The sequence below is a fragment of the Trachurus japonicus genome, chromosome 20 (assembly GCF_045865225.1).
Source record: "Trachurus japonicus isolate A0001 chromosome 20, Traja_1.0".
NCBI classification, from domain to species: domain Eukaryota; kingdom Metazoa; phylum Chordata; class Actinopteri; order Carangiformes; family Carangidae; genus Trachurus; species Trachurus japonicus.
In genome coordinates, this window is record NC_140926.1 from 23,625,850 (window position 1) to 23,770,028 (window position 144,179).

At 41.5% G+C, this 144,179-nt stretch overlaps 5 protein-coding genes across 9 annotated transcripts in view; all 5 read left to right on the forward strand.

The window, feature by feature from the left end:
- The first annotated feature begins 5,188 nt into the window (after positions 1-5,188).
- On the forward strand, positions 5,189-6,316 carry LOC146966953 (uncharacterized). The gene has a single exon (XM_085763965.1). The coding sequence runs from the start codon at positions 5,189-5,191 to the stop codon at positions 6,293-6,295; it is 1,107 nt and encodes a 368-aa protein (XP_085620091.1). The 3' UTR covers positions 6,296-6,316.
- Positions 6,317-20,475: 14,159 nt separating this feature from the next.
- Positions 20,476-21,628, forward strand: LOC146966954 (caspase recruitment domain-containing protein 8-like). Its single transcript, XM_085763569.1, has one exon. The coding sequence runs from the start codon at positions 20,492-20,494 to the stop codon at positions 21,605-21,607; it is 1,116 nt and encodes a 371-aa protein (XP_085619695.1). The 5' UTR covers positions 20,476-20,491; the 3' UTR covers positions 21,608-21,628.
- Positions 21,629-23,727: 2,099 nt separating this feature from the next.
- On the forward strand, positions 23,728-68,042 carry LOC146966955 (LIM zinc-binding domain-containing Nebulette-like). The gene is made up of 4 exons (XM_085763576.1): positions 23,728-23,997; positions 28,008-28,102; positions 58,951-59,035; positions 67,697-68,042. The coding sequence occupies exons 1-4, from the start codon at positions 23,929-23,931 to the stop codon at positions 67,898-67,900; spliced, it is 453 nt and encodes a 150-aa protein (XP_085619702.1). The 5' UTR covers positions 23,728-23,928; the 3' UTR covers positions 67,901-68,042.
- A 6,155-nt stretch (positions 68,043-74,197) lies between these two features.
- On the forward strand, positions 74,198-76,176 carry LOC146966956 (tripartite motif-containing protein 16-like). Its single transcript, XM_085763568.1, has one exon. It carries the CDS (start codon positions 74,227-74,229, stop codon positions 75,865-75,867), a length of 1,641 nt encoding a protein of 546 aa, XP_085619694.1. The 5' UTR covers positions 74,198-74,226; the 3' UTR covers positions 75,868-76,176.
- A 3,006-nt stretch (positions 76,177-79,182) lies between these two features.
- The window catches only part of LOC146966957 (uncharacterized), a 75,046-nt gene continuing 10,049 nt past the window's right edge, over positions 79,183-144,179 (forward strand). Inside the window, exons 1-63 of one of the 5 annotated variants that reach the window (XM_085763543.1) lie at positions 79,184-79,449; positions 80,306-80,676; positions 83,207-83,278; positions 86,995-87,096; positions 87,179-87,289; positions 87,442-87,552; positions 88,657-88,767; positions 89,088-89,198; positions 90,145-90,258; positions 90,816-90,926; positions 91,017-91,127; positions 91,744-91,854; positions 93,402-93,512; positions 94,420-94,530; positions 94,625-94,735; positions 96,796-96,906; positions 99,127-99,231; positions 99,311-99,421; positions 99,517-99,627; positions 102,027-102,137; positions 103,372-103,482; positions 103,637-103,747; positions 105,942-106,052; positions 107,562-107,672; positions 107,870-107,971; positions 108,186-108,293; positions 108,638-108,748; positions 108,836-108,946; positions 113,157-113,267; positions 114,244-114,354; positions 114,491-114,601; positions 115,572-115,682; positions 115,794-115,901; positions 118,088-118,198; positions 118,354-118,464; positions 119,511-119,621; positions 119,715-119,825; positions 119,908-120,015; positions 120,116-120,226; positions 120,838-120,945; positions 122,625-122,735; positions 124,115-124,225; positions 124,368-124,478; positions 125,723-125,833; positions 126,943-127,050; positions 127,213-127,323; positions 127,466-127,573; positions 127,901-128,011; positions 129,555-129,665; positions 133,070-133,180; positions 134,206-134,307; positions 135,007-135,111; positions 135,200-135,313; positions 137,880-137,984; positions 139,091-139,195; positions 139,288-139,395; positions 140,657-140,767; positions 140,873-140,989; positions 141,082-141,192; positions 142,325-142,429; positions 142,510-142,614; positions 142,724-142,828; positions 144,145-144,179. The exon at positions 144,145-144,179 is cut by the window's right edge and continues 58 nt beyond it. In XM_085763543.1, the coding sequence (XP_085619669.1) occupies positions 80,317-80,676; positions 83,207-83,278; positions 86,995-87,096; positions 87,179-87,289; positions 87,442-87,552; positions 88,657-88,767; positions 89,088-89,198; positions 90,145-90,258; positions 90,816-90,926; positions 91,017-91,127; positions 91,744-91,854; positions 93,402-93,512; positions 94,420-94,530; positions 94,625-94,735; positions 96,796-96,906; positions 99,127-99,231; positions 99,311-99,421; positions 99,517-99,627; positions 102,027-102,137; positions 103,372-103,482; positions 103,637-103,747; positions 105,942-106,052; positions 107,562-107,672; positions 107,870-107,971; positions 108,186-108,293; positions 108,638-108,748; positions 108,836-108,946; positions 113,157-113,267; positions 114,244-114,354; positions 114,491-114,601; positions 115,572-115,682; positions 115,794-115,901; positions 118,088-118,198; positions 118,354-118,464; positions 119,511-119,621; positions 119,715-119,825; positions 119,908-120,015; positions 120,116-120,226; positions 120,838-120,945; positions 122,625-122,735; positions 124,115-124,225; positions 124,368-124,478; positions 125,723-125,833; positions 126,943-127,050; positions 127,213-127,323; positions 127,466-127,573; positions 127,901-128,011; positions 129,555-129,665; positions 133,070-133,180; positions 134,206-134,307; positions 135,007-135,111; positions 135,200-135,313; positions 137,880-137,984; positions 139,091-139,195; positions 139,288-139,395; positions 140,657-140,767; positions 140,873-140,989; positions 141,082-141,192; positions 142,325-142,429; positions 142,510-142,614; positions 142,724-142,828; positions 144,145-144,179 (6,938 nt within the window). In that variant the 5' untranslated portion in view covers positions 79,184-79,449; positions 80,306-80,316. Of the gene's footprint in view, positions 79,450-80,305; positions 80,677-83,206; positions 83,279-86,994; positions 87,097-87,178; positions 87,290-87,441; positions 87,553-88,656; positions 88,768-89,087; positions 89,199-90,144; positions 90,259-90,815; positions 90,927-91,016; positions 91,128-91,743; positions 91,855-93,401; positions 93,513-94,419; positions 94,531-94,624; positions 94,736-96,795; positions 96,907-99,126; positions 99,232-99,310; positions 99,422-99,516; positions 99,628-102,026; positions 102,138-103,371; positions 103,483-103,636; positions 103,748-105,941; positions 106,053-107,561; positions 107,673-107,869; positions 107,972-108,185; positions 108,294-108,637; positions 108,749-108,835; positions 108,947-113,156; positions 113,268-114,243; positions 114,355-114,490; positions 114,602-115,571; positions 115,683-115,793; positions 115,902-118,087; positions 118,199-118,353; positions 118,465-119,510; positions 119,622-119,714; positions 119,826-119,907; positions 120,016-120,115; positions 120,227-120,837; positions 120,946-122,624; positions 122,736-124,114; positions 124,226-124,367; positions 124,479-125,722; positions 125,834-126,942; positions 127,051-127,212; positions 127,324-127,465; positions 127,574-127,900; positions 128,012-129,554; positions 129,666-133,069; positions 133,181-134,205; positions 134,308-135,006; positions 135,112-135,199; positions 135,314-137,879; positions 137,985-139,090; positions 139,196-139,287; positions 139,396-140,656; positions 140,768-140,872; positions 140,990-141,081; positions 141,193-142,324; positions 142,430-142,509; positions 142,615-142,723; positions 142,829-144,144 lie in introns of all 5 variants that reach the window. The other 4 variants (XM_085763546.1, XM_085763542.1, XM_085763544.1 and 1 more) reach the window with 4 other exon arrangements.

Here is a 144,179-nt window from a genome sequence, read left to right on the forward strand (position 1 = left end):
CTCCAAAACGCTTTCGTGGACAAGTTGTGACCTGCACATTCACCACGCTATGAGGCGAAACGGAACCGTTTTCGAGGTAAATACAGGGTAAATACAGAGTATGCTTGCTGAAAAACTGTCCCTGAACGCAACACGCATCAGCGGTTTTGCATGAATTTACCTCTTAAACGGCTCTGTCTCGTAACGTTCCGTTATTATCTCATAGCGTGGTGATTGTGCAGCTCACAACTTGTCCACGACAGCGTTTTGGAGTTGTTGGGTTGTGTATTTGATGAGTTTGATGAGGGAAACCAAGAAATTCCCTTAGCCTCCATAGCGTAGCTCTGAGCATCGCTATGTAGCGATTATGGCAATGGGCCAATTTGCCAAAATGTTGAACTATCCCTTTAAGAGAAAAGGATGGAAGGTTTCAAGATATGTGTCTTAGCTATTGAGAAAAACTGTATTCTCAGCATGGCGCTGGAAGGTATATGATGACCAAACACTTGCCCACATGCCTCTTCTGCAATGTAAGAGCAATGCAGGGGTATTCAGGTGTGGTCAGTTCAAGGTTGGATTTGGTGATATTTTCCCTGTTTTAGCCAGGAACTGTCTGAAATGGTCTGTGATGAGGTATTGTTGCCAGAAGGATCCATAACCAAAAAATTCCCAGGAATAATCTTTCTCCTGTTGTATTTACAGTCAAACAAATGTACTGTAATTGTTTTGTATTGTAATCATAACGGACACTGTTACTGCATAGTATTCTATCTTTTTTACTGTATTTATTGTAGACTTTTTTATTTCCTTGTTACTGTAAAAAAAGACAAGGGTAAAAAAAACGTTGCTGCTAATTACTGTAGAATTTCTACTTTTAAGCTCCACACTGAGAAAACAGAGATAAAATAGTAAAGACTGAAACGTTTTGTGTAAAGTACATCAGTGTGTTACTGTTGATTTGAAAGTGATTAAAAATGGCGCCTGTGTGTATCATATTGTTGCTAGAATGACATTTTTAGAAAAGATTGTAAGGTTTTGATTGCAGAGTTTCATTTTGACAAAGCTGTAAAATGTTTGTGTTGTGTCTTATCTAGCTTGGATGTAGAGTCTTGACACATAGCGAAATTTTGTGTAAGCAGTCGGCAAAAACTGTAAACTTTGAGTGAGCGTTGGTGACACTTTCAGGTCTCTGTGCTTGTCCTTATAAGTCCTTATAACAAATGAAGAAAAAGCTGTTGTGTACGGCTGTAATTTTGTGTAATTCAACTGGTCATCTACAATATTAACAATCCTGAGGGCTTGTGTATACTAACAACATTCTCTAAATTCTGGTATGTGTAGGTTTCATCACGTTATTAGCAAATAACTTGTCCACGAAAGCGTTTTGGAGTTTTGGGATTTTGTATTTGATGAGTTTGATGAGGGAAACCAATTTTGAATTGACATGTCTAAACAATGATCCCGAAGCTTGCCATTATGCATCAAGAGTACATCACAGTGCACAGTGTGTTTTAATGAGTGAAAATGTGTTTAGTTTTTTGCAAAAGAGTGACATGAAATATGCAACTTGTGTCTTTACTGATAATGTTAATGCTTTTGCTAGGAGTGTTTGCTTCAGTGGGTTCAGGCCACTGATTTGATGATTTGAATAATTTGTTTAATAAAAAAAACTGTAAGTAAATCAAAAACACTGTAATAAAGAACATCCTTATCACAACCAGACATGTAACTTTGCTGTTTGCATTTAAGTCAATAACAAAACATCTTTGGTATGTACTGTGTACAGCTGACAGGATTGATAGGAATCATTTCCCATGACAGCTAACATGTCTGTCATATTTAAAATATTTTTGAAAAAACAAACATAGTGACATAAAAATTCAAACTTTGAGTGAGCCAGTCATACAGTGCGGTCCCATGAAGGAAGATCAGAGGACAAACATACTCCGACATTGATACGGTATGCATCACCTGTAACAATTATGCTGCTATAAAAAAAAAGGACGTTCAGCTGCAGCTCCACAGCTGTGAGAGGAGCCTCTGCTGGAGTTTTAGCTGTGTGTGTATCAGACAGAAACTTTGCTGTGCTTATTTTCACAAAGGAAGATTTCAATCCTTAAATTGGAAGGTGACAAGTCTTCAAAGTAAAGGTCTAACAACCAAGATCCTATACTAGGGAAAGATTTATAAGAAACAAGAGACACAATAAACATAGATAAGAAGAATACAAATTGTTAAAACCCACCAGGTTGACATAATGCTTGGTAGTGTTAGAGGGTGGGGTTCAAACAAATGTAGTTTGGCAGCAAATAGATAAGCTGCACAACAAAACTGGAATGATCACGGAAGAGTTCACACACTTGCACTGCCACTAAGTGATAAAGCTCTTCCTTCCTCTCTATTCAAAATCTGCACCATTGAGGATGCACAGAGCGACAAAGTGAACAGACTGATTGAAGACAGAGATCCAGTGGCATCCAAAAAGAGGTAAATTTTGAAAGGCAGAGATGTTGATTGAAGAGTTACAATATACTGTGGACAGAGTCTCTTTTCAATAATAACGTGCATTGGTAGGCTATACTTGATTTTTGGGCAGGTCAGTCTTTGCCTGTTAAGCTTGTCAGGCAGGCAACCTCAGTATCTTCTTTTAAATCCCTAAAACTCACTTTTATCTTGGCCTTCCCTTTTGCTACTATAACTTGATTGTATTGTATATGTTACTGATTTTATTGTACTCAACGCATCTCATCTCATCATGATGAAGCCTCTTTCGATTTAAAATTCCTTTGAGATACTATGACCTGGACAAATGAAAATTATGTACTTGACGCACTTTGTAATTTTAATTTCTGTAAGTGCTATAGGAATAAAGTTATTATTATGATTATGATTATTATATTGTGTTTGTATTCAGTGATTTTTAAGACAGGTCTTGTACAGTTACAAAATTAAACATCCATTTATCATTGATTGATCATCAGCAGCAATGTTTTATTCCCTCGAAAATAATTAATTTAATGTATCAATCTAGGACAGTGCGAACCCACCGTGCATTTTTCGGTCTAAAAGACGACTAAGGCTGGAAAAGTTTTCCAGGATGCGTCGGAACCCTGGTCTATTTATAGACATCTAAATTTAGATGTTAACTTTTGTACTATATTTAAAGGGACAACGAGGAGTTTCTATTCGGTTATAAAAAAGTCTCACGTTAATGTGGATGAATCTCCGCTACCCACACTTGTTAATGGCTCCATTTTCGATAAATATATCGTTCTGTCTCTATCGTTATTTTGTTATTATTAGTGGTGGCGAAAATGCTGGTCGAGCCGACCAGCATTTCCTTCGTGGCGAGTCATGAGAATAACGCAGCTGAATCGCCGTTTATGGTCGGAACTATGACGGTATGTGAACCTCTTTGAACCTCTGACTTTAATTATTGATGAATGAAAACATGAGTCTGTCTTGCGCCGGTCAAAGAATTTTACGGTGTGCGCGGAGGCTCATAAATGTAGTGTGAAAACGCTTCGCTTTTCCAAAACTCCTCGTTGTCCCTTTAAACCCCATTACAGAATCTAGATGTCGTATAGACGTTTATTAAACATACTATTATAAGGATATTCTAATAAATCTAGACATTTAAGTAATGTAATTACAATCTATTAACTATAAACTGTTTTCTTGTCTGTAACAACATCTATTGCACGTCTGTCCGTCCTGGGTGAGGGATCCCTCTTCTGTTGCTCACCCTGAGGTTTCTCCAATTTTTCCCTGTTAAAAGGGTTTTCCATGGAGTTTTTCCTCAGTGGATGTGAGGGTCTAAGGACAGAGGATGTTGTTATGATGCCATGTAAAGCCCTTTGAGACAAACCGTTTGTAAAAACGATACAAATAAAATTGCCTTGCCTTGCCTTAAATTATTCACAACAAACCTATATTAAAGGGATAGTTCACCCAAAATTCAAATTTCACTCATTATCTACTCACCCTCATGTCGACTAAGGGCTGGGAGAAGTTTCAGAGTTGTCCGTGGCTTCTCTGAGTTACAGGGGTTCTCGGCGTAGCAGTGCATGTCCATATAATGGTTGCAAAGGGATACCACTTTTCTTCATAACAAAAAGACACACCAAAAAACATCCAAATACCTCCATGCTGCTCATATGTAATGTCCGCCTTGTATTGAAGCCCCAAAATACGGAATTGTTCAGAAAAAATTAAATAAGTCTATATCTCAAGCTTATTTTGTAGCGGAAGCTCCTCTTAATTGGACGAACCGGGAAGAGGAGCTTCCGCTATAAAACAAGCTTAACTTTTCATTCAAACAAACTAATGCGACAGTTATATCTCATCAAAGACCAACATTAATCTCCTAAGCGGTAAACCTCTAAAAGCGTGCGAATAAGTTACTTGGCTCGTTTTCTCCGGCTGCTGCTGCTGTGACAGCCGCTGCCATGGTCCCCGCCGAATCTGCACTTCTCCCAAAACAAACATCGGAGCAAATTTCCTAACAAGCATTGTAAACTGACCACAGGCTCTGGATTAAACTGTGACTTTCTCACATGAAAAATATTAAAGTGTTAACAGCGTTAAAGCCAGAATTAAAACAGGTTTACTGCTATGGCTGTCGGTTGCCGCAAAACGGCGATAGCGATGCTAATTTCTGTTAGCCCATCTATGGGGTTTTACATTACACATTAGCATTAAGCTAGCAGACTTTATGCTTAGTTGTGGTACTGGCTGTGTGTTTTGAACGTTGTTTCAAGCCTAGTTTGGAACTATTGGGAGCTACATGAACCACCTGACCGCACTGGCAGCGACATCAAAAGCTGTTGCCACTCTGTTATATCAATCACTCTGGCCATAGCCTTCCTTCCATTAACTGAAATGTTAATGACACATATGAATTTCACCTCCTCTCCTTTATTTCCTAGGGTGAAGAGACATGGGAGTAACACAGGAGCCAAAAGAAGAAGTGAAGCTGCAGTTTTTAAAACACATTTCAAAGGGGTTTCATTAGAACAAGGGCAGATGAATAATTGAAATGTTAAAGCTAACAAAACATTTATCCTCAACTGATCATGAAGAGGAATCATCTGGAACACCAGCAGCAAAGAAGCCATTGGTTGAGCAAGGTGAAATCTCCACAAGGCTAGGCGTTCTATCACCCAGTCAGGTCAAGACTATAACACAAGCTCAAAGTTTACCTGGCATGATGTTACAAACCAGATATACACCTGACATCACTCATGATGAAGACGACAATGAAAGCTACAGTTTCCAGTGCTCCCGTCCAGGCCTGTACCAGTGCAGAGAGACAGGCCTGCTGTTTGACATGGAGGGAGAAGGGACCGTGGTTTACAGCATGGTCCCCTGGAACAGGAGGCTACTGGCTCAACACCACAAGAAACCTGCAGGACCCCTGTTTGACATCACATGTGTCCAGCAGTCTGTGTGTCAGCTTCACCTCCCACACTGTGAGATCAGATCCACAGGAGGATGTCGGTTCTTGTCAGTTGCTCATGCGAACGATGACAACATCGAGTTCATCACTCCTCATGAGATAACAGACACTCATGTCATTATAAACATCACTGGCTTTTCTGGTTACGGTAACGTCAAGGATGAAGACTCACCAGCTGACCCAGTCCGAGCCTTGGTTCTGCTGTTCTACAGACCCTCCACTGGTCCTGATGATGAATCTCTGATCAATGTGTTGTTGCTACCAAAAAATGTTTCTCTGCAGGATGTGCAGCGCACCAGAAAGAAGTTAGTTGGGAACGAGAGGTACATAGAGACGTCTCCACACTGTAAACTGCAGCCAGATCAGCTGTACACCCTGTCCACTTGTCCTGAAGACGACTCGGTGCACGTTGAACCACAACAAGCTGAATTTTACAGTGATAACTACGACAACTTCTTTCCATCATTCCAGGTGAAATTAAAAGAGGTCAAGAAGAAAATAAAGCTTGTTCTGAAACACATCAACGCCTCCGACTGTGTCTGGGAAAGTGACATCAGCATTCCACCGGGTCCAGTTAAACGGTCCTGTGGGTCAAGACAGACACTGTTTGACATACGGAACGGCCTGATTCATGCAATATCAGAACCTGTTCTCAAGAGTCTGCTGGACAAACTGTTGGAGAGAAAGGTGTTTACTGACTCTGAGGTGGAGTCAGTGGACAAGATGCAGAACAGAGGAGACAAAGCTCGTTTTATTATCGACACAGTGAGGAAGAAAGGTGATTCTGCCAGTTCAGAGATGATCGAGTTTCTCTGTGAGGTCGACCCCTTCCTCTGTGAACATCTTGGGTTGATCTGAAGACGAAGCTTGTGCCTCACTCAGGTCCACATGTATCCCCATAGAGAACTGATTGTTTTTCACTTTATTGACAGAAGTGTCAGTTACCTGACCAGATGATCTTACATTGAACCTAAAATACTATTACTACTTACTACACTTACTATACCACTGTGTCTTGCTTTGGTTCATGCAGAATAACACCTTACTTTAATTGCATGTGTGCCTTCATCAGCCAGCAGGGGGAGCCATTTACCTGTTAGTGGAGTGGCAGGAAAAAAACAAAGGCAGGAATTAATTCTGAAATGCAAGCATGTAATGTCTGGTTAACAGTGCATCATAATAAAAAGTACTGCACATATCACTTTGGAAAACTCCGTTGTGGGACAAAATGTTTTTAAAAAAATGTATTAATCAAGAAGTCTCAGCTCAATATAGGCTATGTAATCTATTCAATTATTTTTTTGTTTTTTTATTTATTTATTTACATCTATATTCTTTTTTTTTTAGTATATATATTTTATTTCTTGGCTTTATTATATAGAGATCACGTCGGATGCTCCGCCGGCCCAGAGTGCTCTCATGCGGGGAAAGAAAGCAGGGTTAAGCGCTAAACTCCTCGCCCTGAAGTTGGCTTCATTTTGGTAATGTTGCTATGGGATGCCCAGCAATATTCCTCGTCTTCCTCTTCATTGTACGGTCTCTGGTAAACAACATGAATGAACTGCGACAGGATCATGTTTTTAAAAGGATCCTAGACTGTCATGATATGATGTTTCTAATGAGCATGGTTAAACAGTGTCACGCTGTTTCCCAAACGACACCTACAGCAGTGAAGTGTAGGTTTCTAGTGTTAGCCTACAGATGGAACAGTGGTTCCTGTCATTAGGCTACTTTATATTCAAAATATCATCATGTTGCTGGCCCTACATTCACAAACAAAACCTATTTTAAATTGTGTATTTTTTTTTTTAGAGGTTCAGAGGCTGTAGTCAAGCTGCTCAGTTTTAATATAGCCTAAGCCTACTAATTTTATGTGATTGGCTATTTAAATTTTTTTTTTTTTTTTAAATATGTCTGGATGATCAATAACAAATTAAACTGTGGTTTGACAACTTCAAACACATTTATTGATTTAATTTAAAGGAGCCATGGTAGCCTATAAAATCACGTGTAAGATCAAATCAGTGTTAAAGGCTCCCAGGCAGGTGATTTTGAAGTAGGCTACGCTAAAAGTAATACAGAGAGTAGGTATTCAGAATACATTACTTGAGTGACTAGTATGTGTCACACATACTAGTGACTAGTATGTGTCACACATACTAGTGACTAGTATGTGTAACCAGTCTCATCTCTATACTCAACAGAAAAGGGTGCTTTTCACAGAAGCACTGCTGTTCTACTTGCTGTGAAGTGCACCCCCACTTAACTTTTACTATGAAAGTGCTACATACATGAAACTCACTCACATACTAGTCATCTCTATACTCTGATCACTGATTTTCAGACAAACAGAAAAAGAAAACACAGGGTGGTGCCCTTCACGGCAGTGTTACTGTTCTACTTGCCGTGAAGTGCACCAGCACTATCACTTAAGTTTTACTAAGAAAGTTCCACAATTAAAACAAATAAATAAACAAGAGTGGTGCACAGTCTCCTGTACTGCACTTGCTCCTGTGACCACAGATTTTGCAATTTTGCTCCTGCAAATATTTGTTCCTGGCGTTTGATTTGATTTGATTTGATTTTATTAAGATCCCCATTAGCTGCTACACCCGGTCATGACCTCAAAACACTAGTATGTAATAAAGACTCTTGTACCAAATGCTTTGTAAACAAACATCAAGACGTATTTCTGGATTTCTTTAAATGGCAAAAAAAGGTTGCTGAAACGTTTCCACAAATTCCTTCATTAATGAGCATAAAACCCACAAAGAGCAGCATAAGAAAGCTGCGGGCTGAAATGGCAGAGACTATCTCAGAGAGCCGACCTAGGTAATTTTTGTCATATATTTACTATGCACACAAAACAACAAAGCTTGTCCAGTAAAGTTCACTTATGTCCTGTAGAACCAAGAGATGAGTACTGCTCAATCTGTGGACTCAAAGAAGTCCCAAAAAACGCAGTGACTGAAGCAGTTGTTATTGACATCAGTGCATTCATTAGAGGAAAATACAGAGAAATACAAAAAATACATTTGCTGAAAAACAATGCCTGAAGTCAACGCGCACCAGCGGTTTTGCATGAATTTACCTCTAACGTTCCGTTATTATCTCATAGCGTGGTGAATGTGCAGGCCACAAATTGTACACCAGAGCATTTTGGCGTTGTTGGATTGTGTATTTGATGAGTTTGATGAGGGAAACCAAGAAATCCCATGAGCCTCCGTAGCGTAGCTCTGAGCAGCTTGCGGCTCTGCTCCGCTGTTCTAAAAATAGCTTGTACAGACAAATAAAGGTAACAAACCTACTGCTATGACTATAGGGATTATGGCAATGGGGCAATTTGCCAAAATGTTGAACTATCCCTTTAATGTTAAATTTAAAGACCAGGTAAACCAAGAATAAATATGTGTTTTAAGTTTATAATACCACAAGAAAACATTTTATTAACCACTCTGTCAAATTTGGAGGACTAAAAAAGTCGTTAAGTATATACAATTCTGCATCAAAGTTGTCAATAAATGAGCAGTTTTCTCTGCTTCCAGACGGTGGGGGCGTGTCGCGATATGGTCGAGCTGCAGGCAAAGAGACCACGCCCCATGGCAGGAGAGCTATAGACTTCACTTGCTGAACATCCCTGATACACAAACATGTACACGTTGTCATGAAATAAAGACGGGAAAGTAACCTCAAACACACTCCACCACACACCCCAGTCCTCAGCACTGACACAGCTGATAAAACTTAAGGAAATATTCTTAGCTCAACTCTTGGGGCCGGATTTACTAAAGGTTTGCGTGTATTAAAACGTGTGCAAACGTGATTGCACGCGCAAACACACGTGGAACCTGATCTACTAACCGGGCGCACCGAGGATTGCGTCTCTCAAACGGGCAAAATAGCACGTGCGATCCATTTAGCGTGTTTGCCTTGATGAATATGTAAATATGGGCGTTTCTGCCAGAACGCGCAAAATACTGGGAGGAGTAGATGCAAATAGATTTATTTAGCGCGCGCAATGTGATTTACCAAACCAGGAAGAGTCTTTATTTACCACGTCTGAAAACCATGTACTAACTGATACAACTTTGCCAAAACGTATGCGTTTATTGGTTTGATACCTGTCAGAGCCCCATGATCTTACATCTCTGCATTTCCTCACGTCTGGGTAATTCTCTAACAGTTTTTCAGCCATGTTAAAAGTCTTTTACGTGCCGTTACGCACGGCGCACGTCTGTCCTGCAGTGCGCAAGGTGTGTGATTGTCGCTGCAGCTGCTGCCTGTTCGTCACTATATGACGAGTTGGGCCCTGTAGTGATTTGTGTTTATTAATCAACAGAGCGCGAGAGAGATGAACACACATGCTGTCTTTGTATGAATCGGATCAAATGTCATTCTGTCCCTTCGTCCATCCAGCTGTCCACTCTCTCCATGGCGGAAACCATTACCACGCGCAAAACCCTCATTTGCATATTGTGGTTTGCACGTGTTTTCATTTAGCGGGTTACTCTTAGTAGATCACCTGTTTTGCGTGCACTAACCAAACATGCAATATTTTAGCGGGTGCAAACAATTTAGCGCCCGTTATCTGGGACCTGGTTACACCCCGCCTTTTCGAAACCCCGCCTTTCCGACAATAGACTTCCATTCATCGTAATAGCGGGGTTTTCTATTTTTTCTATTTTTCTAGACCCCGCTATTCCGACAAGGCTATTGGGTAAACCTCCCCACTCCGAACGGACAGACGGACCTAATCAGAAAGGAAACGGAGGCTGTGCAGTGCGCAATGCGCATTGATCCTTTTTTCCTTTTTGGGGTCAAACGGATCATGTGCATAATTAACTGCAACTGTAACAGCGGTGTTTCGAAGTGGGGGTGTTTCGGAACAGCGGGGTGTTGAAGTGGAGGTGTGTCGGAATGGAGAGCTGTCCCCCTGGGACCTTAGTAAATCCGGCCCTTGGTGTCTAAAACAGTCAGCAGCAGCAGCAGTCGTCCAGCTGCAACATGTTATAATCCACCATGCTGCTCCCGTTTACATCTCGTTACCGGTCAGCGTGTTTCATCCATTTGCATTGTGTGAAAAAAAATAAAGTTTTTAGCTAACGTTAGCTTAGCTTTAGCTTCAAGTGTCCTGACAGGAGAAGCAGTAGCAGAGACAGTGAATTATCTCTGGACCTGGTACCGAGTCCAGGCACACCGCATCCGAGCTGAGCAGCAGCTAAAAACTTTTTTTTCTCTTTCACACAATGCAAACGGAGGAAACGGGCAGACCGCGAGTAACGATCCAAACAGGAATAATATCGGTGGATTATAACATGTTGCAGCTGGACGACTGCTGCTGCTGCTGCCTGTTTTAGACACCAGAGTGAAGGTAAGAAATGGTTTGATCAGCTGTGTGTCCGCTCGGACGTGTGGTGGACTGAGACCACGGCGGAGTTTTTTTTTTTTGACGGTGTTTTCTGTCCGTGATTTTATGGCTGGTCTCCCGTGTGTCTGGTTGTGTGCGTGAGAGGAGGCTGTTTGGTCGGACAGTGTGTTAATGAGGGAGACTCTGGTCAAAAGACGGTGTTGCTGCTGCTGCTGTGTGTGTAACGTTGTGAGGGGTGTGTGACCGGGGGAGTCAGCCTCTCTCCCCGCGGTGACGGCTGTTTATCACGGTGTGAATACGTTAACGTTAGCACTGTAAACTCGTTATGAAGGAACAGGACAGTAGTGGTCTCCCCTGTGTGTGAACATGAGCTACGTTTAGTTAGCTGGCTGTTTCACGTGTTTCAGCTAGACTGAAGAGCAAGTGGGACGGAAAACCTCTGAAGTCAGTTGGCTGAATGTATTTATATGTAGAGCAGAGCAGGGGGCGGGTTTATGTAAGTACGGCCGCTTTACGTAAAGCAGCCCTCGACTTAAGCCCGCCCATTCTACACCTGCACACAGAACAGTCTCTGAGGCCTAGCTCCTCAAGGAAATGATGAATGGGAAAAATATTTTTTACATGTTTTGAGGGACACATTTAAGGCCTAATTAATATGATAAGAAGAAAAATACTGAATTTGGTTTACCCGGTCTTTAACTTGTGTTTCAACCTGTAATTTACTACAACTGTGTTAATTTATTCATGGTACTTATTCACTGTATCCACTGTATTATTTGCTGTATTTGTATTATTGCATTTTAACCGTATTCTGTATATTTTAAAGCCTGACCAGGGACAAAGACTGCAAATTAGCTGAAGCTAGATGTCATCACGTGTTTACTATTTCCTGTGGCAATGTTGTATGCATGGTCCCTGTTAAATAAACATTCAAATAAAATAAACTACTCTGAGTGATAGATTGAGTCCAGTGGAGGTTTGTACCTGTGTGTTTCCCAAGGTTTATCACAGGTATAATTCATATTTTCAAATGTTTGTGTTTAATTTAATTCACTGTGATTTTTGTTGTGCACAACTCCAAACTGTATTGTGGCCATGAAGACGCACCAAAGTTTCAGAGAGTCCAGCACCACCCAACTGACAGTCACGTAAAACCTCTCATTTAGTCTGACAGACTAAAGAGATACAGAGCATGTCACCCAGCCTCATCAACAAGAAACGTGTGTATGTGGTTTTCAAAAGTGCAGTGCTGACGTTTACTGGAAAATACTGAATGAGCAAAACAGCTGAAGCTTACTGGTTTATTCAAATGTGTTTTTTTCTGTTTGTTTTCTTTTGTTTTTTCTTTTTCTTCTCTCTTGGACACATTTTACTCGCAACAGACTGGTATGTGGACTACTATTTCCAGCCAACCCAGTCCCCATATTAGTATCACCTAAATAATGACGAATAGGCTACCTAAGCAATATAGATGCTTAACCCTTAATGTTAAAGCTATGGTCTACGATTTGGAGCATTGGTAATTATTATTAACATCGTTTATACAGCGATTATGGTCCTGTGGTCCGATATACACAATATAAATAGCAAAAAGAACCAAAAAAATCCATTCAGTCTATCAGCCGTGGGCCTGCATAGAAATTGACCAATGGGCGCCGTGTGCCCCGTCCGGCTCCCACTGGCTCGTACCCTCCATCCTATCCCCTTGTCTCCCCTGCTCCTCCTCGACCCCCCTCGTCCCCACCCCCTCCGCTTAGAAACTACAAGTAGTTGTAACCGCTCTGAGCTGCTCAGCCACAGACACATGAACCCACCAATTCAGCGCCTGCTGCCCTCCACCCCCGGTCGGTCTGCCGAAAAAAAGCCCCACTAGGATTCAGAGAAGCACAGTACAGAAGCACAGAATGTGTTGCTGCCCGTATTACTGGTACCGGTGTCGCGTCGAGTCTCCCTGATCCTCTCCCAGACACACAGCTGCTTCCAGCCGCAGCCTGACCGGGGTGCTCTGCACCCTGCACACCGCGGCCCTGCTGAGCTCCTGGTCTTCCTCCTCTCCCTGTCACACAGCTGCTTCCAGCCGCAGCCTGACCGGTCTCTCTGCACTGCGGCGCCGCGGAGCTCCAGGCCCCGGTCTTCCTGCTCCTCTTCCCCAGACACAGCACCCTGTGGCCGGTCACCCAGCGCGAGGAGTCTCCCTGTAGCATGAGGCTGTGCTAACGGCTGCTAATGGCGGCGCTGCTCGTACCATCGGTCGCCGCGGTCCCGTTGCCGGGGACGGCGACGACGGTACTGGCACCGGTAACGAGGCGGTATTAGTGGGCTAGCGCCGAGCACAGCCTCATGCTACAGGGAGACTCTTCACGCTGGGTGACCCGGCAGATCATGAAACTGACGGTGGCGCACCGTGATTACATCGGGCTGGGATCGAATCCTTTGCCGAACTTGCCATATTTCTTTTCTATTTTGAACTGAGATCACATTTGCCATCTACACCATTTCACATCGTATAAAGCCATAGACTATTTAGACTTGTTTCAGAGGAGAATAATAATTCATAGCAGAGCCTAATTGCTATATCAGGCTAAGTCAATACCGAAAGCCTATCACAATCATATGCCAAATGAGAAACTTCATGTTTATTTTATATTTTTATTGTGTCAGCTTGAAACCATACAACCATGTAACGTTTGTTGAACAGGAGTGTGCATGGCAAATCAAATCTCAAACAATCAATTATAGCTGCTGCGCAGCGATGGGTCGGGTCCGGGCTACTTTTGGGCAAATTTTGGCAATTCTGAGCAACAAACAGGAGAATAGGAAGACAAGACAGTTGTCCTTATAATGTCCAATTTGGACCAGTTGAGGGTTGAACCCACAACCTCGGGAACCAAAGACCGTTGCCTATCGCACTGAGCTAATTGACAAGTGGGAGTGCAATAGTGGCTTCACAAATTGAGTAAGCCATTCACTGTCGTGTAGGCAGATTTGAAACCACAGTAAAAAGAAAAATCAGTTTTTGAGGTAATGATATGTATTTGTTAAACATCTACTGTGACTCTAAGATGTTAGGAGCCTTCGCACATAGTCCAGTCCAAGCTATTTGGATTTTTAAAATTAGAAGCTTGCTGTGATGCCACCATTAGGACAATTGTCTTGTGTTTCATGTTGAGGACAACTGACATTTTGATCTGTCATCATCATCATCATCACCCTTGCTGGGACTCGAACCCACAGCCTCTGACACCAAGAACCAGCTCCTAACTCACTGAGCTAATTGGCTGGTAGTGAGACCTGCTGTGTAGCTTCATTTATCCACTCAGGTGAGCCAGTGCCCGGGCAGCTGTTGTAAAGGCAGATTTCAAAAATGGTCATAAAGTCAGAAATTATGTTATCTAAACAAAAATCTGTTAACACATAAATTGCATTTAGACAGCAAAACAGCTTGAGGACATGTGACATTTTGATCTGTCATCATCATCATCATCATCATCATCATCATCACCCTTGCTGGGTCTCGAACCCACAACCTCTGACACCAAGAACCAGCTCCTAACTCGCTGAGCTAATTGGCTGGTAGTGAGACCTGCTGTGTAGCTTAATTTATCCACTCAGGTGAGCCAGTGCCCGGGCAGCTGTTGTGATGAAATGGTCAAAATTTCAGAAATTCAGTCATCTAAACAAAAATCTGATAATACATAAATTGCATCTTGACAGCATGGAAATGTTGGTGATTTGTTTTTAATGATAAGTGTTTTGCTTCATAAGAGAAAATCTGATGTTTAAAAATTCCACACTCACATTGGCTGCAGTTGTTCCCATGAGAGCAGAATTCAAAATGTTCTCAAAAATTCAGTTTTTGAATTAAAATTCTGATATTTGCCAAACTTCATTAACATGACTCCAGAATATTCTCGTTTTTTTTCAGGAAGTTTGAAAATGTATTTAGCAAGAATTTGATGGTATATGTTTACAGTAGTGTTTACAGTCAAACGTTTTCATGCACTGTAGGCTCAATTTTTGCTTAATCAAAAATCCGAGAAACAAGTTTTGTGGAGGACGGTCTGGAGATGCTCTGTAGCAAGTTTGTGACAATTGAGCAAAAATTGTGGGAGGAGATACATTTTAAAAGTTTTACAGTTATTGAAAAAAACAGAGTGATGGACTTCATAATTTGTAATGAGTTTAAGTGGACAAAAGTTTCAGCAGTATTGAGGCTACATTGTGGTGAAGTTTCAACACTGTAGCATCTACCGTTGGTTTGGTAGGAATTTTTAAAGTTTTTAAATTTAAACGCTTATTGTGCCCCCCCTAGGAGGGGGGGGCACATGTCCTTGGAGTTGAGTGAATCTGGCATGGGGTCGGATGTTTCTGTGAAGTTTGGTGAGTTTTCGCCCATGGGAAGTATGACTTCCTTGGAAGAAGAAAGAAAGAAAGAAAGAAGAAGAATTCCTAGGAATACAATAGTGTCCCGGCAGCTTAGCTGCCCGGACCCTAATGAACCAATGAATGACACGTCTCAATTGCACTTCATTTTATTGAACACTAGATGTCGTACTGGAGCACTGTGTCAGTGAAGCCTCGCGAGTAATGAATCATTACTCGAAAAAGGTGTTGAAGCCTCAACAAAGCCTCGATTGCCCATCACTAGCTCCGCTCTGCTCTGTGAGGGGAGGGGGGGGGGGGCGTGTCGCGAGGAGGTCCCGAGGGGCGGGCCATACGAGCTCGGAGGGGAGGGGCGGGGGTGTGTGAGAGGTGCTTTTTTCAAATTTTTCTCATCCTCTTTCAAAACGTAGACCATAGCTTTAAATGGGGCTATTTTTTTCCTTTTCTCCTACCACAATGAAACTTTACACAATGAAAGTAGACATTAAAAGTAACATTTTTTGTATTACAAGTTTCTTGGAAAATTAATTTTAAATATGTAAATGAGCTCAACACTAATTGACTTATGGTCAAGAAGCCATAAAGCCACAAGCAGCAACAGGGGCCAAATAACTTGGTTCTTAGTCCCGCTCATATGTTGTTGAACATAACAGCATATTTAATATAACATCACACACAGTCATTGAAACGACTTTGATGAATTCTGACTTTCTTCTGATGTTCTCTGCAAACTGGGAGGAAAGTCGTTAGGTAAGGCTTGTTCGCTAATTAAAAAAAAGGCGAATTAAAAAAAAGGATTTAGAAAGCAACTGGAGACAAGACTGTGCAATTAATTCTTAAGGTCAGTATAGGTCTTTTAAGTGTGGCAAGTGACATGTGTGTATGCATAAGTCAAGTGTGGCAAGCGACAGCACTCGGTGCATAGGTTAACTTATTGAATGGACATGAATGTGTTAGTTATTTGGCCCCTGTTGCTGCTTGTGGCTTTATGGCTTCTTGACCATAAGTCAATTAGTGTTGAGCTCATTTACATATTTAAAATTAATTTTCCAAGAAACTTGAAATACAGAAATGTTACTTTTCATGTATACTTTTATTGTGTGAAGTGTGATTGTGGTAGGAGTAAAGGAAGAAAATAAGCCTATTCGGGTGTATTTTGGGCATATTTCATTAGTGTATTGCTCATTTGCATATTCAGATTCATTTTCCAAGAAACTTGTAATACAAAAAATGTTACTTTTAATGTCTACTTTCATTGTGTAAAGTTTCATTGTGGTAGGAGTAAAGGAAAAAAATAAGCCTATTCGGGTGTATTTTGGGCATATTTGATTAGTGTAAGGCTCATTTGCATATTCAGATTCATTTTCAAAGAAACTTGTAATACAAAAAATGTTACATTTCATGGATACTTTCATTGTGTAAAGTTTCATTGTGATAGGATTAAAGGGAAAAAATAGCCCCATTGGGGTGTAGCACCATAGACTTTATACAGTAAATAATGATAAGAATTAAACATATTTCCCCAACTAGGATTTCTTAGGACTTTTAGTATGTTGTTCTAGACACCTCATAGAAATGATGTATGGTGAAAAACCTTCTGTGACAATTCATATGTCATAAAACGCTATTTTGCCTGGACTAACAAGGCTAAACTCTACTACTACTTAAAGTGAATGCATAAACAGGTACATAAAGGCAAAAGTTTCACACCACACACAGGATTAACTTGTTTAATTGGGTAAAATGTGTAAGTGCTCAATCTAATAAAACAATCCTCAGTGAGATATATTCAGTGTTGATCAGTAATGTCAAAGTGGAGAATATATGTTCAGTGTTAGTTCTGATGAGATATGGTTCAGCCTGATCTCATCAGTCAGTGAGACAATGGCACTCTGTTTTATTTGTTAGTCAGTAAGGCACAATATCAAACTCAGTAAAAGGCAAACATTCAGTGTTAAGACAGTTTTCACCCTAGCAATAGCCTATTTGATTTTTCAGTTTGGACAATGAAAAAACAAACAAACAAAAACACACAAATGACACAAAGCCAAGACTTTTATGCACATTATGATCCTCTCTATTATCATAGCTACTGTATTATGATATGGTCATTCAACCAGTCATACAGTACAAGGACTGTCCTTCTATAGGCTAAACAAACTCTAAAAGTTCTGGATAAAAAAACAGAGCAATATCATCATTGTCGGATAGGGGGAAAACATCACCTTCTGAGTTTTGAAAAATTTAGGTTATTCTCAAATCTGTGCCATACAAGATTTTAAATGGTTTTGTCTAACCTCAAAATTGTACAAAATGTATTACATCATGTCATGTGCAATGAATAGTAATTGTTTTTGGGATATTTGTACGTGTCTTCTGGGAGATTGTGAAAGATCAATACCGACCCTTACAAACAGATGACAAGTAGATCTGTGTTTGTAGGTTGAAATTCCAGAGTCATTTCATTGTTGTGCATGGCGAATACTGACTGGCAGCAGTAGGCTACGTCATGAAAAAAAGCTCCCTGACCACAGCCTTGGTGACAGGCAAGATGTAGGCTACCTATTGAAGCGTTAAGAATAAACAACTCTTCAGATTGTACTTACAATTTGAGGCAATTTATCAAGCCTAATTGGTCCAGCTTTTAAATTGATGTCACCAAGAACTGCTGTAACTGTAAGGCCATCCCTGTCTTGTTAATAATTTCACATCATACCTTAATTCTTAATAACTTAATTTCAGTTCATCACAAAAAAGTCTTGTGGCCTATTTCCCACCTCTATGATGATTTGTTAAAGGGACAATGAGGAGTTTTGGAAAGCAAAGTGTTTTCATACTACATTTACCATGAGCCCCGCACGCACAGTGAAATTCTTGGACCAGCGCAAGATGGATGTCTTGCCAAGAATGTTTTTATTCATCAAGAATGAAAGTCAGAGGTTCAAAGACGATCAGATACCATCGTAGTTCCGACCATAAATGGCGATTTGGCGGTGTTATTCTCATGACCCGCCGGGCAGCGTCCGCGAAACCGAAAGTAAGGAAACGCTGGTCAGCTTGCCCAGCATTTCCACCATTAACTAAAATAACAAAATAATGATAGACACAAAACAATATATTTAGCGAAAATGGAGCCATTAACAAGTGTGGGTAGCGTAGATTCATCCACATTAATGTGAGACTTTTTTATAACCAAATACAAACTCCTCGTTGTCCCTTTAATAGTAGGGGAGACCGGGGACAGTTACAACACTTTTTGCATTTGGCTCTCTTACTCAGAGACGGTTTGGATTAGACAAACCAAATTTTTATAAAATAAACTTACATTTGTCTGTTAATAGCCAACACAATTAAAAGATGATTACAGAATCCACATTCTTCACAATTTGCATTTGAGTGTAAGGAGTCAGATGTTGCAACTGACCCCGGGCCCGGGGATGGTTGCACCTTCTCCGACCAATTCGCGGTGTTATAGTGTGCAGCCACACTATCTCCGACCAATTCGCGGAGCGTCGCGTCGCTCCCATTGACAATACATTGGGTCGCGTCATCAGGTATCCCAGCACGCTTTGTATTCTCAATGGGAGCAACGCGATGCTCCGCGAACTGGTCGGTTATAGTGTGGCTGCACCTTAAAGGGATAGTTCACCCTAGAATGATATTTCGCTCATTATCTACTCACCCTCATGTTGACTAAGGGCTGGAAGAATTTTCAGAGTCCACCGTCCCTTCTCTGAGTTACAGGGGGTCTTGGCGTAGCAGTGCATTTCAATGCAACGGTTGCAAAGGGACACCAGAGCTCTTCGTAAAAAAACACACACAAAAAAACATCCAAATACCTCCATGATGCTCGTATGTAATGTCCGTCATGCTGAAGCCCCAAATTGCGTAATTGTCCCGAAAAAAATTAAATAAGTCCACATTCCAAGTATGTTTGTAGCATTAGCTCCTAGTGTCTGTTGTCCGGCTCTTCCGCTGCCAGCGCGCATGCGCAAGGTTCTGGCTCGTACAAATACGGCTCAGCAAAGAAATGCAGCTCGTCCTCGACATCAAAATCTTCAGCCATGGCTAAAATATGTTTTAAGAGGCCAAAATTGCACGAAAAAGTGTTGTCCCGGTGCAAGGCAGGCTATTACGGACTGCTTCTAGTCCTTCGCCGGGGTAAACAAGGAAGCGAGTCGGTCTCAGTGCGAACCTTGCGCATGCGCGCTGGCAGCGGAAGACCGACAACAGACACTAGGAGCTAATGCTACAAACATGCTTGGAATGTGGACTTATTTAATTTTTTTCGGGACAATTACGCAATTTGGGGCTTCAGCACAAGACGGACATTACATACGAGCAGCATGGAGGTATTTGGATGTTTTTTTGTGTGTGTTTTTTTACGAAGAGCTCTGGTGTCCCTTTGCAACCGTTGCATTGAAATGCACTGCTACGCCAAGACCCCCTGTAACTCAGAGAAGGGACGGTGGACTCTGAAAATTCTTCCAGCCCTTAGTCAACATGAGGGTGAGTAGATAATGAGCGAAATATCATTCTAGGGTGAACTATCCCTTTAAGCCAGGAACACACCGGCCCGACCGTTGGGCGTCGTAGACAGTCGGACCCGTCGGGTACAGGCAACTGGTGCCACCGTCATTAGCAGTCATAGTGGTAGTTGGTATGGTGGTGGCGGTGCTTGGGTCTTGTTCCTTTCATAGGGAGCAACAACACCGGAGAGATGTTGCGAGGGGCACGCACGCACTCTGAACTACGGGAGCCCAGCAGGGAGCGTTGGTGGTGGATGTTGAAGAGAAAATCGATTTTCATTCAAATAAATCGATGTAAAGTAGCCTACAAATTCGAATTAATCGATAAAATCAATTTATCGCCCAGCCCTACTAACACCACAAATACACACGAGTTCCAAAATTGTCATTATGTTATTCTAGTATTCTATGTAGCCTAAGGGATAGGATGTATAGTTCAGAGATTGTTATGGAGAAATATGGAAATATATTTCTCCAGTCACATCCACTGTTTTGAGCCTCCCCATCGTGCATTTATATAAAAATATAAAGAACATGAAGAAAGTGCAACTGCTTCAAGATTTAACTCTTTGGAGTGTGCATTTTTTTTTAACAGTATGCACCTATATCAGGCAACTGAAATGTTAGTGACAGATATGAACTCCACCTCCTCTTCTTGATTTCCTAGGTTGAAGAAACATGGGAGTAACACAATCACTCAGTTCTATCGTTCTATCACTCAGTCAGGTAATCTCTGCAAACAACACTATAACACAAACTCAAAGTTTACCTGACATGATGTTACCAACCAGCTATGAGGAGTTTACACCTGACATCACTGATGAAGACGACAATGAAAGCTACAGTTTCCAGTGCTCCCGTCCAGGCCTGTACCAGTGCAGAGAGACAGACCTGCTGTTTGACATGGAGGGAGAAGGGACCGTGGTTTACAGCATGGTCCCCTGGAACAGGAGGCTACTGGCTCAACACCACAAGAAACCTGCAGGACCCCTGTTTGACATCACATGTGTCCAGCAGTCTGTGTGTCAGCTTCACCTCCCACACTGTGAGATCAGATCCACAGGAGGATGTGAGTTCTTGTCAGTTGCTCATGTGAGCGATGACAACATTGAGTTCATCACTCCTCATAAGATAACAGACACTCATGTCATTATAAACATCACTGGCTTTTCTGGTTATGGTAACGTCAAGGATGAAGACTCACCAGCTGACCCAGTCCGAGCCTTGGTTCTGCTGTTCTACAGACCCTCCACTGGTCCTGATGATGAATTTCTGATCAATGTGTTGTTGCTACCAAAAAATGTTTCTCTGCAGGATGTGCAGCGCACCAGAAAGAAGTTAGTTGGGAACGAGAGGTACATAGAGACGTCTCCACACTGTAAACTGCAGCCAGATCAGCTGTACACCCTGTCCACTTGTCCTGAAGACGACTCGGTGCACGTTGAACCAACACAAGCTGAATTTTACAGTGATGACTACGACAACTTCTTTCCATCATTCCAGGTTAAATTAAAAGAGGTCAAGAAGAAAATCAAGCTGTTTCTGAAAGACATCAACACCTCCGAATGTGTCTGGGAGAGAGAAATCAGCCTTCCACCGGGTCCAGTTAAACGGTCCTGTGGGTCGAGCCAGACACTGTTTGACATACGGAACGGCCTGATTCATGCAATATCAGAACCTGTTCTCAAGAGTCTGCTGGACAAACTGTTGGAGAGAAAGGTGATAACTGACTCTGAGGTGGAGTCAGTGGACAAGATGATGAACAGAGGAGACAAAGCTTGTTCTGTCATCGACACAGTGAGGAAGAAAGGTGATTCTGCCAGTTCAGAGATGATCGAGTTTCTCTGTGAGGTCGACCCCTTCCTCTGTGAACATCTTGGGTTGATCTGAAGACGAAGCTTATGCCTCACTCAGGTCCATGTATCCCCATACAGAACTGATACAGAACGATATTTTGATCGAAAACGGAGCCATTAACAAGTGTAGGTAACGTAGATTCATCCACATTAATGTGAGTCTTTTTTAAAACCAAATACAAACTCCTCATTGTCCCTTTAAAATACTTCTACTGTGTCTTGCTTTGGTTCATGCAGAATAACACCTTACTTTAATTGCGTGTGTTCCTTCATCAGCCAGCAGGGGGAGACATTTACCTGTTAGTGGACTGGGAGGAAAAAGTCAAAGGTGAAATTGCTGACTACTGCTTTCTTTCTAAAATGCAAGCATATGTAATGTCTGGTTACTGTAACACAGTACATCATAATAAAAACTACTGCACATATCACTTTGGAAAACTCCATTGTGGGACAAAATGTTGAAAAAATGTATTAATCAAGAAGTCTCTCTGATACCAGGAAGCCCAATATATGATATGTAATCTATTCTGTTTTGTTATTTTATTTTTTATTTTATTTCATTATTATATCAGTGGCTCAATTTTCTTATTTCCTATTTAGTTTTTCAAATCGAAAATCCTGTTTTTTTCTATGCTTTTTAATCATCTACCAGTTCATCACCCTGTTATTGTTTACCAATGTATGGAATAAGGACTGAAAACTTTTCTGGGAGGTCTGATTCTGTGTTAACAGTCAAATATTGCTTGTGTTTTTTTGTTTTTTTTTAACGCAACTTTAATCTGTTTGATTTTGAGAAAAATTTGATTTTCAATCAGAGCTATCAGAGGTGGTGGTTGGGGTTGCCATGAACATCTATTATTATATATTTTTTGGCTTTTCATGGCTTTATTATATAGCCTGGTACAGTTGAGAGAGACAGAAACTGGGGTGGCAGAGAGAGGAGGAATGACACACAGGAAAGGATTGCCCGATGATTCCACCTGGGGCTGCCTGCAGCGAGGACTGTAGCCTCTACACATGGGGCGACCGTTTAACCTCCTGCGCCACTCAGCGCCCCCGAACGTCTATATTCTTTTGTTATATTATGTTTATTTTATTTGATACAGACATCACAAGTACATTGAGACTGTCCCAGACTACAGACCAGCTTTGCTTGTGTGTATAAAGCACATGCTAGTCCATAGGTGGCTTTTCTAAAAACACAGAGCATATGATAAACAGTAGGAAATAAAACAAGCAAGATTCATGATCAAAACAACATATAATAATAATAATAAAAAAGTCAGTGTTCATACTTGTGAACACTGTTGTTTTGCTTTTAGCCATGCTTTGAGCCCTCTGTTCAAAGCATTTGCATCAGTCTCCAGTTTTAAGTGAGTTTTTTACTGAAAAGGCAGACTGTCCAAATGATGTTGTGCACCTGAACAGTCACCATTGTAGGAAGCTCCTGTATTTACTTGGCTTGAGCTCCAATGTATTTTTACCAATGCAGAAAACAGGTGTGAGACATAATTGTGTAGACATGTAAAAACCAGTGTGATATTACAGTTAACTGAAAACTAAAGTTTTCAAATTTCAAAATTTTCATGTGGCAGTGTTTGAATTACGAGAGGTTAAATTCAAGTTTAATATTAGGTGTCCTGAAAACGTCCAGTGTTGTCACACTCTGGGTTTGTCCTACAGTCCCTCAAGGATGCATCATAACAATTTTCATCATATCATCACCATACACACACCCTTGCACATATTTTCATTTCTGATTACATTATTTAGATTATTTGCATCATATTACTTTTATTTTATTCATATTTATCTTATTTACTCTTTTAAAATCAGTTTAGCAGCAAGGAGGAGACATTTCATTGCATGTTACTCTGTGACTTCTGTATGTGACAAATAAAGTAACCTTGTAATCTTGACATAGATATTCTATTCTATTCTATTTAAGTCTTGCCCTATTAATTTGTCGTAGGCTACATTACCTTGATTAATTGTGAGAACCGTATATTAAGTAGAGAACTGAAGTGAATTATTGTTGTTCTGGGGCTCTAACTTTGAAGGGATTGTAAAGTCATTTCCGGTGTTCTCCGCGGTAACTCCCTCCAGCTTGTCGCCGGTGGAGTGATCGTTATCGGTCCCGGCGCAGCATCCAGCCTCAGACCTCAGACCGGACGGTAGCTGCTGACTGAAGGAGGAGCACCGTGTCTCTGTCAGCTTCGCAGTGTGTGCACGTTGTTTCCAGTGTCAGGTGGACGGCTGGGACGTTTGTGGGGAGCTTCTGGGTAAAACTAGTTTCTACTAGTCTCTGTAGCACAAGTGGAATTTAGCCGCTGGATCACAGAGGAGGTTTGGAGGATGAACCCCCAGTGTGCCCGCTGTGGGAAGATCGTCTACCCGACGGAGAAAGTCAGCTGCCTTGACAAGGTGGGCACTTCTACTAACAGATACGCATCAAAAAGCAACCAGTAATGATTTAGGAGTCTGATAAAACCTTCTGACCTGCGGAAACCAGAGTGAAAACTTGATCAGAAAAGGTCTGTGAAGTTGTTAGAGACGCAGGTGAAGATGTGTCCGGATTTTCAGAACACACAAGGACTTTATTATAGGCTAACTATGATAATAAGTGTGACATCATGGGTTATAGGGTTTCCTAGAAAATAAACATGTCATTTTATTGATTGATTTTGATGATTGATTCATTTTAATTCATGTATTTGTCTTACTTAGTAGGCTATATTTTATGTTGTTGGCAATAGATGTGCACTGACATTTGCAGTGCATTTTAAAGCGGCCAAACTTATTAAATAAAGAAATAAATGACCCCACATGTCCAACCATTAATGACTTAAAACAGGAAAAGTCAAAATCCTCTAATTAAGATACAGCATCCAGTAAATGATGTCCTTCTAAATGACAACACATGGATAATTGAGACAATATACAAACATACATTCACTCAGAAACTGTTATAGACTAATATGGTGAGCTTATGGTTAAATTAGTACTTGACACATCTTATTTTGTTATGTTTCTGCAAGCAGTGATGAGCTCTAAATGAGTCCTGCATTGCATCTGACAGTCATCTATGTATTTTGAAAGGCTGAAAAACAACCTATAAATAACTCTAAATCTTTGGCACCATTGAAAATATTTCTATATTTTCAAACAACTGAATACAGCTGACTCTATACACGTGGCTGTAAAAATATTATGACATAATATAGTCTATAAGACATATTTAAGGTCCACCATAATTGTAACTTGGAAGTGTTTTTGCGTGGTAACTCCTTAGTAATAGTCTGTTGCATAATGGTGATAATAAATTATTAATTTTTCTTCAGCAGCCTCATGCAGCCACTGTCTGTGAGGCATCAGATGACACAACAGCATGTAGGCGCTCCACGACATGAGCTCTCACATTTCATAATAAAAAATTTACATTTTGCAAATCTATGGTAAATATAGCTATCATTTGTTGCGAGATAAACTGAACAAAATCATCACTATTCATCCTCATTCAATACCAAATATAGCCTCTGTCCTAGCTTGTAAAAGCTGACTGGAGAGACTGATGTGAGAGAGAGAAAACGTGAGGTGGTGATTCAGAAAGTGGAGGCTGCAGAGAAGAAAAAGTGTATGGAGGAAGCCTGTTTAGACAGACTTTATGAAAATGAGGTGTCATTTCAAGTCAATAGGAAAGATTTATGTTTTTTTTTTGTACATTTTAGCTTTTAGTGATGTTTATCTATTTTCACAGAAAGTTCCTACAGGATGCTGAGAATATGTGTCAAAGAAAAATGTTTGATCTGATGTTGTCAGGTGTCATTGGTGATTTTTTGAACCCCTTATTTAAATGTTTGTGAGCTGTCAGCTCCCTCACCGGTCTTCACCCAATACTTACAGTAGTTATATGTTGAGGTGAGAGCATGGAATCATCAAAATCATTTTGAAATTCAGTGAGCAATGAATGAGATCAATATTACCTCATGTATCATTTTACACACACATTTCTGCACCACTGTTTGAATTATGGGACAGTTTTGTGACGTGGATACATAGGGAAACACAGGCTTAGCGATTAGTTTGATAACTAAATGTGTATTTGCTCCACAGCCACAGAGTCATTGACTTGGACCTGTGTTGGACTTGTGTCACCTGATGAACCTTGGTCCGGTGTTCCCTCTCTTTTGGCTTTGTGTTTGGTCTCCACCAGCTCCTGAGGGAAACATCATGGCGTTTAAGCTGCCAGATGCTTCACTGGTTCATCGGCTGAAAATGACACTTAAAGGGCAATTGCCGTTTTTTACATCCTGGGCCTTATTTCTAGCATAAAATATGATCATTTACTCACCCAGATAACTTTGGTGTCATTGCGAGTCCTTCCGACGAAATTAGATCCAGCCAAGAGCCGTATGGTAGGTCAGAGGTTAGTAGGTCAACCTATAGACCCCAGATGTTGATAACAGCTAATTTTATGGAAATATCACTTTTTGAAGTCTCTTTAACATATATTTGGGTGTTGACTTGACTTCTGGCCCCCAAAATATGAGAATTGAGAAAAAATATGATCCCTTGGTTGTCTGACAATGATGTCTGATTAGTTTTTGAATTTGCATAATCCCACTCTTACCTGTGAGCACCAGTACCAGTAGAGGGGGCGGGGCGGGGCAAGCATTTGCATTTAAAGGGCTGTTCTGAGAGGATGAAAAGAGCTGTGAGATGTTTGATCCTTGGGGGATTTTGTCCAAAGCATGTCACAGACATGTCTTTAAGACACCTGGGAACTATTTTAATTTGTGGAAAAGGGACAGAATATGTCTCCTTCAAAACCAACCATTCAGCAGTCAAATCAATGTTGGCCCCAATTTATGATGCAGGAAAGACTCCCGACACCTGGAAAGAAGTTGCATTTCAGTTTAAGATATTTAACCGTGAACCACAGATGTAAACGTCATAGTGATGTAGGAAGTGACTCTGCCACTGCTAATATGGCAATTAGCAACTTAGTAGCCTAATGTTATTCCCCAATGGTGTCAGACACTGAAAGCAGCCGTTCTGAAAGGGCTGTTTTGAGAGGATGAAAAGAGCTGTGATGTTTGATCCTTGGGGGATTTTGACCAAAGCATGTCACAGACATGTCTTTAAGACACCTGGGGACTATTTTAATTTGTGGAAAAAGGGAATGATATGTCTCCTTTAAACAGCTCAAGTGTGACCCCAAATAAACAAGGAACTAAACACGAGTCAAAGACGAACAGTGTGTCAGCTTTTGATAGATCCTGACCACTGCAGACCGGGAACACCCCACAAGAGCTGCAGCTTTTCAGATGCTCTGACCCAGTCATCTGTGTCAAACTGGATCAAATCCATCAATTTTGAGGACAACGTGTTCATGCTACCTAATATAACGGGACCCACTCCCACCCACTAACAGGTGCCATGACAAAGTGTTATTTACTTCGCCTGTCACTGTCAGTGCTCATAATGTTAGGCCTAATCTGTGTATATCCAATACCAATATGTTCTTCTAACATTGGGTAGATGGATGTTTTGGAATCTAATTCTTTCATTACGGTAAATGATATGACATGCCCATGAGTTCACCACACAGAACAGTTACTAAAAGGTTAAATGTAGGCAAGTAAAAAATAGACTAACCTGTATGAATTGCTGATTCTTATTCTTCTACAAACATTGCTATGTGGATTTCCATTTTGACACAACACACTCTGTCAAGCACAGGATAAATATAGAAGCCACGTTAACATCTCAAACACATATTTTACTGCTGATTTGCTGTCTAAGGATTTGAATAATCCTAATGCAGGACAGATGGAGGGCGATCTGAACTGGATATTGAACGAATAAATGTTTGGCAGTGAGCAGACTTTTCCTCTGCAGTCTGTTGCTTTGTGGTCTGAATAAATGTCAGTGTGACCATCCAGCCAGCCTACCACTGTAGCCTATGTAGCTGATGATCCATGCTGTTTGATGGACAGTCAGGTAATGTGAGATGTAATGTGCAACAGAGACAGGGACGAGTAGTAGATTGAAGATTGAAGATCTTCATCTCACAAAGCTTTCATCCATCTGTCTTATGGTCTTCCTCCTCAGTTGCCCAGTTGTCATGGAGATGGTAGAGCTGTTATCATGTGATTATGCTCATGTGGTAGAAGAACTCCTTCAGATCTCACCCTCAGATGTGTGTGATGTTTCATGTCAGGTTTATTGTGACAAATGTTACATCAAAGGTCACCAAGGACATTTATATTTGACATTGGACACAGTCATCTAACAGAAACTGTGACAACGACAAAACTGTTTCTTTATGATGACTGTGGAGCACCATCTAGGGAAGGCTAAACATGAGTGGTCAAATGCAATAATGTGTGTTTGTGTGTGTGTGTGTGTGTGTGTGTGTGTGTGGTCCCCAGAACTGGCACAAAGGATGTTTCCACTGCGAGGTTTGCAAGATGACCCTGAACATGAAGAACTACAAAGGCTATGACAAGAAACCCTACTGCAACGCGTGAGTCAAGATCCCTCTCTCTCTTCATGTAACTCTTAGGTCTCTCTGTTTCTCTCTATGAATAACAGAATAACACCACATTCTGCTTTCAACTATTACTGTACAACTAGGGATGTCCTGATCACATTTTTTGCCCCAGAGTCAGAGTCTGAGTCATTTTATCCGATCCAATACTTTGGCAATGCAAAAAAGAAAGAACACATCCAAGTTGTTGCTTAAAGGGATAGTTCAACATTTTGGCAAATTGGCCCATTGCCATAATCCCTATAGTCATTGCAGTAGGTTTGTTACCTTTATTTGTCGGTGTGAGCTATTTTTAGAACGGCGGAGCAGAGCCGCGAGCTGCTCAGAGCTACGCTACGGAGGCTAATGGGATTTCTTGGTTTCCCTCATCAAACTCATCAAATACACAATCCAACAACTGCAAAACGCTCTGGTGGACAAGTTGTGACCTGCACATTCACCACGCTATGAGATAATAACGGGACGTCACGTTACGTCACTGTTGAATCATACTTATAGCATAACCTACTGGTGACAGGAAGTTAATATAATATGACAAAAAACCATACAGCAACATTTGATACCGACATTTGATGCTGACATTTTATAAGTATGGCTATATACAGTGTGATATGATATATATATATATATATATAACCCTAACCCTATATATATGTCCGCAAATGTGTAATGTTTACAACATGGATGTATGGACATGGACAACGTAACGTTACACAGTGATCCGGATCTTTTCCACCCGATTCTGATCCTTTGAACATTACGTGATCGACCCCGATTTCCGATCACGTGATCGGATCGGGGACATCCCTAACTATAACTCATAACTTTATTGTGCTTATTGTTTGTTTGTTATGACTTTGATATCTATGAACTGCCTATGAGTAGAAACACCACCCACTGGTTGGAGCTGCTGTGCTCTCTGCTTCCTGCCTGCAGGCGCTTCGTAACCATCGAGGTTTTTATAGCAGCGGCGGTTTGGGTTTGGGTTTTGGTTGGTTTGGGTGGTTTTGGTTGCGAGCCCAGCCCTGCAGCTGTTTACAACCCCGCGATCTGTGCATTTCTCCATATTGCTTGTTATTATCTGCACAGCTTGATGCACTACACTGCCACTTATTGCTCTTATAGAACATTTAGCCTATGGCCACACCTTCATAGACAGCGGTGAAAGGAGGCCATGCTTGGAACTGCGTTTGATGGATGATGGGAGTAAATTATAGCTTGTGCAGGAGAAGCATCTTATAGGCAGGGCTGCGGTTTTGACCTTTGACCTCGTTGCTCCGAGTTGCTCATCATATCAGCAAAGCTTATTTGTTTTTGCACCACTCACCTAAAAACATGGGATTGTGCTTTGTGTTGTTGTTTTCCTCCTCCGTACACACACAGAAATGTAGAAAAGTTAATTGATATTTGAGGGGGAGTGAAAAGTAATAGTAATTTGTTATTTTTTTATTTCATCACAGCAAAAAGTCCCAGCACAGACAAGAACAAAAACCCGCTTTGTCCACCTCTACCACCGGTCAGACAAACCAGCACTGACTTGATGGCTCCACAAACACACACACACACACACACACACACACACACACACACACACACACACACACACACACACACACACACACACACACACACACACACACCATAGTGGACTTAATGGCAGAGAGGGTTTAACATGACCTTTGGACCTGTTAGGTTAAAAAGGCGTTTCCTCTCAGCTGGTGGAACACACCAGCTTTGTTTCCACTCAGACCTGTCCCACCCCCTCCCATATAAACAAACAGCATGTAAATGGTGAACAGGCTGCTCACAGTGCTAAAAGCATCAGATGCAGCCGTGAAAAGACTTTTCATGCCAGAGCTCCTAATGGAAAAATTCAGACATCTATGTATAACATGAGTTCCTCTTATGTCCAGTGTACTTTTAATACTTCACACAACTGCAGGACTTCATTTGTGCTCAGAGCGCTGTAGAGTGGTGATACAGAAGAACCAATGAGAGGTTAGAGCACTTTTCTTTCCTCACTGTGAACTAATCAACTGATGCAGGTGATCCTATTCATAACTATCACAAAGTTCCTACTTCTGAGTATGCGTGGGTTGATCAGCTGAGATAGCTCTGGATATATCTGCTTACAAAAGCAGCTAAGATATTAATGAAGTTTTGAGTTCACATTCACACACACACACACACACACACACACACACACACACACACACACACACACACACACACCCTGCAACACCTGTTAAAGGGATACACCAACATTTTTTTTTCGTGTCTAGCCTCACTCCCGAGTCCATGACAAGCAGATAGACACCATCCTTTCGACTGTGCGTGCAGTAACAAGGGAGATACGGGCAGAGCTGCGCACCGCTAATTAGCTTAGCTCAAACGCTGGAAGTGCATAGGTAGTGTTAGCCTGCCTCCTACCCGAGCCAAAATCAGCAGTCAGAAGCTGATTTCATTTTAGACTTTAGGTGGAGGCAGGCTAACACTACCTATGCACTTCCAGCGTTTGAGCTAAGTTAATTAGCGGTGCGCCAGCTCTGCACATATCTCCCTTGTTACTGCACGCACAGTCGAAAGGATGGTATCTATCTGCTGGTCATGGACGGGAGTGAGGCAAGACACAATTTTTTTTTTTTTGGCGTATCCCTTTAATGCACTATTTTATTTCATGTAACTGAATGATTTTTATATTTGCCACTTGGCAGTGAGCATCTCATCCATAGATAGATAGATAGATAGATAGATAGATAGATACTACTTTATTGTCCCCCTGGGGGGAAATTTGGCTTGGGCTCAATGCCGCCAGACCCATCAACCACATACACAAATACACATAAAAACACCATAGAGAGCGCACAATAAGAATTACAAAGAACACAATAGATCATAAACAATGGACCGCTGGGCTCGGTATCGCCTGCCTGATGGTAAGAGCTAGTACTATGAGTGTAAGATATGGGATGGCTCCTCCAGGATTCTCTTCACCTGTTTCCGTACACACCTTTCAAACAGAGACTGCAGATTGTAATGATCTTTGAGACCATTACAATCTCACCTTCAAAGGCAGCTTCTCCACAAACAGCACGCACATTGTACAGTGTTGTGTTGTATATAGCTGTACTTCATGTAGTTGCACGCTGACGCTTAACGACGATTTGTTTTTAAACTCCACCAGCTCTCAGTGCAGTGTAAGATAGGTGGAATTAAAGTGGATCATATGTGTTAATGAATCCTGGCTTTCCACAGATTTATTTTTAGTTCATTTTTGCATCTGCGGCACAGACTGAATCCTGTGTGCTGTCAGTGCTTTGGATTTCACTCATCTCACATGTTGTGGTTTGGGTTAATCCAGGTCAACCCACTTTGCTCCCTCACACACTGTGGAGCTAATGGCTTTAGAGAGAGAGGGAGAGAGAGAGAGAGAGTGAGAGAAAGGAAGGGAATGCCAATAGTATAAAGGTAGATGTAGTCTGATGATAAGGCAGATATCAAAGCCTTATACACTCATCTTAAGAACCAACCATCGGGACTTCACAGGAAAAGTGTAAAATCTTGTGGGTGTTTGTTATTAATAGTTAAATTTGATAGTTTAAAAAAGAAATAAGCATCAATATGTAATAAAGAAAGTTAGGGAACATCTTGGATTTTATGTTTCCCCTCAGATGTAAACGTGTGAAAACTGTGTCTCTGTGTTTAAAGGGAAAAGAGAGAGGAAAGGCGAAGCTGAACAAGATCAGTCTCCTCACTGTCAGTTTTCTGAATCACTGAGTAATAAGTTTGTTCCACTGCTGCCTCTCGTCTCCCTCCCTACGTACAGCTACTGTGACAGGTTTGTTTACTGTGCACAACACAGCAGCGCACTTCCTGCAGGGATTCCTCACTCCACAGTGAGAGTTGTTGTGCGTTTGTACCTCAGTGTAACATGTAGCAGTCTGTGCACAAATTAGCGACCTGTAATTAAAGAGTCTCTTAAAGGCTCCGGCTCTCTGTCTGTCTCTCTGTCTGTTTTTGCTGCAGCCTCATGGTGTGTGTTGTCTTGAGTATTTGTGTCATGATCCGTCTCCATTGTTGTTTCCGTTGTCGAGCTGAGGCTGTGGTGACACTGTAGTGACAACAAATGCATCCTGACGGCCTCACATTGTCCGCTCTATGGCTTTTCTATTCATTTCTTCTGTATGGCATCCTGCTTCTGTTGTAGAAGCAGTGTGATTGGACGACCAAATGTGATGCATTGTCAATTGTTCATTGTAGCATGGCACCTTTTGTGTGTGAAGACTATTTTCCGGGGGACACCCAACAAACTACCCCTGCTCCGGGGCAAGGCCAGCAAGCCTCAGGCCCCAGCTTGAATTTAACCTACATTAGATTGTGCAAAGATTGAACCAGTGTGAAAGCCAAGCTCTGTTAGCCTCAGGCTAAGTGCATTGTGAAAATATGTTTATGTCTTTGAGGTCCCATGGAGACGTGGCACACCGGCTCCGTGCCAGTTCCAATTCCCAAAACCAAGTTTGAACCGGCCAGGGCATTCAGACTGAAAAAATAACAGGTTCAGAACCTGAAAAGTTGGTTCTCCAGGGAACCAAGAAATAGTTGTTCCTTTCCTGGGAACCATGACATCATGAGTGGGCGTGTCGTATTAGCCTATTATCTTTTTGTTCCTGCTGCAATCGTGTTATATAACACTTCTTAAAATGTTTTTTGTGTTCATCTTTCTTTCTTTTTTGTGTCATTGTTGTGTGAGCTACTGGACTAATTTGAATTTCCCTGCTAGGGATGAATAAAGTATTCTCTATTCTATTCTATTCTATTCTATTCTATCTAGCCTGTGAAGATGAGCAGGAAGGAGAAGAAGGCAGTGACTGACAACCTGGAGAAACATTTGCAGTGGTCTGCTAGAAATGAAATGTTTGGTGGAGATTTGGGCGTCTACAGAATTTCAAGAAGAGCTAGAATGCAGAACAAGAAAGAAGAAGTTGTATGAATTTCCCTTTTGTGGCTTAATAAAGTTAAGTAGTTCTTATCTTTGAACTTGGGGAAGAGATGTTCACAGCTGGGTCCACTCCAACACCAGACCAAATAAACTTAAAAAAACTGAAGAATGATTACAGAGACAGTAGAAAAGCAACATTTCTGAGTAATGCAGCGTAATGTCCTCCCATTTTAGTTCCACTTAAACTAGTGTGAATGTGGTCTGGTTCACCAGAAAGCACCAAGGTTCTGAGACTCCAGAATGGAACCAGAGCCAGAGCCAGAACCAGAACCGTGTCTGTCTGAAAGCTCCCTTAGTGAGGGCTTTTATAGTTGGTTTGGAGTTGGGGACAATCAGAGGGGGAACAGTTCAGGGGTTTTATGGTCATGATGCAGTATTTCTTAAGATCCGATCTGCAAGGGGGAAGGGTTTGGGGTGAGTGAGGGATTATAGAAGCACATGAGCACAAACACACTTTCACACACGAGGCTTTCTGACTTCATCAAAGGACTAATACAGCAAGGTAAATGTTTACACACAGGTAACCATGATGATGCAAATCTCACAGCATCATTATTCCCACGTTGGGCTCTGTTTCCTTAATGCACTCCATCCTACACAATGCCACACACACACACACACACACACACACACACACACACACACACACACACAGATTCCTATGGCAGGTCATGAGTTTTAATCTGTGGTGTATGACTGCCCTCTGTGAACCAGCCCGTCCTTTGACCTCTGAGCTGCACCACAGCTTTCCTAGACCAAGTTTACCTTCTCCTTAGCTCACTAACTTCATTTATCCATTTGTTTTTGTCTTTGCAATAATATAAGTGAAACTCCACTCTCTTGACTGGAACCAAACCAAACTTACTGTAGGATCACAATGTGGCAGCTGCTTCAGAATAGCAGAACAGCAGATCAGAAACAGGCTGGCGACTAAGTTCACAGCAAGTGTCTTCCTGCGTGAGATGTTTCTTTCTGTTTAATTAATTTGCCCTTTATGTTAATAAATAATAATCAAAGCTGCTTATGTAACGCTGCACGCCAGCTGCTTGTATGAACATGACTGAAGTTTTAAAGAGGTCATTACTCTGGATACCCCATCCCTCCATACCTTGCATGTAACCGAACATGTGTTCACATGATTTTTACATGTCACCTGCATGTTAACTGCCTTTTAGCAGCTCAGATTGTTACGATAAAGACCATGTTGTTATGTAACACTGCTGCCCACATAACCCAGATTGCCTCAGTCTCATTGTGCTCTTCAGTGGCACAGAGAGAAGAAAGTCTAATTCTCTGCAGCTTCACCGAGGCAGTAGAAAAGCAGGATGGGGGAACAGATTCTGCAGCAGCTGTACTTTATAAGCACTGTTTGCAGTTAAGTCATCTTAAGGATTGAGCAGGTGGAAGAGTGTCACTGTAACAAGTGTATGGAGGCATCAGTTATGGAGGAAATACCTGAAGATCCACAGCTCTGTTTGGAGAGTTTAGTTGTGTTAACACCGTGTCTGTATAGAATCACAGCAGCTTGTAGCATTAGAGCCGACAGTCGAGTTGAATCCTGTAGTAATCCATTAGCCATGTCCAGTTTATAGGCATGAAAACCCCTTGTTGGATCATCAGCACTTAAAGGGATAGTTCAACATTTTGGCAAATTGGCCCATTGTCATAATCCCTATAGTTCGTTAGGTTCGTTACCTTTAATTGTCGGTGCAAACTATTTTTAGAACGGCGTAGCAGAGCCGCTGCTCAGAGCTACGCTACAGAGACTCATGGGATTTCTTGGTTTCCCTCATCAAACTCATCAAATACACAATCCAACAACTCCAAAACGCTCTTGTGGACAAGTTGTGACCTGCACATTCACCACGCTATGAGATAATAACAGAACGTTATGAGACAGAGTTGTTCTTGAGGCAAATGCAGAGACTGCTTGCCAAAGACTGCCCCTGATTTCATGCAAAACCGCTGATGCGTGTTCCCATCAGGGGCAGTTTTTGGGCAAGCAGTCTCAGCATTTGCCTCGAAAACAACTCCTGTCTAGTAACGTTACATTATTATCTCATAGCGTGGTGAATGTGCAGGTCACAACTTGTCCATGAGAGCGTTTTGGAGTTGTTGGATTGTGTATTTGATGAGTTTGATGAGGGAAACCAAGAAATTCCATTAGCTTCCATAACGTAGCTCTGAGCAGCTCACGGCTCTGCTCCGCCGTTCTAAAAATAGCTTGCACCGACAATTAAAGGTAAGAAACCTACTGCTAAAACTAGGGAATATGGTAATGGACCAATTTGCCAAAATGTTGAACTATCCCTTCAAGCTCAACTAGCATGTTTGGTTCAAAAAATCTTCAAACAAAGGAGCGCTTCGTGGACTCGTTGTTTAAAAAGAGGTGCTCTTTGGAAAGGGATCAATGATGTGAGAAAACAAAATTTGGAATGCAGCAGAATCAGACTGGTAAGTGGTGGTTTCTAGATGAGACACAGTTGACTTTTCTTATTATTATTTCGTGTCCATATGCTTGAACCTTTGACTTTCTTTTTCTTTTTTTTACCAAAGAACCAAACATGCTAGAAAACAAAAGAAAAATTCCAAGGCACTCTCTTACCTATAAAATGCCTTTATTAAATTAATTTAATAAAGGCATTTTATATAATAAATTAAATTAATTTAATAAAGGCATTTTATAGGTAAGAGAGTGCCTTGGAATTTTTCTTTTGTTTTCTAGCATGTTTGGTTCTTTGGTAAAAAAAAGAAAAAGAAAAAGAAAGTCAAAGGTTCAAGCATATGGACACGAAATAATAATAAGAAAAGTCAACTGTGTCTCATCTAGAAACCACCACTTACCAGTCTGATTCTGCTGCATTCCCTGCAAACAGTGAGCAGAAACCTGATCAAATATTCATTAGCTTAATGAGGAGCTACATTCTTGTTGGTGTTTTATGATAATACATAAAGTACACTGTGCTCCCTCTCAGATGGACTGTTGATTTGATTTCCTGTTTTCCACTGAAGAAACCAAAGGCATCTGACATTGGCAGAGATTAGATCAAAGCATGGGCATAGTTTAGAATATGACATGTTGAAGATTAATGATATTTTCGGGGGTTATTGTTATTATAATCACTATTATATCTACAATTCTGAGAGCAAACACAGGATTCTAAAGAAAAAAACATGCTATAGCATTAACCAACTTGCTGTTATTTGTTTGATAGATTTCTATTGCTATTGCTTGCAGGCTAACATTGGCTAATGTGGTTGTAAGTAGCAAATAGTAGGCTCTGTGGTCTGAGAGGCTGTTGGTGGCAGTGAAGATTGTTTCAGTTGTAGATTTGTCATCTGCTGTGATCGGCTTTGACTTTAGTGACCTTGTTTACTTCAGTTTGCATATGCATAGTTGAAATACACAAGTCTCTCTCACCAGTCACCAGTTATAACTTTTAAAAAAACAACTCAAATGGCTCCGTCCTCCAGGGACAGAATCAGAGGAGTGAGAGTGAAAGGAGAGAGAAGGAGTGACAGAGAATAAATCTGTGAGAAACAAAAGATGGTGGGTGCAGCGTGTTGAGAGAGGAAGCTGCTGAAAGCTACGATGCTGGGAAACTTATGTAACCCTCCTTCCAATCTTTCATGCTTCAACCTAAGAGTGTGTTGAAAGGAAAGGGGGAAAGAGCGGGTTTAGGAAAGACAGGCACATAGAAAGACAGAGACAAGAGTTGAATACGGTTTAAAGAAATAAATAAGTCGAAATGTGGAGGATTTGAGGAGTGGAGGGGACTGCAGGCTCAGAGAGGAACAGGAATGAGTGGTGGAAGTGGATGAGAAATGGCTCTATTGAAGGCCGGCTGGGAGCGTTCCGCATGAATGAGTGAAGAGAAAGATGGAGGACAGTGAAGAGTGATCACTGGAGACAGTGTCCTGGTGTCAGAGGGACTGTGTCTCTGTAAACAGCCTTGTGATGGGACACTTGTCTGTATTGTCTCCAGTTAAACTCATGTTGCTTTCTCATCTAACACTCCATCAGGGAGGCGGTGCTGCTGGAGGAGGACTCTCAGGAGGCTGAGGTCTCTTTTTCTTCTTCTCAATTCTGTTCCTCCTCTCCTCTCCTCTCCTCTCCTCTCCTCTCCTCTCCTCTCCTCTCCTCTCCTCTCCTCTCCTCTCCTCTCCTCTCCTCTCCTCTCCTCTCCCCTCTCCTCTCCTCTGCTCTCCCCCTCGCCTCCCCTCCCCTCCCATCCCTCTCTCCTCTCCTCCTCCTCTTCTCTTCTCCTCTCCCCTCCTCTCTCTCCTCTCCTCTGCTCTCCCCCTCACCTCCCATCCCCTCTCTCCTCTCCTCTCCTCTCCTCTCCTCCTCCTCTTCTCCTCTCTTCTCCTCTCCTCTCCTCTCCTCCCCTCCCCTCCTCTCCCCTCTTCTCTCTCCTCTCCTCTGCTCTCCCCCTCGCCTTCCATCCCCTCTCTCCTCTCCTCCTCCTCTTCCTCTCCTCTCCTACCCCCCCCCCCATCCCCTCCTCTCCCCTCCTCTCCTCTCCTCTCCTCTCCTCTCCTCTCCTCTCCTCTCCTCTCCTCTCCTCTCCTCTCCTCTCCTCTCCTCTCCTCTCCTCTCCTCTCCTCTCCTCTCCTCTCCTCTCCTCTCCTCCCTGTATCAGTATGATTGAGATGAACTGTACAGGCCGCTGAGAACACCATAGCCTCATGTCTCCTCTTTAATAAAGATGTAAAACTCCTTTATCTACCACCACAGTTTGCTGAGTGAGACTGAACCCGAGACAAAGGAGGAAGGTTATAGAGACAGAGATTTAGTAAGTCCTGTGAGGATTTGTCGGACCAATCTGGAATATTTCATGACTGGAGATCGGAAAGTCCTTATAGAGTTCAGGTTAAACACTACTTTCATTTAAAGAGAGCTGGGTGTGGGCTTGTGTGTTGTAGGCTGCAACAGCAAATTCTTTAAATGTCAGAAAAAAAAACTTGAGAGAGTCTAAAGCAAAAGATGAGAAGGAGTTTGACGTGACAGTCATGAAAGAGATGAGCTGCTCAGATATATGGAGCAGTCTGCTTATTAGAGACTTTAGGGATGATTTGGGGTAAGTCTGTTTCCTTGTTTTATCCATCTGTTGTCAAACTCTTCACATATAAGAAGGTTTCCTTATGATGTTTCTGTTTCTTCAGTCATGTTTTCTCTTTATTGCACGTCTTCTCCCCTGAGCCAGTGGTAAAGTCAGAGGCTCCTGTCCTGAACTCCTCTAATCGCAGCCGTAGATCAGCCCGGCAGCCTGCTATTAAATCCTCTGTGTGATAATATCTCTTACTTAAATAAGCACAAGGCTGAATTAAACTCCTCTCATTTGTCATGGCCTTTTATCAGGGGCTGCCACCAACAGAAAAGCATGAGACCCGATTATAAGCATTAAACGCTGGTGATGAAGGTAAAGTAATTAAACGTAACACAGAGGAGAACTTCTGGGTTTGAAGTCGAAGATGCATTTAAATACTTGTGTCTTCATGTCATGGGCCATAATACTTGTGTTATAGGCTTGTTATGTAGGGTGAATTCAGGTATATTGGGACATCAGGTAATTTGGGACAGATAAGGAAAAACAATGCTTCCACTTGCCTTGAATGGGCTATGGCATAGTTAAAGGTGCTGATACATTCCTTTGGATGTCTACATTAAAAGTCACGTTAAATATTTTGGGTGACATCACACAGGGGGGTGTGGTCAGCATCAAACAGGACGCTGACCCCAAATATCAGGAGGTCAGCAAAACGGCATGTGCTTTTGTTGGAATTTAATATAAGGCTATTACATTTGTATGACTAATTTACTGTAGGTATGAAAGTTATATTAAGATGTGTGATGCATTGGTGTACTAAAATAAACAAACATTGGTTTGTGAGGATGTTTACATTTTCTTAATTTGGACATTTTCTTGCTGTCCCAAATTACCAATAGTGGTATGGTAATTTGGGACAGAATGTTCAGGTTATTTGGGACAGTGTTTCTGGGTTTATATTGAAATATTTCAATAGTGTAGTCATATCTTACATGCTAAAAAGTGAGAAATTCTTACACATATAGAGAAAACAAGTACCTTTGTACATTTCAGAATATCAAATCAGCGGTTAATGTTAAATATGTGAAGTGACGTTCAAAAATAGGTCAGATTGTTTTATCTCTTATTATGTCATGAGTTATCTTTATTTTATATATTTATATTTAACAAAATATAAAAATAAATGTATTTTTAAAAACATGCTTGCTTCTCCTGAGGTCAATAGTCTGCTCACAATATGTTTTAGGCTATTAAATCTGCTGTATGTTGAAATAATTCGTATATTTGGTTGATTTGGTTACAAATCATGAGATTATAAACAATACACAACATAAAAATAATAGGCTATAGGCCTAATATACATAAATAAGCAATCTATTCATGTCTTTTTTAATGTAATTGCAGCTCCATGCAAAATCCCATTGCACAAGCCTGTGTCCCAAATTACCAAACCTACTGTCCCAATTTACCAAACAAGTTGCGAAAAAATAGTTTTGTGTCAAAACCTTTAAAATAGAGTGCTGTGCTCTCACAAAAGAATTTTAGCACATAATTGTTTCACATAAAGAATGCAGACACCTAGAGGAATCCAGACATATCTCATTTGTTGGGTTATTTATGAATCTTGATGACAAAAAATGGCTCAGAAAATGAATTTACAAAAATTGTCCCAATATACCTGAATTCACCCTACTGAAGTTTCAGCTGTTGTAAATATCATGCAGGTCTGATAGAGTCGAGATGTTGAGGAAACACGTGCGGAATAAGAAGCAGCGGTGTGGGGACAAGAGCAGCAGGACACCGTGGACGTTCAGGTTTCCTCTCATCTTTATTGGTGAACAATGACAGTGAAGGTCAAGGTGATTAATCCTGGTGGCTGCAGTGATGTGGCATATGAGCAGATATGCTGTTCCCACACTGACACACACACACACACACACACACACACAGACTTCCAAGCTTGAACACAGTGGATTTGTGAATGCCTGGGGGTGTATCGATGCAGCAGTGTGTCTAATGTCAAACTAGGCCACTGGTTGCAGAGCCCACACTCGGCGGACTGCAGCGATCACTGTTGACTGTTTCTGGGATGAAACTATTTGTCAATTCATCAATTTGCTGAAAATTAACTCAACACATGAACTGTTGATGTGATTTATTGTCAAATGTGAGGGTTTGCAGCTTCGTATTGTAAACTGGGGTTTGAACTGTTTCTGATTTGTCTTGTCAAATTCTATTAGGTCACTTACTGAATCCAAAGATCAAAATCCTCAGTGTGGGGCAGGTCTTACCCAAGGTCTCTGCATGCACCTACACCGGTTACCTTACGGACTGCACATCACTGCTTCAGGTTCTCAGCCCTGTATCAAAGGTTTATCTTTGATCAATTATTTCCCAAGATAAAGATAAAGCACACTCATTTACTGATGAGACTTGATTACTTTAATCCAATGAAATGATCTAAATTTGCTTACAAGATGCTGTTTGCTAAATGTTGCTAAATTTCTTACTGCTACTGTTTGGAGTCATTTTTGATACATTAAATGCTGAAGAATAGGAGCAAATGCACAATATAGTTGTGTCCTAATTCAGCGGCTGCATCCTTTGAGGTGGCATTTGAAGGCCGATTATGTCACAGTGTCACGACGAGGCCGGTCCCAATTTGAAGGCTCCTCCAAATGCGGTCGACAGATCGGGCCTTCCTTTGCCTGTTCTAGGAGGACACACCAGAGGCATGCTAGCTAGCTAACATTGAGGCGGTGCCCTGGTAGCCCCACTCTGGCATGGTTGCCCACTGAGCATGGCTCTGCTGCCCACATGCCCGAGGTGAGGAGCTGAGGAACCGTTGCAAATGTCAAAAAGCCACCACTTTCATGATGATGTTGATTGTATTCGGACTCAATCAGGAAATTCTCAGCCTCCATAGACCACGTAGGGACAGCTTATGTTTACAGAGTAGCAAAATTTGTATGGCCCCTGGAAAAGAGCCTGAGCTCTGCTCGTGATTAGTGAACTGATCTAGTGTTAAATGCTGGGATGGTCCTTTAATAGATCTGTTATATCAGCAGCTCCAGGAGGCTGTGGTGTCAGGACCTCAGCTAGTAGCAGAGTCAGCTTGGATGGAACCTGTTTTATGGAAGATGATGATTTTAACACTTACTCCTGCAGCACTATCCATACGGAATGTTTGCGTAATGACAAACACTGGAGTTGATCAGCTCACTGAACTTCGGTAGAAATGAATCTTCTCTTCCACGTCTCCAGTGAATATTTGATTTCCTGAACTTTGAACGTCTTGAGGCTGTCTTCTACGCTTCACGACTGTGAACGCGGCAAATAGCGAGCTGGAAGAAATGTCCAGTTACGAAATCTACAGACTGTAACTGTAAATAATTCAGTAATGACCCTGCACCACTGTTGGTGCAGCAGCCACAACACACACACGTCGTCATCTGAGTTCTGATGCATATATCTGTGGTGTTGAAGTACGGATACAAAATACTGAATAAGTGGTGTCAGTGCATGTAAACTGTGACACATGTAGAGAGCACATGCAGTCGTGCAGGGCACAGTAGATACAGCGTGTTCCCTTGATTCTTATTGTCTGTTGTGTTGCTAAAATGTCAACATGGTTTATAAGAGCCAAGTCTGTCCTGAGCCCACGCTGAGATTTTCATCAACACCTAAGCAGGAAGATGGAGAGCAGCCAGAGTGACCACACACACACACACACACACACACACACACACACACACACACACACACACACACACACACACAGAGTTGTCCATCCTGTCCTCTCTCCCTCCTTCATCTGTCTCACTCCTGTGATTCACCAAAACAGCGTCCATGTTGCTTTACGTCTCTGTGTTTTGCGTGACGACGGTCGCTAAAGAAACCAAACAGTTAGTATCCAAACACGTGGTGCCACCTTCCTGTCCATGTGTTGTTATTGTTGTCATGTTGTTGAGGATGGGGACTGGGTTGGGGGTGTGGCTATAGCCCATCCCACCGTCATGCAGCCGGCCTGGTTTCAGCTGCAGCGACAGCCGTGATAACAGTCTTCTGTTCTAATAATCTAGTTCAGTGTTCAGTCAGTGCTGCAAAATCATCTCTCATACAGAGAAGAGAATGACTGCTCACACACTGATGTTCCCAGGCTCCTAATAATGCAGCATTTGGACCAAAAAGGTCTTCATGGTAATGGCAAAATGATGGAGCTTGAAAATGTCAGCTGTCTATTCTTTTTGTGTGCAGCTTAACTGGGCCTGGGTATGAACAACACTGTCCTCACTGTTTGCATCATTTACTACATCTGTATTATGAATTTGATTAGATGAGATGAAAAACAGGTGAAGGTCAAAGTAGTAGAAGTGTCTTTCTATTTCAGTGGGCTGAGAGATGAAGGATTTGGTGACAGTATAGGTTGTTGTTATCCTGGTTCTGACACATTGGTCCTTTATCTCTCTTATACTGTAGCAAGTCTTAAAGGAATAGTTCACCAAAAAACAAAATTCAGTCATTAGTGACTCACCCTCATGCTGATGAATACTGAGTAGTTTTTTATTCCTCAAAGTGCATCTGGAGATCCGGGAGGCCGGTTCATAGTCCAACGGAAATTTATATGAGAGTAATAGGGCCCGACACAAAAACGTCCATAAAACTACACAAAGTCCATGTAATATTCCTCCACACTGCTCGTCCACTGCAATCCAAGTGTCCTGAAGGGATATAGTCCAGAGTTTACTGGAAACAACGCCATTTAGAACATTTTTACAGACTAAACAGTCCTGTATTGAAATTGCCTGGTGACCGGACTTGCCTAAATGACGTTGTTTTGGGTAAACTCTGGACTATATGCCTTCAGGACACTTGGATTGCTGTGAATGAGCGGTGTGGAGGAATATTTCAAGGTTTTTGTGTAGTTTTATGGACCTGTTTGTGTTGGGGACGATACACACGTGTGTCGCATGAACGTGCCCCAGGCAAATTCAGTACAGGACTGTTTAGGCTGTAAAAATGTCCTAAATGACGTCGTCTCGAGTAAACTCTGGACTATATCCCTTCAGGACACTTGAATTGCAGTGGACGAGCAGTGTAGAGGAATATTAAATGGTTTTAGTGTAGTTTTATGGACGTTTTTGTGTTGGGCCCTATTACTCTCATAAGTTTTCGTTGGACTACGAACCGGCCTCCCAGGTCTCCAGATGCACTTTGAGGAATAAAAAACTACTCAGTATTCATCAGCATGAAGGTGAGTCACTAATGACTGAATTTCATTTTTTGGTGAACTATTCCTATAAGTCATTGTCATTGTGGTTTTCATCCAGGTAACTGCTGCACTACGCTTCAGGATCACTCCCCTCACTCAGGTTGTCAGCCAAATGGAAACTCATAACTTTTTTGTTGTAAAAAACCAAACAAAAGCAAATACAGATATAGTGATGGATTTCACCCTCCTGACCTGGATTTCAGTGTATCACAATGCATCATGAATCTTAATGTCTCTATCTGTGGAGTCACCCCCCCCCCCCCCATGTTTGTGTCTGAATGCTCAGTCAGACTTGTATGCGTCACTGCTGCTGTGAGCCGTTTGGCAATGGTACGGCAGCATTATAGACAATGGTAAATCTAAATCTGTATCCACAACACACCCACCGCTCTGCATCACACACACACACACACACACACTAGTGTATTGTAAATCTGGTGTTTGAACGCAGCAGCAACAGAAAGGCAGGATGTGTCTGAGGGTATTAGTGGAAACAGTTAAAAGGACACTGTGTGTGTGCTTTCGGTGTTTGTGGGTGTGTGTTCTTAAATGCTACATGTGTGTGTTCCTGTTATTTGGGCAGAGGTTATATTTAGCCCATGAGGTATGAAACACCTTAGTGTTTGTTAAGCCGTGGGTGTAATTCGTTTTTTCTTTTTTACTTGAATTTGTGTTATTGTGTGTGTATGTTGTGTGTTGTGTGTGACAGTGAGATGCACACTAAGAGAAACTTACATAAACATATTCAGTATTTCCATCTTTCTTCAGGTTTAATTTTCCAATCATTACCACATGGCTCCAGCTCAGCTCTTTGCATTGGAAGCTTTTAGCCTTGCGTTCTTCACTCTAATTAACTCCACGGTGCTGCTGGGCCCCTTCACAGTTACAGCTTATTCACATTAAATACAAATTCATTCAAAGGGTAAATTAAAACAAGTGTTGGAGCTCAGATCAAAAGCCTAACTGTGCCTACAGCTCAGGGTTTCACTTCACTGAGGATGTGGCGGGGACTGAAGCTAACGTTCAGCAGGTTCCTGCCCTCGTCCTCACATGTCTGCGCTCACCTGTCAGCTCGTCTCCTCAGATTGGATTCCTTAGTTGAGCTAAGTTCATTTTATCTAAAGTCATGAGGACACCAAAGCCAGGTAACAGCAACATGGATGTCAAACCACTCCACTTTGACACTGTAACTATCTTAAAGCTGCAGAGACGAACAGCTCCACAAACTCACACAGGCAGGGAACATAATGCAGGAAATGCAAAGGAGGGAAAAGGTTCGGCTGATGTGAACGGAATGTGAACTCTCTATCCAGATGTGTTACAGGTCAGGATGTCTTGTTTTGGAGACATCCCACTGATTTAAAGATGGAAAGATTTATTATTATCACAGTGACTCAACCCTGGAGAATAGCTGTGTATCCTAACCTGTTGAAGAGGTTGCTAAAACTGGTGCAGCCTTCAGGTTCACTTAAAGGGATAGTTTAACATTTTAGCAAATTAGCCTATTGCCATAATCCCTATAGTTTTAGCAGTAGGTTCATTACCTTTATTGTTGGTGCAAGCTGTTTTCAGATCGGTGGGGCAGAGACGCGAGCTGCTCAGCTAACGCAACAGAGGCAAACAGTATTTCCGCCTTTCCCTCATCATACTCATCAAATACACAATCCAACAACTCCAAAACGCTCTTTTGGAGAAATTGTGACCTGCACATTCACCACGCTATGAAATAATCTTGTAACATTATGAAAGAGAGTGTTTTTCGAGAACTACATTCCAGACATGGCTGCTGGGCGGAGTGACATCAAAAGCGCAAGTAGTTCAGAGTATTTGCTTCATGTGTCGTAATGTTACATAATTCTAAGTTATTATCTCATAGTGTGGTAAATGTGCAGGTCACAACTTGCATCCATTGCGTTAGCTTAGCAGCTCACATCTCTGCCCCGCCGATCTAAAAACAGCTTGCACTGACATTTAAAGGTAATGAATCTACTCCTATGACTATAGGGATTATAGCAATTGGCGAATTTGCCAAAATGTTGAACTATCCCTTTAATCTCAGTTTGAAGAAAATCCTTATAACAAATCCCTGCACCACAAACACGGGGTGTGAAGTTTGAAAGAGCAGCAGCAGGCAGAGATTTGTTTTGCTGTTTTGTTTTTAATCGGACTCTGACTTGTCTTCCAAGTTGAAGTCAGAGTTGTTCTTTCCCAAGTGAAAAATGTTCCCATTAGACTCTTTGGTTTTGTAGCTGCTCAGTAAAAAGCAAGAGGATGTAAAGAAGCAAACAGACAGGTCTGTTTGTCTCCTGCAGGCATCTGGATGTCAGACGGCCATTAAAGACTCCACACAGACTCTGTTATTGTCCGGAGCTGCTTGAGCCAGTGCAGGGTTACCTTGGCTAGCTGTGTGTGTGTGTGTGTGTGTGTGTGTGTGTGTGTGTGTGTGTGTGTTAGCAGAATATCACACAGAGCCGGTCTTTGTCTCAAAGGATTGGGTTGCACCAAACTAACAAAGCATCCATGGTTGCCAGTAGTGACGGGAGCAGGTGAAGTGAAACTTAAGGCTGAAACTTGTATGTGTGTTTGTGTGTGTGTGTGTGTGTGTGTTTATATAGGACTACACAAAGAGTAACAGAAGTGAAACAAAGACTTGTAGTTAAAGAAAATGCACACACAGAACATCTTTCTGTGATGTAATGTATGTGCAACTGGTAACAACCTTTACTGTAGTCTTTTGTTGATTGTACAGTTTCTGTTGATTCTGCAGGAGCTGCTGACATCAAATGTCAGTCAGAGGAACTCTGTGGGACCTGCAGCAGGATCAGTGTTAATGTTGAACACATGCATGTGCCCTCATATGCAACAAACAAAAAAAACAACAACTACAGGAACCTGCAACGGCACCTTTCATCGTGTATAGTTAAAGGTCATATGTTGATTGGAAACTCTGAATTGCCCATAATGTGAGTGTGAGTGCATTGTTTTTCTCTACATGTGGCCCTCTGATGGACTTTGAACTGTCCTGGGTGTACCCTGCTTTTGCTCTATATGTCACCTGTGATTGGCTCCAGCCCACCACGACCTTGCAGGAATAGGCGTATGGATGGATGAATGGATAGGCCGCTGCTTAAAAGACAAAATTGACAAAAATGAACAGTTTCAAGGTCCAGTCTTTCAACTTCAGGATCTTGGTTTATGCTCTTACAGAGTTCCTGAAATCCAGTAATATGATTGACAGTATTACAGTTCATCATGTCTATCTTCATTATGGTGAAGCGTATTTTGATTTTTTAAAGGGGACCTATTATGCTAATTACAGGGGCTTTTAAAGCAGAAGTAAGCGGAATGTTTGTGTTAATATAAGTCTTAAATAGTTATATCTTCCGACAGCAATCACTTCTATAGAGTGTTTGGTCTGAAACACGGGTCTGTCAGTCACTCTGCTCTGCTGTAAGCCGAGGAGAAAACTTTCCTTGTATCCTACAACCTTTATCCAATGAGGAGAGAGAACTGCATAAAGGGGCGGTCCTCTCTGTGTGTGCAGCCAAGGGATACGCGTGAATGTGGTGACGTAGGGACGAGGGCAGGGACTGCTAACTCCATCTGCTGACAGGAAGTTAGCCAAAACCACCGGATCGCTTACTTCTGCTTTAATGTGATATTGGATCCCAGTGGGGTACTATTAAAAGTTTCGATCGATAAAAAATTCCATACTTATTGCATACAAGCTGCCTGTGTACTCCTCCATCCTGGCTCTTTCCTGCTTCGCTCTGAAACGCTCACATTCAGCTGAAACTGCTCCCGGGGATTACTTCAACACACACCTACCTCATGATATGGCACTTCCATGTCCTCTAAAGCAAGTATCCAACATTTTAAACATAAGTCTGAACAGCTGGAAAAGCACAATAGGTCCCCTTTAAGAATGCAGTTACGTACAAGAGGGCAAAGGGGGCAGTAGAGTGGAGTGGCAACTTAGAGAGGGAGAGAGAGCAAGAGGCAGCACATTGATTAGCTTCAGCTCAGCACCTGTGAGGCCTTTTGGCCGTGTTCAGACTGCAGGCAGATCTGATGCAAATCTGATTCCTTCTCATATCCGATTTTTAGGGCTGACTGTCCACATTGTTTTTAACAAGTGTCCAAATCGCATTTGGCTCTGTTCAGACTGGGCCACATTATTGACCGATCTGACAGGTTGCTGTAGCAACGACGTCGGAGCGGAGGCTCCGCCGTATGTGACAGGCGATGCCTCCCGGACGCAGCGGCTGCTCTCTCTGCAGCACAGTGATCTGCCCGGTGCTGCAGCCGCACTGCCCCGCTAGTGTCAACCTCAGCCCGCCTGGTGTGTCTGTGTGTGTGTGTGTAGGCTACGTGTACGTGTACCAGAGACGGGTGTGTATGTATGTATGTATGTGTGTGTGTGTGTACGTGTACCAGAGACTAGTGTGTGTGTGTAGCCACAGAGACGGGAAACTCCAGCACCCCAGAGCTGGGAGCGCGCCGTCACCGTTACTTTAAGAAAAGTAACAAGAAGGAAACTGATATTTAACTGGAGCTCACGGGACCTGTAACACAGTGACAGCGCCGCAGAGAGTGACGTCACGGACAGTCAAAACCGATCTGAGTGTTTGGAGCTGTTCAGACTGAGACGCATCGGTCCAAATGCGATCCTACCTACTGGAGGTGGTTGCGATCCGTTTTGCAAAAATCGGATTTCATGTGATTTGGGACTGTTCAGACTTCAAAAGAGTCATCCGGTTCCAATCTGGATGGGCTAAAAATCGGATTTTTGCTTTGTCTGTTCAGGCAGGAGTCAGTGATCAAGCAGCCAGAGATGTTGTTGGTATGTGTTACTGTTTATAACCAGTCACTGTCTCACTCATTTTCACTGGTAAAACGTTGGATTGAGTTGGTTTAGTTAAATTTAAGTTACTGAAAGAAATGTTTCAATGAATTGATGAAATGAAGTGTTTGTTTATTGTTTTGTTTTTTTTATGTCTGCTCTTGATCCTTTGGAGATAATCAACCTGACTGAATGATACTCAATGCACTTCTTGAACAAAGTCGTTCAAAAAAGATTAAGTTGAGAGTTGAGTTGTCCGGTGTCCTCTGTGAGCTGTTGAGCCTGGCTGCTGCACATCAAATAACACAACAGTGGAAACTAAAGAAACTCCATCACTGCATTGAATTTGTCGAGTAAAATAGCAAATGTTGATTGGTTTCATGGTATTTTAAGTTACTCAAGGCTTCATATAGTATAAAGCTTGGTGTCTGTGCTCTTTGATGGTAAAACAGGGCTTTAAAGCAGCTCTAGGTTCTATATTAATACTGTGAAAGTATCAACGCCTTGGTCGACAGAGAAATGCACACAGTCTGTATTCAGAAACTGATCCTAAAAACCAGCAGTCAGGACTTCCTGTAACTTTGTGATGTCACAACAAAGCAGTCAGTGCTGTAACAGGTTCCTGTTTAATCAGGGCATCAACTGAACCGTCCAGAAATCCTGTCCCAGGTCCATTAGAACAAAGCTACTGAAGTTTGCTGAAATGTTAATTAGGTTGATGTGTTAAAATAAAGCAATGTTCATTTCATCCTAATTTGATACTTTTTTCTCTTCTAAATTAGTAAAAGCTACTGAGAAGAGACCATACACCTCCCTGGTGGTGAGGCGGTGACTTTTTCAGAGGTTTTGTTGTTGTTGAGTTGTTTGAAATTGGCTCACATGTAAATCAAATGTCCTACACACACAGACAGACACACACAGAGGAAGGAACAGTTACATGTTGGTGGTCTGTTGGTTTGTGTGGCTTTTCTGACTTGAACAAACATGGAATGTGGAGCCAAACACACTGAGACAGACAGAGACATCATGATGACTGTTTATGTGCTTCTACTAAGCATCAGCTAAAATCCACGTGCAGACCACAGCAGGTCGTTAGTGGCCCCCATCATCATCATCATTTTGTAATTGTTGAGTAAAAGAAAAACATCAACAACAACAAAGTTGCACACTGACTCCAGAAGTTATTTATAACTGAGGCCGTCACAGCGGTTTACATTTGAAATCTAAAACTAACAGAGCGCAAGGTGTCGGATGACTGAGGTGATTCAGCTGTGAAGGTATGAGTGTGTGTGTGTGTGTGTGTGTGTGTGTGTGTGTGTGTGTGTGTTTATTGTAATTGACCTCCAGGGTCAGACAGAGTTAGACAGTGACAGTGGAGGTGAAGAGTACAACAGGGCAGCTCACATCTCACAGGCTTTGACCTCAGGGACCTGAGTGTTGGATCTGAACTGAGACCAGCCACAGCTCCTCCACACAAAGTCTGATTGTGTAGAACTGAGACCAATTAGTTGATCAGAGCTTCGGCTGCAACTGTGTTGACAAAGCAAAAATGCCTTTTTTTTTTTTTTTGTAGTTCCAGCTGAACTTGATGCTTTTCTTTGGTAAACTTCAAATCTTCAAATTCTGACTGTTGGTCAGATTAAAGAATAATTACAGTTTTTTTTACAATCTGAACCTATGTTCTAGCATAAAACCTATATTTCTAGCATAAAATACGATCATTTACTCACCCAGATAACTATGGTGTCATTACAAGTTGTTCCGACGAAATTAGATCCAGCCGAGAGCCGCATATATCCTGTTGATAACAGCTAACCCTGGACTCAGAGGGGAATAGCACTAGTGTATCATAACAAAATATTGGTGAAATGAACGAGTTTCGCGGCAGATAATGTGTTATTTAGAGGCTGCATTGCACTGCCCTGTAGACTCACATTATATGGATATACGCGGCTCTTGGCTGGAACTAATTTTGTCTGAAAGACTTGTAATGACACCAAAGTTATCTGAGTGAGTAAATGATCCTTTATGCTAGAAATAAGGTCCAGATTGTAAAAAAAACTGTAATTATCCTTTAAACAAGTCATTTAAAGACTCCATATTAAATTCTCACTACTATTCCATTATTTAATTAACTGATGTAAATGAATGTTGAATAGGGATGCACGATAACTATTGTTACCGATATAATTATTGGCCAATACTGATAATTATTGGCCAAAATACACAGATTAATCCAATAATGACAATTTTTTTGCAGATTAATTAGCCAAAATTGGCTTGATTTTGCTCATTTTCATTCTCTTTGCCCCCTAAATTGATTTGAAACAATGATAAATGTTAATTTTTGAAATGTTGTTTTTGTTGCGATTACAGTAGTGATGTGGGTTACATTATTTTGTTAAGTCGGAGACAGAGCTATAATGTTAGCCTTTCTTAAAAATGAAATCAGTATTAGCATTGGTTATGAGAAGCAGTGAGTTAATGCTTATTGGTATTGGCAGTAGTCGAGTTGTAAAAAAAATTCAGGGGGGATGGTCAATTTTTTTCACCTTATTAAAAAAAAAGGGGGGGGGGGCAGTGTAATTCATGTAAACTATATTATATAATTTATTATTATAAAATTATAAATTATATATAAATATATATATTTTATTATTATTATGGAGCTTCTCCACTAGTACCAACTCAGCTGGGCTTTAATTGATTTGACATCTATCTAAAGCACTGTAGGGGGGTCTGGGGGCAGTCCCCCAGAAAAAAATTGTGATTTTTAACACATAAATAAGGCATTCTGGTGTACTCTGAGGAGGAAATAAAGGGAAAAGACAACATTGCTTCAGATAAAACATTTAAAAAAGCCCATTCAGTAGGCCTACTGACTAAGGTTCCTTTCATTGTAATGACAAGAATGGCTATGTGTATGAAAGTGAACTCAGAACTGGTCTAGTGTGGAGCTGTGGCTGGAGAGCAAAAACAAAACTCTGACCGAGAATAGTCACTCCTCGCGCTCATAGATGTTGATGTAAACACAAAATGTAAACACACTAACGTCAGCGGGTCACTTGCAGCACCACGCCGGACCGGGCCGGTCCACTGACCCACCGGCGGTCTGCCCCTGCTGGCGCGAGTCACCACGACTGCAGAAACTTCTCCCCTTTTCCGTGACTCGGAGCCGCTCGGAACGCTATCTATCGCTAGAGTTCAGATTGTCACCTTGGTTACCTGGCTGTTAACCAATAAAACACGGAGGAGGATTCTCGCTTCTACAACACTTCTCCCTGATTGGTCGTGGCGTCGTGCCTGTGTTGCATTCACTGTGACCGGGAAATTACAAAACTACCTTCTCAGTTAATGTGCGCTTCTGTTTAACTCCGTCTGAGAAAACATCCTGGACCTGGGCTATGTAAGAAATGTTCGGGGGGAATGCCCAGGCCAGGCGACAGCCTTAATATAATTATAGTTATGTCCAACATTTAATGTAAAAAGGGGATGGAGAGGGGGGATGGCATTTTTACAGGGGGGATGATTTTGATCGTTTTTATTTCAGGGGGGATGCCATCCCCCCCCATCCCCCCTCAACTCGACTACTGGGTATTGGTGGAGAAAGAAAAAGATTGTGCATCCCTAGTATAATGAAAATAATTGCTTCTGCTTGGTATTGATATTTATCTTGCATCATTCATCATCAGTTAGTGATCAGTGAATTCATGTTTTGCACATGTTTCCATTCTTAAATACAAAATTGAGACCTGCCATAGAAACATGGTCAAAAACCTCCACAGTGAATCTCCGAAGCTGCCATAAACATTTGTCCTCATGTTTTCTTAAAGACAGGCCTGTGGTGCGGTTAAAGATTCTTTCTCCTCTGTTGTTGTTGTTTCTGTGCTGTTTTTTTTTATGGTTGTTGGTAAGAGAACAGCTTCCCTTTCAGGCACATGAAGGATCAACATCACATCACACTGTAGAATAGTGCATAATTTACAAGGGAAATATGGTTGTGGTGTTTAACAGCATCAGTCCACTGAAGCCACAGACAAAAAGCATCAAGAGCTGAGCTGAACAACTGAAGCTCCGATGGTGTGAGAGAACTGCTGAGTGGAGAGAAGGTTTTGTGGAGAGATTATTCTGTGATAATTTGATGTTTTATGTTCTTGCTGCCACATTCATCTCTTTTGTAATTATACAGAGACAGGTTTACCTGCTGCTGCGCCTGTAGAGAGAAACATCCTGCGTGGGTTCTGTGCTACAGGAAAAGAGCATCCCTTTAAATACTGACTGACTGTACAGTAGAGGAGAGAGAGAGAGAGTGTGTGAGAGTGATGTAGTGTGTGTGGGTGAAGAGAGAGAGAGAGAGAGTGGATGAGAGTGGGAGGAAGAAAGAAGCGAAGTGGGAGGAAGAGAGGTGTGAAGGACAGTTCAGTGGAGTGGTCAAACTGTGCCGCTGAATATGCTGCTGGCAGCGATGATTCAGACACACACACACACACACACACACACACACACACACAAGCTCTATGAATCAGCCACCTCGGAGGAAAACAGCTCAGAAAGAGTGGATTCTGTTAACAGCTCCTCCATTTTCTTTTTTTTTTTTTTTAAAGTATATTTTTTGGCTTTTCATGCCTTTATTTGATAGGACAGTTGAGAGTGTGACAGGAAATGGGAGGCAGAGATGGGGGGAATGACATGCAGGACAGGGCTGTCCGACGCGGGACTCGAACCGGGGCCGCCTGCAGCGAGGACTACAGCCTCAACACATGGGGCGGGTGCTCTACCAACTGAGCTAAACACCGCCCCGAGCTCCTCCATTTTCTCTAATGTGTTCAAAGATCACAGACATCAGCAGCCGCTACACAACACCACCACCACCACCACCACCACCACCACCCTGGACTCTATCTGATCTATCTATCTATCTCACCATCATTTATCGTCTTCATGCTCCAAAAATGTGTGTGCGCAGCCACAGGTGTGCTAAATTAAAAACCAACACAACAATCCCACACACACCACAAGTCACTCGTTCCTGTCTTCACACCTTCATCATTGACACATCCAGCACTGTACATGTACAGTAAAGGCTTTTCCCCTTATTATTGGATGGCGGCCAGAATATAATCAGAGACTAATTTAAGATATAGTGGAATTATGTGGAATTTACTCTGTAACTGTTCACACTGCTGGACTGGTGATACTTTTTTCTTATAACACCTTCTATGTCCCAGACCAGAGGTCTGGTAAGCAAGCAACACAGTCTTTTCAGCTTCCTGTTTGAAATTTCAGAATAAAAGCACATAGAAACTTGAAAAAAAAGCATTCCTGTAAAAACTGCTTTTATGGTGGAGGAAAATCATTAAGACGGAAGTGATTCTGTGGGTAACAGCTTTTCCAGTGACATACCTATCATGAGTGTGTTTGTGACCATCATTTGCTCTCAGTATTGACAACATTGAACATTATAACTAAACATTGGATCTGATCAGATTAGATTAGATTGGATTAGATTAGATTAGATGCGGAAATTGTTTTCACATTCTGTACAAACTGTAGAAACACTCTCAAATCATAGATACCGGACAGAGTTGGAGCATAAATACAAAACAACCCTGTCGCGACAAATGTATGTCCACACACACCCTGATTGAAATGCTTTCAAACACATTACAACATTTTCACTGAACCTTTGCTGAACCTGACTTTCTGTCAGACAGGCGACCTGTAGTGGTGGTTTGATGGAAGGAGTATTAAATATGGGTTAAGGGGGTGACTGGGGTCAAGTGCGATGGTGTGAGCTCTGCGTGCAGTGAGGTCTGAGAGGTTGGGGGGTAGGGAGGAAATTGTTATGATGATGAAAACATGGGACCTTCAGTGAGCTATGGTAAGATTTTAAAGGCAGCTAGGTCAGATATCCTTGTCTGTAGGCCAGTTTGCCCTTGGGCCACCAGGTGCTGACCACTGGCCTGTTGTGTTGAAGCTCATATGAAAATAGGCAGAGAAGGAACAATCCCTGTGGCCTTTATGAGTATGGTGGTGTTTATTTGTTTGAATATAGCTCAGTGAAGGGCAAAACATGTTCCCTGTAAAGTGAGTTCAAGTGATGGGTGTTGTGGTAATTATATGTATATGTTGCCAAAATCACATGTTCCAGTATTAAAGGAGACATATTCTGCCCCTTTTCCACAAATTAAAATAGTCCCCAGGTGTCTTAAAGACATGTCTGTGACATGCTTTGGTCAAAATCCTCCAAGGATCAAACATCACAGCTCTTTTCATCCTCTCTAAACAGCCCTGTTCAGAACGACTGGTTTCAGTGTCTGTCCCTTTAAATGCAAATGAACCACAGTTTGCCCCGCCCCTTCTACTGCTACCAGGTAGGGGTGGGGTTATGCAAATTCAAAAACTAATGACATCATTGGAAGAGTAACGAGGGAACAGCTCGTAAAACCACATGGATTTCAACCTAGGGAGCCTGAAAATTACAGATTTATTTTTAGTCAATTCTGACATTTTGGGGGCTGGAAGGAAAGCCACACACAGTTATATGTTAAAGAGCCTTCAAAAAGTGATATTTCCATAATATGTCTCCTTTAAAGAGAAACTAAGCAGGATTTTAAGCTTAACTATGCTCCTTGTGTACCTAAATTAAACAGCTTCGAGGTAATTGTGATAGTTAAAGGTACAATATGTAAGAAATCTAAAGCAACTGGCTGTAAAATCGTCCTCAGGAATAATGTTCATATAACATACTGAACTCACCAACAACAATCCTACAGCCAAGATATTCGCATTAATTTTTTTTTTTTGCAGACCGCAAATCATGTTTATGTTTTGAATTTCTATGGTTGGCATGTGTCACCACCCAGCGCTCTCTCCGTGTCACAGCGTCAGTGGCATTTCAGCCTCCGGGTTGCCAGTTAGCTTCCACTGAGCTGCAAATACGGCTGGGAGATAAAACGAGATCGTGGAAAAAAAAGATTGTGTTCTATTATCGGTTATTATGGTCATATTTCCTTGATATCACACGGTAGAAATAAGCGGCTTTATTCTGCGGTAAGACGTCTCATATGTTGGCTCATCTACGGCGTGAATAACACGCACTAAGGCTCCTGTAGATGCGGGGTTACAGTGTGTGTGTGTGTCTCTGTGTGTGTGTGTCAGCGCTGCACACACAGACACAGCGTCGGAGCGGTAATGTAACGATAACTTGCAGATCACCTAAGTGACGTGAACTCCGCTCGTACTGTGAGTCAGAGCAAGTAAACAGTGAGGTTGTTGATGAATATTTAGCTTTTTACTCTGCTTTGAGACTTTCAGACTGACTGTGAGTGAGCAGCAGAGCAGAGGTTAGCACGTCGCTGTCTGGTGGGTAGGGGAGGGGGGACAACGCGCTGCTGTGTTTTGAATTTGATGCAGCAACAATTTTGGCCACATTCTTACATATTGTACCGTTAAATAAATGACTTGTAACTTGTTATAGAGAGAATGGAGGCTCTCTGCCTTCCACCTAGCGTCTCTTGGCTGAAAACCAACCTTGTAAGATCAGAGCCTCCAACTCGGTGTCCCAGCTCTTGCCACCGCGACACAAATGCACACTGTAACCCATCATCTCTTGTTTATGACAGATAAGACTACACAAATATACACATCATTATGTATGATGAACAACGTTATCTACTGCTCTATTGATTGCTTTCTCGCCAAACTTCGTTGAAAACAAATGCACATGGCTGGGAGGAGGGTTAGCAAAACAGAGGAAAAGCGACTGGACTTGCATAGTTCACCTTTAAAAGGCTCAGGGAGTTTGGTTTGTGTGATGTTCAGGCTCAGGACAATAGTGTATTATGTATGATGAGTCAGGCTCAAGGTGTTTGTATTGTGACTGTCGGAGGTGTTGGTGTTAAGCTGTAATTTGTGCTCAGTGTGTTTTATCCTGCGTCGGTGACGGCGCATTGTTCCTTTTGCTAACGCGATCTTTCTGTTTGACACTCGTCTCAATTTGACTTTTCTCTCCGGATCCTTAAATGACTCATGCGTCTCCCGCTACCTTTCACTTCCTCCTTTGTTCGCTATCCTTTTTCATGTTGTTTCTTTTCATCTGCCCACTCTGCATCACAGCTACAAAGGCAGCTCTATAAGTGAGCGATTAGGATGGGCGGCAGTTTTCGGTGTGAGTCAGGCAGTCACCGGTTTTTAAGGTGACCTGAGGTGAATTATGGAAATCCAAAGAAGCCGAATATAAAGCCACAGGAAGTGTTGCTCATTACTCCATAGGTCTCAATAGGCCCCATACAGTATGAAGGTGGTTTCTTGGAGGTGGGGTGTGTCTCCCATCCACCCACATGGAACTTTAGTCTCTGGGATCCAGCAGCTCCATTGTCCTTCATGCTGTGTGGTTCTGGAGACAAAGGCTCTGAATCCAGACTGACTGATGCTGTTTTTACACAGCACACAGAGACCAAATGTATATTTTCAGACCATTAACAAGAGACCAAAAGGTCAAGTTAGATAATGAGAGTTATAGCAGGGTGGAGCTTTTTTTTTTTTTTTTTTAATTTTAGACCTCTGAATGGATCATTGTTTCTGCTGATGTCATGGACCTGGTGGGTCATTAACTCCGGGGAGGTTATTCTCAGCATGGAAAGGGCTCTGACATTTCAGGCCACAGTCTTTATTGTAAAAGTGGACCGAGCACAGAGGGACAGAAAGGTCATGAGTGATTTACAAAGTGTTGTCAGAGGCAGATCAAGCGAGTGTCTAAGATCAACAGTGCATGAAAATGTTGCAGAAGTGTTTGGAAAACGTGAGCAGGGAAACTTGAACATGAACTCCACAAGTTGGAGATGGGAGTTTTTTTGTTATTGTTTTTTTTTGTATATCTTGCATCAGATATTAGTCTGTGCTGCATTTCGTTTCTGTTCTGCTCTTTCACAAAGACCCTGTGTGCATTTGTCCTCTGTCTTTGGTCTTTACATTGTGTATAGTGGTCAACAAGAGGACTGATCAATCCTGACATTCTGTTAGGATGCACATGTTGGCCTGGTCTGTTGTGGTCTTTTCCAGCTGGTGTTGATAGTCTGGTGATTTAGACTTATCTAATGATCCAGTTCAGGTTTACAGTCAGGGGGCGCCACCAGGGATTTTGGGCCCCATTAAAAGGAATCTTATTGGGCCCACTTACAGCCAGCTAGGAGGCTGGCAATAAGAATTTGATGCTGTTATATCGAACTATACATTTTAATGATCATTTTGACTATCATTCCTGTATTTGTGAAAAGAACAACATGACAGGTGCTCGGCAGGGGAAGCAATAAATACAACGAATTTCACTATTTGCTGTAAGACTGATACTCTATAAAAAAATCTGCCAAACGGCGTATATCACCTTATGAGATCTAGATGAGCTGACAGACAAATGAATTTCACTGTGTGGATTAATAAAGTAATATTTTATTTTTATTCTTATGGTTTAAATGGAACTTTAGATGTTAACAGGCAAATGTTCCAGAACTTTTCACCATTAATTCATGGATGATGAACCATGAAAAATTGGGAGACATACTGTCTTTGCTTCCCTCTCCTCTTTCTTTCTTTCTTTCTTTCTTTCTTTCTTTCTTTCTTTCTTTCTTTCTTTCTTACCTTTCTTTTCTTTTTTGACTTCCTGATTTTTGAGGCATATTTTTTAATTGGGCCTCCTGCTGTCTCCATCTCCTTACCTATGCTCCTTACTCGCTGCTCTCTGTAGCTGATCCAGTAGGAGGACTGAACCATTTTACGTAAATAGAGGGGTAACATACTACAATGTAGTGTTACCAACACTACTTATTCTCCTTAATCTCCCCCTTTTCAGCACCACAGTTTACCGTCCCTGTTGTCCTCCTCTCTCTGTCCACAGTTCCATCAGTATATGCCTTTATCTTCCATCCCTTCCCCTCCTCCACAGATGCTGCATCATAAATTGGCAAAGCAAACTGGTGTGTGAAACGTCCACCTCTGTCTTGGTTTCATTCATAGGGTGGTGACTCTCATCTCTGTTGGACAGTGTGTTCCTCTGGGTTCACTTCCTCCGGGACTGGAAAATCTCTTTGTCGGTGGAAATAGTTGTTATATTTAATGTGGACAGTCTTTTGTTCTGTAGGTTTCAGTTTTCAGTTTTGATGTCCTCTGGTACCCTCTGTTATTATTCATTAAGGACGTTAAGACAAAAGAGAAGATAAGAACAGATAAAGTAAAAGAACAAGCAGACACAAGGTCATAGGACGATCTGTCAATCATTCTGCCTAACTCCAAATAAAGAATAGAGCTAAAACCCTGGGCTGTGCAGACGATTGCTGCGTCCTTCCTGACAGACTGAATTGTGGGACAAGAGCAGGAAACATGAGCACGACCAGTCTTTATTTGTCCACATTCTGTCACAGTCTGTTCAGACCTGTGTTTGGGACCAGTTAGTGATAGATTTCCCAGCATCCATCCAGCTCTGTTTTCTGTTAGTCAAGTCCTCGGCCGGTGATGTTGTGGCATCCCTTGTGTATTAGACCTTTTACTGTTTCCTGGGACATAAGCAGTAATACATACATGAATAACAGTTGGTGACTCTCTTCAACCTTTGCTGTTTCTGTATTGCTGAAAAGTTAACTAAAGCTGCTCTTTCTTTTTCAGACATTACCCCAAGACATCGTTCACCATCGTGGCCGACACACCAGAGAACCTGAGACTGAGACAGCAGAGTGAGCTACAGAGCCAGGTACACACACACACACACACACACACATAGACACACACACACATCTCTGACCTGCTCTGATCATGTCAGTGTGTCCTCTTGAGTTTATCTCTTTCGTTCTCGAGTTTTCTTCTCAAACACAGCACAATGAGCAGGTTTTCTCAGTGTAAAGGCAGAAAATTAAAAAAATAAAAGAACACTTTGGATTTCAAAAAAAATGTTGATGACGCATAAAAGTCGGTGTAGGTGCATCCTGTCCACCTGCAATCATGATGCAAACAAGGAAAGAGGGAGACAGAGAAAAAGAGAGAGATCACGGTTCAAAGTCATTTTGGGTCTAGTGGAGTTAAAGCCCCAGTGTGTAACTTATTTGGCTTTTTATTAGCAAAAATTAAAGATGTCTTTCATAAATACGTACAGTATTTCACTGAAGTGGAATCACACCCGCATACAAATGAAAGCTTTTTGGTACCGTAGAATGAGTTGTTACAAGTCGTTACAAATACATAAGTGGGCGACGCACCGAACCGAGGCGGCCATGTTGTCATTTTACTTACATCACCATGACAACATATTGTCATGCCTGTATTGTTTTGCCTCGTGCTGGCAGACCACTTGTTTACATAGACGCTTGTTTATCCTGTTACATGCAGCGTCTGTTGTCTGTCTGACGTCTGCCCCATTTCACGTGAATGCAACATCAAGAATACGTTCCGATATGCAACCGCACCGCTAGATGGGGGGAATTCCTACACATTAAGAAAAACATTTTATTCTCTTCTGTTAGCAGTGGTGTGACTGGGGCATCAGCGTATCCTGTACATAACTGAGCTATATGAATTAAAATTGTAATTTCCAACATGGACAAGCAATATTTATGTGCATTTCTATACACAGTCAGGAGCAGGTGTTGATTTTGTGAGTAGCTACCAAAAGATCGACACTACTAAAAGACTGATTGGGGAAGTCGGAGTAAATTTCCGTCTGCACACAGTTTACACACAAAGTCGTGCTCACGTTTCATGAATGAGACCCACTGTCTGACTGTGTATTGATGTAAACCTGTGAAAAGCTGAGACTTGTCCCACCAACATGTGGTCTGAAGCAGCTGCCCATGTCACATACAGTATATGGTGATGTACCACTGCTCAGTAGTGTCGCTCTCCCAGCTCTGCTTCACTCTGCTGATTTACTGACACAAACAGAGGCGAAGGATAGGAGCAGGGCATAGGAGAGCATCTACCAGCTCCACTTCTCTGCCATATGTCCTCATGCTGTGTGTGTGTGTCTGACAGTACAATAGGACAGATGTCCACTCAGCAGTCTGCAATAGGGAACGTGCTGTTTGTCATGCCACGTGTGTGTGTGTGTTTGTGTAGCCTATGTGTGAGATCCTGCTTTGACCTCATAAAGATCCATTTATTAGCAGTTTGTCATTTATAGGGCAGAGATTTACACTTTCATTTGTTCTGTTCCTGTCTCAGTCAAGTTTCTTTCTTTCTTTCTTTCTTTCTTTCTTTCTTTCTTTCTTTCTTTCTTTCTTTCTTTCTTTCTTTCTTTCTTTCTTTCTTTCTTTCCTACTTTGGGAACAACCAACCACTCATACTTCGGACGTTTAAAGGGATAGTTCAACATTTTGGCAAATTGGCCCATATAGTCATAGCAGTAGGTTCGTTACCTTTATTTGTCAGTGCAAGCTATTTTTAGAACGGCAGAGCAGAGCCGCGAGCTGCTCAGAGGTACGCTATGGAGGCTAATGGGATTTCTTGGTTTCCATCATCAAACTCATCAAATACACAATCTAACAACTCCAAAACGCTCTGGTGGACAAGTTGTGACCTGCACATTCACCACGCTATGAGATAATAACAGAACGTTACCAGACAGAGTTGTTTTCGAGGTAAATTCATGCAAAACAACAACAACAACAACAGTTTTTCAGCAAGCAGCCTCTGTATTTACCTCAAACGGCTCCGTTTCGTAACGTTCCATTATTATCTCATAGCGTGGTGAATGTGCAGGTCACAACTTGTCCACAAAAGCGTTTTGGAGTTTTAGGATTTGATGAGTTTGATGAGGGAAACCAAGAAATCCCATTAGCCTCCATAGCGTAGCTCTGAGCAGCCTGCCGCTCCGCCGTTCTAAAAATAGCTTACACCAACAATTAAAGGTAACGAACCTACTGCTATGACTATAGCAATTATGGCAATGGGCCAATTTGATAAAATGTTGAACTATCCTTTTAAGCATCACCTGATCATCACCTGTCCATCATCTCCCACTAGTCCAGTCATTTTATGAGAAAAGGTTAAACAAATTGCAACAGAAGCAAACTCAACTGATTTTGTATCCTCAACATGTCCTGAGTGAGGGAAAAAAAGCCCCGAAGAATCCCATTAGGGGAAAGTTCAGAAAAACACCCAAACATATCCCATTTATACGCATATAAAAACATTTTTTCACGTGAATAGGGTAAAATTTTTAACCTTTAGATATCTCCATGAAAATTACTGAGTTGATTACTTACATTAATACAAACAAAAAATGTATTACAAGTTTTTAGAAATTCTTTGTTAACATGAGCCAATCTGCATAAATTTGCATAAATTCCACCGTTTTGACGGCACATGTATATATGAAGTTGCTGTGGTGGTACCGGCATGAAAATTGGAATGAGTTGACTCCATTGGTCAACCGACAAGTTGACCACTTTAAATTTCAAGATGACTGCAATTTTTCAAGATAGCCACATCCTTAGTAGAGCAGGTATGACATGAGCCAACAGTGCATAATCCAATTACATATGGCTAATTTGCATACATAGCCTACAACACTTGATCTAAACATTGGGTAGAGCAGGTGAAAATGTCTTGTTCAATCTTGTTAACATATTACAGTTAAAAAACTTAAGGAATGGAACCAATTTAGGCTGCCCATGAGCATTAATAGAGACCTTTTACAGTCTATGATAGAGACGGAGCATGTCATACCTGCTCTACTAAGGATGTGGCTGTCTTGAAAAATTGCAGTCATCTTGAAATTTAAAGTGGTCAACTTGTCGGTTGACCGATGGAGTCAACTCATTCCAATTTTCATGCCGGTACCACCACAGCAACTTCATACATGTGCCGTCAAAACGGTGGAATTTATGCAAATTTATGCAAATTTGCTCATGCTAACAAAGAATTTCTAAAAACTTGTAATACATTTTTTGTTTGTCTTAAAGCAGATATCAGTGGAATGTTTTTGTTAATATAAGTCCTAAATAGTCCTATTTTCCGTCAGCAATCACTTACATGAAGTATTTCAGCCTAAACACGAGTCTCTCCGTCACTCTGCTCTGCTGTAACCCGAGGAGAAAATTTTCCTTGTGGGATACAAGTGTTATCCAATGAGGGGAGAGAACGGCATGAAGGGCTGTGTGTGCAGCCAAGGGATGCGCGTGAATGTGGTGACGTAGCACGAGGACCAATTGATGCCTGACAAGGGCGGGGGCTGCTAACTCATGGTGCGTTCAAGGAAACTCGTACTTTGTGTTTTTCCTTCCTGTGAAGTCATACCAGTTCGATCTGGTACGAGTTCACGGGTCGGAAGTTACGAGTGGCCGTTATAGGGAACTTTCACAGACAACAGGACGGTAAAAACACGAGCTACGGGTTACCTGGAACGCTACCAAGTCGTAGTTGTGACTTGAAGCTGTAACTTACGGTTTCAAAAGCCTGCCTTGAACACAGCATTAGCCGAAACGGCCGTGCCACTGATATCTGCTTTAATGTAAGTAATCAACTCAGTAATTTTCATGGAGATATCTAAAGGTTAAAAATTTTACCCTATTCCCGTGAAATTTTTTTTTATAAATGGGCTATGTTTGGGTGTTTTTCGAAACTTTCCCCTAATGGGATTTTTCGGGGCTTTTTTTCCCTCACTCAGGAGATGCTGAGGATACAAAATCAGTTGAGTTTGCTTCTGTTGCAATTTGTTTAACGTTGACCCCTTTTTTGGCCTAAAATTACTGGACTACACCTCCTCCTCCACTGACTACACCGGTAGAAGTCACACTTAGTGACTCTGGTTCACTGCATAACACTAAACAAAAAAAGGGGAGATGTGGCTTTGCAGGCTTGATTGGTGCTTCTTCCCAGCCTCTCCAGGTGTAAGTGTGTTTCCAGCTGAGCTTGTTAGCTTGTCATATTAGCTCAGCGGGGCGCTCGCGGCTGATGAATGGGGATTTAATCTGTTTTGTGGTGAGAACGAGGACAATCACTGTGAGAGAATACCAGAGCGCACACACACACAAACTGTCTGAGTCATACATCTGCAGTTTGCAGCCTTATGTAACTGTGTTGTGAGGGCTAATGGGCTGTTACTGATGACTGATAGACACCAGCAGGACGATTTGAAAGATAAATGAGGTGCAGTGTTTCCTCTGAAGGTCAGAGATGACCGCCGGCCGCTCGGCTGCTGTTTGACAGTGGAAGCAGCAGTGATGAGCAGCTTCTGTCTCATTCCACAAGTCTGTGATCAGGAAGTCTGGGACCGAAGAGTTTGATTTCAATATCATTCTAACAATGTTTATATCAGTCAGGATCACTGAATCAATATGGATGTAGTGAAGGTGTTGGTTACTGAAGTGAAATAGTCAGGCATTTTGACTTAAAGGGGTACTTCAACATTTTGGCAAATTTGCCTATTGCCATAATCCCTATAGCCGGGGTAGGTTTAATTGTCACTGCAAGATGTTTTTTGATTGGCGGGGCAGAGACATGAGCTGGTCAGCCAACATAATGGAGGCGCATGGTACTTTCGCCTGTCCCTCATCAAATTCATCAAATACACAATCCAACAACTCCAAAATGCTCTTGTGGACAAGTTGTGACCTGCACATTCACCACGCTATGAGATAATAATGTAACATTATGAGACAGAGTTGTTTTTGAGGCAAATGCGTAACCTGAACTACATTCCAGACACGGCTGCTGGGCGGAGTGACTTCAAAAACGCAAGTAGTTCTGAATATTTGCTTCATGTATCGTAATGTTACATATAAATTATACGTTATTATTTATGTATTTGATGAGTTTGATGAGGGAAAGGCGAAAGTACCATTCACCTCCGTTGCATTAGATCAGCAGCTCGCGTTTCTGCCCCGTGAATCTAAAAACACCTTGCACCGTCAATTAAAGGTAAGGGACTGTTCGTTATTTATCATCAGTGCCACCGGAGGGATTCACGGGACTTTTTTTTTTTTTTACATGACCCCCTGTCGGAGTCAGTAAATTTTAACATGACCCTGCATTAAGCCTTATCAAAAGATACATGACCCCCCCCCCCCAGCCATCGACACGTTACATCGCATCACGTAGCGCGTGACACTACATTATTTCATTTTGACAACCATGTGTGCAACACCTTCTCATCACAATGCCATTTATCAGCTGTTATTAAAACCCAACTCATCAATAACAGAATCGCGATTTTGGACCAGCTCACATTACACAACAAACCATAACAATTAATCCACACTCAAACCGAAGCAACAATAATGTGAACTGCACTCAACAACGTATTATTGCAAGGTTTACGACAGATATGACAGACAACTGTGTGTGTGTGTGTGTGTGTGTGTGTGTGTGTGTGCCTGCGCCTGCGTGTGTAAGAAAGAGAGAGAGAGAGAGAGAAAGTAGGTAAAAGCTGCTAGCTGTTAGCTACCGTAGCTCAGGCGTCGGTCTCCCGTCAGGTAAAAGCTGCCGTTTATTCCTCAAATGAAGCTCATGAAGTTGTTGACACTCTCCGGTACAGTTATCCATCACTGCTGTTGAATTAGCCGCTAAACTGCTGGAAGCTAAAACCGAGGGGGCGTCTGTTTGTTTACAATTCACGAAAGCAACGTGAACGTACGTGCTGCTCAGACTATGTAGAGTTACGCAATGAGGCAGGCAGGCAGCGTAGCCTCTGTATGGTACTGAAGTTAAACTCACTCACCCATAAAAGACGTGCTAAGCCGCGGGCGAAATCCTTATTGAGTTCTTGGCGAAGCGGATAGCATCGTCGCCTGCGGTGCGGGAGACCCGTGTTCGAACCCCACTCAGGGCAGATCAGAACATTATAAAATAACGTTGTGATTTGGGGGCCGTTGCTCTCATTGCCATCAGTGCTTGCAGCTTTGAAATGTCCCGTTTTTGTTTTGTTTTTGTTTTTTGCGAGCATTGCAGTGTCCTCCAGACAAAATGTTGAATGACCCCCCCTCGCTGACCTTTTTTTTTTAGTGGACCCACCCCTCAACAAAGAATATTATGACATGACCCCCCCCCATTTTCCTCCGGTGGCCCATTCCATAAATAACGAACGGTCCCTAATGAACCTACTGCTATGGCTACAGGGATTATGGCAAAAGGCGAATTTGCCATGATGTTGAACTATCCCTTTAAAATAATCTAAAAAGGACCCTGACTAGTGAAGAAAGGTGAGAGGTGGTGTTTCATATCTGTTCAGCGTGTATGAGGGAGAAATTATAGAGTAGCTAAAGTTCTTTTCACACTGTGAGAAGCTGATTGTCTGGATGCTGAGCGCTGTAATTATTTCTGCTGCGTGGGCACATTCGTCATGTATCGGCACCGTGACGTAAACCCTGGTTTTAAAAAGTTCATGAGGCAGGTAACGACCTTAAACCTTTACAGAACGTTCTGGCCTGTTGGTGTGTAGACACTGGTCTGACATCTACAGTAGCCAATAGCGTGGACTTCTCCCGATCACCTTCACCTCCACCTGCCACCTCATACTGTGGAAGAGTCGGTTGGGGATGAGATGGAGGAGGATGTTGATAAAAATGACAGGAGTGATACCGTATATGTTTGAGCCAATAGCTGAAGGTAGCAGTGATGTACACATAAGGTACACATAGGGTTTTCAAAGTTGGAAACTTTCCATGGGAATTAACGTGAATATACAGTATGGGAATAAACGGGAATAAATCCGAAATTTACAAAATTGAAGGTTGGTCTTTAACAGGGAACTTAAATAGTTGGGGAAAATATATTGTAGCATAATCTTGACTAAAACAACCAGATTTAATACCCTTGAGCATTCCTCCATCCATCATCAACCCTGGAGGCCACACTTTTGAGGGTCATTTTACTTTTTGATTGGGGGGGTGGTGAGTTTAGCTCACTTGCTAGAGATGCCATGTTGAGGCTACAGTCCTCACTGCAGGCGTCCCCGGTTCGAATCCCGCATCGGGCAGCCCTTTCCTGCATGTCATTCCCCCTCCCATTTCCTGTCTCTCTTGCCACTGTGCTATCAATTAAAGGCAATAAAAATCCCCCAAATATATATAAAATTACCCCCAATTTCCAGTTAATTCCCGTAAATTTCCGTAAATTCCCATAATTCCCATGGAAAGTTTCCAATTTGGAATATTTCCAAAATTCCCCAGCTTAACTTCCCATGGAAAGTTTCTGGAAATTTACCGGAAATTTACCGGAAAGTTTCCGCCCCTTTGCAACCACATAACCACCACAGCTTCCAGAATAATTGGTCTCCTCATACCAAAAGTGTTATCCCTGCTGTCACAGCGGCCCTGAACAAAAGACCTTGCTGAACGGCCAGAGTGGGAACTAGAAGCCAGTTCAAACAGCTCCAATCAAGGTTAAACAAAGAGGCCACATTTTTAACCAGGGTTGGCTAATCAGTGCATGAAAGACCTCTAGGTGTGTAACCTTCTGGTTTGTGGTATGTGGGGTCAAACTGAATCAGTCTCAGAACACATGATGACAGTATTTTATATGAAACAACAATTGTTATTTTGACAGTAGTCCTTGTTGTCTTGTTGTACAACATTACAGTGAAGGCTTAATCAACCAAACATCTATTTTTTTTTGTATTTCAGTCAGTGGTTGTCAACACAGAGCTAGAAACCCACAGGTGTTCCATGATCATTTTCCAGTTATTCAAATGATGTAAGATAAGCTTTGCACTTCAGTTTTGGTTGAACTGCAGCTAGATGAAAGAATTTTTCAAGCCTATAAATGACTTGACTATAGTGTGCACACCGTTCTGTTTGTATGTTCTGTTTTCTTGTTCTGTTCCATGGTGGACATTGTCTGTGATGGAGACGGTGCTGTGAGAAGAATTCCCCCATGGGGACAAATATAGTCTAAAGTCTGAGTCTAGCAGGGGACAGACACAGACTCATCCCTCAACTCAACTCAAATGTTATGTATAATAGCACATTTAAAAACAACCTCAGTTGCCCAAAGTGCTGTACAACATAAATACAGTCCAGTGCCAGTGATATAAATAATAGTAAGAAAACAGCATAAATTGCCAACATAGATTAACAATAAAAGTTACGGCAATAAAAACAATCACTCTCATCAGCCTTATACAAGTGGTGAATTCAGCAAAGATAATTAATTACAAGTGTCACTGACCTTGATGATTTAGCCAGCAGCTGTTGTACGGTTCAATTCCACAGTTTAATGCTACAACAGAGGCTTGTTTACGTTACGTGCAGCGGCTGTCGTCTGTCTGCCGTCTGTCTGTCGTCCGTCTGCCGTCTGCCCAATTTCACGTGAATGCAGCATGAAAAATACGATTGAGTTTCTTGCGATTTACAACCGCAACGCTAGATGGGAGTAATTCCTACACAATGTACCTTTAATATTGGGTGTTTCTCTCCTGCAGGTGAAGTATAAGAAGGATTTTGAGGAGAGTAAAGGACGAGGGTTCAGCATCGTGTCCGACACTCCAGAGATGCAAAGACTCAGAAGGACTCAGGAGCAGATCAGTAACGTACGTATATACACACACACACACACACACACACACACACACTTATCACCATATTCCTGTTTGTCCTTACGTTTGACATGTGAATGTGTGTTGTGATGTTGAGTCAATAAATGTGTGATGGGGTTAACTTTGGTCAGTGAGCACACACACACAAACAGACACACACACAGTATCTTCACCATGGAGCCTCCAGTGATGCTGACATCAGCCGTCTGAAGAAGATCTTCTTCTACATCAGTGTAAGTGACCATTTCTTTTTTTTGAATTGCAGATAAGCTCGAGCTTATTTCAGTTATTTAACTAAAAAGCATGACATTCACATTTTTGAGAATCAATAGAAAGAGGGAAGAAGACGAAGGAGGGAGATGATCCTGCTGAGGGAACTCTCCTCTTCACCACATCACAAGTGTGTTATGGTTTTAGTGCAGTAACCTCCCACATATAAAGAAGGTGGGACTTTGAGTTGTTATTAGGTTATTTTTTACCAATGGAGCCTGAAGCATCAGTGCTGTTGCTATGGTTACCAGCGTATTTTGCAGCGTATGTTTATGTTTAGCCTGGTGGAATAATGCTCATTTTAGGTGCAGATGTCAGGGCGACAAGTGTAGCGGAGGCTGTTTATGACCTATAAAATGTTCACGTTGATGACGTGTGTGTGAGAGAGAGTGTGTGTGAGAGTGTGTGTGTGTGTGTGTGTGTGTGTGTGTGTGTGTGTGTGTGTGTGCGTGCGTGAATGCGTGCAGGTGCTCCACCCATGTGTGTCCCGATGACCTGGTGACCCTCAGCAGATGATGCTAAGGTAGTGTTTCATTGTGTCTGATGTGTTGTCCGTCATCAGGGGGCCAGATACATTGAATTAAAATAAAATGAACTGCACATGAGTGAAGATGCTCCATTAATCCATCAGTTTGTATAAAAACACACCTCTGCTCCAGAGGGGACCAGTGTTTTAATCTGAATTTACTGATCTAAAGACGCGTTGAAATATATAGATATGAAACAGTTCACAGAAGCACTCAGAATAAATTATAATGACAGGAAACACTGAGCTCAAACACAGTTATTCCACTTTATGGAATATAAATTTGTTATTTGTAAACAGATGTCTGGTTTTATTCTGTGTTATTAAATACGGTAATTTTAACTTCACTATGACTTGGAGCTTTGGAAATTTGTTGAAATAGTCAAAAGTGTTGATAAATAACAGTTTATAAGCAGGAAATGCTGTTTTATGCATCATTTATGCATCTGGCCCCCACAGGTTTTTGCCTTTTTCCCCTTTTAAGCATTTTCACATAGAAAATGATGGTGATGGTGAGGCATTGTAAAGCTGCTCCTTCTGCTGTATTGTTTCCCTCCGTTTCATCCGTCATCCTCTCTGTTTACCTGACCGGATGATCGCATTATTCTGCCACGTTAATACGCCACAGATTCCCTCTCCTCATTTGCCTGCCATTAATTAACACACAAACACACACGCACACACATGCACATACACATCACCTCGCTCTCAAATAGTCTGACATCCAAACGGCCCACACATTTTTATTTTATTGCGCAGCTCTTCTCAAGGCTGACCTCTGAAAGCAGAGGAGGGGCGAGGACGGAGATGTGAGGAAGGTCGAGTACTGAGCTACAGCCTCAGAGAGAAGAGGTGGAGTAGGAGGGAGACATCTGAAGAAGAAACAAAACATAACAACATAAACATTGTACCCACATTTTATCAGCACACATGAATATTCAGTTCAAATGAACTTCAAGAGGGCTGTTCACTTTTAGCCCAGCTCTTAAAGGAGAATTATGGTCATTTTCTAAGTAACGCTCTACAGCTCTAGGTCCCCGAGTGCGACCATAGGAAAAAATCTGAGAAAAATCTGTGCAGACCGGACCTATCTCTCCTCCTGCTAGCTGCGCTACACTGCAGTTAAATAGTAAAGTAATAGGGGCAGTTCTTCTAACCGCGACTTTGGCAAAATATCACTACACATGCTTTGCAACATCCACCAGTTCCTCATGCATAACTTTTGGATGGGAAAAAAAGCGTCAATATGAATATAACTGCTCTAAAATATTTTTTTCCCCCCCTAAATCCATGTTTTGCTCGCATTTTTGTCTTTGTTGATGGAAACAGTCCCAAACTCGACAGTCGACTATAAGGTCTACCCTGGAAGCTAGAGTAAACAGAGCTATGTGATAAAAACACGCAGTTAACACTGCTCTCTCATAGTAACGGAGTTATGCAGACTCAGTGTTGTGTGGTAAGGAACTGGTGGATGTTGCAAAGCATGTGTAATGATATTTAGAGCATTATATAGAGGCCAAAGTCACAGTTAGAAGAACTGCCCCTTTTGCTGTTCAACTGCAGTGTAGCGCAGCTAGCAGGAGGAGAGCTAGGTCCGGTCTGCACATATTTTTCTCAGATTGTTTCCTATGGTTGCACTCGGGCACCTAGAGCTGTAGAGCGTTACTTAGAAAATGACTGGGATTCTCCTTTAAGAAAATGTTTTCTATGGGTTCAGATCAGTAAAAAAATATATATTTGAATTCTGTTTTGCAAAGTCCGAGAGGCCTGAAGTGTTATTTCCTCTGAGCTGAGCTGCCAGTGAGGCTGGTTCACATCAGGACGAGATCACAGGGATTTCTCCCAGGAAAAGCTTTGTTGTCTCAGAATTCATTAACAAGATCTGAGGGAGAGAGAGTGGGGGACTCCTGGTCAGTGAGGCAGTTTTTTTTTTTTTTTTAACCACTTTTAAAAATTGTGTCTTCCAATTTAGAGGAGAGAGTTTCTTATCCTCCAGAGAGGCTTGTTTACCGTGATGCTGGGTGAGACGGTGGTGACTGCAGGCGGGAGGCGCAGCCAAGACTCAACTGGCAGGACTCTGCTGTTATTCAGGCCACTAAACCCATGACGTGTTTAAAGACCTTATTAATTAGTTGGTGCCTGAATGAGTGAGGATTGATCTGTGTTTTTATGTTTTATTGGTGTGTTTCCAAGCAGATTTGTGTGAGCAGGGAAAATCAAAAGGACTGGAAATCAGACGAGCTGGCCGTGGTGGAAAAGTTGCAGTAATAATAAAGAGCAAAGGCCTTTAAGCTCCTTCTTACGGTTTGCTTACCCGCTTAGAACAAATAGTTCCAGACACTAAACACAGGAACTAGATTCAGAACTGAAGTAGAAACTTTAAAATCCCAGCTCCTGTTTTCCACCTCATCTGAGCATCCATAAACATGCAGCTGCTCAGTAATTAGGCTTCTTCACTACGCAGGTTTTATTTTGAAAACATGACTTTTTATACTTAAGCTCAGGGTAGACAGGAAGTGCCTCCAGTGCCAGGACGACCTCTGAAAGAACAAAAACGTACTAATTAAAGACGATGAGAGATGATGAGAATTAAGTGTTAAACCTTGTTAACATCCATATGGTGTTTTATATATAGAGGATGTGAACAAAGAACATAGTCTGGTCCAGATTTCTCAATGAGGAAGTGAGAGTAGATGAATTTCACACTCAGTTTTTCATTTATCTCGCTTTTTTATCTGGGCATGTACATGCTGGCTGCTTCTTTCCTCAGAGAAATGCACCTGTGGAAGTCAAGTCAAGTTTACTTTTTTGGTCTCCCTTGGGAGAAATGTAGCTTGGATCAAGGGGAATTGCTGCGTAGAAGTTACAAATATACAATAGGAAAAAATACACTAAGATAAGAAATAATAAAAGGGCAGATGTGCCAAAACATCAGCATGAACATTAGCATAAATCCAGATTTCAGACTTCCCTCATGACTGTAGGCCTACCTAGGTTTCGAGTTGGCTTGACATTAAAGGCCCCATGGCATGAAAAATGTGATTTTGGTTATTTTTTCGTTCTTGGGGAGGTCTTTGGGCCACGTATATACTGCCCCATGCATCAAGCTGGTCATAAATGGAGAAACACACACCACCCATTTGTAGGAACATTAGCTGTGTTCGAAATCACCCCCTATCACGGATGTAGTGCACTATATAGTGTGTTCGCCATTTTGTAGTGTTGTTCGAATTCTCCGCGATTAATTTCATCCACTATGTAGTGGATGACAAAACACCCACAATGCACCGCGAAATTGAGTGAACAAGCGTTGTACACTACTTTCTACTCCCGTATCCCACAATGCAATGCGGTCGTGTTTTGCCAGAGAAGAAGAGGAAGCTAATTAGCATGTTAGCTACGATTTATTTAGGCAATTTACCAAAAAAACTCCTCAGACGTATTTGCCTTCGCTCCGTTTGCCTCGCCCGAGGAGCAGGAGTTGGGCAGCAGCATGAGCCGCTAACGGCTCACGGTCGGGACACACAACAGTAGTTTACCAAACCAAACTTCCGATATTTCAACAGTTTATTGTCCGAGTAACACAACCACACAGAATCACATCCTAAAATGTTCCCGCAAGGGTCTGGTTTTTATTATTTTATTTTTTATGTGTCCGGTTTGTTTCATACATCCATGGTTTGTTTACATGATTACCGTCAGAAAATTACCGTCTAGTGTCCGAATTCTCCTCCCGTCATTCCCTACATCGTGTACATGATGTAGTGCACTATATCATATACATGATGTAGTGGATAGGGAGTGAGTGAGTGAGTGGGTGATTTCGAACACAGCCATTCTCTTTAAGACGAGCAGATAGCACTTCCTCCTTTCTGTGATGTCACACACAAGGTAACTCCGCCCACCGTGACCAGTTGTTCTTTTTTCAATTTTTATGAATGCAGCTTAGGTTTCAGTTACTTGCCTGTGATTGGCCTGACCACATACCACTCAAAAACAGTCAGCCAATCAGAGGAGAGGTTCTCATTCTCTCTTCTGATTGGCCAAATGACCTGTGCCTGCTAGAGCTCCAGAAAGAGGCAACAGAAAGGGGCAGTAGAAACGATATGAAGCAGATCACAGGTACTCAAAACCAATGATACATCTTGTTAGGGATATCAGCAGGGAAATAAACCCAGAGAAAAGTGCACAGCATGGGGCCTTTAAGGAAGTGGCTTATGGGAGAAAAGGTAGATTGTAACTCAGTTATAAAAGTCATGGTAAACATAGAACTACATTAGGTCTATAGCTGACCTGTGCATTTTGAATGAAATGGTCAATGAAAAAAAAAAAAAACGTGCTAATAAATAATACATTACGGGAGCTTTCACTACTGTTGATGTACGGCACAGCCATTTTGGATGAGGTTTTTATGACGCTGTGGTCAAGTCGGGGTTGGAGGTTCGTTCCACTTTCCGAGTCGGACATTCGACTTCAGTGTGCGTTCCAGATGAAATTTCCAAGTCTCAGTACAACTGGAACATACCATTAGTCTACCTGACCTGTTTAAATTTTATTCAATAATTTCCTACATTTCCCAGAATGCCCACAGTAAAAGTACGTAGCTTCCTGAGGACACAGCAGCTCATTTTTTCAGATATCTGTATTACATCTACCTGTTGTTATTTGAGGTCTACCCGTGTTTATAAAATGTGTTTTTAGTCGTGTAGTACCTATGTTTTGTTGCTGTTGTACTGACCTGTGATCTGCTAGTGTGTGTGCTGAGCAGATTATCTTTTGGCTCAGAAACAGTCAGATCTGCTCTGGTCAGCGTCCTGTTTATCTCCTCAGCCATCTGACACACTGAGGCCACTGCCAGACTCCCTGCTGCCTCTCAGCCTCATGCTGCAAAATCACTGCTCTTTACAGTCAGGGGACATGGAAGAAGAAATGACCAATCACACACTGTGATTAGTTTGTATTATATTTTGTGCAATATCTGCACACTTCTGCTTGTGCATCTGGGTGTAATGGGCATTGTCCAACACAACCTGGCACTTTGAACTGATATGCACTTTAGGGCCTTGTGCAATACTATCTGGCACTTTAGATAAATGTTCTTGTAGGGCATCGTGCAATAAAACCTGGTACCTATGCACTCTTGCACTTTAGCACTTGTCACTTTAACCCAGCACTTATGCACTTTATCTCCGAGAACAAAACTCTTATGGTCCCCCTACCTGTGGAATGTGTTTGTCAATATGTTATTGTGTATGTATTGTCATAGTTGAAATACTTTTGTGTTGTCTACATTATTATGTGTAATGTGTACTGTTATTGAAATGTGTTAAATTAGCATCTTGCTATAATCCGGCACATTTACATGTTTTTGTCCATTAATGTGCACTGTCCCATCCAAATAAACAAATAAAGTAAAGTAAATATTCTAACTCACTGCTCCTCTTCCTGACACAAACCAGCCTGACGCCTCCTCCTCCTGCTATCAGAGTTCAGCCTGTTCACTGTTCCCTCCCCTCTCACACACCCTCCTCTTTACACAGGGGAGGAAACCAGTGACGTGTCAGAGCTTGTGTGGCTCAGAGAACAACTTTTTGACTTTGACGACGGTTTTAGAGGAGAGATGGCGCAGCAAATGTTTCAGCTGGATCGAGACAAACTGAGCTGTTCCATCTGTCTGGATCTTCTAAAGGAGCCGGTGACTATTCCCTGTGGACATAGCTACTGTATGAGCTGTATTAAAATCTACTGGGGTGAAGATGATCAGAAGAACACATGGAGCTGCCCTCAGTGCAGACAGAGCTTCACACCGAGGCCAGCCCTGGTGAAAAGCACCTTGTTTACAGAGTTAGTGGAGGAACTGAAGAACATAGGACTGAAAGCTGCTTCACCTGATCACTCCTACGCTGAACCTGGAGACGTGGCCTGTGACTTCTGCACTGGGAGGAAGCTGAAAGCCTTCAAGTCCTGTCTGGTGTGTATGGCCTCTTACTGTGAGCAGCACCTTCAGCCTCACTACGACATAGCTCCACTGAAGAAACACACGCTGGTCGAAGCATCTTCAAAACTTCTGGAGAACATCTGCCCTCGCCATAATGAGGTGATGAAGATTTTCTGCCGCACCGATCAGCAGTGTATCTGTTATCTCTGCTCCATGGATGAACACAAAGGCCACGACACAGTCTCAGCTGTAGCAGAAAGGGCTGAGAAACAGAAGGAGCTCGGGCTGAGTCGTCACAAGGTCCAACAAAGAATCCAGGACAGAGAGAAAGATGTGAAGGTGCTTCAACAGGAGGCGGAGGCCATCAATCTCTCTGCTGATGAAGCTGTTAGTAACAGTGAGAAGACCTTCACCCACTTGATCCAACTCATTGAGAAGAGAAGGTCTGAGGTGAAGCAGCAGATCAGATCTCAACAGGAAACTGAAGTGAGTCGAGTCAAAGAGCTGGAGGAGAAGCTGCAGCAGGAGATCACTGAGCTGAGGAGGAAAGACTCTGGTCTGGAGCAGCTGTCAATCACAGAGGACCACCTCCATTTCCTAAACAACTACCGCTCTCTGCCACATCTGGGTGAAGCAACGCAGTTACCCACCATCAAGCGACCAGATTTTAAGCAAGTGACGGCAGCAGTGTCAGAGGCCAGAGACAAACTGCAGGCTGTTCTCAATGAGGACTGTGTTTTCATATTGGAAGTTTTACAGCTGCAGAGAGAACCTCAGACCAGATCTGAGTTCTTGAGATTTTCAAAACAAATCATTTTGGATTCAAACACAGCACACACACGTTTGTTATTGAGTGACAGGAACAGAAAAGTAACTAAGATGAGTGTGGATCAGCCATATCCAAATCATCCAGACAGATTCACTGGATGTAGCCAGGTCCTGAGTACAGAGGGTCTGACAGGACGTTGTTACTGGGAGGTGAAGCGGAATGGTAACGTTTTAATAGCAGTTTCGTACAAGAACATCCAGAGAACCTGGTCTGAATGTGTATTTGGATTCAATGACAAATCCTGGGCATTACGATGCTACAGTCGTAGTTATACATTCATACATAATGATAACAATACCTCCGTCTCAGGTCCTCAGTCCTCCAGAATAGGAGTGTACCTGGATCACGGGGCAGGTACTCTGTCTTTCTACAGCGTCACTGAAACCATGACTCTGATCCACAGAGTCCAGACCACCTTCACTCAGCCTCTATATCCTGGATTCTGGTTGTGGGGTTCTGCTGGAACCACAGCTGAGTTGTGTGAGCTCAAGTAAACAGGAGTGTTTAGTGTGATTCATCCATGATGCTGCAGTCGACTGTATGTGTAGGTTTGTCTGCATTGATACAGACAGTGATGGTTATTCTTGGGATTTCTCTCGTTTTGTTGGTTAATGTTCTACTTCTGGATTAGATTATTTTGTTTGATGATGAAACTTTATTACTTTATTGTTATTGGCACTTAACATGTGGATTACATCATGGATGTGGAAAATATCAGCATGTGTAAAATGTCTATCAAAGATTATTGATCATATTAATTAATCATTTGGCAGATGTTTGTGTCACTATGAATATAACTTGGATGATTTAAACTTACTCTGTTGTTGTATGGACCACAGACTGCGCTGCTGTTGTAATCATGTTATCTAAATCACTTTACTCTTATGTTTGGAGAAATATAAACAAAACTATAATAATCTAAATCTAAATCCATCCACGTTGTTGATGAAAAAATATAAAATATAAGATTGTAAAAATTAAGGGAACAGGTGTGTAAATTTACAAGTACAGGTAGCCTACAGTTAGCACAATGTCCAGGTGAATAGATCTTGTTGATCTAAACTGACTGTTGATTCTCAGTCTAATAGCTGTTCTCTCCAAAACATGTCAGCCTCATTTCATTGTATAAGTTAATCACATGCACAATAGTCTGTCCAGGCTATTCATCATTTTCCTTGTTTTTGTTTATGTGTTTATATTACAGTATATTATGCTGTATACAATTTCATACTCTGATGAATGGAAGTTACTTTACATGTGAATAAAAATGGCTACCGTTCCTTGACAGTAGGAGTGCAATGTGTGATGTCAAACCTTGTAGGCTACTCTTACCCTAAAATCCTGTTTTTGTTTTGTTTTGTTTTTCAGTTTTATACACAATTGTATTCTGTTAGCTAGGCAAAACAAATCTAGTCCAGTAACTATTGTGAATGAAGCACTGGGCTCAGACTGAGAGGAGGACATGAGATTTCAATGGTCCTCTGCCATAGTGACTAAACATCTAAACATTTTGACTTGCAGTGCTCACACAATGCCAAAGAGACGATGCATTTTGGAGAAACTGTCTATTGGTATGAGAAGGAAATTTAGTTTTGACACTAGTGAACTGTTTTGAGGGAGAGATGCGCTTATGCAAGTGATCTGTGGTGTTGTGATGAACTGTAACACTGTTTTGCCAAATGATCTTAGAGTTTTGAGAATGTAATTTCTGTTTAGAGAAATGAGCCAAACCAACTGCGAAAAACTGTAAATATGAGACAAAGACAAGTTAATCATGAGACTTTTCGAGCCAATCACGTGGCACCGTTTGTAAATGACTTTTTTCTGAATTTGTAGCACGTTTGTATGTGTGTGTGTGTGTGTGTGTGTGTGTGTGTGTGTGTGTGTATTGGATGTGTGTGTGGTGAGTGTGTGCGTGTGTTGGATGTGTGTGTGGTGAGTGTGTTTAATGATGTGTGTGGTGTGTGTGTGTATTTGTGTGTCCATTTGTGTTTGTGTTGGGTGTGTGTGTGTGACAGACAGAGAGAGAGAGAGAGAATATGTGTGCGTGTGCCCAGAGGTTGCCATGGTGAGGTTGCCATGATGAGGTTGCCATGGTGACTTTCAATCCTGAGATGAGAACAGGGTCTGTGAAGCCCTCAAACAGATCCAATTTAAGACAAATCTGTACTTAGTACAAGCAAAAGCTTTACATGGTCAGAACCGTAAGACCTTGCTGAACGCGTACATGTCACTTTGGTGTTTCTAGAGTAAAAATTGTTGATTTTGCGAGTCTGAAGTCTGCGAGTTGGAAACATGGGACATTTAGAAAATCAGCACCTACTTTTGAATGGGAATCAATGAGGGGAAGGGAGGGAACTGGCTGCACTCAGAGGCTCACAGTTCAAATTGTGTAACTCTCTCTGGTTTTTTTGACACATTGTGAGAGACAAGACAAGCTTGTCTACAAAACTGGAGAAAATAATGTGTGTAGAGTGTAATTTGTGGCCGTGGTGACAGGTTAGAGAACAAAGTGTCAGAGGATTTCTAGACCCTCTCTCACTCTAGCTGATGATGTCACCCACTCTAGGTCTGAACATTCCACGCAATACACACTCATTATAAATTTGAATTTTGTCAGAAATGTTAATGATTTTAAAACTTTTTAAAACTGCCAAATATCAGAAACTGTTGAAGATATCAATAAGCTCAAATAGCTGTGAACATTTTAAAAGTTTTTTTTTAACCTTTATTTAACCAGGTAAAGCTTATTGAGATGTAGAATCTCTTTTTCAAAAGAATTGAATGAAGTCTGTAGCAGAAAGTATGCTGAAGCTATAGAGGCTCAAAGAAGCAGAAGATCTGAAGAGTTTGAAGACTGTTTCCATTCATTTCCTATGGGACAAAAATTGCAGAAAAAGTTAATTTAAAAAAAAAAGTATATATATACTTTTATTCTGTCCGTTTAAACTTATTATATTATTATTTTTTTCCGAACAACTTTTTCATGTGGCAACTTCAGGACACTTGGGTCAGTACAGACGAGCAGTATGGAGGTATCTGGATATTTCATAGTGTGTGTTTTGGACGATTCAAAAGTGAACTCTATCCGCTGCCATTATATGAAAATCCGTTGCCAGCCGGACCCCCCCTGGAACTCCAAAAGGGTTTTGATAACTCTGAAAGTTCTCTAAAGCCTTCCTTAGCAAAACGGTGAGTAGAAAATTGGTGAATTATCGATTTTGAGTGAAGTATCCCTTCAAATTAAGTTCACCTGTAATGGTTATAGTGCATTTTAGGTACATTCTGAAATTTCATCCCAAAGCCCAACATCCCTAACTTTTTGTGAGTAATGTTGTATATTATTACTCTGACTTCATTCAGTCTCTGACACTGGGCCTTATTCTAAACCTGTAAACTGAAGCAGTGACAGATATTTAGAGTTATTCTGTCTGACATATAGATATAGGGACTAGACTCCAGCAGTAATAATCCATTCATGAGACTCCTCCCTTGGCTGAGGTGTTGTACAGTGTGATGGCAGTGAGGACTAAAGATCTCAAAGGATAGTGTTTGTAGAAAGGTCATTTGTGTGTATGTGTGTAATGATACATTCCTTCCAGTGTCTCACCCCCAACCCCTCAACCTACATACACAACGGTGACACATTCATACAGAATGTACCCCATACACACACACTGGCCTCAACACTGGCACTGTGGTCAGATGAAGGGCATGGTGGTGATAAGGTCTTGAGTAGAGGGCTAAATGTAGAAGTTAAATTGATAAGAAGTCCCCAACAAACTGTCACCCAGAAGACAGCAGACAGTCAGAGACTAGAGCAGACGCTTCAGTCGCTACAGGTTCATGTTTTAAACTGAAGGTAGAACAAGAGGCTGAAAGGTGAAAGAGTGTCCAAGACAGGCAGACAGGGAGAACACAACACTGAAGAGGTCTTGAAGGAGAGTCTGGCTATCCTAGTTGGAAGCATTGATTTAGAAATCGTACAGGGAGACTGCAACGCTTGGGAGGCTGCAATTAACCGAGACAAAGTCTAAAGGACCGTTCGTTAAGAGAAAGACCACAGAGTGTACAAGGTGAGTAACTGAGGGGACTGTCTGTGAGAACAGGGCTAAGCTAACAAGCTAACAAAGGGCCCAGGCCCTCGAAGGTGAATCAGAGGAGGTTGGTAAAAACCATGAAGCCTCCAAAATTCAGTGGTGATGTAGCTGAAGCTTCAAAGATCTGAAAGAATCAAGACAGTGTCAAAGTTAACGTGTCTGAAGAAGAAGGTGACCTTGACATGAAGACGATCTCATGGCGACCGTGACTTTGAGGAAGCCATATGCAGAACCAGTTGTCAACATGAAAGTCGATCATATGAGCAGCACAGCTCATCAGTGAGTTGTGTTTGATCAACTTGCTTTTGATTGGTCCCTGCTGACACTTAAAGTACAGACTAACTCTGTGGTGGAAAATGGAAGAGGTTTATCACATGTATCATAACAGCACCGCCACCAGTAGCACATTAATTATCACTCTGTCCTTTTAACAAGGATGGTCATGTTTTCTGTAGTGTTTTTTTAAGTATATTTTTTGGGCCTTTAATTGATTGGATAGTTGTAAATGGCCGGCTGATGCAGGATTTGAACCGGGGCCAACTGCAGTAAGGACTGTAGCCTCTGCATTTGTCCCACTGTCCCACACGACGTCCCTATTTTCTGTAGCTCATTTGTCCTCAGAGCTCAGCTCAGCAACGTCTACAATCTTTTAAATGACTCCCTGGAGCTTGTATTTATTATCTTTTATACCATAACCTCTGTCGTTGTCCCTTTATGATCCTGCTCCTGTTTTTATGTTGTCTTACTTTTATTGCCCTTTTTGTCAACCTTGTTTTAATTGTGTCTTTACATCAGACCTGAGACTTTAACATGAACTGTCCTTTAACCCCAGAGGTGACTAACATGGAGGAAGAGGAGCTGGCTGCTGCTGAGGTGTCGGAGGGAGAGATTCAAAATGTCGTGACAGTGAAGCGAGAGGAAGAAGAGTCTTTCCAGGAGACGGCGATAACAACGGTGACAACTCTGACCAGGACCGTGCACACGACTACAGGGAGGACGGAGGTAGAGGAGGAGGAAGCTGAAACTGACAAGATATCAGAGGAAGAGGAAGAGGAAGAGGAGGAGGAAGCTGTAACTGAAGAGGAGGAGGAGGAAGAGGAAGAGGAGGACGATGTGGCAGAGATGGAGGGAGGAGACGTGAATGAGGATGAGAAAGCGGAGAGTAAAAAAAGAAGAATGTCAATGGGACCATGGGAGTCAGAGGTAGGAGTTTTTTTTTTTTTTAACTCTTTATTTATAGATCATTTTCATCTTTTAGTACAAAACAAAAGAGAAATACAAAACATTGAACAATTACCCATATTCAAGGTCCGGGGGTGATCAATAAATCCAAAAGACAAAGTATCATATCCAGTACGTGCATACAGTCTCATTCATTGACCAGGTAGGCTTGCCATTTCTGCCACCGTTTTTCACCTAGATCTTTTTGGAGTCTGACTGAGTATGTCATTTGCTCTGTACATGTAGTTGTTTTACAATATTAACAAAATAATCTGTAGTGGGGGCATTTTGTGATGGTCTTTTTACTTGCAGCCAGCAAGACCCTAAGTAGGTACCGATCAGCTTTACTCAACCCATCTGGCATATTCCCAAGATAGAGAGTTGTGAATAATATATTGATATTAAAACATAGAACCTTTGAAATAATTTTTGTCACTTCTTTCCAAAAAAACTGAATGGAGGGGCAAGACCAAAAAATATGGGCATGATCAGCAAGGACCTCTCCACATTCTCTCCAGCAGGCCAGTTGTGTACCAGCCTGTTTGGACTTCTGCTTGGGAGTTATAAAGAAACAAATTAAACTTTTCCAACAGAAGTCTCTCCAAGTCCAGAAGTTGGTAGAGAGGTAGGAGGTTTTGAAACTTTAAAAGTTCAACATGAACAAATCAAAATGAAACGCTGAGCCTCAGATCACAGGACACATGGACAACAAACTGAACAAAGGCAGTCATGATGAATATGTCCAGTGTAGCAGAGTCTGTCCTACGCATTTCTATGTTCAGAACCAGGTAATTATTAATATGTCATCTTTTAGATAAGACTAGATTTTATGTTCCTGTGTTTTTTTGGAAACTCAAAATATGATCCAGCTGTCCCAGCTGTTTAAATTCAGCTTTTTGTAGAACTTGAGTTAAGTTAAAAACAACCTTCTTCTGTTCAGCATTCCTTCAGGCTTTAGTTCAGGACACGGAGAAGAACGCTGTCAAATGTTATTCTCAAAAAGCAGATGATGGGTGAAAAATCAAGAGTGACGTTCAGATGTGATAACAGAGCCCATGTTTGGACAGAAAGGTCCAGACTCCTTAGGTCACATTTCATATGAGAGCAACTCAACCATCTCCATGACAACTGAACAGCTGAATCCAGTGGGGGCCATGAGATATAAAAAAAATAAGGTATTGTTGCTGCAGCTGAATAGTTATTGTCAGTTTATCTGCTTCTTTTTGGTAGATGTTTATATTAAAGCTCCATACAGTATAAAGGTAGATGTTTGTGTTAAAGCTCCATACAGTATAAAGGTAGATGTTTGTATTAAAGCTCCATACAGTATAAAGGTAGATGTCCATGTGTAGTGTGATTATAAAGCAGCTCTAGGTTCTATATTAATACTGTGAAAGTATCAAAGCCTCAGTCCACAGAGAAATGCACACAGCCTGTATTCAGAAACTGAGTCTTAAAACCAGCCGTCAGGACTTCCTGTGACTTTGTGATGTCACCACTCTCAGCCATGCTTCACTGGACCCTCCATTCCGAGCGTTTAGATTTTTATTCGATCACTCAGAAAACAGTCCACCAATCAGAAATGAGGTTCTTCTAATTGGGTCAATGACCTGTTGTTACTGGATCCAGCTCTTGGGAGAAGATGTAAAACTATGATGAGATGTTTTTTGGCTCTATAAATGAACCAATCAGAGTGAACATTTAAACAGGTGATGGACCATGAAGCCAAACTGAAACTAACAAAGTTACAAAATCAAAATACTTACTGTATGTCTCAGAATGAAATCTTAAAATCTTGATTTCAAATGTTCATTTCAGTGTTGACATTTTTTTTATGTTGCCACCAGCTGGTCACAAATCCTCTAGTGAGGTAATTGTCTCTACACACGATGTTCTCAAACTGTAGCTGCTTCCTGTGTACTGCTCAACGTCTTTGAGGATTTTGCCGTTCTTTGATGAGGTCTGCTGAGAGGCAGATTTAGTTCCTCTTCAGAGAGCCCCCGCTCTCAGCCCTGACTGTGAGTCTTTGTATTGACCTTGGCGTGGGGCATCGCCTGGCACCGCAGGTTTTTATAAGAGCTTAGAGAGGATTAGTGGGACTACAAATGAAAATGTGCCATTATTAGCCTTTGATAGTGGGATTTTTGGGACTGAATTCCGGCCCGTACGAGAGGCTCGAGATTAACGGTGCATGAATTAGGAAAGTTTCCCCATGGTTGACTCGCAGGTTTGTGTGTCTCGATGTTGTTAACAGGGTCAGATGGATAATTCGGTTTGCCAACATTGTCCTCTAATTGCTTGTTTCAGCATGGGGTCCATTTGAAAGCTGTAGGATCACATCCTGGTTCAAAGGCCGTTGCATAGTGTTTTTTTCACTCCTGTGGTTTGAGAGCCAACAACAGATTAGTGACTCTATCTGATGTCGGTCTAAATATCTTTAATATATTATGTTAGCCATAAAAGCCTGTGCTTGTCCAACTCTTCTAATTCTCATGTACATGTGTGCTTTCAGGCCTCGGCTGACGCAAAGCCTCCAGTACCTGACCCAGCATTTAACAGGAGGTGCAGCTTACTCATCAGTGACGTAAGTTCATTCAATCTTCATTCAGTTCTCTACTTGAATGTGATTTTGCTCATGGTAGGAGGCAGAGTTCTGCCAGCAGCTGTGTGAGGTGAGTGCTAACATGCTGAGGCTGATGGGAATGTCACTGAAATGTACAGTACTGTGCAAAGGTTTTAGGCATGCATGAAAAAATTCTATTCTATTCTGTTTTAATAAAGCTTTATTCAAAAATGCTATTAAGTCAGAATGCTTATCCAACATGCAATACCATCAGTGAGGCGTCTGATTGGACCCAAATGTATTCACAACAACTCCCAAACATTCAGCAGTGTCATTTAGATCTATGATCAGCATAAAGAAGAACAACAAGTCCTGGAAGTGATGGTGTGGCACACAGTACTGTAGATATTAAGTCAGATGGTTACCAGAGTTGTTCCAGTTCATTCTAAGGGGTACATCAGTGTGTAAGCCACATGCAAAAGTTTGGGCACCCATGGTCAAAAGCAAGTAGAAGATGAAATGATCTCCAAAATACATAATGTTACAGATGACACAGTCCCTTTACATTTTAAATGATATATTTATTTTTTATTTGCATCTTTTACATTTTTTTTAAATGACAGAAAAGGAAAAGGGCCCACAGCAAAGGTTTGGCCACCCTAACTATAACACAGCATGTAAATAGTAAATAGCTTGTCTGATACCTTGGTCAAAGTTTCCCTTTTTCACTCTAAAAGTGTAGAAAACTAAAATAATACACTGATACTGCTTAAAATATTGTAAAAAGAGTGTTTCATGTTTAACTTTATGCCTTTCGGAGATAATTTCATCTTCCACTTGTTTAACTGTTCACATAACAGAAATTTTGACCAGGGGTGCCCAAACCTTTCAAGACCTCCAACACTAAGTCTGCATCAGTACAGACCTGTATGTCCTGATAAGTGCAGCATCGCTTTGAAATGCCACAAACCTACCAATGCAAGTGGGACTGAGAGATCATCCCCTGGAAACCACGAACATTCGAAAAAATGGCTGGACGAGAGTGATGGACACGTCTCCGTCCACAGGGTGTGGAGCTGATCATCATGAGTCTAACTTTTTTGATGACAAAACATCCTTCTGCTTTCTCCCATACGGACTGAACACTGCCGAGCGTCCTTCCACAGATCCAGTGATGAGCCTTTAAAGGAGACATATTCTGACCCCTTTCCACAAATTAAAATAGTCCCCAGGTGTCTTAAAGACATGCCTGTGACATGCTTCGGTCAAAATCCCCCAAGGATCAACACAGCTCTTTTCATCCTCTCTACAGCCCTGTTCAGAACGGCTGGTTTCAGTGTCTGTCCCTTTAAATGCAAATGAACCACTGCTTGCCCCGCCCCTTCTACTGGTCCCAGGTAGGAGTGGGGTTATGCAAATTTGAATCCTAGTTACATCATTGGAAGACAACTGAGGGAACAGCTCATAAAACCACGTGGATTTCAACCTAGGGAACCTGAAAATTACAGATTTTTTTGTCAATTCTCACATTTTGGGGGCCGGAAGACAAGACAAACACCCAAATATATGTTAATAATATAATAATAATATGTCCCCTTTAATTCAAATTTACTCTCAAATAGAAAGAGGAACACCTTCTGACTTGGACAGCAGCAGTTTGGAGGCTGTGAATGAGGGTGCATGTTGTTGTAGGACGTGGGAGGGCGAGGTATTGATTCCCCGGTGTGAGTCAAACTTGGCAGCTCCACTTTTTGCAACAGCAGAGTGACTCATCAGCTCCAGTGGAGGAGAGCCGAGCCACTTTATGAAACCGTCTTTGCTTCATTACGGCGGCGGCCGCTGCTCTCTGCCTGCCTGTGTCTGTGACCCTGCCATCGCCTTCAAACACCAGCGTTGGTTATGAGCTGAAGTTAAGAAGTTACACACTCAAGACATCGTTTGGGCAGTTTTGTGCGTTCAGTCGTTTCCTGACGACAAGAAAAAACCTTTTTGTCCTTTGGTTTTTTGTTTTTTTCACCTGTTTCCTTCCCAAAATTTATGGAGGACCTCTACATGGACTACAATCCTACCGTCTGATCCACCAATCAGCAAAGTTGCTGTTACCATGGAGACGTGACTGCAGGAAAGTTGTGCTCATGGCAGCCTGAATGAAGGGAGACAGGGGAGAGGAAATTACACATAATAAAAAATATACTATATCCAACAGGAGGACATTAAGAGATGTACAGAGCAGAACACTTGTGATATTCATTTAGAATATTACAACGTGTGGTTTATTTGTGTTGTTGCCTGTATTTTTACCTTCACTGGCATGCTGTCATGGATTGGCAGCGACGGGCAACAATTTGTGGATTATTTCCATTTTTCTCCCGGGTCTCTCCAGAAAATCTGTCAGCCTGTTGTTTGACCAGACGTCCAATCAGACGGAGCCAAGCGCCAGATTGTGGCACACGTTCAATATAAAGTTCACTCCATCAGCGCAGTGGTGCTGTCAAGTGCTGCAATATATGAAATAAATGGAGCTATAGTGTTCATTCTTATCATCAAAAATGATCCGGATACCAAATAATATAATACGGACCAGTCAGACTAGACTGCCTCTGTTCATTTGTTTTTATTGAAATCTGGAGATGGAGGAAGTCCACAGAGGCAGGGCTGTCCTGTCCAACAAATAATATACTGTATGTCTTCATCTTTGACTAATTAGCAGAAACAGATATTAGATCAATATTATATCAACTGTCAAGATCAAATTTCTTCAATAAAGTCATCAATATCATCTAAAAAGATTAAACTGTGGCAAAGTGCCAAAGATCTCACAGAGAAGACCCACTCTGATTGGCTGTCATCTCAGGAGCTGTACAGCAGACTGACCACATTCAGAATGGTCACTGCTTGAGAAACATCAAAATGTAATGTAGTGAAAAAGTAATGGAGTGATATAATAAATAGACAAAAACTGTCACATCCAGATCCTCAATTGTGAAATAGTGAAAACACCTCCAGATGTTTGATCTGGACTTGGCTGAGACTGGTCCACATGAACAAGTACAAGAGAAGAACACAGACTGAGAAACAGCTCATGTACTGTACAAGATAATATTAATACTATTAATATTACTGTTACCATCAGGCTTTGAAGCATAATGTTTCTGTTTCACACATATCTTTAGTTTTCTGCAAAGATCAACTCTGACTAACTCAAAACTGTTCAATGCAACTTTATAACTGTTTGTTCCACCGGCCCTGACTGGACGGATTTCAGTCATTCATCACAGGGACAAAAATCAATCAGTAAAGATAAATATAGTTGTATCACATGGAGTTAGGGTTTCACCTTTGTAGTTACTGTCACCAGCCTTTACACAAATACTCTTGACGGGATGTGAATGATGATGAAAATGCAATGCAGTAGGCGCTCACATTAAACATTTCTGTTATATAAAAATGAATATTTGATAAATCTAAAACACAGATTGTAGTATTATCTGGTTGTTACTTTTCATTCAGTATTAATTTTTTATATTTGAATATTTGAATAATGTAATATTTAATCATCACACCTGATATTTGAGATTTGAGATACAACAGTCTGTTGCTCTGTGAGCTTGAAACTCTGCAAAACAATCTATCTCTCTGGGGATGGAGCTGGAGTTCAGCAGAAGTTCAGCTTGCATGCAAAATATAATCACATAACACACATACACACACACGCTGATGTCTCCCCCTCCCTGCAGGTGAGCTATAAGGAGGACTTTGAGAAGATGAAAGGCCGGAGTAAGTTTGTTCCTGGAGCCGAACTCATTCATTCCAAGAACATCAGCGCTGTGATATCTGAGGTGTGAGCGCACACACGCTGTACATGGCTGTAGTTTGATGGATGTCAGGCTGTCTCATCACTTTACTGTGGAACTGTTTCAGTCAAAGTACAAGGAGGACGGGAGGAAGGAGGCCGCGGTCTCTCTCTACTCCATCCTGCCCCAGACTCCAGAGATCCAACGCGCCAGAGAAGCTTCAGAGCTGCAGAGTGAGGTAGTTCAACCTCAACATGTGGTCAGTGTGTGAAATGATGGCATAGACAGAAGTTGATCACTGACACACGTGCTCCATAAAGCAGCTCACTCTGCTCATATAATATACAGTAGGATTTTATCAGTGATGAGGTTCTGTCTGTTTGTTTCCAGATCAAATACAAAGGGAACGTGAAGACGGAGATCTCCTCCTCTCTTTACTCTCTGCTGCCAGAAACCACAGAGACTCAGTTTGTCAAAGAGCTCACCGAGATACTGAGTGAGGTCAGACTGGATCAACAGACGGATGGATGAACAGATAGAGAGATGGAATGGATGAGAAAGGAAAACTGAATCTATAATGGATGGATGGATGGATTGGAATCGATAAATGGAAGATGATGACTAAATTAATGAATAGATGGATTGAAGGTTTATGATGATAATGATATCATGAATGAATGAACAGAAAGATGGATGATAGATGGAGGGATGAATGCATGAGTATATTGCATAGGAATTTGATTTGAAAACTGTATTTCCAACATGTGTAAGCAGTGAACAGTTACCACATAAATTAACCAATCATGAAAAAAAAGTATATGAAAAAACAAACAACAAAAAAGGAAAATCGCTAAAATATATATATATTTTTTGCTAATTAACTAATAATAATAAATAAAATAAAGCTAAACATGTTCAAAAAGGAGTAGGAAGAAGTAAAAAATGTATTACGTAATTCCTACCGCCACTCTCTATTTCATTACAATCATGTATACAGTAATACCAATTATTGTTTCATGTGAATATCTGTATGAAAGTAATGGCAATAATAATGAATAATAATAAAATAACAGTAAAAAGAACAACACAACATCAGTATACATATATCAGCATATTACTAATGATAATAGTAATCAAAATAATACCAAAATTAACAACACATAGTATAGTACTAATTGCTAATGATAATAAAATAAAATAGCAGCAACAATAAATAACACAGAGCAGCAAGCCTCTTCCTATATGAAGGAATAAATGAATAGGTGAAAGTGTATGGTGATGAATAAAAGGGTGAAAGATGTAGAGAGGATGAAGGATACAGGAAGATGGACAACTAACTGGATGGATGGATGGATGGATGGATGGATGGATGGATAGATGAATAACTGGATGAATATATACCGATGGATGGATGGATGGATGGATATTCAATACATAAATAGGAAGGTAAACACTGGAGAAGAACTAATATAATCACAGGGACATTTTCAAGTCATCAGCTGATGCAGTGAAAGAATAGATTTAACATGCTTCAAAAAGGAAAATAGGTCATTTCATTTCTTGTAAATATGAGTCCAGCTCAGAGAAAGCTCCCTCTCTCCTCAGAACAAGTACAAGGAGGAGGGGAAGAAGGAGATGAGCAGCAGCCTGTACTCTCTGCTCCCCGAGACCGCTGAGATGCAGCTGGCCAAGACCGTCCACGAGTTCCAGAGCGAGGTACTCCAGCACCGTCTTCACACCGGCAGCTGGGTTTCAACATATTTCATCAGTTAACTCCGGTCGGGCAGAGCTGGGTTGTTTTATGCAGCAGTTAAAGGTTTGATTAAGCTGAGCGCTGTCCTGCTGCAAATAAATTAAACACAGAAAGCAAACACACACACACACGCCTCATTTAAAACAGAGCCATCAGGAGAAATCAAGGCCACTTACACATACAGTATGATAAAGCTATGTATCTGCAGTACCATGAAGCCATCTGTCAGACTGTCAGTGCTTTGTGTTTATTCTCTATAATATAATGATCTGATCTGCTTCAGAAAAAGTACAAAGAGGAGGGGAAGAGAAGGGTTTCTATCTCCCTCTACTCCCAACTCGCAGACACGCCGGAAATCCAGCACGCCCTGGAGGTGTCACAGCTGCAGAGTGAGGTACACACACACACACACACACACACACACACACACACACACACACACACACACACACACTACACTCTATATGAAAGCTCAAAGAGTTAATCATTGCTCCTTTCCTTTTAAAATGGTGGCTAAGCTTCCTACCTTTAATTTTTGATTTATTCACTATTAGTTTACACTGTAAAAACTCAAAATCTTACCAAGAATATTTGTCTTATTTCTAGTCAAAACAAATCTCATTATACTTAAAATAAGTCTCATTACATAAAAGCTTGCGTAGCTTGTTTTTAGACACTTTTTTTTTACTTCTTTCAAGCATATTTTCACTTGAATATGTAGAAAAATCTGATAGTGGAGCAAGTTTTTCTTCCTTATTACAAGCACAAAAACTTGCTTTCACTGGCAGATTTTTCTACTTATTTCAAGTGGAAATTAGTTTGAAACAAATGGAAATGATCTTAAAATAAGTTCATTTTTACGTGATGAGTCTTATTTTAAGTGAAAAGAGTTTAGTTTTGACTAGAAATTAGACATTTTGACAAGAAATACAAGAAATATTCTTGGAAAGATTTTGAGTTTTTGCAGTGTAATAATAGTAATTGATCAGCTTTATTGTTTTCTAATGTGTTCTAATCTCATCTGGACAACAACAGCTATATTCATTTCTATATGATTGTATCCTTAGTTAATTGTTTCTGTTTGACCATATGTTGTCTCTTCTTTCACTTTTATTTTGCATTATCACTTATCTTGTTGGACGACTGTTTTAATTGCATTGTGCAAGTCAAAAGCCAAATGAGGAACAGGAGTTGAGAAGCTATGAGCTCTTTGTGCAACACATCACTTTCACTGATTGCTTTGAAACTACGCTAAATTGCATTGTCCCTGTCAAATGAACAGAGAAACTAAGGTCAGCTGTCCGTGGTCCTGATGCTGTCTCATCCTCTCCGTCTCCCAGGTGAATTATCGTCCTAAGTTGCTGGTGAAAGGAGCTCCCTCCTCCCTTTACTCTCAGCTCCCCGAAACCACAGAGATCCAGTTCGCCAGAGAGATGACTGAGATGCAGAGTGAGGTACGACACACACACACATACACACACACTCTTTTTTTCCCCAAATATTTTTATTGAAAAAAGCAATAAGATACTTCCAGTTACAGAAATTTAATTTACCTTTTTTTTTGTTTTTTTATTTTATTATTATTATTATTACTATTACTATTATTATTATCATTTTTTTTTTTTAATTATTATTATTATTATTTGTTTCCATATAATCGTCCATAATTAATGTTACCCCCGGGATAAGGGTGTGGGTAAGGGGTCTGTATGAATGGAAATGTAATGAAATAACATTTTAAAAATGATCACAAAAAAGTATTTATACAGTATATATACACATACATACATGTACTGGAAAAACTCAATTCAATTACAAAGTTGAATGTAATGAACAGTGTAATTAACAATGAACACCCATGTAAGTGTGTTTGTTGAAAGGTTGTTGTAAAAACTGAAAACGGGCCGGGAGAGCTTGGGAAGTGTTCAGTCATCATCTAGACAGACCAGTGTGATGTATAAGAGTTTCTCCGCTGTGTGAGGTGCTGATGGAGTGTTTTGTCCTCTCTCAGAGAAACTATAAGGAGTGCAGCAGGAAAAGTCTCTCTCAGAGTTTCTACTCTCAGCTCCCAGAGACGGCCGAGACTCAGTTCGCCAAAAGTGTTGCTGAGCTGCAGAGCGAGGTGAGCAGTGAATCCTCTACGTTGACTTTGCTTGTATAGAGAAAATGATGAGCTTAAAAAATCATCAGGCTGGTGTGTTTTTATCCCCAGATGCGCTACAAAGAGGCGGGGAAGAAAGGCGTCAACTCGTGTTTGTACTCTCTGCTCCCGGAGACGTTGGAGACGGCTCACGCCAAGGAAGTGACCGAGCTGCTCAGTGAGGTACAGTAACCAACAGAGCACAGAAAGTAGAATATTAGGTTAATACATCACTGAGATACTGAGTGAGGTCAACAGACTGATGGATGAACAGACAGAGAGAAGGAATGGATGGAAATGGAAAACTGAATCTATAATGGATGGATTGGAATCAATAAATGGAAGATCATAACTAAATTAATCAATAGATAGATGGAAGGTTTATGATGATAATGATAGGATGATGAATGAATGGATGGATAGAGAGATGAATGAATGAATATATTGCATAGGAACATATGATTAATTGAATGTTTATGGTGATGGATAAAAGGGAAAAAGATGGACAGCTAACTGGATGGATGGATAGATGAATGAATGGATGAATATATATTACGATGGATGGATGGATATACAATATATTAATAGGAAGATTAACATTGGAGAAAAGGTACAGTAACCATCAGACAACAGAAACTAAAATAAATCCCTACTCACTGGAGTTGTAGAGACAGTAGAGTTTGCTACTGCTGCTGCTGTTGTGTTTTCTACTTCCAGGATGAACAGCAGAGAGAAAGTAAGAAACAGAATAACAGAGGATAAAATGTCTGACCACTGCATTTTACTCTTGTACTTGCAGGTGAAGTACAAAGAGGACGGTAAGAAGGAGATGAGCATCAACCTGTACTCGGTGATGCCTGAGACCATCCACACCCAGCACGCTAAAGAGGCATCAAACCTGCAGAGTGAGGTATTAAAACAGTCCACAGGTCCACCACTGGAGACAGAGGACAGGTCCTCCAGGTCACATTCAACAAAAGTACTAGAGACCTGGATTTTGAATATACTTTATTTAAAAGCACATTTTTATTATGTCAATTTGCTGTTTTGTTCCACATTTACACATTCTCCCTCTGGCAATAGAATGAGGTACTATAGGTTTAACTGGGTACCTGAGGAGGGAAGACTGTGCACATTATGTAATCTAAATGTAATTGAGGACGATCTGCATTTTGTGTTTCATTGTCCGTTACATGACGAAGCCAGGCAGTTTTTGTTTCAGAAAATACAAAATGTGAAGCCTGAGTTGTTTTGGGCTGATGAGGTAAAAGCTGCCTGGACACTAAGAAAAATTGAATTATTTATGTGAATTTTTGTTTTGTTTGTACTCTAATGGTTTTGTTTGTTGTCTAAATATGAAATGTGTCTTGTAAGCCCTTATAGGCTGGCCACCTTGGTGCATGACACTTAAATAAATATAAATTCATACACAACCTGATGGCTGACTGGCTGGAAACGCTGTAGAATAAAAACCTGCCTTGTTATGTCTCAGACACTGACCTCAGATCAGATCATGGTCTCTGGTGATGAGCCTTCTGCTTCATCTTTATCTAACGCAGCATCATCAAGACACTGACACATGACTGACAGTGGAGGATTGTTTTTTCTTCTGTGATAACAGAGTAAAAAGTGACAAGAAATGTAGTGGAGTAAGTAAAATACACATACTGGAAACAGTAACAGTAACAAGTACTTTGTTACTGTCTGCTGATGGTATTCAAACAAGTTAGTGTCTCATTTTGAATGACTTACCTCAGTAATCTTTCCTTAAGTTACAGCCACTCTTTTTTGCTGTAATTAGCTGTGAGACAGTTGTGTAACTGGTGCATCTGTCTTCCACTGAAACTAACATTGACACTTTAAAGGGATAGTTCAACATTTTGGCAAATTGGCCCATTGTCATAATAATCGCTATAGTCTTAGGAGTAGGTTCGTTACCTTTAATTGTCGGTGCAAGCTATTTTTAGAACGGCGGAGCAGAGCCGTGAGCTGCTCAGAGCTACGCTACGGAGGCTCATGGGATTTCTTGGTTTCCCTCATCAAACTCATCAAATACACAATCCAACAACTCCAAAACACTCTGGTGGACAAGTTGTGACCTGCACATTCACCACGCTATGAGATAATAACGGAATGTTGAACTATCCCTTTAAGATTGATACCAGATGTCTATTTGTAGTCCATCAGCTAAGAATAGTGTCTATGTACAGACCTTGGGGATTGAACTGTGTATTGTGACTTGATAAGACAGTGATAGGAGACACATCTGCAGGCAGCAGTTCTGGAGAATGGAGGTAGCATCACACCTGTGTTGTGTTCAGTGTGCGTCGATGATTCCCGTGTTCTCCTTGATTGGGTGTGTTACAGTAAATCCTTCTCGACATCTGGATGTACAGCAGCAACAGAAAGTCTTCCTAACAATACCAGCATCACTAACGCCCGCTGTGTCTCCTGCAGGTGAAGTATAAAGAAGGTCTGAAGCAGAAGATTCAGACCAGTCTGTACCATCAGCTCCCAGAGACCACAGAGACACAGCTGGCCAAACAGCTGTCTGAGCTGCAGAGTGAGGTACAGCACCGGACACCACCACATGATTCATCATTAAGACACATTTTATCTGGTTTAAATACATTTGCAGGTGAAAATTTGATATATAACACCCCTGAATTGCAGTATTTTAGTGTCTGTATGGAGAGTTTCTAGACTGGATGGTAAAGTCCTGTAGTACAGATACACTGCACCAGAAAATAACACCACCAAAGAAAAAGTAAGACCAGAACTCTGAATTGAATTGAATTGAATTGAATTGAATTGAATTGAATTGAGAATTGAGATTGTCAAATCATAATCATTTCCTTTGTTATACATATTCAAAGAGGAGTGAAAACAAGCAGTGCTCATTTAATCCCAGCCCTTCTCCATAAATCATTAATAGATCATTCATCCAGCTTCTTTAAAGACAGAAACATCTGAATTATATTTACATTTATGTAGATTCTATAACCCATTATAATCCATCAAAATATGGCTGACATATACTGTGTGGAAAATATATTTTATTTTAAATATATTTATATGGATATACATTTGTGTATAGATACATCTTACCATTATGAATATAATAATGATAATATGTTAAAGGATTAAATGGTATATAATCATATAGAGCAATATTAACCTCATGATATGTTCATATATAGTTCTCATAGTATACATGTTTACATTCATACACTAGATAACAGAAATATCTAGTCTTGCATTGTTTGCAAAAGAAGAAGAAGAAAAAAAAGAAAGTCAGGAATTTAATTTGCAGTTGAATGTTAAATGTTTATCTCGTTAGAGCCGATTGAAGAGAATAAAGAATAGACAGATATCAACAGACAGGCACCACTGGAAGATAAAAGAGCTCACATGCAGCTGCTGTTGACTGAGAGTTGTGTTTATTAGCAGGAAGGTTGTGTTGTGATTCCTGCAGGCAAAGTATAAAGAAGCTGGGAAGAAGGAGGTGAACACCTGTCTGTACTCTCTGCTGCCTGAAACCCTGGAGACGCAGCACGCCAGAGAGGCCACGGAGCTGCTCAGTGAGGTAACGCTCCAACACGTCTCACAGACAGGACCGAGGGCAGATCATCAGCGCTGCATTTACTGACCATGGTTATTGTGTGTTTCGCTACATTCAGATTAAGTACAAGGAGAGCGGGAAGAAGGAGATGTCCAGCTCTCTGTACTCCACTCTGGCCGACACCTCAGAGACCAGCTTCGCCAGGGAGATGACTGACATGATGAGCGAGGTACCAGCACTCAGAGATCTGATATCATTTTTATCCCCAAGCCACACAAAGACATCACCTCTTCTCTTTTTCTCTGCCAAGCCGTTGCAAATAAAGCTTGATATCAAGCTCAGCCATTAATATTTTAACTAAGATAATTTCCATTTCCCGGTTCTTGCAGATAAGGGTGAAGCATAAGCAACAATAGTATTATTTCAGGGTAGAGTGGCGAAGAAGGGCCAGGGCAGGAAAGACACAGCAGCAACAAGACAAAAAACATCTGAAGTGAAATATTTAAAGCAGGGTTGTCAAACTCATTTTAGTTCAGTGGCCACAAACAGCGCAATGTGATCTCAACTGGGCCGGACAGTAGAATAATAGCATGATAACCTATAAATAAAAAGAACTTTGAATTTTTCCCTTTGTTTAGTACATTATTAAGATGTTTATAGTTGAGGTAACGAGGAGTTTTGGAAAGTGAAGTGTTTTCATACTACATTTCCCATGAGCCTCCACGTGCATGGTGAAATTCTTGGATCGGCGCAAGATGGGATTTGCCAAGAATGTTTTCATTTATCAAGAATGAAAGTCGGAGGTTGGAAGATGATCAGATACCGTCATAGTTCCGACCATAAACGGCGATTCGGGGGCGTTATTCTCATGACCCGCCGGGCAGCCGGCCACTAGATAGTACGTAATAATAATATCAAATAACTATAGAGACAAAACAATATATTTATCGAAAATGGACCCGTTAACAAGTAGATTCATCCACATTAATTTGAGACTCTTTTATAACCCCCCCCCCCAAAAAACTCCTTGTTGTCCGTTTAATAAACTATCGTTTTACAAAACATAATTATGAACAACCTGAAATTTCTTGATAAAAAATATGTGCAATTTAAAATTTTCATCCTGAGGGCCGGATTGGACCCTCTGGTGGGCTGGTTTTGGCCAGCAGGCAGCACGTTTGACACCCCTGATTTAAAGTAACTAGACACATAAAAAAAGATTATAATATAAGATTCTAAACAAAATTTTAAAATATGAAAAAGAGCTGACAGACAAAAGGGGAAAAAAATCACATGTTGGTGAGTTGAGCAGCATCTAACAGCATTCAAAACTACTTTAACATTATCGCTGTATCCCATAAAGCCTGACAGACTATTTAATTCATTATTCCAATGTAATGAAATTGAGCAAAGTGTGCCTGGCGTTTATCACGTTTTAGTAAACCAGGGACTAATCTTTAGATCCAGAAATACTTTATTATTTACATATAGTCTGTCAGCCACCAACTTCACCCTACTTAAGATCAGATATTATATGACAAAATATCAGTGAGGGGAACAATGAAGCCGTAGCTACTGTACTTGGAATTGAGGCAGATCTGCTGAGACACACGTGCTTTTACCTTCAAAAGTCAAAGCTGGACATTGAACAACAACTCTCCCAGCCCCGGTTCATCACTGTTTAGTGTCTGCTAGAAACACTCTTGTTGTCTTGTGTGAATGTGCAGCAGGCTGACCTGTCAATGACCTTCTCCAGTTTGACCTTTAACTGTGAGAGGCAGCAACAAAACAGCTGGAGGAGAAATGGGGGGAAAAGGCAGAGCAGCTCACTGACATTTACAGTGTGAGTTACACATCATGGAGAGATTTCACGCATGAAAAATAGACTCAAATGTCTGTTTCTGTGGACTAACAACACATTTTCACCAAAACACTACAGTAGCAGAGATTCTGAGGTGAGACGAGGTTGAGGGTGAAAATCCTCCTTGAGGACCAGAAACATGACTGTGTTTTAAATCCAGCTGCTGCAGAGAGCTGAGGCGTCATCACCTCGTGCTTTCTGATGTTTCTATCATGAATTGGTCATGACTCATGTGATTAGCATCAGAAAAGGATCAAAGAGGTTATCAGCATCGCAGCCTTTGTTTTGCATTTTAGATTCAGATCCAGTCTGCACCGACCAGGCCCGGCTCAGAGCAGCAGGCCGTCCCTCCCGCAGGGACAAAGTCTGCTACTTGTTCAGTGTTGAAGCTCCTCCTCATGTGTTTGGTTTGTTTTCTTCTTTAACAGAACAAATATAAAGAGGGTGGGAAGAAGAGCCGCTCCCAGAGTATCTACAGTCAGCTGCCAGAGACCGCAGAGATGGAGTTTGTCAAAAATGTCTCTGAGCTGCAGAGTGAGGTGAGAGACCAGTGAAACAGCAGTCCATGTGATTCAGTTATAGTGGTGTCTCATTTCAAGACAAATAAGACAAATGTATCTATACTAATTGATCTATTTTTGAAACCATAAAATTTGGACCAAACCACTCAGGTTGTTATAACATCAGACTATCCTTAGAGCTGAGCCTTCAACTCAACACTCACCAACTGGCCAATAGGAAACTTGTATTCCTGTTCCACCATGAAAACGATTTAAGTTTGCTCTCTGAACCAACGTATTTAGTTTATAAGTTTATTTGAAAACAGGGACAGTGCACATTAATAACATCACTGTAAATGCGCCAGAATTAGCCAAGAGGCTTTCATAACTTGGACAATATACTTGATGGTGAATGCACCTGTTCTACCAGCCTATACATCCCTCTTTCATTCATCACTGTCCTTTTGTTTTCCCACTTTTCGTTTCTGTCTTAAGTCAATTTTGTTTCTTTCTTACACATATACAAATATATATTTTACACATTGCCGCTGATTCACAGTGACTGCAGTATGGGAAATGCAATGTCCCACGTTTTGTTTTCAGCACTTTATTTAACATTACACATTTACAGTACAGTACAGATATGTTTTGATATGCTGTTTTTGTCTTGTGAACCGAGAAATTGATGTCTGCTGTGTAATATTATAATAATAATAATTTTTAAAAAAAAATGTTCGGGAGTGTTCCCACATTGTTCTGTTGAGTTGATGATGATCTCCTTCTGGAGGCTTGTGGCAGTGATATTTGGCCTCACCCACTGTAAATCTAATTATGATGTGATTTGTTAAATCATCTGCCCCCTTCTAAACAAATACACACTTGTTGGGCCTTCTCTCCTGTTTATTCATCTCTAACCATTGAGCCAGCTAATGTATCGTCTTCCTACTAGTGACAAATGACAACAGCAAAAAGAAAAGTCTGATTGGTTAACTCCATTTTCATGGTTTTAAGACAATCACCCTTTAAAGCAGAAGTAAGTGATATATTTGTATTAATATAAGTCTTAAATAGTTGTATCTTCCGACAGCAATCACTTACATAGAGTGTTTGGTCTGAAACACGGGTCTGTCAGTCACTCTGCTCTGCTCTGAGCCGAGGAGAAAACATTTATCGTATCCTACAGTTTTTATCCAATGAGGAGAGAGAACGGCATGCAGGGCTGTGTGTGAAGCCAAGGAACGCCGTGAATGTGGCGACGTAGGGACGAGGACTGTTATGGTGCGTTCAAGGAAACTCGTATTTTTCCGACCGTGAAGTGGTACCAGTTCGATCTGGTACGAGTTCACTGGTCAGAAGTTACGAGTGGCCGTTATAGTGACTTTCACCGGTAAAACAGGTCGGAAAAACACGAGTGGGTTGCCTGAAACGCTACAAAGTCATAAGTTGTGACTTGAAGCTGTAATTTACGATTTCAAAAGCCTGCCTGGAACGCAGCATTAGCGAAAACGACCGGACCACTTACTTCTGCTTTAATTTCTGAAGTAAATGAGGTAGAGAATTGGGCTGTAATTACAATTATGAAGCCATTTTAATTAAAGCAGATATCAGTGGCACGGCCGTTTCGGCTAATGCTGTGTTCAAGGCAGGCTTTTGAAACCGTAAGTTACAGCTTCAAGTCACAACTACGACTTGGTAGCGTTCCAGGTAACCCGTAGCTCGTGTTTTTACCGTCCTGTTGTCTGTGAAAGTTCCCTATAACGGCCACTCGTAACTTCCGACCCGTGAACTCGTACCAGATCGAACTGGTATGACTTCACAGGAAGGAAAAACACAAAGTACGAGTTTCCTTGAACGCACCATGAGTTAGCAGCCCCCGCCCTTGTCAGGCATCAATTCATGCCGTTCTCTCCCCTCATTGGATAACACTTGTATCCCACAAGGAAAATTTTCTCCTCGGGTTACAGCAGAGCAGAGTGACGGAGAGACTCGTGTTTAGGCTGAAATACTTCATGTAAGTGATTGCTGACGGAAAATAGGACTATTTAGGACTTATATTAACAAAAACATTCCACTGATATCTGCTTTAATTAATGATAAGAATATATAGTCATTAAATAATCAGTTCGTCATACATTATTTTCAGGTGTGAGTGTAAATTTACAAATTTACACTTTAATTTCTCAGTGTAGATACGTTTAATGATGTATTGCCATATTTTAGTCCTTTAACTCTCACGTTGTGTCTTTTAACTGATTTTAGATGAAGTACAAGAAGGGGAAAGACGTGTCCAGCTCTCTGTACTCCACTCTCCCTGAGACTATGGAGACGCTTCACGCTAAAGAAGCTTCTGAGCTGCAGAGCGAGGTAAAGACACACGTCTACCTGCCTATTTCTATGTTACTGCTACAGCTGCATAACTGCCTGTGCTCTGGTCTGCATTCAGCTGAAGTACAAGGCGGGACTGAAGAAAGGTCTCTCCACCAGTCTGTTCCACCAGCTGCCTGAGACCTTGGAGACGGCCCACGCTAAAGACGTGTCCGAGCTGCTGAGCGAGGTAACAGCAGGAAGGAGAGGGAGCAAACTCTTCCTGGGAAAGTCTCTGTTCAACTTCACAGGTTGTTGAGACTGTTGTTGTATTTTCTTTTCCAGGTGAAGTACAAAGAGGAAGGTAAGCAGGAGATGAGCATCAACCTGTACTCGGTGATGCCTGAGACCATCCACACCCAGCACGCTAAAGAGGCATCACACCTGCAGAGTGAGGTATTAAGACAGTTACATCTTTTTGATAACAGAGCTGTGCAGTGGTGACATCCCTCATCATTTAATTGAGTCTAGTCTCAGTCCAGAATGAACACCACTTAAACAAAGCTTCAGTTTCTCTCACAACATTGATAAGTACAAATCTGATTGCATATAAACTCCTCAAAAAAAAAGTTTGGGAATGTTATTTCTGTCAACAATTTCTCCCCTTTAAAGGGATAGTTCACCCAAAATTCAAATTTCACTCATTATCTACTCACCCTCATGTCAACTAAGAGGTGTGAGAATTTTCAGAGTCCTCCGTTCCTTCTCTGAGTAACAGGGGGGGTCCGTGCAGCAGTATTTGTCCATATAATGGTTGTGAATGGATACCAACTTTCTTCGTCCAAAAAGACACACCAAAAAACATCCAAATACCTCCATACTGCTCGTCTGTAATGTCCCTCTTGTATTGAAGCCCCGACATGAGAAATTGTTCTGAAGTCTATATTTTAAGCTTGTTTGTAGCGGAAGCTCCCAGTGTCTCAGTTCACTGCTCTTCCTGTGACCGGCGGAACAATTTCTCATGTCGGGGCTTCAATACAACCAAATACCAAATTTGATGAACCGGGAAGAGGAGCTTCGAGAAGCTTCCGCTACAAAACAAGCTTGAAATTGACTTATTTAATTTTTTTCGGGACAATTTCGCATTTCGGGGCTTCAATACAAGACGGACATTACATACGAGCAGCATAGAGGTATTTGGATGTTTTTTGGTGTGTCTTTTTGTTACGAAGACAGTTGGTATCCATTTGCAACCGTTATATGGACATGCACTGCTACGCCAAGACCCCCTGTAACTCAGAAAAGCCATGGAGGACTCTGAAACTTCTCCCAGCCCTTAGTCCACATGAGGGTGAGTAGATAATGAGTGAAATTTCAATTTTGGGTGAATTATCCCTTTAACATCCGAATGGCCATAAACATGAAGATAAGGATTCACACCAGCTAGGAAGTCTCTCTCCCCCCACACAAAGTGTCATCCAGTGACGGAGAGCGTTATCATCTAACTCTCCAGCTGTGTCTGTAACCAGCCAGAGAGTGAGATTGAAGACGCCAAAGAGCGACCATGGCCTTGGCATGTTCCTCAGAGAGAAAATAGGGCAGATAACTGACCCCAGCAGTAATCTGACAGAAAGTCACTATGACACAGAGGGATTGATACATTAACTACACAAACTATCTATAGGGAAGTGAAATTATTCTCTAACAAGGATCATCACAGAGTACTGTACAGTAGCTCCAGAATTTGATTTAGATGGATTTAACTCAAATCAGTTTAACCCAAATGCCATTTTACTTTGAAATACGGCCAGATAGGGGTGGTGTGTGGCGCAGTGTAGAGGCTACAGTCCTCAACGCAGGCGTCCCCGGTTCGAATCCCGCGTCGGGCAGACCTTTCCTGCATGTCATTCCCCCTCTCTCTGCCTCCCCCTTTCCTGTCTATCTCACTGTCCTATCAAATAAAGGCAAAAAGGCCAAAAAATATACTTAAAAAAAAAGAAATATGGCCTGATGTCCCTTCGGACGTTAACAACTTCCTTAAATCTGTATCAACTGGGAAGCGGAGAAAGGAAAGTAGTTCACCAGACTCCTGACGTTTGTACGGCTTGCAGCCAGGGACGCAGCCCACCCCGAGTGATGACGTGAGGAAAGATGGCGACGCTGTGAATATAGTCAATGGGATGCCATCCCATAGCAGAATGTGAGCAGGCTGGTGACCAGCATGAGGAGGAGCTGCCAGCTGCTGTGGCTACGTATGGCTCTCCCATAAGCTACTGAGGTCCAGGACGAGGTGTCAAATAAATCAAGTGTAAAAGTGGGTAATATATGTTTTTTTTCCCTTACTACCTCTGGAAGAGTGCAGTCATCCTCTGAACAACTCAAAACCAGAGTGAATACCAGGAGAATATTGCCGGGGATTTTGGAACATCTTTTGGGGGTGCTACACTACGACACGTTTAGCTGTGTCGCTCATCCACGGTTGCACAATAAATGCAAGTTGTACTGCGTTGTAAAGGCGACTAATCAGACTTTCCAAAGATATAAAAGACAACACCAAGTGGTTTTATTAAAAGGGAGGAATGATTGACTGATAAAATGTGTCTAAACTGTTTTGAGGAGTTTAGTTTCAATTGATTTGTGACATTTCTTTTAACTTTAGTTTTTTCACCTGTTCAAGATAAATCCACACTCAATAGAAAAAACACAAACAACTTGGGAAAACATTCTCGTCAGTATGAGAACATGCAGCGTACATCATAATCCATCCATGCATGTTTTTGGTTGCCTTGGAAACACCTCCATTATATTCTGGTTTGCCATGAGGTGACGCTGCATGATGCTCCTGTTTCCTGCAGGTGAAGTATAAAGAAGGTCTGAAGCAGAAGACTGAGAGCAGTTTGTACCACCGCCTCCCAGAGACCACAGAGACACAGCTGGCCAAACAGCTGTCTGAGCTGCAGAGTGAGGTAGGTTGTTATTTCAGTCAAACCAGGAACTAGATCTCATCTAACATGTTGTTTCTGTGTTACATCCTTTGTCCCACCAACACGCCAAAGGGGTTTTCCGGTAGTTTTCCTGCATTGAGTTCAGATTGGTTTTTAATTGTTGCCATAAACAGTGAGTGAGGAGAAAGATGAGTCAAATCTGAGAGAGGTGGGGAGAGATGTAGGATCTCCACACTTCTCACAGCTTTAAAACGTGTGCATTGTGTATCAGTGTAGCACCATTGATTCAGTACAAAAAATCATGTCCCGTAGTCAGAACCACTAACACTTTAGAGGTGCCACCACTCACTTTTGGGTGCAAAGCACATTCATAAGACCTTTCTGGTGTTCATAATGCATTCACGACAGCTTCATAAGGCATGACTCAGAATCAGGTTACATTGCTATGAAATAACAAACTGGGATTTTTCTTTTTTTTTTTTTTTTTAAATCCCCTAATTACACCTGGAAATCCAAGAACAAAATACCCCTAGTAGTCCCTTTAAAGGGATATTTCAACATTTTGGCAAATTGGCCCATTGCCATAATCCCTATAGTCATAGCAGTAGGTTCGTTACCTTTAATTGTCGGTGCAAGCTGTTTTCTGATTGGCGGGGCAGAACTACAAGCTGCTCAGCTAGCGCTATGGAGGCATATGGTATTTCTGGGTTTCTGGGTTATGGCAATGGCCGAATTGTCAAAATGTTGAAATTTATTAAACTCATACAGTATATGCAGAACTTAAGCGTTGTTTGCTTTGTTCCTGTCGTCATAAGTTGCCCAGACACCAAACCATTGCAGGTGGAGCATCATTTGTAATTCAATTATGAATCCCTCTCCACCTGTATAGTAAAGTGACATGCACAGTAACATTCATAAACCATCCATACTGTAAGAAATTTTACAAATAACTGCTAGTTCTTGTATTTCCGGGTACTTTTATTTTGAAAAAAAATCCCAGTTCATTATTCCATAGCAATGTAACCTAATGAACACCTTATGATAGGTCTTATGAATGTGCTGTGCACCCACCCGTCAAGTAAAGTGTTACCCCAGAATCTACATCCATATGTACAACGCCTCAACTTTAGTTTAGTTTATTTGCTTATTTGAAAATGGACAATGCACATCAATCAAACATTTTAACTAAATGTGAATGCACAAAGTTTCTAGACCTAGAAGCTGCTCAAACCTCAAAACTCATTTCATATTTCAGACCAAGTACAAGGAGGCGGGGAAGAAGGAGGCGAGCTCCTGCCTGTACTCCCTGCTGCCTCTCACCATGGACACGCAGCACGCTAAAGAAGCTGCAGAGCTGCTCAGTGAGGTAACGCTGCTGCTGCTGCTTCTATCAGAGTTCCAGTGTGGTTGTCTGACCTGTGGGAGTTGTTTGGGTCCGATGCTGCTCCGCTATGCAACACAGTGTGTCTCCTTTTATCTCAGGTAAATTCAGATTCTCCTCATCCGCCTCTCTTCCACAGATCAAGTACAAAGAGGGCGGGAAGAAGGAGATGTCCAGCTCTCTGTATGCAACTCTGCCCGACACCTCAGAGACCAGCTTTGCCAGAGAGATGACTGACATGCTGAGCCAGGTGAAACACTATAGTTACAAAATACTCTGACCCCTGTAGGTCCCACACTGGATGTTGGTCATTGAGTCAAAACGTTTCTGAAAGATCTTGTACACATCCTTTGTGTTACAGTGCTAATGAGGTTCCTGACTTGTCCTCACAGTTTGCTACATACAAACCTGTGCATCTCAATATAGTAGAATAAGATGGAGGTCATATCAGCAGCCTTCTCTATGATAGTGGAGCTACTGAACCAGACCAGAAGATACCATTTTGACCTTTGCACGTGTTTGTAGTTAATGAGCTGATTAGAGTGTGACATCAATAGGTTACAATAGTGAACTTTCGCCATTCTTTACTCAACTACTTTTTTGAGATACTGAATTTGGGGTTTTCATTAAATGTAAGACATAATCATTACAATTAGAAGAAATAAAGACATTAAATATTTCATTCCATGTGTAATGAATCTACCATACAGTATATAATATGAGTTTCACAATTTGAATTGAACTACTATACTGATATTAATACATTTTTTCATGATATTCTACAGTAATTTATTGAGATGCACCTGTTTCTACAAAACTTGACTCAACATTAACACTTCCCTAGCTTTTCTCTCTCTCTCACTGTCCCTGTAATAAAACAACAACAACAAAAAATGATTCAAAAATAACTAAAAAAGTTGTTTTCTCACTGGAAAGTTTGTTCTAATATTATATATATTGCAGTGAGTTTGTAGTTTGACCCTTTGAGCCACCTGCTGCTGTAACAGACTCTTGGTTAAGTTAGTTTAGCAGTTCATTGGAATTAATTGATTGTAGTTACTATCTAATCTTGAAGAATTGGCAGACCTGTAAATTAGAGTGTTACTGGTACTAATGTAAATCATAATCTAATCTCATGTTTGGATCTTCGAGGCTGTTTAAGTCAAGATACTTTAAAGAGGAACTAAGCAGGATTCCTCCCGTGGCTATGCTACATTTTTATCTTAATTAAATAACTCTGGAGTAATTGTGATAGTTAACTACATGACATGACATGACTACGGAGGCTCTCTGTCTTCCACCTGGTGTTTCATGGCTGAAAACCAACCTTGTAACATCAGTGTAGTACCTGGCTGCCACCCGGTGTCCCAGCGCTCGTCTCTGCACACCGCGACACAAACGCCCCGTAACCCGTAATCTTTTATTTACGACAGATAAGACTACACAAATATACACATAATAACTTCATATGTGTTATATAACATTATCCACCGCTCCATGGATTGATGTTTCACTGGCTTCGTTGCAAACAAATGCACATGGCCAGGTGGAGGGTTAGCAACACAGAGGAGAAGCAACTAGACTTGCATACCTTAGTTCCTCTTTAAACGTCTTTATCTCTTTCATTCATATTTCTGCTGATGTTCTATGTTGTTCTATTATTAGAAATGTTCTATTAACAAATCCCATAAATCTCAAACAAACCATGACACAAAAATTGTGTGTGCAGCTAAAGCCTGTTACATCCTCCTCTGAGCCACAAATCGTTCTGAAAACTGAAAATAGTCCTCGAAAAATTCTCTGTCTCCTCCGGTTTGATGGCTGCTGTGGGTCTTCTTATGGGAGTTAATGACAGTAAGAAAACCACAGAGTAATATGAGTCTTGTCTTCTAATGGCTCAGATTGAGAACTGTGGTCAACCTCTTGACTTCCCCTGCTCACATGAGAAACAAGTCAGACAATGTGAAACAACTATTTCCTATTTCTCATTAACTATCATTATAAAGTGACAGGACAAAAAGTGAAAGCTCAGCCATTGTACAGAATCATGCATTGTTTTATTTTGGACTGAGATAAAATAAAGACCGGTGATGGATTGTTGACGGGCTGATCCTCAGTAAGAATGCTGTTTGATTAGTCATAAATAATCACTTGCCCCCCACCATCTAATGCTCTCTGATGTCTATAGCTCTGGTGCCCATCGGAGGCAGCATCAAAGGGATTTCACAGTCTGCTCCTAACCTGCACTGAAGAAAAGTCATTAACAATATCTGATCTGAGGCCAGGGAGACATGGGAAACCAGATTCATACCAAGCCTAGTCAGTGCAAACAAACAGTCTGGGGTCTCATCGTGAAGCTGTTCTGTAGATTCACAGATCTTCACATGTTTGTTGTCTTATGTATAAAACAAACCTATAATCTGACTTGTCTCCAACTCTTTCAGAACAAGTACAAGGAGGACGGGATGAGGAACCTCTCTCAGAGCTTCTACAGCCAGCTGCCAGAAACTACTGAGACCCAGTTTGCTAAAAGTGTCTCTGAGCTGCAGAGCGAGGTGAGGGAGAGAAATGTTTGATGAATGAAAATCCTGCTATCTGACCACTGACCCTTTGCCATGATGTATCTGTCATAAATGTAGTGAAAGAGGTTACTGTACTTTTAATTGTGCTCTCAGGTGGCACACAGATTCCACCACTCAAAGTCCGAAGCACTTTAAGTGGTGGACGACAAAAGTTCAGTCCATTTTCCTGTTAAGTAGTGATTAACAGAGGTTGTAACACAATCACATTGAAGCTGGAAGCAGGTCAAGTAGACAGAGCCGTGTCAGTAAATAATAACAAACTTAATCATCATAATTATAGTGGTTGTGTTTTTTATTCTAAGCAGACCTTTATAGTAGGTAAAGCTATCAAAATATGTCTATGTATGTCGTTGAAAGCATTATATTAAAGTAATACATCACAACAGTGAAGAACGCCCCTTAGCTGTGGTATAATGAGCGTATATCAGTGATGTATTGCTTTTATAACACAGTTACCAATAATGGCAATATGGAAGAAATACATATTATCTAATAAAATATCTGCACTGTTAAAAAAATAAAGATAGTCCCACCTCTCCAGACGTTAGCTCTGCATGTCGTCTTCTTTTCAGGAGAAAGTCACGTCTCAATCCACTCTACCATTGTTAACCCTCCCCGGAGGTGAACGTTAACCTTGAACATGTGAATTCAACTAATTTAGTCTATTTGTTAACATCGTCAAAACACTGACTACCTTTTGCTACCTATTGTCAGAGTTTGTTGTCATTGATCCATGACAACAAACTTCCATTCATACTTCCCTGACGCGGAGTGATATGCTGTGATAAGGCTTTAGAATTGTAGCTGTGGAATACGCTCATTATAACACAGTTAACAACCAATCAGATTGCTGGATTTCACCTTTTCGTTTAAAACATATACAATAATGTTACACCACTATGTTCATTCATATTTTATCAGGAGAAATAAAACATAGTGCTATCAGACTGGAAAAGTCTCGGTTCTCATGTAGGTAAGGTCCTAATCACAGCGGTATATCTTTAAAGTCTTTCTTTGTTGGATCAATCGCAAATACACCCACTAAACATCAGTCAGTGTTAGAACCCAGAAACAGTCACATGGTCCAGACGAAAAGTGAAGCTTCATCTGTCATCACTCATGTCATATGTCTGAGATGATACACAGAAAAGCTCTACTATATATACTACAACACAGATGTAACATGTTTGTGTGTGTGTCTCTTTCTATCTGATCCCAAGGAACAGTCATTGAAAATGTTCACATCCATGCAGACGATACACTACTCTATGTTTCACTTTATTTTCAGCAGCATGATTAAACACTATCAGTCTCCATAGCAACCTGTGACAGCAGGTACGTGTCGCCCCACCGGGTGACCGTCCTACAGAACCAATGACCTACTGAACTACTGGATTATTACTGATGATGAGCTTAAAGTCACAAGAACGTTATTTAAAAGTCACATGAATGTGTCCAACAGTAGTTTGTGTTGTGTTTCAGATGAAGTACAAAGAAGCAGGGAAAAAAGAAGCCATGAGGTCTTTGTACTCGACTTTACCTGAGACTCTGGAGACTCAACATGCTAAAGAGGCCTCACAGCTGCAGAGCCAGGTACAAAGTACAAAGTAAAGCTTTTTTTATTTTTATTTTTTAACAGTTTAATGAAATAATTCCCGTCCACACAGATCAGACAGAGCACGATGGGATCCATGTAACATTTGCTTTAGGTGTGGACTGGTTTCATCCTGTTCTCTCATCATATGATATCGATGCTGTAGAAAGTGATTGTTTGACTGTGTGTGCTCCAGCTGAACTACAAGCAGAACTCAAACTCCTCCAGTCTTTACCACCTGATGCCAGAGACCATCGAGACCCATTTCGCCAAAGAGCAGACAGAGCTGTTCAGTGAGGTACGACTGCTCCACCAATTAAAATACTGAAATCATCGTTGCATCGCTTGATGTAACGACTAAGCTTTCATTTTCTATAATCATAGCAAACATATCTCAAAGTCTGACCTCATCGTGACTTTATCCTGCTGTGGGATTTGGGTTATTCTGATATAAAGATGAACAGATGAATGAACCAACTCGCCCTCTTGCCTTTGTTTTATTTCATCACCAGGTCAAGTACAAAGAGGAAGGAAAGAAAGAGATGAGCATCAACTTGTACGCCATGCCCGACACCATGGACGCCCAGCACGCTAAAGAGCTGACAGAGATGCAGAGTGAGGTGCGTTCAGGCTCCAGCGGATTTCATGCTTCAGCAGAATTACCTGCACACTTGATGTAATTTAGAAATTGATTCTTTAATATCTTTAATCTTGCAAATGAATCTAAATGATTATCTTGAAAGATAACTGGGATTGTTTCCACCCACCTGATCTTTCCAGATTTCTCTTCCTCTCCCTGTCACAATAGTTTAACTTCCATGAACAAAATGTAGAAATGTCAATAATCCAGTTCAATTCATCCTGAATGTATGGTGTTTCTTGGGTATTGTCAGCATGGTGCTGACTTGGAGAACGGCTGCAGCGCTTCAGATGTTCTTGACTGTTTCCTTGTTGTCTGTTTCAGGCCAAATACAAAGAGGCCGGTAAGAAGCAGGCTTCAACATCTCTGTATCATCGACTAGCAGAAACCCTGGAGACGCAACACGCTAAAGAGGCTTCACAGCTGCAGAGCCAGGTATACATACATGTGTGTCACATACACTTTGACTGTTATATTCACTGACTCTTCGTCCTCACTGAGCAGCCATGTTTTTTGTCTCAGATCCCGTATAAAGAGGCCTCCAAGAAGGAGATGATGTGTCCAGTTTACCACCAGCTGCCAGACACTCTGGAGAACCAGTTTGCCCGAGTGCTGACAGACATGCAGAGCCAGGTGAGAGGATCACAGTGGAGAGATGCATCAGACATACTTGCCATCATTGGGTTGTGAAAAATAGGAAAATGTTTTTCATCTGTGTATCAGCCCAAGGAACAAGGTCCCTTCGCCAGGTGTGCGTATAAATTGTCGTCATTTCTTGTCTTGTATTTTAAATCTGATGAAGGAACCTTGTTCTGAATATGTCGTTTCTCTGATATTCAATGAATGATTCTGTTTACCATTGAGGACAATGAAATATTAGCAGTTTTAATTGTCAAATGAGTAACAGAAGGCTAAATAATAAGGCGGTTACACTACAATGCATTTAGTATGCAGTATTTATTGCACATCAAATTAAAAAGTGTGTGCCACTGACTGTGCCACCATCTAAAGGATTAAGTGGCTGTTGCCACAAAGAAAACCGAGCTGAACCTGAGCTTCAAATTCCATAAAGTTCTGCTGCTAATGAGGCATGTAATTAAACAAGAAAACGCATACAAAATAGCATAAATACAACAGGAGACTATTAATACAGATTACACCAAAAAGTCCAAGCTATAGCCTGTAAATAAGTCTTGGATAATGCACAGGAATTAAAAGTATTCATCCCCTAATAACTTCACAAACATATTGTATCAACAGCAGAGATACATCTGTATGCCTTCTGACCCCCAATTGACCCTTTGTTGGCCTTCTGATTGGTCTGCTGATCCACCAATCAGAGCGCTTCTCCCCATGTCACATGTTGCACAACATTCTAAGGTTGGACAACCCTGGAATGAAACCCTATGAAACGAGATAGGTAGACAGCAATTTTTTTGGCAAAAACTACTTAATAATTTTTCAATATGGTTAAAATGTGCCTGGGGTTCCTGCAATAGCAACTCACGATATCTGGAACGTATTCCCAGAGTCATTTTTATCCCATTCCCCAAACCTAAGACATCAATAAACATAGGCTACTTGGCCCATGTGTACTGTATAACATATTACTTTAACCTTCTGTTAGTTGAGCTTAATAATAGGGTTTGGGGGTGGTCCACTAGGGGGAGCTCTAGGCATAGGTCAGGGGTTAACTGCAAAGTTTTGTTTGTTGTTGTTGTGTGCACTGCAGTCCTCATGAGAAGTGAGCCTGTTTTCCCTGGCTGTACTGTGCTAAGTGCTAAGCTCATTCATTCTCTAGTCCACTCTCTGGTCGTGTTCATAGACAGAGAAGATCTAATACCTTCAAAGTTATCTAGCAAACGTAACATTACCGCTGCTAATGTCTTTTGAACTTTGCGAAGTTTTACGAGGAGAAACGGGAGATCGGCGGAGATTAAGCGTTAGCTTGTAGCTAACGTTAGCTAGCGCCGTTAGCTACTAGCTAGTGAGTGACCAAAACAATGATTTTTCCCCATTTTTCGGAAAAGTCAGGTAATGCCCGTTCAATCGCTATTGAGCCACGTCTGTCCTCTATCATGGACACTATTTTTCTGATGTATAAGTTAATTAAAATTTTCCTTACAAGCAATTTAAATCTGCCTAATTTTCAATGGTTTCCAATGGGAGTTAACCCTTCCGTGACCATTGTTTGTCCAACCTAGCAACAGTAACCGTGGGGGGCGGGGCCTTGACAAAGGGTCAATTGACAACAAAATCTGAAATTTTCAGGCTCCCTAGGTTGAAATGCATGTGGTTTTATGAGCTGTTCCCTCAGTTGGCATTCAATGATGTCATTAGTTTTCGAATTTGCATAATACCACCACTACCTGTGAGTACCAGTACTGGTAGAAGGGGCAGGATGGGGTGAGCAGTCATTTGCATTTAAAGGGACAGGCTCTGAAATCAGCCGTTCTGAACGGGGCCATTTTGACCGGACGAAAAGAGCTGTGATGTTTGATCCTTAGGGTATTTTGACCAAAGCATGTCACAGACATGTCTTTAAGACACCTGGGGACTATTTTAATTTGTGCAAAAGGGGCATGATATGGGACCTTTAATATTAAACAAGCTGAGCTGTAGTCATGTGACCCTAGTATGGAACATAACAAGCACAACTTACATCAGTTTCTCAGTCTTCCATCTCACTGCCATTGACATATGCATCTCTGGCTGTCAACCATAACCATGACAGTGATGTCACATGGCCTTGCTGAGCAGCTAACAGAGTGTTAGTCACTCTGGGATTAGAAAGTGAAGCAGTCAGAGGAACATGAGGAAGTCGACTCTTGATGCTGTGGTACTTAGTTATGAATAAATGAATATGCACTGCTCAAAATTTAACACTTAGTATAAGACCAAGTCAGTTAAACTTAGAGATGCAGTATCAGTTCATTTAGGAAGGATAAGTCATTGTGAATCAGATTCAGACACAGACACAGCACACAAAAATAAATGTTTTTTTAATGTGGTGGTTGCATTTAATCCTTCTCTACTGATTCCTCTCTAGTTCTGCATGTTGCTTGTGTCCTTGTCCTCACCGGTAGCATGAGGTTGTATCTGCAGCCCAGTCAGGTTGCGCAGGTAGTCCAACTCCTCCAGGTTGGCAATTCCTGTACGTGCGTCATCAGAAGATTAGCTCCGTCTCTATGTGCAGTCTCCACAGCCTGGAGGAGACACCAGGAGAGCAGGAGACCGGTGTGCAAAGTTCTGACCACACACTGTCAGAAACAGACTCCATGAGGCTGGCAAAGGGCCGGAGCCCACAGCCCAGCTCTGAGCAGCTTGACTGGCATATACCAGAGAACACAGCTGGAGACCTGCTCTCATCATAGAGCAGATGTGACAGGCATTAAAGGGATACGCCAACACTTTTTTTTTTACATGTCTTGCCTCACTCCCAAGTCCATGACCAGCAGATAGACTCCATCCTTTCGACTGTGCGTGCAGTAACAAGGGAGATAGAACCGTATCGCCCGTAATTAGCTTAGCTCAAACACTGGAAGTGCATAGGTAGTGTTAGCCTGCCTCCTACCCGAACCGAAATCAGCAGTCAGAAGCTGATTTCATTTTAGCTCTAAACTCTGTAAATATATCACTTTATCGACATTTCAAACATTTTTAGGTGAGAAAGTAGCCGTTTAGATCAGCAGTGTGTCGTTAATTTGTCTAAATACCAGCTGTTTACAATTTTGTTCGGACGACTTTGGTGCTAGCCGTTGTGACCAACGCACTTCCGGTTACTTCACAAAATAAAACACTCGTTGGCCTTTACATACAGAAAACCATGACGATAGAATTTGTGCTTTTACTTTGTTTAGGAAGCTAACCTACCCTCGATGTAGCTAGCTTGAACCCAAATAAACCGTCTTTGCTTGAACCCTCCGTTCTGACCGATCTTGTCCCGTTAGCGGCATTTGACCGCTCAAGATGCCTTACCGGAGAGTTTTGTCAGCTCTGAGACAAAGATTGACCCTCCGGTTTCCATTTAGAGTTGCTGAAGAGTTTCTCTGATGACTTTAGGTGGAGGCAGACTAAAATTACCCATGCACTTCCAGTGTTTGAGCTAAGCTAATTACGGCCGATACGGGCTCTACCTTCTTACTGCACGCACAGTCGAAAGGATGGTGTCTATCTGCTTGCCATGGACTCGGGAGTGAGGCAAGACACGAAAAAAAATGTTGGTGTATCCCTTTAAAGAGTCTGGAGACACAGTGGTGAATGTTACCCTGGCTGTAACATCATGCAGTATGAGTGATTGTGAGACCTTAGACCGGTCCTGTGGGTTCCTCCTGGTGCAGGTCAGTGTCTGGTGCGTGTGGCCAGAGTGTGAAGGCCGGTTCTGGCTGATGAAGGTGTTGACAGGCCCTCCAATCCCCCTGACCTTAATCCAGTTGGACCCCTATGAGACATTATGTGCCAGTGTATCCGACACTGCCAGGCACGGCCACAGACTGCGCAGGAGCTCATGATCCTGATCCAGGGTCTGGAAGGAGATCACCCAGGACACTGTCCACTGACTCATCAGCTGCCCAGATGAGTCAGATGAGGAGGGAATACAAACATGTGGAGGCCATACACATTCTTGAAATGTACACAAGTTGAGAAGTTGAGAATAAACCTGCAGGTTTTCACTTTGTGTCGTTGTAAGCTCCTATAGTGGGTCGATTATTTTAAAGATTTTTCTCATGTGTGTCTGTGGAGCTCTCATTTCCTCTGATGGCTGCTGTCTGATAAGTTTTTGGTAAAACCATTGGAACTACTTGTTGTTGTTACAAACAGTGTTTTTGGTCTTTACTTGCAGAACAAGTACAAGGAGGACGGGATGAGGAACCTGTCTCAGAGCTTCTACAGCCAGCTGCCAGAAACTACTGAGACTCAGTTTGCAAAAAGTGTCTCTGAGCTGCAGAGCGAGGTGAGACCACAATGATGACAATCTATTTGTTCATCTTCTATTGTATAAAATGATCTGAGCTGAGGCATATAAACCTTGACAAAGTAATGAGAACCTTTAGTGCAGCAGGTAAATAATCTGTCAGATGTGGAAACAAGCTGCACAATTGATCTGTTTATTTCTCTGAGACCAGTTATTAGAAAAAAACCTATGGACATATAATATGATTTACAATTAAAATGTTTACTATTAGAATGCCAAATTCACAATTATTAAAGCAGATATCAGTGGCACGGCCGTTTCGGCTAATGCTGTGTTCAAGGCAGGCTTTTGAAACCGTAAGTTACAGCTTCAAGTCACAACTACGACTTGGTAGCGTTCCAGGTAACCCGTAGCTCGTGTTTTTACCGTCCTGTTGTCTGTGAAAGTTCCCTATAACGGCCACTCGTAACTTCCGACCCGTGAACTCGTACCAGATCGAACTGGTATGACTTCACAGGAAGGAAAAACACAAAGTACGAGTTTCCTTGAACGCACCATGAGTTAGCAGCCCCCGCCCTTGTCAGGCATCAATTGGTCCTCGTGCTACGTCACCACATTCACGCGCATCCCTTGGCTGCACACACAGCCCTTCATGCCGTTCTCTCTCCTCATTGGATAACACTTGTATCCCACAAGGAAAATTTTCTCCTCGGGTTACAGCAGAGCAGAGTGACGGAGAGACTCGTGTTTAGGCTGAAATACTTCATGTAAGTGATTGCTGACGGAAAATAGGACTATTTAGGACTTATATTAACAAAAACATTCCACTGATATCTGCTTTAATGTCAGTTAAACATTATTTTAAAGAGGGTTTTGGCCTCATAAATGTACAGTATATTAATTTTTAGAAAGTTCAGTAGAACAGGATAAATCTTCAGTTTGTGGTACGTATACAGAAATAAAATGTTAAAAAAAGTCACTTAAATGACTGAATGTTTTGTGCTGTTGTTTTCAGACTAAGTATAAGAAGTCTGGGCGGCAGGAGGCAGGCAGCTGTTTGTACTCTGTGATGCCTGAAACTCTGGACACTCAACATGCAAAGCAGGTGTCACAGCTCCAGAGCCAGGTACTGAGCACATTACACACTCTTGTTACTGTACAACATGTCCAAGAACGAGAGCTCACCTCTGTCTGCCCATTACAACCTATTGCTTTTTCCCATGATGCAGTTCTTCTCAGTCACACTCTGTCCCTCCCTGCAGGTGAAGTACAAAGAGGACATGCAGAAGGATCAGTCGTCCACTCTGTTCTCCAGCCTTCCTCAGACGCTCCAGACTGAGCTGGCCAAGGAGGTGACGGAGCTCCAGAGTCAGGTGACAAACACTGTCCTCAGCCACGCCCACCTCCTCTGCTGTGATTGGTCAGTTTGTCGGCATTGGCCATGACGTACACAAAGGCTCTCTTAAAACGATCAGCTGCTCATAATGCATCTCCTCAACAGAGAAGTACTGAATTAATTGATATATTCCACTCCAGATCATAACTTTTAAATATTCGGTTTGTTTAGATAAAGTTGATGTTTTATTTTTATGAAAAAAACAAAACAGAAGTTATATTTTGCATTATCACTGTCTGGGACAGTGATTAGTAGCAAGGGCCAGGGCCGTTGTATAGGGGAGAAAGGTGATGATAACTCTAGGGGCCCAGCGCCCAGTAGGGCCCACAAAAAACCCCAGTAGTCTAATCTTTATGACTGAATTATTCTGCATAAGACTCTGACTAATACTCATAGTAATGCTGCATTAGCATCAAAACAAAGTTAATAGAACATAATAATACATACATAGTCTAAGAAAAAAAAGCGGAAAAGTCTGGGGCCCACTTTAATATTCTTTCAGGGGGCCCAGAATTCCTAGCAACGGCCCTGCATATTGCTACTAATCACTGTCCCATCTGCTGACACTGACAAACAGTCTGCATCAAGATGAAATGTATTTCTAGTTTCTACTTCAGTTTCAGTGTGATCAAGGTCTAGAGTTAGACTATTATAGACAAAGATCTATGCTGTTGGAATGAAAACAGCTCAGCAACCACCCAGTCTGGTGTGGTTGAGCTGTTACAGAGTCTCTATTCTAAACACACACTGATGCTGCCTCCAAAAAAACAATAACAACAACAAAAGTTGTGCTGTTAGAGTGGAGTCACAGCTTCAGGATGAGTGGAAACCTGTCCACATCTGTTCACATCTGTTGTTTTGCTGTAACCCAATCTCTAAATCTCTCTCTTTGCTTGAACGCACCCTCAGCTGACGGCCGCTGTTGCTCTGTGTGTGTTGTGCTGCAGGTGAAGTACAGAGAGGGCTGTAAGAAGGAGGCGTCCTCCTCCCTCTACCACCTCCTCCCTGAGACAGCAGACATGTTCTTCGCCAAACAGATGTCGGAGATCCAGAGCGAGGTGCACTGACGCTCTGCTCTACTTTTCTCTAATCACTCACTCATCACTCAGTTCTTTCTGTGCAGTGTTTCCTCTCTTCACAGCGGTTGGTCCTTTTTTTCCTCTCTTTAGATCATGTACAAGAAGGACAAAGAGGATCTGCCCATCACGTTGTACTCTGTGCTGCCTGAGACTCTGGAGACCCAGTTTGCCAAAGAGATGGCTGAGACACACAGTGAGGTGGGACACATACATACAGGACATCCCTCTCTGATTGGTTCCACACAGGAAAATGATGTCACTGTGTCTTTAACCCATCCACATGGTCTGACTATTGACCCTACAACATAATGTTTAGGGTTATTATGTCTGTCTTTGTGTTGTAGTGCAGCAGGTCAGAATATCAATGTAATGTATAGACTGTGAAGGTCATAACATATTATAATCTTTTGAGAAAAAGCTTTGAATGATGAAAAATGTAGTTTATGAGAAATAACTGAATTTAAAATATAAATTATAAATTCAATTTTGTATTTGGTCCTCAGATCACAGTGGACAGATGTGAGGACATTGTTGGTTAAGCAGGACACATCATGACAAGACCTTGTCCTTGTCTCTGTGTTACTTTCTACTGGACCCAGTTCAGTTCACAGCGAGTATGATAATGATTCTGGACTAAATCCATGCCTATTTCGTTAGTGCAAAGTATAATGTGAGAATGTGTAATTCGGTCGACCACAGCTAAATGGTTTAATCCAAGCAGCAGGGTGAGGAAATTGTTCCAATGTTCTAATTTCCGTCTTTTTCTTTTAAATGTATGACTAAAATCTGAAACAGTTTCTTTCAATTTTTCCGCAAATCAGTGACTTTATGACCTCAGAGAATATTCAAGTGTTTTTATGATAAATTTGTGAATTTTTTCTCCTTTTTTTCATAAATTAATGACTTAAATGTCAGAATTCTGTTTTTTTCCCCCTCAGAATATTACCTCCCGCTCAGTTTTTAATTTTAATATGTTGTTGTATTATTTATTAAATCAATAAACTGACTTAATATACATTATTCAACAAAAGGAAGAAACAAACATCACCAACAACTCTACTGTATTTGTGTCCTCACGGTCCTCATGTGATGTTGTCTTGAACAATATTTCAAGAACACTGATTAAAATTCAGACACCAGTGTATTATAAATGTTTGAAACCGTCAGAGGAGGAAACATCCACACCCAGCTGGCTGATGATAAGCAGGTCTGGATGGAACTCTGCTGTGGACTGAAAACAACCAGAAACATGAAGGAGACCTGGAGACGTCCACATGTGGACACATTTAATTACTCCAAGTATATTTTGGGGCATTTTTTGCCTTTTATTGGACAGTATAGTATAGTATAGTATAGTATAGAATAGAGAGACAGGAAATGGGGAGGCAGAGAGAGGTGGAATGACATGCTGTAAAGGGCCACCCGATGCGGGATTCGAACCGGGGTCGACTGCAGTGAGGACTGTAGCCTCTCAATATGGGGCGGCTGCTCTACCAACTGCGCTACAGGACGCCCCAATTACTCATTATTATGTAGCGTTAAAAAGGATGGGAAGCTAAAATCAATCGATTATTCATCTTAATAAATCAACATCTTCTATAAACAGAGATAAGCTAAAGAAACTTAAATGCGGTCCTATAATTATCTTTATTCATACATATAATCAATCAAACTTTATTTCTATAGCGCACAATTAAAAATGCAACACAAAGTGCTTTACACAATAAAGAAAACATTCCACCCATAAAGGGTGAAGAAATAAATATGTACATAACTAAATCAAATAAAAACATGCTACAGCATAGAATAAAATAAGTAAAATAATAAAACAATAAATAAGTAATAATAAAGCAGTCATTCATTCACTCATTCATTTTCATTTTTAAACCAACAATCTAATGTTCAAACCCACTTTACACAGTGATCAGCTGTGAGGAGGAGAGGAAGTGAACTATCATCTCACTTTCCTGTATTTAATCATTGGGCTTATTGCATTTGACCAAAAACCCTCAAGGACGATTTTTTTTACTGATATGAAAACAAATAAACCAAAAAAAATGATGGGCGGCTGCTCTACCAACTGCGCTACAGGACGCCCCAATTACTCATTATTATGTAGCGTTAAACAGGATGGGAAGCTAAAATCCCATTGGTTGACACCTGATAAAACTCACTAGTGATGTCACAGAGTAGTTATATCAACAGCCAATGGGATGTTAGACTGATAACAGGGTCAAGGAGGAGAGTTCAGCAGTGGAAGACCAGTTAGAGAGAGGACTGTGGTGGGTTCAGTGCTTTACAGAGCACAGGTCTGTGTGTGTGTAGTGACAGCAGTGACTTACTGTGTGTGTGTGTGTGTGTGTGTGTGTGTGTGTGTGTTTCAGGTGAAGTACAAGCAGGCAGGGAAGGAGCAGGCTTCCTCTTCCCTCTACTCCAAACTGCCCGAGACTCTGGAGACCAAACACGCCAAAGAAGCCATGGAGCTGCAGAGTGAGGTGAGTCTCTACCTCCATCACTCCGTCTGCTTTTCCATCTCCGTCGCTTCATCTTCACTGCTGCTGTTCATCAGAAAGTAGCTCCAATGAAGACACACTGGTTTTACTTCTACTGAGGCAGGGATCTTCTACTAACTCTTCTATGTGTCCAACAGAAAAGGTACAAAGATGAAGGGAGGAAGGAGATGACGTCGTCTCTGTACTCTCAGCTCCCTGAAACTGCAGAGATTCAGTTTGCTCGGGAGATGACTGAGCTCCAGAGTCAGGTACAGCTCCTCAAACATCTACTCACTCAATCTATTCTATTCTATTCTATTCTATTCTATTCTCAACTTTCACTCGTCGTTCTGCTCTTTATTGTAAAGTTATTCATTTAAGTTTTTATTTTGGAGAAGAAAAAAAAACATTCCTTTCTTGACAAAGTTTCAGAAACAAACACAAGAATTTATTCCCACAAATAAATGTGAACATGAAGTACACAGTTTGGATGAATGTGTGTCCTATAGAAAATCAAATATTCAGTTGCGTTATTGACAGATGTGACAGTTTTCCTCTTGCATTAGAAGCACTTAACCACAGCATGTCAAACATTTCATGAAAGAAGGATTCTCTTTGTGCTGAAAGTCGAGCTGTGAGATATAAATTGGCAACAAAAGAAGAAAAACTCAACATTATTTCACTGTAAAAAGGGAAAGAGACAAGGTCTAAACAAACAAACTTTAGATTTACTCGTCTTTGTGCACATTATGACAAATGACAAGACATAAATGGTTTTGAAAACACCTTATCAGCCCGTAGGCTGATTCTGTTGAACTGGAAACAGGCAAACCACAATACACAATGTGGAGGAGAGATTCTATGCAACACCTTGCATTGGAAAAGCTTAGATTCACTCTTCGGGGCTCTGAAGAGAGTTTCCATAAGACTTGTCGATCCTTTATAGAGTTAGTTGCTGGTTAGTCTACATTCCCCCTTTTCTTTTTTTCTCAACCATTTTCTATCATGTAAACTGTACGGCTTTATTTATTTGTATGAATGATTGAATGACTCTCAGTAAATTAAAGATATATAGGTAACACTGTGGTAATCTTATAAATTGCTTTCTTATTTTCTATTATTTATTTATTTTTGTTGTATTTTGTATTCCTTGTCTGCGTGCTGTTTCATTTACTTTCTTTCCCTTTTTGTAGTTTGTCATGTGAGTGTTTTATGTGGGATAAAATAACAATGTTTTTTTTAAAAAAAGAAGGAAAACACCTGAACAACATCCCTGAGCTTCCTCTAACTCCTCCTGTTGTCTTGTCACCTCTAGAACAAATACAAGGAAAGTGGGTTGAAGAGTCAGACTGTGAGTGCGTACTCTCAGCTATCAGACACCAACGAAATCCAGTTTGCCAAAGCTGTGTCTGAAATACAGAGCGAGGTATGAGCCAAGATCAGAGTGCTTAATGTTATAAAGAGGAGAGTCCTTTTGTTCCTTCTGTTCAACATCATCATGTTTGGTCTCGTCCTCCAGACCAAGTATAAAGAAGCGGGGAGGAGAGAAGCGTCCAGCTCTCTGTACTCCAAGCTGCCGGAGACTCTGGACACTCTGCACGCTAAGGAGGCGTCCCAGCTGCAGAGCCAGGTACTGATCAGTTCGCTTTGTTCAGATGTTCGGTCAGTTTTCATTATGTGATATAATATAACTTGACTCTGTCTTTGTGCAGGTGAAGTACAAACAGAGCAGTAAGGAGGGGGGCGGAGCTCTGTACCACCAGCTCCCCCAGACCACAGAGACACAGCTGGCTAAGGAGCTGAGAGACGTTTACAGTGAGGTGACTCTCTCACACACACACACACACACACTTGTTAAACTCTCCTCTAGGCATCAGCGTGGTGAGTTAGGTGGAGTAAAATGTGTGTGTTGTGTCTCAGGTGAAGTACAAAGAGGACGGGAAGAAGGACATCAGTAAGAACCTGTACTCGCTCCTCCCTGAGACGACCGAGACGCATTTTGCCAAGTACATGTCAGAGATACAGAGTGAGGTGAGGACCCTGAATGCAACACACAAAGACAGATACATATATGTTTTTTACGAATTTTTGTTTTTTCTTATGAATAAGAATGAATAATTTAATTTAATTTAATTTAATTTAATGTATTGGTTTATTTGACAGGGACAGTACAACACTGATCAACAGAATTTAAAAAAACTGCAAGTGAGCCAGAGTTAGCCAGTAAGGCTCATTTTCATCCGTGTCCAGATGTTACAGGCAACCTAAGAACAAAAAAAAAAACAATTAAGCAAGACTGCAAATTAGCTGAAGCTAGACGTCTTGTATGCATCACATTTTTCATTCTTTGTGGCAATGTTGTATGTATCGTCCCTGCAAAATAAACATAAAAATAAATAAATAAAATAAAAATAAAATGCATTAAAATACAGCTGAACTTAAATATCAATTTACCTAAAAGCTCATAATAACAAATAAGACATGTACATAACAACAGCTCAATAAAATCATTTCTTTTAGAATATATAATTTCATGTTGGATATCAATAGTTGTGTTTATTATATCTAAGTACACAGAGCTGATGACAGTTTGTGTTCACACAGTAACAAGTTGATGATATATAAATGTTTTTGTTTTAAAGGCATCGTACAAGAAGGACAAAGAGGATCTGCCCAACACCTTGTACTCTCTGCTGCCTGAGACTCTGGAGACTCAGTTTATCAAAGAGATGGCTGAGACACACAGTGAGGTGGGACACTCACTTTTATTGATCACACTGAGGACACACACAGTATCTGTTGTGTGTGATGTTAGGTGGCATCATGGGTAAAAAAAAAAAAAAATCAGATCTATCCAAGTCTGATTCCTCTGAGCCACAGAGCCGCATCAGTCACATGTTCCTTCAAGTTTATATTCAGTCAGCACATAGATACTCACGGCAGCACCAAATATGGATTAATCCGCCACTGAAAGTAGTCCTGTGTTTTAGGAACATTTGTTAGAAATGATTGCATCCAACTATTTTAGAAAATGATTTTTCAGCTTCTGAAAGATTAATTATATTTAATACGACATGTTTTTTTAAAATTATTATTGTTTTTTAAGTCAAACTCGTTGTATTTGCACAAGAATACAGGGCAGAGTTGCATGCATTCATGGTATGTGTGTTTTTATTTTTTTTATTGTGCAATACCAGTGACAAACATTAAGCAAACATAAAGACATGACATAGCAACACAGCAAAAGAGTAAATGGATTGAGATAAATTGTGATAAGGAGCAAAACAAAAAAAGAAGAGAAAAAAATAAGTAAATGAATTAGAAAATAAATAAATAAACATCACCAGCCAATTGGTCACTCAATATGACATGTGTTTTTAAAGATGTAGATGTTCAGGAGGAGCTAGTGAGGTGTAAGACCACAGGAGTGAGGAAAATGAGGTTTGGTTGAGTCTCTAGAGAATGTATGTACAAGTGTGTGTGCTCCACCTCCACGTTAACACATTCCAGATAAAGTGACTAACTGTTGTCTATTCTGGTCCTGTTATCAGGGATACAAGTATAGCTGCTGGACCCCCTCCTTCCCTCCCTCTCTCCCTCCGTTCCTCCCTCTTTTTCCACTTGTGTTACAAAAACAAATCAGAGGGTTTTTAGTCTCTCTCTGTTCACTTGGTCTGTTCTCTGTGGTTTGGATGTGAATCCTGCACTTACAGACTCAAAGAAGTGTTTCTTGACTGTTAAAGGGACATTGTGTAAATTCTCCTGTTATCTATGCACAAAAATCGATTATTTGGTTCTTCAGTCTGTTTTTTATTAATCAGTAATCCCCCCCCATCAACAAAGTGAAGTGTTCCTTTCAGCTCTGAATGAGCCGTTCATATCATTCATATCTCCATGGAGCGGGTAAGCTCGGTGCTGCTGCCATGTGGTGTCTCCATGTTTTTACGAGGTGGCGTCTGTGAAAAGTCACCGTGGTAACGCAGTGAGGAGGAATGGAGCGTTCCACTGATGCTGCATTCACCTGCAGTCGGGCAGACGGCCGTCGGTAATAAACCAGATGTCATTTTAGTTTTAGAGAAAGCCGGTAAAACGTGGGTCAGGTAAACAATACGACATCGCCATGACAACATATTGTCACGTGTATTGTTTTGCCTCATGCTGACGGACCACTTGTTTACATAGAGGCTTGTTTATGCCGTTACATGCAGCAGCTGTCGTCCGTCTGCCATCTGCCCAATTTCACGTGAATGCAGCATGAAAAATACGATTGAGTTGCTTGTGATATACAACCACAACGCTAGATGGGAGTAATTCCTACACAATGTACCTTTAAACAATCCTGAATAAAAAAACACCATCTCACATATTTCACCTGATATTTTCTTCCTAAGCTGCTAAATGTGTCAAACTGTCTTTGTTTCTCCTGCAGGTCAAGTACAAGGAGGCGGGGAGGAGGGAGGCCAGCAGCTCTCTGTACCATCAGCTGCCTGAGACTCTGGAGACGCAGCGCGTTAAAGAGGTTACTGAGCTGCAGAGCGAGGTACACACATCTATTATTCACTCTTATTCACATTTCATGATCCTTCGTATTTGGGCATCAAAACACTTAGTGTGACTCGGTCTCTTCACGGCGATGTAATATTTAGTGTTGTTGGGAGCGGTCAGTGTGAGCACATGAGAGCTTCATTAAATCTGCAGCAGTTAAATCATCAGGAAACATTTAGAGTCATGAACGAAGCCTCTGCTCTCACTACTTTACATGTTTTTAGGCAGAAACCGAGGCCAAGGAAAGAAATAATGAATGAATCATGTTTTGCACTTTGAAGACTCTCTGCTAAACGCCGAGACATTTGCGATTCTGTTTGTAGCTGCTACAGCAACAGATATTTTTTTCCAGTTATTATCTCACTGAGGAGCAGACACAGTGTTTGTGTAATGCAGCTCAAATATTGAACAGAAAGGCAACAAGCAATAATCTGAGAGTAGAAGAAACAGAGTCTGGGCTCAGTGTTTGTGTTTGGACCACAGACACTTTCACTGATCTAAAACCTGCACAAGAAAACAATTTGACCTGAGAAGTCAGAGTACAGCAGACAGCAGCTCTCAGGAACTAATGGGTTGAGTTGTTTTGTTTTGTTTGTAGCTGTGGACATAATCATGATGTAGCAGTCCATGAGCTTTTGAGAATGAAGAGAAACAATGTCCACGCTTTGCAGGGGACGATGTGTGGAGGAGCTTTTAACACTGGACATTAGATCTCAGCAAATGAATGCTCCTAGATTGAAATTGAAAATTCTTAATAAATCAACATCTTCTATAAACAGAGATAACCTAAAGAAACTTCAATGCGGTCCTATAATTATCTTTATTCATACATATAATCAATCAAACTTTATTTCTATCGCACACAATTAAAAATGCAACACAAAGTGCTTTACACAAAAAAAAAAAAATATTCCACCCATAAAGGGTGAAGAAATAAATATGTACATAACTAAATCAAATAAAAACATGCTACAGCATAGAATAAAATAAGTAAAATAATAAAACAATAAATAAGTAATAATAAAGCAGTCATTCATTCACTCATTCATTTTCACTTTTAAACCAACAATCTAATGTTCAAACCCACTTCACACAGTGATCAGCTGTGAGGAGGAGAGGAAGTGAACTATCATCTCACTTTCCTGTAATTAATCATTGGGCTTATTGCATTTGACCAAAAACCCTCAAGGACGATTTTTTTTTACTGATATGAAAACAAATAAACCAAAAAAAACCACTCAGAATTGCGAATCAACTGCCAAATGTTCATCATTGAAGTCCATAGCAAAGCAGGGATGGTTGAATGGCTGTGATTCATTAATTCCTTAAATTAAAATGTATTGTTGAGTTGATATAATTTGCTGTTTCCCATAGAACAAGTACAAGGAGAGCGGGAAGAAGCTGATGTCGTCCAGTCTGTACGCTCAGCTGCCTCACACGGCCGAGATACAGCTGGCCGCCAAGATGACGGACCTGCAGAGCGAGGTACACACACACACACACACACACACACACACACACACACACACACACACACCTGCAGCAACAGGTACATACAACTGCCTCTGTGTCTGTTGTATTCCTGATGTCTGGATGAGTTGTGAGTTTCTCTCTGTGTTTTTTCCAGAGTAAATATAAAGAAGACGGGATCAGGGCCCTCTCTCAGAGTTTCTACTCTCAGCTGCCGGAGACCACAGAGACCCAGCTCGCCAAAACTGTCTCTGAGCTGCAGAGTGAGGTGGGAAGCTGCTTCTTCTTAAGTATCAGTGCATACTGTAGCTCTAATCTTCTGTACTGCCTCCGATACCTCACTCATCAAATTTAGTACAAATAATACATCATAAACTATTTTTCTAACCAGGCACAAATGCATAAAATGTCCCTAAATCACTAGATTGTCCAAAACTGAACTGTACAAAGAGAAGATGAGTGTCTTTACATGCATATTATGTAGACATCTTATTCCAGGTTACTGAAACTGGAATAAGATGTGACATGTTAAAGGGATAGTTCACCCAAAATTCTAATTTCACTCATTATCTACTCACCCTCATGTCAACTAAGAGCTGTGAGAATTTTCAGAGTCCTCCGTGCCTTCTCTAAGTTACGGGGGGCTCCGTGCAGCAGTATTTGTCCATATAATGGTTGTCAATGGATACCAACTTTCTTCGTCCAAAAAGACACACCAAAAAACATCCAAATACCTCCATACTGCTCGTCTGTAATGTCCCTCTTGTATTGAAGCCCCGACATGAGAAATTGTTCTGAAAAAAATTAAATAAGTCTATATTTTAAGCTTGTTTGTAGTGGAAGCTCCCAGTGTCTCAGTTCACTGCTCTTCCTGTGTCAGTGCAAATCTCGCGTGATTTGCACTGACCGGCGGAACAATTTCTCATGTCGGGGCTTCAATACAAGAGGGACATTACAGACGAGCAGTATGGAGGTATTTGGATGTTTTTTGGTGTGTCTTTTTGGACGAAGAAAGTTGGTATCCATTGACAACCATTATATGGACAAATACTGCTGCGTAGACCCCCCCCCCGTAACTCAGAGAAGGCACGGAGGACTCTGAAAATTCTCCCAGCCCTTAGTCGACATGAGGGTGAGTAGATAATGAGTGAAATTTGAATTTTGGGTGAACTATCCCTTTAACTCCTAATCCAGGGTCTTAATCACGTTGTAGCAGAGATGATGAGAAATCATGACCACACACCTGAAACCTGAAGCAATCATTTATATGAATAACCAGGTTTTAGTTGTTCTGTAAACGCCACATGCCAAACAGCATCAAAAACAGGATGAGGATGAAAGTCTGCAAACACACTCCAAAATAAGTGTGTGAGCGCCTCCAGCACAAACCAAATCAATTGGAAATCTGAAGGAGAGAGCACACACAGCAGCAGCAGCAGCAGCAGCAGCAGCAGCAGCAGCGCTGGTTAGGACACACACAGACATGTGGCTGACAGCTGATGTTTCCTTTAGGCCAAGTATAAGGAGGCGAGCAGGAAGGAGGCGAGCAGCTGTCTGTACCATCATCTCCCTGAAACTCTGGAGACCCAACACGCAAAGGAGGCAACGGAGCTGCAGAGTGAGGTAGGCTACACACACACTCGCTACAATGCTAGCCATAATAGTTAAAACCCAAGGTCAGAAGTTTGAAAATAACATAGAAGACATAATATTGTTGAAATGTCAGGTTGTTCATAATGTTGTGTAAAAGGACAGTTAAAGTAACGACAAAGAACTTTCATTTTGTGTTGATTTTGGCGACCCCTGTGGACAAAAGCGGTAGTGTTTCTCTTTGTGGATCCTGTCCCAGTATCAGCCATGATAAAAACACAGCAATAAAAAGCTTGTTTTTTACTGGCTGGCAATAACTCGTCGTCAGGTGTGCTGTCTCCTCCGGTTTGGAAACGTAAACATAAAATTCCACCGGAAGAGCAAAACCGGCTTACGTTTTTGACGTTCGGAAAAAGGTGCATATAAAAGAAGAATTATAAGGCTGTGAAAACAGATTTTATTTTATAGCGATTATTCACTTATTCAAATATATTCATTGGTAGTATATTCAGATTTTGCCAATAAACCTTGACAAATGTTACACACAGGACCTTTAAAAAATCTTAATACAGTAATCTAGTACAGACAAATATTACACACAGGACCTTTAAAACATCTTACTACAGTAATGTAGTACAGAACAGCGAATGGAGCGCTCATGTGGGTTGCTGTAGTGGTAATCAGGAAGGTGCTCTTTGGTTGCAGTCAGACTGTGAAAAAACAGGGTCCAAGGCAACTCTTCTCTGATGTAACAATAAAAAGCCTTTATTTGGCGGCTAGTTCATATTAGAACATTAAAAACAACCAACAGCTTTTATTGTTACATCAGAGAAAAGTTGCCTTGGACTCTGTTTTTTCACGTACTTGTACTTCTTTGCACTAAAACAAAGGGAAACATTTAGAGTTATAGGTAATTATGCTATTATTTTACTGGTCCAGTCTGCTTGAGATCAAATGGCGCTGTATGTGGCTCTTGAACTGAAATGAGTTTGACACCGCCTGGTTTAAAGAAAGGAAAGATAGTCTAAGATTTGCCTGAATGAGAGAGTGTGTTGTTCTGTGTGGAGGAGGAGGCGACTGTAATTGATGTTCAAGCTTCAGTGGAGTGATCCTACCGTCCAGTGTCTCTCTGTCTTCTGCAGGTGAAGTACAAGGAAGGTAAGAAAGAGCTGAGCTCCAGTCTCTACTCGTTGCTGCCTGAGACGGAGCAGATGAAGTTCGCTAAAGCCGCCACAGAGCTTCAGAGTGAGGTGAGTCATCACACCTCTGGTCCAGGAGGGCTTCACTGTGGCTTTATTGACTACCATGGATTGAAGATGTGTAGTGATGGTTACAAATTAACTGTCAAGACAAATTTTTTACATTTTCTCTGCATATACACCTTCTCATCTTGGTGTGTGTGTGTGTGTCAGAATAAATACAAGCAGAAAGGCAGACAGGAGATCAGCAGCAGCGTTTTCCACCAGATGCCAGAGACCAAAGAGACGGAGTTTGCAAAGCAGGTCTCTGAGCTTCAGAGTGAGGTGAGCGGCTCGGTTCATGTGTGTGGAAGAAAAGAGAGGAGAGATTGTTCAGGAACTGTGAAATTTATTTAAAAAAAAATCAAATCCATAGTTAATATATTCCTGTTTGTTTGTGCGTGTGTGTTTTGCATCACTCTCTCAGACAAAGTACAGGAAGGACAAAGAGGATCTGCCCAACACTTTGTACTCTCTGCTGCCTGAGACTCTGGAGACTCAGTTTGTCAAAGAGATGGCTGAGACACACAGTGAGGTGGGACACTGAATATATCAATGTGTTGTCTTGAGAAGAGAGAGTTGTTTTATTGCACAAAGTCATAAGGTGATTCTAAAGTATTCTTATAAATATCAAAGTTTAAGTCTTAAAATTGCATTACCAGTAGTTTAACAGAAACAGTTGTATGTCGTCAGCTAAAAGGTTTATATTCTACAAGATGTCATGTCCTGAGCCTCTCTGTATTAGATCTGATGACAGTGTTTAAACTGTGTAGAACAGTAGAATGAAGACTGTGTTGCCTCTGGGTTATGTGTTTTGTTGCTGTGCCAATATTGAACTAATGTTGTTGTGTTCCTCTTCCAGAGTAAATACAAAGAGGCTGGTAAGAAGGAGCGCGTTAACAGTTTGTATCATCTGCTGCCTGAGACCAAAGACACTCAACACGCCAAGGAGCAGACTCAGCTGCACAGCGAGGTAACAACAGTCTTCATCATGAACAAGGACGCTGATAGGGATGCTGTGGAGTCAGATAGATATTTGCATGTCAATCAATTAATCAACACAACACAGTCTTTTATGTTTAAGTTTTTCTATCAAGGTGAATTTTGATTGTTCTCACCTCAGTTGTGTGTTGAATGGTGGAAAACAACTTATTCAACCATTTCTCTGTTTTCCAGTGTGTACACAGCCTGACACAGATTTAGAGTCACTTCTGAGAGGAGGATATGGGGCTTCTGGGAAATAATGTCCTGTAGCAGGAATGCATTAATAATTGATTTTGATATCCAGGCTCAACTTATAATTACACCAATAAAATATGAGTTTATGTCTGTGTCCTCTGTTTTTGTCGATCAGCAGCCAAATAATCCCAGGACTGAGCCTCTCTTTAACATTGGCATTTGTTGTTTTAGATGTGACCTTGAGAAAGCTATCCATGCTCTAATCAGTTCAAGATTAGACTACTGCAGTTCACTTCATGTTGGTGTCTCCCAGTCTTCAACTTTTAACCAACACTAACAGATGAGAGCACATCACTCCTGTTTTAGCTCCCTTTATTGGCTTCCTGTCCATTATAGAATTCATTTTAAACTTTTAATGTTTGTTTTTAAAGCTCTTAATGGCCTCGTCCCATCTTATTTATCTGAGCCTTTAAAGGGATAGTTCAACAATTTGGCAAATTGGCCCATTGCCATAATCCCTATGAGATAATAACGGAACGTTACAAGACGGAGTTGTTTTCGAGGTAAATTCATGCAAAACCGTTGATGCGTATTTCCGTTGGGGCAGTTTTTCGGTAAGCAGTTTTGCATTTACCTCTAAAACAACTCTGTCTCGTAACGTTCTGTTATTATCTCATAGCGTGGTGAATGTGCAGGTCACAACTTGTCCACCAGAGCGTTTTGGAGTTGTTGGATTGTGTATTTGATGAGTTTGATGAGGGAAACCAAGAAATCCCATTAGCCTCTGTAGCGTAGCTCTCAGTTGCTCCGCCGTTCTTAAAACAGCTTGCACCGACAATTAAAGGTAACAAACCTACTGCTAAAACTATAGGGATTATGGCAATGGGCCAATTTGCCAAAATGTTGAACTATCCCTTTAACTGTTGGTGATCCTGGTAGAGCTTTGAGGTCGTCTAACCAACTTTTGTTGGAAGTGCCAATTGATTTTACTTATTCCTTTTTTACTATCTATTGTAAAGAACTTTGGTTCACTGAAAGGGTTGTTGTAAAGGGCTGTATAAAGAAAGAACTTTTACATTTACAATTTTCAACACATGAATTTATGTGTGGAGTTGACTGAGATGATTCGTCCTGACTTGAGCATATTGAAACACACTACAAGGAAGTTGCATTACAACCATGTTTATAATGGTGATGAGTCAATTTGGCTCCAGTACCAATCTGATGAATTGAACTGGTCAATTTCTAATCATAATGTATATGATAAGGATTAAACCAAAGGGATCTGTGTTGTCATTAATGAGTTGTGTTGTGTGTGTGTTGTGTGTGCTGTGCAGAAAGCGTACAGGGAGGAGGGGAAGAAGGAGGCCGGCTGCAGCCTGTACGCCCAGATGCCCCAGACCATCGAGACGGTGTTCGCTAAAGAGCTGAGCAAGACGCAGAGCGACGTGAGTGTGATGTGTGACCCTCACGCTGCCGACTCAGTATGACACATGAATATTCATCGTCTGTTTAACACGTGGAAACTTGTGGCTTTAAACCGAGAAGGACTCATCTCAAAGTAGCCGCTCGCGTCGACACCCGCCCTCGCGCCGTCAGCTTCTAGCCTCAGACGTCCTCTCTGTCTCACAGCAGCCAGACATCAGCGGTGTTGCGTTCGTAGTCGCAGCCACGCGGAGTGAGTTTTGATGTGTTTGTGACTCAGAGTGATGAGGAGTCTGACCTGCTTTTAAAAACCCAGAGCTCAACTGAGGAGAGAAGCTGCTGCAGGTTTCTTAAAGTGAAGAGCAGAGGGGGCGGGGCTTAAACAGCCACGGCCCACAATCCTCTCTGTGCGTATCATTCTGTGTGCTGAGGCGTGAATGCAGGGGAGCAGCTGTGGTGTGCTCCACAGCCTGAGGACACAGACACTGACCTACTGCCCACACAGACGCACACACACACACATCCTTGTAATGCTATCTTTGTGAGGACACTCATTGACATGTATTCCCTATCCCCTTACCCTAACCTTAAAGCAGCAAAGTAAGCGGAATGTTTGTGTTAATATAAGTCTTAAATAGTTCTATCTTCCGACAGCAATCACTTATATAGAGTATTTGGTCTGAAACACGGGTCTGTCAGTCACTCTGCTCTGTTGTAAGCCGAGGAGAAAACTTTCCTTGTATCCTACAACCTTTATCCAATGAGGAGAGAGAACGGCATAAAGGGGCGGTCCTCTCTGTGTGTGCAGCCAAGGGATGCGCGTGAATGTGGTGATGTAGGGACGAGGGCTGGGACTGCTAACTCCATCGGCTGACAAGAAGTAACCCAAACCACCGGATCGCTTACTTCTGCTTTAACCATCCAAAACAAATACCTAACCTTAACCATTACACTTAGCCTAATTTAAATCTAATTATAACCTGAAGTCTTAACTCTCAAACAGCCCTTGGAAAAAGTGAGGACCAACCAAAATGTCCTCACTTCCCAAAAATGTCCTCACTCTGTTGGTTAAAAACGTCCTCACAACGTAGTAAATACAAGAACACACACACACACACACACGTGGAGATAAATGCCAGTGGATCATGATGCGGGACAGACAAACATTTCACAGCTGAGGAGTGACACCTCCGACAGAAACACAGATGTGAGTGACTGATGACTGGCTTCATGATGCTGGTGGTTATGAGCAGATGTAGTACTGTACAGTACAGTACAGGATAGTAGTGTAACATAATGAAGCAACTAAAACAACAGACCTTGTACAATCAGTGGATGCTCTGGAGCTTTACATCCCATGTGACACCTTTCATAAGTGCTTTACAACAAAGCTTTAATCAGTGAGTGAGCTGCTTCTCTGATCTCTACAGGCGATGTGTCCTGACCCACTTTATAGTCATTGAGTTATCAACGGTTAATTAAAAGCAGTAACAAAGCAGTCACAAAAAAACAAGAAATTAGCCTACATGCAGAAACTGACACATTTGATCTTTTTAGCTTTGTAGCTCCAACAGCTCGGACATTGCAATTTGTCCCAGGTTGATTCTGCTATACTAGAGACTCCATAGTACTGTATAGTATTATTACTATCAGAATTTGATGATTTTGAGATCAATGATAAAGAGGGGAGTCAGTATCCAGAATATACCGGAGCATCTCAATAAAGTAGAATATGATGAACGTCTGCAGTCTTCTCCATGATAGTGGAGCTACGACTATTTAAACCTTTGCAGGTGTTTTAAGTTCATTAGCTGATTAGTGTGACAACATTAGGTCAATAGTAAACTTTTTCACTATAATCTTATTTTTTGAGGTTTTTGGGTTTTCATTAATGTAAGCCATAATCATTACAATTAAAAGAAATAAAGACATGGAATATTTCGGTCTGTGTGTAATGCATCTATATGGTGGAGTTTCACTCTTTGAATTGAACTGCTGAAATAATATGATATATGATTTTCAAATTCATTAAGATGCACCTGTGTATATATACGCAGCCAAATAAATTATAAGAAAAAGAAAGAAAAACAAGACATTGTGCAGGTGCAATTCTTCAACAAGCAGTATATAATATGTTTAAAGGGATAGTTCACCCAAAATTCAAATTTCACTCATTATCTACTCACCCTCATGTCGACTAAGAGCTGTGAGAATTTAGGGGGGGGTCCGCGCAGCAGTATTTGTCCATATAATGGTTGTCAATGGATACCAACTTTCTTCGTCATCAATACAAGAGGGACATTACAGATGAGCAGTATGGAGGTATTTGGATGTTTTTCTGTGTGTCTTTTTGGACAAAGAAAGATGGTATCCATTAACAACCATTATATGGACAAATACTGCTGCGTGGACCTCCCCCCCCGTAACTCAGAGAAGGAACGGAGGACTCTGAAAATTCTCACAGCTCTTAGTTGACATGAGGGTGAGTAGATAATGAGTGAAATTTGAATTTTGGGTGAACTATCCCTTTAATCTCAACCCTGACTCTGGTTCTGGTGGTCATTAGACCCACCAATGAGTTCAGCTGTAACAATTGCACATGAAAATAATAGAAACAACAGAATAAACAGAATGGAAGCAGCTGCACGAGTGTTGAGAAGAAGTGAGACACCTTGTGTAGCTGTTGTCTGGTCTGGTGTCAGTCGCCCTCGGGGGGGGCAGAAAAATCAAAGCTGGGGGTAAACTGGGGCACAGGGTGGATGCTTTCTGCTTTTAACGTCTGTTGACCGAGCAATACGACGCTAACTGGAGCGCGTAACACCGACTACCTAGACAACAGCACATCACACTGTCCCACTGTCTGCTGCACACTGATCCCTCAGCCTGAGGAACACACCGGGACAAAACGGCAGAAACGTCTTTGTCGGTGAAACATCAAAGTCTTTTCACATGACGCGGAGCCGCTCGTCTCCTTCAGTCGTATCATATGAATAAATATGTTATTGGTAAATAAAGAAGCGGCAGCAGATTGTGTTTATTCTCTCACAGCTCTTCGTATCTTTAGAGAAACTTTTGGAGACACGGTCTTTAAAGCCGAAGCCTCTTGAGGCCTGTTAATCTGCTCTCGGTTTAATATTCATCCCTGCGTCATGCTGTGAATTTCTCATTTTCGCAGTGAGAAGCGGCTCGTCTTATTTTTAGGCAAATGAGCGAGTGTGTTTTCAGTCGTTATTCAGCACCAGGCTGAATTAGTCATCACATATTTCCTCCCTCGATCCATCACGCTCCTTTTTTCTCCCCCTCTCTCAGTTAAAAGCCCTCTCTCTTTCTTCATTCCCTCTCTCTCCCTTTCTTCACATTTTTCTTCCCTTTCCTCTGCCCCCCTCCTCCTCACGGCCTCGTTCTGTCTCTGTCTCTGTCTCTGCAGAAGTTTTACAAGGAGCAGTATAACAGAGAGAAGGGCAAGTCCAGCTACACCTGCATGAAGACGCTGCCTGAGGTGGAGCACGCCATGGAGGTCACCAAGAACCAGAGCGATGTACGTAAATACACACACACACACACAATACACAGTGGGGAAAATAGGTACTGAACGTGTCAACATTTTTCTCAGTAAATATATTTCTAATGAGGCTATTGACATGACATTTTCACCAGTGATAACCCAAGTAATCCACGTCCATGTCCATAAATGAAGTTATGTGTAATAAAGTGATAAAACACAGGGATTACGTATTGAACACATGAAGCAACTGGAACGTGTCATGCTATGAAATAATAATGGAATGTTATGAGACGGAGTTGTTTGAGGCAAATGCGTAGTCAGAACTACATCCTAAACATGGGATTGTGATTTCAAAAACGCAAGTAGTTCCAAGTATTTGCTTTGTGTGTGGTAATCCTACATAATTATACGTTATGATTTCATAGTGTGGTGAATGTGCAGGTCACAACGTTTTGGAGTTGTTGGATTGTGTATTTGATGAGTTTGATGAGGGAAACCGAGAAATCCCATTAGCCTCCGTAGTGTAGCTCTGAGCAGCTCACGTCTCTGCCCCACCGATCGAAAAACAGCTTGCTTTATGGCAATGGGCCAATTTGCCAAAATGTTGAAATCTCCCTTTAACAGAGAGCTTTTGACTGACCTGGAATGAGTAATGTTCTCAACCACTATGGCCTCTGCACGCTCACCATCCAAGACTGTTGACTCCTTCAATACTTATTGTCCCTGCTGTGTGTCCGTCTCTATGGGATATATCAACTATATAGTTCTGTAGGTGTGTGTAGTGGTTGCTGTTGGCAGTTTTTAGAGAAACTACAGATGATAGAAGCTCAACCTCTACAGCCTGCAACCCACACACAGTTTCACATCACCTCACACACTCTCAAACACACACACACACGCACACACACCTGAGGCTGTTTTGGAAAAGCTCAGTGTTAGCGTGGCAGAACGCCTCCACATTATCTGACCTGTCTGTGTGAAGCCTGAGGTGTTATATTGTTGTTGTTGTTGATTTATGATTATAGATGTTTTGAATTAATCAACCTGTGTGGTCTCAGGTCAGCTACAGAAAAGGTAAAGAGGAGCTTCATCACTACAACTCGGTGCCAGACAGACCTGACATCATCAACGCCACCAACGCTACCAAACTGGCCAGCGACGTAAGTGTGTGTGTGTGTGTGTGTGTGTGTTTGTGTGTGAGTTTAATCGCATACTAGCCAACGTGCATTTCCATGACAACAGTCCTGTTCACCAGCTGTTCTCTGAGTGGAACCACTGATTAATTATAGAAAAGGTTCTGCTGTTAACACCGAACTGTCATTATGTAAGAGTCTGGACGGTTCATCTTTGTGTGTGTGTGTGTGTGTGTGTGTGTGTGTGTGTGTGTGTGTGTGTGTGTGTGTGTGTGTGTGTGTGTGAGAGAGAGAGAGAGAGAGAGAAAGAAGAATGTTGTTTTAATTTTTCAATATGCCAGTAAATGTGCGTCTTTTGAATTATTTGTGTTTGTGTCCATAAATATTGAGTATGTAGTGAATATGTTGGAGTGTGTGTCCTGTCCACATACTGTTTTTGTGTGTAAGTGTTTGTGTGTGTGTCTGTCTCTGCTTGTGCTTGTGTGTATGCAGGTTTTATTATTATTTAAAGCCCCAGTATGTAACTTATTTGGCTTTTTATTAGCAAAAATCAATATCAATATCAAATCAATATTTGTCTGTCTGACGTCTGCCCGATTTCACGTGAATGCAACATCAAGAATACGTTCCGATATGCAACCGCACCGCTAGATGGGGGGAATTCCTACATATTATACCTTTAATGAGTATTTGTGTTTGTGTGTGTGTGTGTGTGTGTGTCCACAGGTGGCCTATAAGAGTAACACTAAACAGCAGGTTTACAGTGACGGCTCGCTTTTAGCCAGAACCGACATCCAGCACGCCAAAGAGGTTTCAAAACTGGCCAGTCAGGTAGCATATACACACACACCCCTCCCAGCATGCACTGGGCCAATCACAGGCCGTGGTTCACTGACCTCTCGCTCTCTGTCCCACACAGGTGAAGTATAAGGAGAGCTTCGACAGACATTTAAAGGGCCAGAGGCCTCGCTACAACCCCCTGGACTGTCTCTCCTTCAAACACACACAAGCTGCTGCAGCTCTGGCCAGTCAGGTGAGAGAGTCACATGGTTTAAAGTAGTGTTGCCCAAATTTCCCAAATTTGCCTCTTTTCAATTCCTGGGACAAAAGAGCCCTCCTCCCGGGAATCCCAGGCACTACAGGCCACTACATGTTTCAAATCAATTCATTCAACAATACAACTATATTTTCATGTTTTAACTTTCTGTAGGAGGATGAAATCAAATGTGTCACATGCTTTCCTTAAAGGGATATTTCAACATTTTGGCAAATTCGCATATTGCCATAATCCCTATTCTTGCCCCTGTTCGGCAGGGCAGAGACATGAGCTCTGCACGGTGCACGGTGTTTCCGCCTTTCCCTCATCAAACTCATCAAATACACAATCCAACAACTCCAAAATGCTCTCATGGACAAGTTGTGACCTGCACATTCACCACGCTATGAGATAATAACAGAACGTTATGACACGAGAGTTGTTGAGGCAAATGCGTAGCCGGAACTACAATCCAGACACGACGGCTGGGCAGTGATTTTAAAAGCGCAAATAGTTCGAGTATTTGCTTCATGTGTCGTAATGTTACATCATTATACGTTATTATTTCACAGTGTGGTGAATGTGCAGGTCACAACGTGTCCAAAAGAGTGTTTTGGAGTTGTTGGATTGTGTATTTGATGAGTTGGAAGAGGAACAGGGAACCTGTACCATTCACCTCCACTGTGTTCGCTGAGCAGCAATCGTCTCTGCCCCGCTGATCTAAAAACAGCTTGCACCGACAATTAAAGGTAATGAACCTACTGCTATGGCTATAGGGATTATGGCAATGGGCGAAATTGCCAAAATGTTTAATCAAACAGCGACACTTGTAAACAAAGTACCAGTAATATTTATAAGGTCGACCGGAGCCGTGGATCTTGGCTCATCAGAGCATCTCCACAGCCGTCACACAGTAACAGCCCAACATTTCTCCAAATTTGCTTTTATGAAGTAGCAGTACAAATAACTTTAGACCACTTCAATAATAAAAAAATAAAAATCCCGAAAATAAATTTCCTCTTCCCAGTAATAAATTGACTGACCATTTCCCGGGATTCTCTGAAAAACGAGTCTTGGGGAGCAAAACTAGTTTAAAGTTGATGTCAGTGCTCAGTGACAGCTGGTGATAACTGAGGCCTGTGATGATGACATCCTCCCTGCACAAGTTCAACCCACAGCACAGAAACCATGAGACAGCTTCTCTGTGTGTTTATATCCATGTAATGTGTCAGGTGTCCTCTCACATCATGATGCAGCCAATCGCAATCATCGCTTTTGTTTCCTTCATTTCACCTCAACACTTCTCTCGTCACTTTCCTTTTTCCTCAGTTCTCTTCAAACTGTATCTTTATCTCTTTTACTTGCTCATGTGCACGCACACGCGCATGAGCGCTTGCGTCATTCACTTTGACTCTCACTCACACAAAATTCAGTCTGTTGTGTGGGCGTTACCATGGCAACTTTTCTAAGGCAAATGGAGAGGGAACTGTGGGATGAAAGCTGGAGAAGTTGAAGAGGTTGCACACAAACACACACAGACAGACACACACTTACACATAGACATCTCAACTCAACACATGCAGAATGAGTTGGCGCACAAACACATTGACACACACACACACACACACACACTGAAACAGCCATGGTTCAGTTTTAGCCCGGGTGCTGCCCACACAGCCACAGAGAAGAGCCTCTCCTCTTCACAGCGTTACGTAACAGCTTGTTGTGCTGATTGTTGAACGCTTCCCCGTGAGCTCCACTCAGCATCTCCATAGAAAGACGAGTCTCTGAACGCAGCGTTCGTTTTAACTACAAGTGCTTCCATCTGCAGCTGGTTTTAGCTTCAGATCTGTGACAGGAGGAAACATCAAAGATGTACGGTGCAGATGTGTGTGGGAAAAATTTCTACATTTTCGCATTTACTGAGTTGTATAAAAATATAGCTGTAGTAAAGTCTGCTGTTTACCTCCGTCTCTGTCATTTACTAAGGCCACTAATTATGGCAGAAAGGGAGGGGCGAGCAGGAGGGAGTGACCATGAGTAAACATCTAAAGTGGTGATGATGGGATGTTTGTTGGGTCTTCCAGCAAACATGCATCCTCCTGACATCTGGAATATGGTTTCTTATGGGGGGTATCTCTGTAGAAACATCATCATCTTCATTTATAGTTTATGTTCCCATATTTTAGCTTCATCACTTCTGAGATTTGAATTTTGCACTTGACCACTTTGTGATTTCATCAATATTTTTATGACCTTTTTAGCTAATCTGCTGATCTTTCAGTGTGACGGACTGAATGATGGTGGAACTTGATGCCTCAGTGTTTTCTGCGTAAAATTGAACAAAACAAAATGAAAACAAATATGAAAACATGGAGGATAGAACAGCAGTGCAGAATCATCACCGACTTCATAGCTTCATGTTCAACAATTCAGTTCACAAATCAGTTGTTTACTGTGAGAAGAGAGCGACCGGTTTCTCTAGAAGGAATCCTTTCAAAATCACAAGTGAACTTTGAATTCTAATTTTATTTTTAAAAAAACTCTGTGTTTGTCCTTTAAGGTGAAGTACAAGACCAACAGGAACCAGAAAGCAGAAGGGTCTTCAGACCTGCCCAACCTGCTGCAGCTGGAGCACGTGCTGCACGCCAGCAAACTGCAGAGCAATGTACGACAACACTGACACAACACGACAACACTGACAGCGTCTGTCACCTGCTTCACTAAAGCAGCAGAAACACAATCTGTTCCTGTACATCCATATATGGTCATACATACAGTATACTTCCTGAGGTCCACCAGTCCAGATTAGACAGACATGTGTGATGTCACCCAGGTCATATTGCTACTTTGTTGCCCTGGTTACTAACTACTAATATACAGTATAGGGCTATTTTCATTATCGATTAATCTGTCGATTATTTGAGCGATTAATCGATTAGTTGTTTGGTCAATAAAATGTAAAAAAAAATATTGAAAAATGTCAATCAGTGTTTCTCAAACCACAAGATGACGTCCTCAATTGTCTTGTTTTGTCCACAAACCAAAGACATATTCAGTTTATTGTCATAAAGGAACAAAGAAACCAGGAATATTCACATTTAAGAAGCTGAAATAAGAGAATTTGGACTTTTTTCTTAAAAAACTACTCAAACTGATTATATGATTATCAAAACAGTTGACGATTAATTTAATAATTGAGTATTGTGCAATGAATCAATTATTTATTTGGCTCTAATTATATAGATCTGTTTTTTTTCTTACTAACATTCAGTAGGTAGCATTTAGTACAGCATCAGTTGGGATGCATGTCTATGTCCAAAAGGCTGCTAGAATGATTTACTAAAATATGTAAACAGTATATTCATCTATGTATTTGTGTTTAAGAAAATGAAAATGAAAATTTTAAAGATTTATAATCAATCATTGACATGCAGCTGCAACAAAGGACTGATTTTACACGACACACCTTCCACCAAAACCTGAACAACTCATGTCTCATGTTGAAATGAAGGGCCAATAACATCAAATAAACATGATCAAAGTTACTAGAAAAAATAAACAGGAGGAAAAAATAAAAGTTTAAATATCAACACTTACAGGATCTCTGTGTAAAATTGTATGAAAAATGAATTGTAAAAATATCCATCTTTATATAGTTAATAGTCTCGGATCCATTGGAGCCACTGACATAGCCTACAGTATGTACAGCAGAAATCAGTTCATGTGATCAGAGATGCAAATGTGTGTGTGTGTGTGTGTGTGTGTGTTCAGGTGGAGTATAAGAAGAAGTACGAGCAGACGAAGGCTCACTACCACATGGCTCTGGACACGGCTGAACAGCTCCACCATAAGGAGAACGCCGTGCTGCACAGCCAGGTCAGACTGCTGCCTCTCCTCTGGCTGGGAGCTTAACCGTGAACAAATGAACCAATGTGTGTGTGTGTGTGTGTGTGTGTGTGTTGTTTCAGGTGAAGTACAAAGAGGAGTACGAGAAGAACAAAGGTCGCTCTCAGATGGAGTTCGGAGACACTGTGGCGTACAAAGTGTCTAAAGAAGCACAGAAGATGCAAAGCGAGGTAAAACACAAACTCATCACTGCTCTTTGAAGCAAACTGCTGAATTCAACATGTCTCAACCAACACATTTAGCTTCTCTCTTTATTAATGCTCAGTGGAGCTTCAGAGTCAGAGTCAGCTCCATCAGCCAAGTCTGTTTGTTCTTACACACACTATCAGTAACAGAGTCCAGTTACATGGAGAGAAAAATAAAGACATAAAGCTGAGCAAAGATACTGTACATAACCATCATACCATCAATACGGTAAATGTCGCAAGAAAATGGTCACTTATCATCAAGCAGGAGGGGATCATTCTTATTAAGGGACTATTTTCAATGGTGGATTAATGTTTGTGAGTAGAGGACTGAGGCAATCAGTGATGGGAATAACGGCATTATAACATAACAGCGTTACTAACGCCGCTACTTTTTTCAGTAACTAGTAATAAAAAAAGTTACTGTTTGCCCTGTTAACGCTGTTACCATTACTGACAATAAAATGTGTTCCGTTACTTGACTCAAGAAGTCCTGTCACAAAATAATACACCCGTGTAAGTGTACATTAGATATACTATTTTTTTCAGTCCATCAACTAGTCTGGGAAAAAAAGCTGTTTATCTGGAACTAACCACTGTAACGGAGGTCTGGAGGTCTGAGGTATAGTCACAGCCAGGAGGTACCAGTAAGGAGAAGTGACAGCGTGTGGCAGGTTAGCGGTACTGAAGTTAAACTCACTCACCCATAAGACGTGCTAACCAACTTACCAAGTGGTCATTGACCTCTTGGCGAACGGGTTAGCATCGTTGCCCGCGGTGCGAGAGACCCGGGTTCAAAACTCACTCAGGGCAGGTCACAGAACAACACACCGACACCACACAACTCACTCAGTATTCATCCGCACAGACGTGGAACCTGCTTGTGTGGAGGAATACTGAGTGAGTTGGTTAGTTCCTGATAAACAGGCAGTTAGGGTTAGGAGGGCGAGTCCAAGCAATAATGTAATAGTTACTTTTCCTGGTTATTAGTAACTTTTATAATGGGGTATTTCAGTTACTAACTCAGTCACTTTTTGGGAAAAGTAACTAGTAACCATAACTAATTACTTTTTAAAAGTAACATGCCCAACACTGCATGCAACCTATGGCAACAGTGGTGTGTTTGCAGGCTTTGCACATGAGCTCTGCTAGTTAAGTGAAAAATATAAGATATCAGACTTATTAAATTATAGTTTTATATTTATCTTTTTATTTACACAGTCACTTGACTCTCTCCCTCTCTCAGAAAGAGTATCGTAAGGACTTTGAGGAGCAGATGAAGGGGAAAGCCCTGGTGGACTTAGACCTGACCCCTGCATACCTGACAGCCCGTCATGCCAGCAGCCTGCTGAGTGAGGTAACACAGCTACACAGCTACACAGTGTTGAACATGGACGGTAACTGAACATGGACGGTAACGTGGAGTCACTCAGTCGTCTGTCTTTTTCCCATCTCCTTGCAGAAGGAGTACAGGAAAGACCTGGAACAGGAAGTGAAGGGGCGGGGCTTATCTGGCCTGGGCCTGGAGGAAACGCCGGAGCTGCTGCGGGTGAAGAACGCCAGTCAGATACTGAACCAGGTACAGCTCAGCTCACACGCCAGCAGAGCCACAGCTGCTGAGCTCTGAGCCGGTCTCTGACTCTAACTCTGCTCATGTGCGGCCGTCTGCAGAAGGAATACCGCAAGGACTTGGAGAGGGAGATCGTGGGCAAAGGCATGGAGCTGAGCAGCGACGTCCTGGAGATACAGAGAGCCAAGAGAGCCTCAGAGATCCAGAGCCAGGTCCAGCCTGCTACGCCCTGCTACACTTATTTCTCTTCACTAACACTGACTGGACTCACTAGAGTTTGTTCTATGTTTCACATTGAGCTGATGCTGTTTCTGCAGAGGCTGAAAAATCCCATTCAGTATTTCTAAGTAGCTTAAACTCCCACTCAGTCCCACATCTGCAGTTTATCCAGATCAGAGGTGCTGTCACATCAACCCAGTGCACTCACTGTCTATTCATTTCAAAACCTTTTATCAATCATCTATAAAGCTACAGAGTGTATGAAAGAGCTGTTAAAGGGATAGTTCAACATTTTGGCAAATTGGCCCATTGCCATAATCCCTGTAGTCATAGCAGTAGGTTCATTACCTTTAATTGTCGGTGCAAGCTATTTTTAGATTGGCGGGGCAGAGATGCGAGCTGCTCAGCTAACGGGGGTGCATGGTACTTCCGCCTTTCCCTCATCAAACTCATCAAATACACAATCCAACAACTCCAAAACACCTGAGACATTCACCACACTATGAAATAATAATGTTTATTTATGTAACATTACTACACATGAAGCAAATATTTGGAACTACTTGCATTTTTAAAAACTCTGTCTCATAATGTTACATGATTATCTCATAGCGTGGTGAATGTGCAAGTCACAACTTGTCCACCAGAGCGTGTTTTGGAGTTGTTGGATTGTGTATTTGATGATTTTGATGAGGGAAAGGCGAAAGTACCGTGCGCCTCTGTTGCGTTAGCTGAGCAGCTCACATCTCTGCCCCGTGGATCTAAAAACAGCTTGCACCAACAATTAAAGGTAATGAACCTATTCCTAAGACTATAGGGAATATGGCAATAGGCCAATTTGCCAAAATGTTGAACTATCCCTTTAACCCTGGCTGTGTTCGTCCTCACAGCAGAGGCTGACACTTGTTTCAAACTCAGATTTTCAAGATGCTGACTCACTGTTGCACAATTCATGTATTTGTTCACTACATCACTATTTCATGACATTTTGGGGACACAGGTGTTAAATAATACAGTGGATAAAACATCTGTGTATCTATGATAACATAATACGTAAGTCTCAAAAATCAGTACAATAAAAAATGTAGTAACTTCTGAATGAAATCTTGTGTTTGTGTGTCACAGAGGTTGTACAAGCAGACAGACCAGCTCAGAGAAAACTCGTACGGGACGGTCACAGACACTCCAGAGCTGCTGCACGCCTCCTACCTGAAAGATGTCTACAGTCAGGTCAGTGTGGAGAGAAAACTACCTTCACATCCACATAAACTGAACAATCTACATCAACCTCTCCCTCTCTCTCTCTGTAGAAGAAGTACAAGGACGATGCTGAGCGGATGAAGGGAAGTTACAGTCTATTGTCCGAGACCCCGGAGATGGAGCGAGTCAGAGCCAACCAGAGACACATCAGCTCTGTGAGGACACCAGCCTGCTCCTGTCCATGCAAACACACCTTTATTCACCTCTGAGCATGAGCCCACACACTTCCTCAGTGTCTGACAGCAGCTCTCTGTCGCCCTCTAGCTGCGCTACAGCTGGGACTCCAAACTCATGAGAGGTCTGATGTCTTCGGTCACAGAGACGCCAGAGATCGTCCTCGCCAGAGAGAACGCCAAGAAGTTTAGTGATGTATGTTCACATATTCTTGAGCAGGATTGAGTGTAAGCATTGCAAGCTGAAGCACAGCTAGGTATCCTTGAGCATGGCTGTAGCAGGTTTAGTGTCAGGCTCTGTCTCTCTGTTATTTGTTCCCTGAATGATCTGCTTTGCCAGACATTACAGGGAATGAAGCGGACCCCCCAAAACAGCTTAAAGGGATAGTTCACCCAAAATGTAAGTTTCAGAGTCCTCCATGGCTTCTCTGAGTTACAGGGGGTCTCGGCGTAGCAGTGCATGTCCATACGGTTGCAAATGGATACCAACTGTCTTCGTAACAAAAAGACACACCAAAAAACATCCAAGTACCTCCATGCTGCTCGTATGTAATGTCCGTCTTGTATTGAAGCCCTGAAATGCAAAACTGTCCCGAAAAAAACTTAATTAGTCTATATTTCAAGCTTGTTTTGTAGCGGGAGCTTCTCAAAGCTCCTCTTCCCGGTTCGTCAAATTTGGACGAACTGGGAAGAGGACAGACCCTGGTTCGTCCAAATTTGAGAAGCCACGGATAACTCTGAAACTTCGCCCAGCCCTTAGTCGACATGAGGGTGAGTAGATAATGAGTGAAATTTCAATTTTGGGTGAACTATCCCTTTAAGATACACCCTGCATGCTTGGTGGAGCTTCTGCCACAACCGAGCCGATTCCCCGACGCTGAAGCCTGTATATGGGAACAGAAGCAGAGATTCCATCAGTTCCACCCTCCTGTGGAAACTAAGGAGAATAAAAAAATGATTGCAAAACTCCCTGGCAATCCACCAGACAACGTCCTGGAGAGATGAGAATAAGAAGCAACAGTACATTAATTGAAGGCAGATTACATTACATTCACTACGCTATGAGATAATAACTGAACGTTACCCGACATTGTTTTTTTTTTGTTTTTTTTTAGGCAAATGCCTTTTTGAGACTGCTTGCCGGAAAACTGTCCCTGAAGTCGGAGTGTTTTGGAGTTGTTGGATTGTGTATTTGATGAGTTTGATGAGGGAAACCAAGAAATCCCATGAGCCTCCGTAGCGTAGCTCTGAGCAGCTCACAGCTCTGCTCCGCCGTTCTAAAAATAGCTTGCACCGACAATTAAAGGTAACGAACCTACTGAGATAACTATAGGGATTATGGCAGTGGGCTAATTTGCCAAAATGTTGAACTATCCCTTTGACACAGAAAACCAGCTTGGAAAATAACTAATATTGCACTTGTTCCCAGAAAAAGTACATGTAGCCTACATTCCTAAACTGCTTTTAAATGAGTGTGAGGTCACTGAGCCGCTGGTCCTTTCTGACACACAGGTGCAGTACAGAGAGGAGGTGGGACGTGGCACCGC

Bases quoted from the DNA above. Each gene is read 5' to 3' on its own strand.
- LOC146966953 (XM_085763965.1), top strand. From the start codon at position 5,189: ATGTTACAAACCAGATATACACCTGACATCACTCATGATGAAGACGAC.
- LOC146966954 (XM_085763569.1), top strand. From the start codon at position 20,492: ATGATGTTACCAACCAGCTATGAGGAGTTTACACCTGACATCACTGAT.
- LOC146966955 (XM_085763576.1), top strand. From the start codon at position 23,929: ATGAACCCCCAGTGTGCCCGCTGTGGGAAGATCGTCTACCCGACGGAG. The intron at 23,998-28,007 runs GTGGGCACTTCT...TGTGGTCCCCAG, and splicing joins AAGTCAGCTGCCTTGACAAG to AACTGGCACAAAGGATGTTT. The intron at 59,036-67,696 runs GTACACACACAC...TCTCTCCTGCAG, and splicing joins AGAGTGAGCTACAGAGCCAG to GTGAAGTATAAGAAGGATTT.
- LOC146966956 (XM_085763568.1), top strand. From the start codon at position 74,227: ATGGCGCAGCAAATGTTTCAGCTGGATCGAGACAAACTGAGCTGTTCC.